This window comes from Mercurialis annua, linkage group LG7, assembly GCF_937616625.2.
Source record: "Mercurialis annua linkage group LG7, ddMerAnnu1.2, whole genome shotgun sequence".
NCBI classification, from domain to species: domain Eukaryota; kingdom Viridiplantae; phylum Streptophyta; class Magnoliopsida; order Malpighiales; family Euphorbiaceae; genus Mercurialis; species Mercurialis annua.
In genome coordinates, this window is record NC_065576.1 from 46,112,114 (window position 1) to 46,246,507 (window position 134,394).

The following is a 134,394-nucleotide window of genomic DNA, read 5'->3' on the forward strand; positions in this document are numbered from 1 at the left end:
TAAATAGCAACCAATACAAAATAAACAATAAGTCATTTGAAAAACGTGTGATAATATATAGAGAAAAAAAAACATAAGTATAAAAACACATAAGAAAATACAAAGAAGGATATAAGTATAATTGAGCTCAATAATAGAAATCGTGATGAAAAGTGACAAGTCGATAAAAAGAAATCTAAAAAGATGTGATTTCTTGAACGTGTTTGTTTTCTTTTGGTGAAGATAATAATTATATCTCCCATTTCTCTGGACAAGAATCCTTACGGCCCCATGATCTTCAATCTTTAGTGCAATGCAATGCAACTTGCTTTTTGCTTTGAGCAAAATAACATCGGTGATATCTCAACTCAACTCAACTTCAATTCTAAATTTACTATTTCAAAATCTGATTTTTTTATAATAGTGGTTTAACTTATTAAAAATATACTTGTTTCGTCCTTCGTCCATAATATTTATCACGTTTGATTTTGATACAAATATTACAAAAAAAAATTAATTTATAAACACTTTTATCAAGTTAATCCTATCTTAAAACTCGTTGACATTTATAATTAGGATAATTATTATTTTTATTTGTACAGTTCTTTGAATAAATTAATAAGGGATAAATTTGAGAAAATAATAATAAATATTTTTTCTAATATTCTCAAATGACAAATTGTATGGACCAAGAATATCTTTCAAAATGTAACAAATATTATGAATCGGAGAGAATATCAAATAAATATTGATAAATCACCAAATAGGACCGAACTACGGGATACCTGAGAACACAAAGAGAACAGCTGTCAGGAGGAATACCAGTGGGAGACACCTGCAAGCCACTCCGACGCTCGAGTCAGTTTAAGTGGGAAAAGGAAGACGAAGAGAAAGAAAGAGTGTAAAATTGAGAGAATGAGAAATACTTTTAGGGTTTGCACATAAGTTGGGTTATATAGGCCAACCCGTACAAATCTAACCTGAGATATTCCTTCTTCTTCCATCCCCATATATTCTGTTAGCCGAGTTGGCACATTCTATTGCGCCTCGAGCAAAGAATCAGATGTGTGCTACGGGGGGATATTCTTGTATGTTAGAGATCTTTTTGTGGTCCCCAAAAGTAGTTAGACATGCCTCATTATATAGGATGAACCTTCTTCGGAGATATTTGTTATGTCTCTATATTTTGTTCCTCAGTGTGTGATGACCGAGATAAATATATGTCGTGCCTTAGTCCTTTTGATGGTACCTCAGACGATCTTATAATATCAGTGTTATGGTATATCTCGGCAAATATATCACGAGTATCAATTACTCGTTTAATCTAGCTAGTGACATTTTATATTAGTGAGGTTGATTTGCCCCTACGACGTATTACTACTAATAGTGCCTCCCGTTATGTCGGATATTTATGTCCGAGTTGTTAGTTATAGGAATTTGGGCCTAATTTATACTTGTCACTTATCACGTGCTTGGTTAGTGGTTGAAGATAAGTATGAGCTTACTTTTTTCCGTACTACCAAGTTATGTTGTTTCAGATGTCAATAGTCACATCTTCTCGGGTTCTGCTTGCTTTAAACGAGTCGTCTCCGGAGGATGTCTCGCACCGTACGAGACGTCTTCCGAGGATGTCCATGTGAATTTTTTTGAAAAAAAATATTTTTTGATTTTTGTTGAAAAATTGAAAGAAATAGCCTATAATCTGTAATTAAAAATAATATATGTGTATGTTTTTGATAAAAATCAATATAAATGTACTTATAAAAAATATAAATATCTTTTTTTTTGATGAAAATTAATAGAAAAAATAATATATATGTACTTAAAAATAATCTAAGCGTATATTTTTTATAAAAAGATTTAATATAAAAATAATATAAATGTATTTTTTGATAAAAACTTAATATAAAAATAGTATATATATATGTACTGAAAAATAATATAAGTATATTTTTTTAATAAAAAAAATAATATAAAAATAATATAAGTGTATTTTTGATAAAAAATTTAGTTTAAGTGTATTTAAAAATATTATAAAAGTATTTTTTTATAAAAAAATAATATAAATAATAATATAAGTGTTTTGTGTTTAAAATGAGTTGAAAGGATTAGAATATAAATTTTAAAATTAGAAAAAGATAAAAGGATATTTCGGTAAAAAAAGGACAGTACCTAATAATATAGAGGTACTATTTAGTAGTCCATAATAAAAGGTATTGTCGGATTACGATGGCCAATTTTAATGCAGGTTTACATTTACGGTTTGAAGAAGGATAAAAAAATGAGTTGGTAGTTTGGGCTTTTTTGTATTAAAAAATATGGGCTTTGTATTTGATTGGCCTTTTAAAATAAAAGGCTCTTAAATCCCAACAGAAAATTAAGGGAAAATTTAGATATTTATTTTAAAAATAAAAATATTTGCACTTTATATCTGAACACGAAAAAGTTACAGATAATATTTTATATTTTTTTTAAATTTATATTTTACTCTGGATATTAAAATATTTATGATTTTACTCCGTTATCATCTGTTTATCAGAAAACCTTCGATAATTTATTTTTTATATAGATTATCATATAGGTATTATAATCTTATCATATTTTATTATTATCTAGTTATCATATTATATTGTTATGATAACGACATAATAATATAGTGATATTGATATGATAATCATACACTGTTTTATCATAACATTATCATAGATATTATCATAACATTATCATCTCAGAATCATATGATAATAATGTTATGATAACGACATTGATAATATTATGATAATCAAATATGATAATCAAATATATTTTTCTGCATAATTTATTTTTTCTGCATTGTTATATGATAATAATATGATAAAATAGTGATACTTATATGATAATCAGAGGCTGTTTTTTTATAAAAAAAATCATTTTTTTACACTATTATGATAATCAATGATACTCATATGATAATCAGATGCTATTTTTTTTTTACAGAAAATCATTCTTTTTCATCATAAAATCGTTTTCCATGCAGATTTGTAAATCTGAAATTGAAACCCTCACTAGTGATGGAAAAAAAATTATTTAGAGAATTTTTTGTCTAAAATTAGTTACTTATCTGTAAAAAAATATGACACATTTTGTAATTGATAAAAGTCACAACTCACAAGTCCTCTCGTACACTTTCATTTTTCACATTAAAGGCAAACTTGGTTCTTGAACGACTGAATTAAGTGGATATGAAAAACTCACCCACTTCCTGACTTCCTCAGATAGTCAGATCACCCGAAAATTGTAATTATTAGTAATAAATTATGTTTTGGTGATTTTAAAGATTTTGTTTGGCATGCACCCACTCCGAAAGCAAATGGTGAAGAAATTTTAAGAGAATTAAAATTAACGAGTAGATATAAAAAAATTATCCTTCCATTATAAAATACTAATTGCTCATCTTACCCATTTCTACACAATTTTAAAACTATAATTAATACTTTTAATCTTTATAAATTATATTTTATATTTTACTCTAATTAAATATTACAATTAATTCACATTTTCTTTTAAATAAGGCCTAATCACCAAAATATATCAGGTTAGTTATAGTTAATTCTGTAAATCCAATTTTGGGTTTTGTTTTCTTTATAGTCATTTTTAAGCCAAACCGGTTTTTGTGCCATCAAGTCGGCCATGTTATTGACAACTCAGCGAAAGACACTAAAACACCCTTAACCTAATCAAACTATATTATGAACCACGTTATGACTAGCCATAACTAAATTTAATATTCAAATTAAAATTAAAATTAATTAATTAAATTTTAAATGAGTATGTCATTCAAATTAATAATTAATTACTCCTTATTTTCTTTTCAATTTTTCATTTTTAACAAAACACACATACCAAAATAATTAATAAATATTCATTTGAATGATAAAAATAACCATGCATAAATATTTTAAAAGTCAACATGCTAATAAATACTATTTCTACTCCACCAACTAATATAAAGGGCTATAATAAAACTTTTTAAAAAATTTATTTTCAAAATTTTAAATAAATGATTATTTTAAAATAAAAAAAAACTCAAAAAAATTTATTCAACCATAGCTTAGCCGAAAGAGCATCACTGGTAGTGTAAACTAAAAACTAAAAACCTCAACTCCCATAGTCAATGCAATCACCAAACTTTTCTTACATTAACACAAACCCAACACCCCGCCAATCACGCCCCCTATCTCTCTCTATTACACTCACACCCAAATCCCAATAACATTTAAACATTCTTAAACAATCCAAATTCACATCACAAAAAAAATAATCAAAGCTCAAGAAATGGGCGAAGACCAAGAAGAAGGAGAAGAGTATCTGTTCAAGATTGTAATAATCGGCGACTCGGCGGTCGGAAAATCGAACATTCTGTCGAGATTTGCGAGGAATGAGTTTGATAAGAATTCAAAGGCGACGATTGGAGTTGAGTTTCAGACACAAGTGTTGGAGATTGAGGGTGAAGAAGTAAAAGCGCAGATCTGGGATACTGCTGGACAAGAGAGATTTAGAGCGGTTACTTCTGCTTATTACAGAGGTGCTGCTGGTGCGCTCATTGTTTATGATATTACGAGGAGGACTAGTTTTGATAGTGTTAGAAGATGGCTTGAGGAACTCTCAAGTAAGTTCTCTTTTGTTTCCTTAATTTTGTTTTGTTTGGTGTTTAGTGTTTAATAAGGTAATTAATTGATATTTCTCAAAAAGAAAACGTGATTAATTGATTGCTAATTTGTTGGTAATTAACTAGAAACAAAAATTGGTCGGTGTTTACAATAAATTATGGTTGCATTTTTGTTTTTTACATATGGTTTACATTTCTATTATTGATTATTGATAAGAAGGGATAAGGGCAAATTTTTGTAAGGAGTGAATCATCATTAATGTCGGATCGTAAACTATTAGTAACTTTTTACAACTCCGAACACCTATCTGTTTTTCGGTAAACAAATGCCATAGTGAATGCCGGAATAATGTATATTCTCGTGTTCACATGAACATTTTTTTTTATTAAAAAATTGTTTGGTGTCTAAAAGATAGTAGTTCGCGTCACATGGCCAAAATTTAAAATGCGTATTATAATTATAAAATACATTAAAATTTATATTTAATTTGCATTTAATCCTTTTTTTTATTATAATAGTTACTCTAAAGGTTGAAGTTTAATGTCCCTATCACAAGTCTATATCTCTTGTGACAAGAGCAAGAGCAATTTAGGTATTGTATTTTACATTTGAAGATCAAAGAAGCTGAAATTGTTGCTTAAAGTTTGACTACTTTAGATAGTAAATAATATGTTTATTGCACTACCTAATATAGATCACTCCAAAAGTTCATGAGAAAATGGCCTTTTTGATCAAAAAAATTATATGGCTGGATCAATTAGACTCAATTTTATTTATTAAAGTCAAATAGATCTATAAGTTTAAAATTACCAAAAAAAGATCTATAAGTTTATAAATTTCTCAAAAGTATCTAATTTCTTTTAAGGTTAATTGCAAAATAAATCATGAACTTTAACGCGTTTTGCAATTATAACACGAACTATAAATCTTGACAATGTTAGTTACGAACTATTAATACTTTACAATTTAGAACATGGAGCAATTCTGAAATAAAAAGTGTCAATGTCAATGTCGGAACATTATATATTATGGAGTCCGTACTAACATTTTTTTATCAGAAAATTGTTCGGTATTCCAAATTGCAAAAAATAGATTGTTTATTTCTGACATTATCAAGATGTAAGGTTCGTGTTATAATTACAAAACACGCTAAAATTCATGATTTAACTTGCATTTAACCCTTTCTTGTATTATTATACCTCCTATTTGGATCTATTAGATCTGATTTTAAGATATTTTAAATCTATTTGATATCAGTTGATTAAACTAGACCTATTTAATGCTATCAACACAAGTTTATAGACCGAAATGACTCTTTTCTCGAAAATTTATCCAGATTTGATAATTCAAGAAAATAAACCTTAAGGACTTGAATGAAAACCAGAGACTGATCTTGTTTAAGTTAAATATTGCAGCTCATTGCGATACTGCAATGGCAAGAATGCTTGTAGGAAACAAGAGTGATCTGGACAATATTAGAGAAGTGAGTAAAGAAGAAGGCAAAAGCCTTGCAGAAGAAGAAAGTCTCTTCTTCATGGAGACATCAGCTCTTGATTCTACAAATGTTGAGGCTGCTTTCGAGGTGGTTGTCCGTGAGATCTACAACAATTCGCGCAGAAAAATTCTCAACTCGGATTCTTACAAGGCCGAGCTGAGTGGCAACCGAGTTAGTCTAGTAAATGACGGAACAGCAAAGGGAAGAAGTTTCGCTTGCTGTTCTACTTGATTGCTTCTGTCAAAATGCAGCATCCCGGTGTCTTTTTTCTTTTTCGATATCATATTGGCTGAGGGATACTTATTTTGTTTTTCATCTCAATTAATATATTTGCCATTTTTGAACAAACTACTTAATTTGCCGACCTGTGGAGACGATAATCTGCCGTAGGGATGTGCATCCATCGGCCTGGTTATCAAATCAAATTAATCGTAACTGATTTTTTTCAATTTTTCGTAATCATAACTATATTTTTCAATTTTTCATAACTATAACTGTAAACAAGCATATATAACCAAATTGTAACTTAACCAAAATAATTATTTAGTTGGATTGGTTATTTTTGTCAATCAAATAACTACATTTCATTATATTAAAAAATAAAAATTAATTTAGTGTTAATTTTTATTATATATAATCTAAACAGCAAATTAGTATCTACATCCTATGAAAAGTTTACAAAAGTACTTTAAATTTCTAAAAAATTACAGCCAAACATCATGAATTTATAGTTTTCGTTCATTTGGTCAATTCAGTCAATTTGAATATTTCATATACCAAAAAACAAACCGGACCAAATCAACCAAATTTTTTAAAATTATTAATCATTATGGAACTAAATTAACTAAAAGTCGAACTAAATTGAAGTTTCAGTTTAATTCAGTCAGTTAATTCAATTAATTCGAATAGTGCACACCTAATCAACATGCAGTATCCGTCAGAAATTTCTAGCAGAGCTAAAAACAATGATTATATGCCAGAATTTTTGATGAGTTGCTTGAGAATTTTTTTAAGAAAAGTTCAGTACGCCATTCTATTTTGCAGACAGAGATCAGAACACCACCAATATAAAAATGTTTCAAAATCACCCAATTGGAGAATTTTGAAACTATTTGCTCCTAAATTGGGAAATAGCCCTTCTTAGTTACATTACAGAAAACTCAACTAAACAGCAACCTAAAGAACAGCAAAGATTCTAATGAATTTACATCAATCATAATAGAATGGAATAAATGATTGTCCGTAAACTGCTACCAATGTCACTAAAGTGCGATAATATACAATTTACACTAGCTACCGTATCCAACGGCCAGAAATTGTTGGATGTGATGGAATAAATCAATTCATACTCATGGCTTTCGCAAAGCAGATGCGGCACCCATGACAACAGCCAAGACAAGGCCAACACCAGCCCCAAGGGAAGCACCGACTGCGGCGGCCGTCAAGGAAGACTCCTTGGCTTGAGAGTCTCGACTTGCATCTATTGCCATTGCACTCTCCCGAGCCAGTTCTGCCACCAGTCTATCCCTCGCCAGTTCCTTCAATCAAAAAGCAAAAACACAATTTGCCACCATATGTACAATCATATTGAATTCAACTCAAATCACAGCAGGAAATGCTATTTGAAAGTTTTAGCAGTAAGGATTTATTTTGCCACTCCAACTTGACAGAAAAGATGACAAGACTCTAAATTTGTGGTTTTGGACGAAAACACTCAAAGTTTGTCAATTTTGAATTAGTTTACACCTTTGACCGTCAAGACTGACATCAGCCCAAAATTAACAAGTGGGGTTTTTTTGTTCAAAACCACGAACTTGAACTCTTTTAATATTTGGTGCCAAATTGTAGGGGCGAAATGAACTTTTATTGATAAGATTATACCAGCAAAATTAAGAACTTCCCATGCAACAACCAAGTAAATGTTTTTATACTTATTGTAAAATTAAAGGTAAATCATGAAACTATTTAACTTAGCCACCTTAATAAACCAAATCTTAAATCATATTCGAGCTAAAATTATATCATTATATTATAATTAAAAAGTAAGTCCTTTAAATACTGTAGAATATCTGCTAAATCATACAGAATTAAGTGTTTATTTTACCTGTAAAGATGCCTCTTCTTGACTCCGTAGCACACGGTGGACAAGCTGGCAAAGTGAGTTCACACCCTCAACGGGAAAAATGGTGTCTTTTCTTTGAAAGGGCATCCGAATAAAATTAATTGGTGAAAAATTAAGCTTTTGGACACCAATCCGCCCACCAGAATCCCTCTCACTTGCAGCCAACGACAAGGAGGCACTTGCAGCAGCAGCGGCACTGTGGATAACATAAGGACAGGAATTCACCACTGCTGTGGAGCCTAGAGATGCTTGATACGCCTGTAAAGCAGCATCAATTGCTGCTTTCTGTTGGTGTGCACTAACAGAAAATTTATTTGTTACCGCAAGAATCCAAGGAATTCCAAGAGCTTTAGCCTCATCCAAAAGAAGTGAAAGGACTGGTTGTTGCTGTAATGCATTTTGGCTGCTGCTTCGAGGAATCTTATGCGACATGTTATGCACAAGAATTATTAAATCTGTTTTCTGACAGAGATCGCGAATGCCCATCCACAGTTCATCTCTGAAACGAGAAGCCTCAATATTAAGCTCCTGCAAATCAGCAATTCATACCAAACAGAGGACAAATAGGTTAAAACCCATTAAGCATAAAACATAGCAAAACAAGTGTTCAACATTCCACAATTATGTTATTTAAAAATCCACAAAATACACCATGCAAGCGTTCCTCCTTCTTTAGATGCTTGTACAAAAAAACAAGAAAAATTAAACAAAGTGCCGTCTTTTTTTTCCGCTGTTACTAATTTCAATCAACCTTCAGGCTCATTCTCCCTATTTTTTAATGCTTCTTCAGAGATTGACAGAAATGCTGTTAATGTAATAAGCAATCTAGAAAATTGTTTTCGGTCAAAATATCCTCTCATATTTAAATAAGAAGTTCTCGCTCAGTTCTACAATAGGCGCACTTTGGTGCCCTTTCGAGATCTAAGTCTGGCAGAAAAGGTATCATATGCAGCTCAATTTTTTTTTCGAAAATCAGAGTAAGCATCAGTAGGGTCAAGATGTGTAGTAGTTTATGATTATTCATTAATGAGAAACAATGAAATGGAGATGCTCCCAATCACAAGTTTAGATTCATATAAAGAGTTCTACCAACAGATGCACTATTGTCTATTGTAATCCTTTCGACTTGTACCAATATATTTACATCTACACATCAGTAGCATCAACATGCCCCAGTTAGTGCACGTTCGCAACATAAAAATAGATATTACAAGGATAGAAAATGAAAAACAAATAAATATATTGTATAGGTCACCTAGGAGGTTACTCTTAGACAAAGAAGTACCATTAAACAGCAGCTAGAAAAATTCTCTACTTAGTGACATGCACCCCACTTCGCCATTATTGAGTATCTGGTATATATCATAAACATGGATGCTGTATAGGAAGATATTACCTGCAAATTTACCCCGGCTGAATCCATATAGCAGATACCACCAGCAATGCCTTCTTGAATATTAACTTCCATATGTGTGTTCTCAAAACTGGCAAGAGTGGAGAGCCTGCCTTGTCCCGTAATTGCCTTAAAAAGAGATGTTTTACCGGCACCCTATGCATAAAAGAACGCAGAGAAAAATGTTAAATGCAAAAACAAAAAAATTAGAGATATGAGAAAGGAAATGAGCAATTATACTACAGAATCAAGAAAACAATTACCTCAAGGCCAAGTAATCGCACCCTACGAGTTCTGACATGGACGTCCTTAGAGACAGTAGCAAAATCACTTGTACAAAAAATGCAAAAATCATCCAAATCTTCAGGGCGGAGAGATTTCTTCTCATGTCCTAAACTATGATCTCTACTGAGATTATCAGCATCGACATCAATAGAAGAATAAACAGGTATCATGCAATCTGCCACTACTGGATGCTTTGGTGGTCGTCTCAGAGGAGCTCCAACTAAGACCCTAATCTTTTGTAGTTCTGGCTGTACCTCATGAGGTGAAGAGTGGCTGGGCACTGAAGGAAATGACTCCACTCTAGTTGAACACCTGGAAAAAAAACATAGATGTAAACATAGAGTATAAACAAATATAACATTTCTTTTAACCTTCCCCCAAAAAATTGTTTTCTATAGCCATAAATTTGTGAAGGTTACAGCTTCTTCTATAGTAGATTAGCAACCATAAAATTCATGTTTTCCAGGCCATCCAAAGGATGAAAAGAATTAATCAATACACAATAACAATTTCGAATGAAAAGGAACATAAAGGACTTCTTCATTTATGCATCACCGATGGATATTTTCTTATTCATACTCCCTCCGTCCCAATAGAGTTGTCCATTTTGCCTTTATCACATAGTTTAAGAAAAACAATTATTGTTTATGGATTTTGCAAAATTTTCCTTACTTTTCTTATCATACCCCTATTTAATATAGGGTTCACTTGTAATTTATTCATTAGTGGATTTTAAATAGGGGTAATATAGGAACATTGAGTGTAAAAGTTAGTTACTTTTTGAAAGTGGACAAGAGTTTTGGGACAAATTTTTTTTTCAAAGTGGACAACTCTATTGGGACGGAGGAAGTATGAAATAGGACATGTATGATATGAAGAGTACAGATGTGGCACAACTTCTCAATTGGAAACATCCGAGTCGGGAGCAACAAGCTCAAAAGTCAAGAGAGAAATAAAGTATATTAATATAAAGGGTTTCAAGAAATTACATATTGTGAAGGCAATACCCAAAAGAAGAGATAAATCCTCGCAAAGGAATTAAAAAAATTAGGCTCATGTCCGCCAACAATATCCAATTATACAGATGTAAGAAATGGAAATATTAAATAATACAATGGGGACAGATGAGGAAACTCGTATGCTTGTGAACTGTGGTATTAATTTTTCCAGGCTTAACCAATTGGCAAATGTAAAGTACTTAAAAGAAACTGTTGATATTTTTAATCTAAACAAAGGACAAAAACAGGAAGGTGACAGAAAACATACCAGTTACCATTTACCCTAGCATGAACCAGGTTACTAAGGTGTAAGCCAAAACCGGTAATATCAACCTTTAAGGGTTCTCCATTCTTATCACCGAGAACACCACTCCATCCAAGTGGAACAATTGAAGTGGCTGTGCGAATTACAGGCAATTCTACAATCTGCCCAAGCTCTACAGCACCTGCAACCGCAAGGCCAAGCCACTGTTGCAAATGCAGAAACTGAGGCAGTTGTTCCATTCCTGTGAAAGGTGAAACACCATCACCCATGCACCTGTCATAGATCCTGCATGGAAGTAAAAGACTATATAATTCATGCCAACTAAATTTACATAACAATTATCTGTAATTATATATGCAGCTATTTTGATGACTACAGTAAAAGATTGGCTCAAGATCAAACCATCCAGAAAGGCTAAAATCATTTCATTCTTGTTAACTGCATCTTCAGCAGTAAACATATCTAAGAACAAGAGTAGTAATTGTTATTGAGAATGGCACTGAAACAATCCACCATCTTTTTAAGAAAAGAGGGCCCACACCTTGTGCGTCATTAACTAGAACAAAAACAAGGGTAATTCTGATGAACCCCGCAAATGATAATATTAACTATACATCATTACTACTTTAGTAGCATATCAGTTGTAGCATCATCAAAGATAGTAAGCCACATCATCACCTTCATACAGTGCAAGCTGTCGCCAATTAAAAGGCAAGTTAAACACAGTTACTGAACTTTGTTCATACCATGTCAAATAACCAATTAACCCAAAAGCTCAAATTGTCAGAAAAGACTTCAATAATAGTTTTATTAATCTTAAGTATCTCTGGAGTACCGAGTATCGGACTCCTTTTTTCCTCTCACATCAGGTAACCAAATTAACTTTGTAATAGGTCCCTTAGTAGGTTCAAATCACTTTGATTCAACTGAGACTAAACTGAAGCTTAGTAACCAGATTAGAATTATGTAATCTCTGACCAAGTTTTATTAATATAGTATCATTTCCCTAAGTTCTGGAGCATCCTTAAAGTAACGGTGCACAATACAGAGAACAGAATTGCGAGTATGAAGAAATATTATTGTAAGAACATCCATGAGCAATTGAAAATTTCAGGTCATAATACTCAATTAAACTCAACTACGGCCAACCCCTGAGTTTTAAGTTTTAACTACTTAGATTCTCTTTATTTGTGCCAAACCAATTTGGACAATTGACATCTTCAGAAAGAAATCAGGTCTTAACATACTCTAATATTATTCATGCCATATAGTGAGGTTGTATGTCAAAATACCATCCTGTGTCATTTGATCCTAAGCATGAGCCTAGCACCCTCTTTCTTCACTCCAAACAATTTTAGGCTACAACTTTTGAAGAGTTAGAGCCACTATATCTACAGAAAAATGTCAGGTAGTTATTTTTTTCTAATATCATTCATGATGTTGATAGAGTCAGGTTGTATGTTAACCAGCTATCCTGTGGCTGCAACCCTCGGTATGATAAATTGCAGTATGGCTGTTACATTGGGCCTTATAAAATATATTGAACAATAACAAAGCGAAACGTCTACAAACAAAAATACAATACCTCTGAAATCGAGACCGATAGGATCTCATGGAATGTGATTGAAATCTTTCCCTTAGTTCAGCAATCACAGATTTGACCTGAAAATGTCTTTGCCAGAAGAAAAAAAAAGCAAACAAAATGAGAAATCTCAGAATCTACCAACTCCACAAAACAAATAGAGATGGAAAGCTAGAAATTAATGAAATTTATGCACCAAATAATGTTTCAAAAGCTCATAAAAAACAAAGACCATAAAGGAAATAAATTTACAAAGACTAGATAAGTAAAGGAAAGTCTTACCGATGTTAATTTTGAGTACTCTGCCCCTGATAATAATTCCACTGAAGAGTTCTCCAACAGATATAGCTGTTACAAATAAAACATAATCACAACTGCTTAATATGATTTTAAAATATTCTACAGTCAATAACATAAATAAAAACATCATAAATTGATGCTATCCTGTTGGCGAAGGAAAAAGGAATCCTCATTCTTCGTATTTCAAGAAATGCAAATTACAAATGAAACTTTGACATGAAATTGGATTAAGCTTCATAAATGATAAAACAAATCAAAAAAACAGACAGCATTATGAAAAGCTATGCTTTCATGGTCGTACCTCTCCAAATGGGACATATGAAGGTAAATATGGCACTCTGTGCCAGTTTCTTCTATCTTTATCATTGCCCTTTTCGGTATATTTTTCAGTAATTGCTTCACCATCAATAATATTAGATATTGGTTTAAGAGATATGCCATCAGAACCCTCTTGGATTTCAAGAGACTGCGGTTCAGCTACTACATGCTCAACTGAAGATGTTACAGCAGAATTATTTGTCGTTGCTGACTCAATTGGATCAACTTGATTTCTCTTGTATTTATTAATTTGCCTCTTTATACCCTCTAAAGGAACAAGCCTTGAAAGTCTCCAAAAAGATGTCTGCACAGGGCCTAAACCAAGAACCAACTGCTCCACCTGACTCTCCTTCAGCTTCTGTGGCCTTGATTTTTCTATTCCTTGCTCAGCTTTTGTCATTGATTGACCGGTAGTTTCAACCTCAGAACGCGTTGGCAAAGGTTGAGCATTATAATGATGAAAATAGGCTGGAGATAGGATGCGGGGCACCAAATCTTCAGGAATACAATAGCTTTTAAAATAGTGTTGCCAGCCTTTTTCATGGACATAGCTAACAACGAAAAGGAGAAAAACAAAAATAAGAGCAAATTAAGAGGTCTCGCAAAACAAAAGGAGCTGATCAACAATGTGCATAAAGTTTCATGGTTCATTTCTGAAGTACAAAAGAAACAAGACATACTCTCTTAGAGCAGCATTCCCAACTGGCGGCTGGGAAAAAGTGATACATTTGACCTGAATCTTTTCGCTTCCTTTTGATGGGGAGGATGCTGCAATAACCCTCAGAATGGCAAGAGTAGCTAACGCTGCAACCTAATAAAACAGAAATATTTATAAAACAAGAAATACAATGATCAAAAGCAGTGCGTTAATAAAGCTCAATGAAGCATGTTAAGTGAACTTACTGCACCACCAAGTGAATGTCCGCATAACACTAGTTTCCGATTCTTCTTCTGAGCAAGTCTGTATAACTCTAAAGCAGGTATACCCTTAGCGCGGGCCAAAAACCCCTAAGATAATAATTAGGAGAATTAGAGGGACAGATACAGGGATGACCAATGGAGCAAAAGTATTTGCCAAATACAATAGTAAAAAGGAGTTTTAAACATGTATGAGACTGTCCATAATAAATACGAAAGATAGCTAATAGAAGATAGGAAATTATCCCAAGAGAAATTGATTGCAAATATGAGAGAAAGCTTTTCTCACTCGATGAGCAGCAGGCTTGGGCTGATCTTTTAGTTTGTTGGGCTTTGGTGCAAGAGGATTCCATTGATATCCTGCATTGTTTTGACTTTCGCCTTGCCCAGATTCAATAGTTTCAATCTGGGTAGCGTCCTCCATGTAATCATCATGGAATATAGCACCTTGCAGTATGTTTGCATCGGTCATAACATCCCTAATGAGAAATAAAAACAGGAATCATGTTATTAGAAGTTATAAACCCAGTAGAAAGTCAAACCACGAAGCAATACATACTTGTACTGCTTTGTCCCAATAAAGGAAGCAAATAATGTATCGCCTGCTTCTGCCAATAGATACCTTCAGCAAAACAAACAAAACTAGGTTATAAGAAAACCACATTGTAAAAAGAATGCATCAGGAAAAATCATATCAAAGAGTACATCAAGCACAACAAGATCCCTACGGAAGTTTTATTGGTATCCAATGATCCACAATTCCATGTATTTAAAAAAATTATTCTCTTGAAGTGTATAACGTAGAGATAACATAGAGATAACGTAGGCTTCACAAACATGGCTTACAAGATCATTAAGAAACACATTCTAAATTTAGTGTTGGAAAATGATAAAAACAATTGTGTGAGTGTGTGCATATATAAATAAAACAAATTGAATAAGAGAGCATATAAAAGAACCTGTGAGGAACATGATCCGAAGAAGGTTGCACGCGCTCAAGCGAAACAACTTGTCCTCCGAAATCAGCTTTAAATTTGTTCACAGATCGAATTATCTCAATAGCCGGTCTCTACGAAAATGTAAACAAAGCATAAATACAGTAAAACCTTATTAGTATCAAATTTAATTCCTGTAAATAATTCTAACTAAAATTTCAAATACAAGTAACCTAACTAAGTAAAAATAATCAAATTCAAGTATCAATTAACTTAACAACCACAATAATTAATCAAATGAAGTTCAATTATCTCGCAATGTTAACACATTCGAAACATACTCCAAACTAAAGGCAAAAACGTCGACGTTTTATGAATTTATACCTTGTAGACGCACTCAGCGAGCACCATACAGCAAAGAATATCCTGCAAATCAGAAATGGAGTCAGCTTTAACGGCGTCACAAAGATCGTGAAGCTGTAATCGTCGCCGCTCATACTCCTGTTGAATCAGCTTCCGATGTTGTTCTCTATCGGCGTTAATCCACGGCGGCCATTTCATCCGCCATTGTAATGGACCCCACGAGACCTTCAAGATCTTCGATGTCTGGTCCTTGATCCATGTCTCCACTCTGCTCTGTATCGATTGCATTTGAAATTTAGAATTGAATTGTGGAATTTTTTTATGAGAAAAAAAAAACGGATTAACGCGCGAAGGAAAAAAATGAAATGCAGAAGATTTTTTTATTGTTTTTTAATTTATTAAGTGAAGAAGAACAAAGGGAAACTGCGTAAAAGTATATGCCTCTGCAGTGACAGATACCAGTTAGTGAGCAACTTTATATTTATTTTAATAAATCAATTAAATCCTATTTTATATATAAAAAATTATATCAATTAATTTAATAATTGTAAAATAGATTTAGATTCATTAAATATTTTTGAAAATGACAAATTTAAAAAGATAATATTTTTCAATGTGAAAATCGTCTTGTTTCCAATTTCCCTTTTGGTAAGATTTATTTTATTATTTTTATTCTTGTATATGTGAGGTTTACGATTTACTTTGAATTATTATTGAAAATATATAATTTTATTTATCAATATTAGTTATTAAGAATTTTATATTTATTTTTTTAATTGTAACCGGAATATAAATATACTAATGTATAAGAAAATTTAATTTATAAAAATAGTAATAGGATTAATATATTTAAACCTAATTGTTAGGATTTTCTTCAAAACAATAAACTAAAATTACTTTAATTATTAAAATAAAACTATTTCATCAGTTTTGATGATTATATATATTCATTGAAATTGTATATTGTATCGAAATTGAGATGGATTTGTTTAAATCAAAATTAAACTAAAATTTAATTTCTTTCAACTAAAATATAAAATTTAATTTGAGTATTTCAATTTTGTGAAAAAGTTTGTTTTGTATTCAATATATTTGTTGAAAAATGCTCTGTCATGGGAAATCTGTGTTTTTTTTTTTGTCTTTTTTACAGTATAAATTGATTTGTATTTATTTATCCTTAATTAAATTAAGATTGTCAAGTATTTGTTCGAACTTCAAATTTAATTTTTTTATAAATTCAAGGTCAGTTTATTGAAGATAGTTTTAAGATGAAGCAACTTTAGAAACATGTTATTGAAGGCTGAAAATGGTATTCTGAAAATTCGGCAACTTTGAATTTTTCGGGATATTTTACACCGCTAAAATTTTTTATCTTAATTTTCTATTGGTTTGTCTCAATTTTTCAAATAGGTCGGATGTTAGATTTCTATTATTTTATTAATCTTTTAGAACATTTAGTTTATTGTAGAGTTCTTCAATTTATCTACTATGTTACTATCTTTTGGTAAAATCAAATTAATATTGACTAAATAGTGTTCTTCAATCAAATTCGACTTTATAGGAGATATGGCTATGGAAAATATAAAGTGGGCTTGACTAGTACGACCATTCTTGGGCCTAATATACAGCAAAACTGTAGAATTGTAGGCTTACAAGTCCAAGTGCCATAGAGCCCATTAAAAAGTAACACTAACTTGCTACAAGCCTACAACCAGGCAATCCATATAATTTTGAAATCTACATCAAATAAAATGTACATATTTGATAACAAATCAAATCCACAACATAAATTTTCTCCATTTTATGATCATGATTTTGCTTTATTTTTTAAATATGTAAATTAATATACCCATTTGTCTAAATCTAAATAGATTTATTCTATTCGGGTTTGCAATAGATAGTTGAGAAAATTACATGTAATCCCCCAAAATCTCAAATGTTTATGTTAGTGACTCAGAATTTTAATTTTTGCAAAAATCTCTCAATTTTAAAACATTCTTTTCATGCCTACCTTTTTATATTTGCCATTCCTATTTTATCCCTCCCTATGGTATATGTTTCTTATTATGTTTCTCTTACACTGAATAATTTGCCCCATTATCTTCTTCACTTCCCATTATCAACAGTACAATAATCACCTACTCCATCAAACTCTCGTTCTTCATCTTCGCCGCCGCCGCCATAATCCGATTCACAATGTAGCCCACCACTTAATTGAATATAAATTTCTTCTAATTGCCACCTTCGTTTTTCTATTTAAGCTAAAAGGCAAAAAAAAAATCTACTGTTTTTATTTTCTGCTTGTGATTCTTCTACTTTGCTAGCTTGACTAACATAATTGAAGCAATGCATGAGCTGTTTGGCAGGAGAAAACTACTTATCTTCGTTAGGTACCCTTTTCATTTATATTTTTTAATTGGAAATTTTTTTAAACTTAATTTGAATTGTATTTGGGATTTGATTGCAGGGATTGAGCTAAAAAAATTAGGACAGATTGGAGAAATGTCGGTGATTTCGCAGAAAGAATGGGGTTATCTGACAAAGATCGATGGACGAGCGGCTCCTATCTGGGGAATGTCATATGAAACAAAGGGAAAAAAGTTGCTTATATCCCATAAACAAAAGTTGAAGAGATAATTGTACTATATTGTTAAATTTTGAAATATAGATGAAATTTTTTATTATTTGAACTGTAACATTTTATAGTTGATTAATGTAATACATATTAAGAAACTAAGCTTTAAAGTTAAGGTTTGTGAGATAATGTGATTTTAGATGGATATTTAATGAGACAATGTGACCTCAGATGGCTATCCAATGTGCTGTTATAATTAGGATAACTTAGTTAGATAGAGGTTGTTGCATAGAATAACAAATTCGTAATTTCGTACCTGCACAATAATCATTTTAAGTGAAATGTATTTGACAGTTTAAAAACCGAAAATTAACCTAATGTGAACCTGATGTGAACCTATATAAACTGAACTATCTTAATTCAGTTTTTAATAAGATTTATCTTGCTGCTTTTTACAATTTTAACTGAAATTTAATATAGAGAGAATTTTGAGATTTAGTGTGATAAACTAATTAAATATCTCTTTTAAGTGAAATGTATTTGACAGACTATAAAAGTAAAAATCAACCTGATGTGAACCTATATCAACTATTATTGCCAATTTTGGTTAAATTTCTTCAGTGGTAGTTTCCGATGCAGAAATTGCTAAAGAAGTGAAAAGATGAATGATTTGAAATTTGCATAGAGGCCAAAAAAATTTGTTTCTCAAATTGTAATTTATGGTAATGATCCATTTCATAATTTCATCTTTGTATATAATTGAATTTTAAGCATCGAATGTGTTCTATTTGAGAAATTATAAATGTGATGGAGATAATTGATGCAAGTTGCTTACATATCTGTATATGGAAACTAGAAAGGAGAAAAGGATGAGTTCAAAATTCAAAATTAAATACTTCAATATACTAATTTGTTCCATTTTGAGCTAAAATTGATTGTGGTTTTATTTCTGAAATTAAGGCTTTTGAGCTTAATTTTAGAGCTATTTTATAGGATGGAGAGTCTTAATTTTGTCAAGAATGGTGTTTTTAAACTGCATCCTATAAAATTTGAATAAGATGTGAACCGAATGTGAACCGGATGTAAACCTATATCAACATTGAACTACTTTAATTTAATTTTTAATAAAAAAAATTACTGCTCTTTACAATCTTAAATATATTTTATATAAAGAAAATTTTGAGATTTAGTGTAATCTACAAATTGAATATCTCTTTTAAGTGAAATATATTTGAAAATCTATAGAACCAAAAATCAACATGATATGAACCGGATGTATCAACTGAACTACTTTAATTCAACTTTTAATAAAATTTATCTTGCTGCTCTTTATAATTTTAAATACATTTTATATAGAGAGAATTTTAAGATTTAGTGCAATACATAAATTAAATATCTATTTTAAGTAAAATATATTTAACAGTTTATAAAACCGAAAAGCAACCTGATGTGAACCGGATGTATACCTATATCAACTGAACTATCTTAATTCAATTTTTAATAAAAAAAACTTTTTGTTGCTCTTTATAATCTTAAATGACATTTTATATAGGGAGAATTTTGAGATTTAGTGTAATAACAAATTGAATACATGTTTTAAGTGAAATATATTTAACAGTTTATAAAACCGAAAATCAACTTGATATTAACCATATGTGAATCTATATAAACTGAACTATCTTAATTCAATTTTTAATAAAATTTGTCTTACTGCTCTTTACAATCTTAAATGACATTTTATATAGAGAAAATTTTGAAATTTAGTGTAATCAAAATTGAATATCTCTTTTAAGTGAAATATATTTGACAGTGTATAAAACTAAAAATCAACTTGATATGAACTGGATGTGAACTTATATTAACTGATTGCCTTGATTTAATTTTTAATACCATAGACATATACCATATATAAATTCTCACGTTATGTTTAATTTATTTCTCTAATATTTCAAAATTGGCATTAAGTTATGCATTTGAAATGCAAAGATATGTGTAACCAAAATAAACCAGATAAGAGCAAAATCATTTAAAAGAAACATTTTTAATTTCCATTTATATAACACAATTACTATTACATACTTAATTTATAAACTTAACTGAAAAACCAGAATATATCCACTTAAGGGCATTCTCCTCTAATTCTTCTTGTTTTCTGCATAGCCTTTGGCATAATTGTCACTTTCTTGGCATGAACCGTACACAAATTTATAGTCTCAAAAGCTCCAACGAGGTATGCATCTGTTGACACTTGAAATTGAAGGTCAGTCTTGAAGTCCCAAGCAATTTCACAAACCAATCTCTGGTACGGGAGCTTAATTTAGATAAAAAATTCAATGCTCTTATGTTACTTATGGATCTCACGTAGTGCGACAGATCCGGATCCAAACCTGTGTGGCTTCTTCTCTTTATTGGTTGCCGGAGCAGATTTTTTGGCTGCTTTTGTTGCTAACTGCTTATGTGGAGCTTCTTCTCCGGTGATTTTTTAACGGTTTCTTTAGTTTTGGCCATGTCAATGCCGCCACACCTACTCCCATCCATCCTCCCATCACCACTACTGTCATCGTCTTGCCGGAATCTTATTCAAAACTTCTAATTCTGAATTTAATTACACATAAAAAAGCTGCTTTAAATGAAAATCACTGTTAAATAGGTATCCAAGACCTGCAACTTCTTCTCTAGCATACTTTGATGGAGGGGGCATAATTGTCCAATATTTTTGTAAAACAGCTAATATTGGGTTATTGAGGGAATTGTGAAATGTTTTCTATTTTATTGAGAGATTACTGCAAAAATTAAAAAGCTGAGGTAAAAACATTAGATAAGACCACTTTTGAGGGATTTGTGTAGATTACCCTAGATAGTTTTGGATGGCACTGTATGTAGCCGAAATGCCCTTTTCCGTTGTAGTTATCTAACCCGGGATTGAGCGGATATAATTCTTTTAAATACAAGTCCAGCTCAAATTTAATTCATGTATATATTTTTATCACCCAAGTATGATCTATATCTTAGACAAATTTGGTATTAGACTGATTTTTTTGAAATAATTTATGAGAAGAAATTAAAATTTTTGAAAATTAGGGGAGCCATTACTACCCTCAACTCCCATATTTGGATCAGTGATGAGGTATGAATTAGGACAGGTCTGTCCTGCAAGCTGTACAAAAGGGCTGTTTTGGCCTTTGGGCTTTTATTGGTTTAGGTCCACAATGAAAAGGAGATTTATAACTTTTTTTATCAATTTGCAAATGTAGACAAATTAACACAAAATTGATTGGTTTTCTTTCCCTTTCGCCAAAAATGTTCGAAACAAGTGGAAATCCATTTTGCATCTAAATATCTCATGAACCATAAAATATTGAAATAAAACATCACTCTATTTATTAATAAATCCATCTCATATGAAATAAATTTAATTAAAAATGATTTATTTTTAAAGAAATTGATTTAAATAAAACAGATTATTGTTTTTTTTTTGTCGAATTGATTTTATTATTATGACTATCTTATCTAATTGTAAGCATCTTAGCAATTTTAAATAAAGTTTGGTGCTAACATAAATTGGCCAATGACTCTGTTAAAGTTTTGGGATCAAATCTCTTTAAATAAACCAATGACCTTTGATTGATAATATTTATTTTAATCAATAAAAGCTAGTAACTAATTGGTGTATTCACCACTGAGCTATAATTCAATGGTATAAGCATTTAGCAGCAAACTGTTAGGTCGTGGATTCAAATTTTTCCACAAGCGCTTATCCCCCTTATTATTAAAAAAAACTAATTGGTGTATTATTTCCAAAGTCATAACTAATTTATTTTCTATTTTTTTTCATTTTTATTCGAATTGTAAGCATATTATTTTTATCATTTTTTAAAAATATTTAATACTTGTTAGTACAGCATTTGTTTCATACGTCTTCAGTATATATGAACTTTGATCGATGGCATCACTTTTCAACTACTAATTTTGTTATTCAACCACTAATTTAAAGAAAGAAAATCATACCTGGTACGTATTGTTTGTATTGTCTTGTAATTATGTGTAATGTCTTTTGGAATTTTTATGGTATATTGTTTGGTTCACTCCTCTAAAGCTAATGACCATCTGGTTTCATGTTGAACAGTCCAAATTTAACTTTTAACAATAAATTAATTATAACAATTTTTAAAGTATATACAATACGCAATACAAACCAGACATAATCACTTAAAAGTATTTCTACTTTTTTAAAAATGTTAATTTTTGTTTAAATTGTGATTATTTTGCATCGAAGGAGACACTACCTAATCCCACTTAGAGACTTGTAATCAACCCATTATTAGCTGGGTCTTTGTCTCTAATGTTTGTCACAAGTATTATCAATCTACTTCCTATTATTTGTGTTTATTGTGAACTAATCCATATTATATTAATTACTATTAGAAAATATTTTTGGAATGTATATAATAATACCTTTTAGTTTATAGACCAAAAATAATGTCCTATAAAGTCGAGCAACATGATGTAAAAAATTCAAATGGTTTAGATTAAAAAAATCAAACGAAAAAAATAAAAAGATTTAGCTCTAAAATTTTATTGATATAGTTTAAAGGTTTAGTAATTGTAAAATAGTCACTTTTTTATTTATAATAATTTTTAATTTTATCAATTACAAGCTAGTACATTACCACATATATTTCAATATAGCAAACTCGGCATATTTATCAAATAAAAAACCAAAGCTCTTTCTAATTACATTTGATGATTTATGAAACAATAATTATTATTATGTTTGATAAATAGAACTTAAGAGTTATAACACAATTTACATGATTCAATATATAAATAAACTTAGTTAAATGTATTACTTATTGGATTAATTTTTATAAAATGACATGTGTAAACTTATTTAATTTATGTAATAACTATACATTTATTTGATACAAATACAAACAGATTTATTAATAAATATTAAAATGAATAATATGGATGAGCAAACAGTCGAGTTAGGTCACCGTATCACTCATTTGATTCATGCTGGTCCTGCTGGATTGGTTGAAAATGGTCAACGGTTAGGTCACATTTGAGTTGAAGTACTGATCCATTTAATATACTCTGTGGTTGAACCAAAGGTTAGGACCACAGCCAGCACCAAGCACAATGTATCCCATAATGTACCACTATTTTTCTGCCTAAATTATCTTAAAACATTTAACTTTTTTTTATGATACAATTTTAGAATTAAAATAAATTAATTTAGTCTTATTGTATATTAAACATTTACTTTAATTAAAATATATATATTTATCATAAGCCAAAGAATAAATAAACAATGTGAATAAGTGCTATTATTAAAATAAATAAATAAGTTTTACTAAAAATATTTAATAAAATATACAACATAAAAAATAGTAAATATGATGTCACTAATTCTTGTTATTTCAATTGAGATTAATTATTAACACTCCTAAAATTTCATTCATCCCTGACTTTTAAGAGTCATTTTTCCTTACATTTAATAAATTTAATTATTTTTTATTAGTTAACTTAATTATATTATTAAAAAAAAAGTAAACGAATTAATTTTTATATCTTTGTTTCTTTGTTCCATACTATGCAAAGTGAGATAAAAAAAAATCAAACTATGTTTCTGTTCAAAAAGTAAAAGAAAACAAATATGCCTCTCCAAACGACCTACATTGCTCGAATGAATATTAGTTTAAATATAAAATGTTTAAAAGTACCGTTTTATAATCAAGACTCGTTTAAAAAACTATATGGATCATATACCAAATAATCAAAATCAAATTATTCTGATGCTTTTGATAATAATTATATTTTCATCTTTTATATTTCATAATCAACCAAGGTGATCCTTTAGTTTTGACATTGTAAACAATTAAAATGTTATGTTAGAATTTTAAAGAAAAAAAAAACTAGTGATATAGTCCATAATTTTTTCCTTTATTTTATATTTTTCAATATTTTGGTTTATTTTAATTTTTTAAATTTAGTCTCTTTATTTTTCTTTGACAGTAAATAATAAAGATTTTCACATAACAGTCTAATTTTAACAAAATGTATACTTAAGTACCAAAAAGTTTGATTATGAAATAATAAAAAAATATGTATGAATTATGATACATGTCTAGAAATATCAAAGTAATAAATTCATGGACTAACCCATTTTAAGGTCCCTCGACTTTATATTTTTCATTTATTAGATTCTTAAACTTTCATTTAGTCTTATATGGTTTCTAAACTTTACATTTTTAGTTTATCTGATCCTTAAACCTCCATTTGAACTTATTTATTCCTTTGATTTTACAATTTTTAGTTTATCTGATCCTTAAACTTTTATCTGTTTGAAACCCGAGGTAGTGAAAAAATTAATATACAAGGATCAAATAAGACCAAATGAAAATTCAGGGACCAGATAAATTAAAAATATAAAATTCAGGAACTAAATAAAATATAATAAAAGTTCAAGAATCAAATAAACTATAAACGTAAAGTTTAAAGACCTTAAAATGGTTAATCCTAAATTCATTTATATATATAATAATATACTAACAAAATAACGTAGAAAGATCTCCTTTGTTTTTTTAGATAATATTGCTAATTATTTATTTAGTCATTCCAACATCATGATGACATTGGTCCATTATAATGACCCAACTCATAATTATATTTAATTTGAAATTGGTCACTGATCAGTCAATAAAGACTTAAATAACAGAGAAAATATAATTATTATGGATTGAGATATCAGCTTACGCCTCGTGAATTTATTAGGGCAGAAAAGGACACAACAATAGTACGTAGTTTGAATTTTACACAGCAAAAAAAAATTAAAAAAAATTGTTGTCAAACAGTTTTTGTTTCCATCAAATTGATTTAAGAGGGGAAAATTTTATGAAAAATTCTGTACCTCATCTGCTATATAATTATAATTATTATTAATTTAATTGAATATTAATTAATTGTTTTAGAGTTTCAAGCGGTGGTATATAATTTATCAAAAAAGTGGTGGTATATAAAAAAAGAGATAATAATTTATAATTAACTAAATTTTAATTTTAATTTTATATGGATATATTATCATTAGTCATATCATTTTTAAATCATGTTATAATATCTTCAAGAGCCTAATTAAATTCAAACTCAAAACTTAGCAATGATTCATAATATTACTATAATAAAAATAGTGGAGGATCCATACTTTTTTTTATAAAGTAAATGAAATATATAATAATATTTATATTTTCTATTATAATTTAGTAAAAATAAGCAGAAAATTAATTTTCAAGTGGTTTTGCATCATTAAAATTTATAATAATACTACTACTAAAATTTAAATTAATAAAAAGAATATTTATTTATAATATGTTTTTTTTATTTATGTCCTTCCAAAGATAAAGTTATTCTTATTAATGAATAGACAAGCCAACTTATACATTAAACAAATGGAGGTTAGAGCTAAACTAAGCTTAGCTAACCCATAATGCAACAAAAGAAAAACAATGATGAAAAAGATAACATTGAGGGACTAGAAAAGCATGTGCATGTCTAAAGGGTATCTTGCCTTAAAATTAATTAATCAAAAGTCAAAATTAACTCTTAATTAAAATAATGTTTGGTGAATTATGGTTGAGCTAAGTGTGTCTTATAGTGACAGATAATTGAGAAAGGCTTTTGCTTTTTATTTTATTTTTTTATCAGATTATAATCAAACACTTAAAAGAAATTTCCTAATACTATCAGCAACTTGGACTAATTTGAATCTAACACATTTCCCTTTTTATGTGATAAAGTATAAAATAGGAAAATAGTAGGCATGATTATTGATGTGTAACATTTTTTAAATTCTCATGATGGAAGTCTTAATCATATGATTAAATGGCTTTCTACATGTCATAGGATTATTCATTTAAATTCAAATTTGGAAAAATACATATTTGAGTCCCTATATTATTTATATTTTTTAATTCGATCCCTCGACTACAATTTACATACATTGATATGATATCATCGGGTCCTCATACTTTTAATTATATAGATTAAGTCCCACCGTCACAAAAATTATTAACATTATTAAGTCAGATTGGAAAAACAATCAATAGAAAAACTTACTTTCAATAAAAATAAAAATTCAGAGATCTAATTTTAAAAAAATTAATGTAAAAAATGAATAAATTTTCTATTCCAAACGCACCATGGAATACACATACTTTCTTTCCGTGACAAAGGGACCTAACATTTATAAAATTAAAATATAAAGACTTAATATTGATAAAGAAAAATATAGGGATTCAATTCAAAGAAATATAATAGTAAAGGAATTCAAATATATATATTTCCTTTAAATTTAGTTTTTTTTTATTACAATTTAGTTTTTTAAAATGTTAGTGTTGAATGTTGATCTAACACTAAATTTGAAGTTGAGTTTTGGTCACTTAACATCTACACCCATACTCCTCACTCCACCACACAATATAAGACTTCAAGTAAAAGCAATGTTTGTAACAACTACCAAAACTGATAAATCACTCAGAATGTGATGGAACAAGCTGATTGGTAAACATTTAGGTGGAAGGGACACCGGAATTATTTTTCAAGAGTAGATCCGATGATTAAGTCAGAGTATATAAATAAATTTAAAGAATAAAATGAAAAATAATATCATACCTAGAACTTTTTATAGATATATTTATAGGAATAATCTTGTATGATTAGAAAGATCATCTTTGCCAATTACAAGATAAAAAAACATTGTTTTATTATATTTCTTTTGTCCATGATTGATAAGTTTATTTAAGTTCACATAATTACAAACAAAATTATTTGTATTAGTTAAAATCGCAATTATTATAGAAGTCTTAGTTATTGCATAATATTAATTAATTTAGTTGATCATTTACTAATTCAGCTAAATATGTTTTAGAAAACTATTTAGTTTACCAATTTTTAGAAGAAAACAATTAGCTATTAGTAGTTTACAACAATTAAAGTAATTTTTTTTTTTCTTTATAAATTTGAATTATAAAATGACACTTTTAAATTTTCCACATTCAAGTTAATCTCCACTTAAGCTGGATACTTCTTTTACGAAAAGTAAAATTTAGTAAAACTCTAATCTTAAATTTTAAACAATTATATTTATTATCACAATTTGATATTACGGTCCCACTTAAGTTAGAAAAACGCTTTATCCACTCACCTGCACTTTCGGCGTAATTTTTTTAAAAGAGAAACATTATGGCGAAAGTGGTTATTAGCAAAGATATAACCTAAACAATCAAAAGGAAGAAGAATCATAAAAAGAATTCACTACTGAAATTCAGCTCAATACACTTAAATACCATAAAATTATAGCTCTACGCTAAAATATATAGTACAAACACAGGGTAAAAACACACAAATCTGTACCAAGAAGCCACACCATTTTACATAAAATATCAAACAAAATAAAACAAGAAACCAAATCATATCCTAAAGAAAATGCAGGCCTAGCTAGCTTGTAAAAATCTCAAATGAGCAAGAGAGGAAAAAGGATGTTACAAAATCATAATCACTACAGGCAGGAACCGTTCGATCATGAAGTGAACGGCTGTTGTCTGCCCTGTCCACTGTATCCATCATACGGCTTGGTGGACTTGTTGGACCGTTTCAGAACGACTATCCAAGTAATTATTTCGAGCAACAAAGCTATCGCGCCCAGGACGGCGATCACGATTATGTAGGCAGATTTCCATTTCCCTTCCGGGTTCAGAATATCGAGACCTTTGAACACATTCAGAATGCCGAGAATGAGTATTGCGTATCCAACACCGTGGTGATATAAGTTCCAGTAAAATCGATACTTGTGGTCTTTCTTCGGTCTCAAGAACAATGCAAAAATCTAGATAATAAAAACAACAAAAGAGATTCCATCAGAAAGAAATGAATTAAAAATCAAAAACCAGCTGCAAAAGATCTCACTCATGGGTACCGCTGCCAGCCAAGAAAATGTTCCATGGCAGCAAAAAGACACATTCTTTAAGAGCAAGAGATGATCTAGGTCCTTGAACTTGCGCGTTAATATCAATTAACTCACATTAAGCCATTTTAATCAATTGACGACAATACTCTCAAGTTTCTATTTTTAGGTCAATTAGCTCTTAAATTGTACAAAACGAACGAAGGTATAGACCGTGATGATCCAATTTGCAAGTTAACTGGCCGAAAATTGGTCTAAAAATAAAGAGCATTGTCCTTAATTGATTAAAATGACTAAGCGTGAGTTAATTGATTCCGATGCACAAGTTCAGAGACTGCCCTATTTTCTAGGCTGAAGTTCTTCCTAGGAATCGAATTCAAGAAATTCAAAAACTAAACAAATGCTAAATCGAAGACAAGAATTTTACCTGCAATGTAGCAAGAGCAAACAGAGAAATTCCGATTCGCCGGTGACCGGAATACTCAAAACCCTTTGATTCACTCCCGAGTTTAATACCCATTCCCCACCCAGCAACCCCAATTGCATAAGCAGAAACCTGACAACCCACATGTAAATAAAACCAAATCGGATCTGCAGATTGAAAACTCCTTAAATACCTTGCAATTATAGCCCCAATTGGAAATAATATCCCCCAGCTCACTGCATTTAAAACCCCATGAATCTGCAAAACAAAACAAAAAATAATCAAATTGGACTCAATTGAACACAGTTAAACTACAAGTGGACCTAATTGTAATTAAACATAATTAAACATAATTAACTTTAAAGTTTAAACTCACATTTCTCTTTTTAGTCCTTGAATCAACACCACCACCGCCGCCGCCACCGCCGCTGCCACTAACAGCGGAGGTACTCAAACTCAAGCTTCCTTTAGAGTTAAAATTAGGACCACCCATAGCATGGGGTCTCAAGACACCTTTATCAGTGTCGTCAACAGCCGGTCCCACTTGCCAAACCTGATTAACCGCCCCTTTCGCCGCTAATTCCGCCGGAACTTTAATTTTCGCAAATAACCTCCTACCACCACTCACTTCCTCGGCGCGTGTATCCCACACTTCAAAGCTAAGTTTCTCCTGAACCACAGTAGCAACAGTGTAAGAACTGATATTAAAAGTTTTAACAGTTAAAGCTCCTTTAGAGTCTTTATAAGCGACCAGCGCCTGAGTTCCGGCCATTCCGGTGGCCGTGGGGTTAATTCCCCATGCAATCCAGCCGTTGGGGGAAGGCGGAGACGCTAGAAAGGCGACTGAGAGGGTAGAATTGGAAGAATCAAAAGTGTAGTGGAGGTATGAGGTTAGTGAAGGAAGGTCTACGCAATTTGCGTAGAGATTGTTGCCGGAATTTTTTTGGGATTTGCAGGTTTGTGAAGTGGCTTGTAAAATTAGAAGAGAAAATGCAGTGATTAGAACATAGAAACTAATGGAAGCCATGGTCGGAATTTTGAAGAAAGTGACTGAAAATGGGAAAGGTTTGGGAAGATGGTTTATATAACCGTGTTTTTCGCTTTTATTTTAATTTTGGATAATTTGTTTTTTAAATTTAATTATTTTTATCTTTTATCAATTACGGTATGTTTTTAAATTTTATAATTTTTAGTCAATATTAAAAATTATACTTTCTTTGTCACATAAAAATAAAAAAAATGAACATTTTTAAGTTTCATAAAAATAGAAAAATAACCACATTTATTATTAATAATAAAATAAAAATATCGAATTGTCTTTATAATTTTATTGTATAAATATTAAATATAATAGTTTATAATAATTCATTTTTTAGTTCTAGAGTAAAAATATTTTAATATATCAATTATAATTAATAATTTTTTAATTTTTATCAAAATATTATTTTTCTATTTTTATGAAATGGAGAGACTAATAAGTTTTAAAAAAAATAGAATTTAGTATTTAAGTTTTTTTATTAGTTATGACTAAATATTCATAACAATTATATATATTTTAAAATTTAGTTGTGAAATTGAAATTTAAAATTTAATATATTTTTAATACAATTTTTCCAAATAGAATATAATTATAAAATTGATCTTAATCTATACTATATATAAAAGCACGAATGGAGGGGGGACATGCAAATTTACTGAATAATCCTTTTCAGTTTACTATTAAATAAAGGTTTTATAGTCATTAACTAATTAGTTATTTAATTAATCACTATTATAATTAAAATTCTAATTAGAATAGGTAGCTAAATTATCTCCAATTTAATTTTTAGTATGTAAAAAATAACTAAATTGTCTCCAAATTAGTAGGAATACCTATCTTTTAGTTTGATTGAACTACAAAATTAAAATACTGTATTTGGTCAATATATTATTATTTAAATTTCTATCTTATATTTTTAAAGATATTATTAATAAAATTAAGTTAATTATTTAATTATGGTTATTATAAAACTAAAAGAAGAATAAATTCAGAATGAAAAAAAAAATTACTAATTGAATATATTATATTTACTTTTACTATTAATTATAAATAAAAAATTAATATAGTTATAATAAATTTATTAATATATTTATTGAGGAGTTACGTTACGAGCCACGTGCATAGCACGTAATGCAAAATTAGTAGATTAAAATGTTTAGTTTTTAAAGTTGCTTGTGGCTTTAACTTTTTGATTATCCAATTAGAGAATGACATGTATCATAGATAATTAACTTTTTGATTATCCATACTACGTGGCGTTTTGAGGAATAAATGAAAATGAGAGTCGTGGTGGTCACGCGCAAGTTGTGCTGAGAAAGGAAACCATAAAGAAACATAATTATCATGAGTAGGACTGAATAGGATGAATTGAGGAATTTTTAAAATCAAATAAAAATAGGGCAGAAAGTAAAATAAAACCCCTATTCTTTTAGGAAATAACATTTGGACCTTTCTAAGACTCAAAGTATTTTTGCAGATTAAAAGGACTACATAAACAATAAATACAAAAAAATGATGAATTGGACAATCTTTTATATATTCACAAAAGCTGTATGTGGTGTAATTTTCTTTAAAAGCTGAATATTTTCCTTTTAAAATTGAACTGAATTAGAAAATTACTTTTGTATAATACCAATCCAAAATAAACCGAATTACATTAAATTGATTATTGATTTTTTTTTTGTCGGAGATAGAATTATACTACGTTAGATGTCAGATGTTAGTGTTAGTATTCATTTTTTTAATCAGCCCACTGGCTGTCTGAGGGGTGGGTCGAACCCACGCCCTCAGAGAAATGCAATGTGAACGTTGCCAACTGGGCCAACGTTCACTTGCAATTGATTATTGATTTGGATTTTAGTTTTACACATCTCTATAGCTATATTTAGTTAATGGAACGAGTAAGTAATAAAATGGCTATTTCTTGCTTTACTTCGTGTAATATTTTTTTCATGAAATTGCTATTTCATAATTCTATGGAATAGATATTCCTTTTAAAAAAAAAAAAATAGCTATAGAATATTCGCAGCCTATAAAATAGAGTGTGAGAGCCGTTCCAACCATAAAAAGTGACACATATTTTATTTTAATAAAAATACTTATTTTTTAATAGATAGATATAATTAATTAAGTTTGATCGTAATTAGTATTTAGTGTTCAATTATAAATTTATGTAGTTTAGATATCTGTTATATTTTTATTGGTATATAATTTAAGTGAATCTAAATTATAACCATATTGACTAACAATAAGACCACCAATTTATACTCACCAATTTTGATGATAAAGAGTCGGAGGAAATTCTTAAAACATGTCTAGAGATACAATGTTATCAGCATGATAATTATTACGATATTACCATCATTTTAATGAAATGTTGTATCATGAGTGAGTTAGCTACGAATGACGTGGTATACTCGATCTACCTAAAAATTTCTCTAAAAATGAAATAGCATATCAAATCAAAGGCTAAGAATTTAATATTGACAACATTTATAATACATAAGACTCCTCTCTCTAAGTATTTTTTGTATCATGATTAATTACGGCAGCAATAGCGAATTGCCAAATTATATTCTTCTTTTAGAACGAATTTGGTTTAATATAGAAAATAGAGAATGAAATTTAAGAGGAAATACTGAAATTTGAGAGGAAAGAAATGAAAATAAATTTTTTTCTCTAGTTGTTTGGTTTATTATGAAATGGAAATTAAACTCAACCCTAATGTATCAAGTATTACAATAATTCACCGGTAGTCTAAATTTATAGATTGAACCTAAACCCTAAACCTTGAACTTTAAACCTAGAATCTGGAACTGCAAATCCTAATAAATATCACCCTTGATTGTTTTTAGGGGAAAAAAAAAATTAAAACCAGCAAAATTGGTGGCACAAACACCTGCTTATCCACCTCTAAAAATATCTTTACATAACTCACGAAAATCATCCATAAAAGCCGAGGACAGCTCCATTGCGCCACTTCATTTTCCAATCCATACTACTCATCTGCAATGTCACTTCATGATGGATTCCGCACGAATTAAACATTGGAGTGAACTCTTGGAATCAAAGTCCAAACTCATTCTAACTGTTCACATTTCAGAGGTCTGATTCGGCTCTATATGGACCAACTCTCGTATGGAATCCATTTGCTCCGTTTTCGAATTTGTGCTACTCATCAGTAAGGTCAGAGGACTTAGTAGAAGGTATTCTGTGACGTTGCATCATTTTGGAAGTCGCCACTTTTGCATGGTTATAATTTAATACAATTACTCTTTCATCATCCAAATCAAACCTCAAGTTCTCTACACTACAATTCTCAACAAGCTGGCACAAATGCTTCAGATTTTCAATTTCCACTCCGTTCACTTTCTTAACCTGCTCAACACAGTTAACTTTTATTAGCAAACTATTAGCTTTGTAAAATCTAGACAAGCCACGAGCTTGGCCTCATCTGATCTTTTGTACCAAATTCAAGGGGAAAATGAACCTTTGTTGCTAAAAAAATTATGCCAAAAACCAAACCGAGCTGAAAAGCCGACTTTTTATAATATCAAACCGAATTGAAGCAAAATTTTCAGTCCGCTTCGGTGTTTGCACACCCTTTTATAAGAGGCATTTGCAATACAATTATGCACGTTGCAGTTAAACTGGAAACATGTTGTCACCTGTAATTCTGTAAGCCGCTCGTATCCTGCATTTATATCATCCATCAGCACCTGAACCAAATAACTAAACATAAGTATACATTCAGTACTAATTTCAATAAATTGCTCAATGAGGTATAGAAAGTAGATAGAAAAGACACCGAAAAATTTAAAAAATATCTCTACCAAGAGGTAAAGTGATAAAATAAAATCTTGCAGCAATAGCCAAATTGGAGGTGCTTCTCAGCATGCTCTGGTTTACCAAATGGTTACATTATACAAAGTTTAGGTACTATCGGTAAAATTTACACTTTTAAGACTCTGTTTTTGCCTTTCATGGGGATACTGTCATTCTCAAAACTGATGGAAGTAATTTCCTAAAATTCTAAAGCGCTTGATAGAAGGAAATCACACTTAAGCTTAAAGAGAGCACAGACCTGGGAAAGAATCACAAGTTGTTCACCAGCCTTTTTAGGTAACTCCCTCAGTGCATGTTCACACAAACGACGAGGTGATGTATTATACCAGTCATCTCCGTACTCATGAAGATATGGCTGTGTGAGTGGAATAAAGACCAGACCGGCAAAAATAAAATAACTAGGAAGCTTATCAAATTGATGAACTGGAACAAGTGGTTGCAACTGCAAAATCATATCGTTAATAGTTAGACGGGTCATAAAAACAACATGTGTCATGTAAACGAAGTAACTGTTCACAAGAACCGACAGAAATGAGTTCCAATAATCATTTTCCACTACTTAGAGGCTTTAAACGCTATAATGCTTCTTACTCCTAGAATCCTGTATGGTATAAAGATGTGTTACAGAAATTATGAATTAAGATATACTCACTGCTCATAAAGCATTAACATTTATTGTTTAGTTCACTTTTTAACTGCGAAGTAAGCATTATGTTATTATAGGAAATTTAGTCATGTTATTTCAAACGACACTTTAGTAAAAATGGAGGAATTTTTCCTACACAGGCACATTTAGATACTTCTACTCCAGCATATAGATGCAAAGAAAGGTAGGAACCTGTTCATGTTATATAGGAAAGACTTTCCTTAAAATTCAAATATTTTGTGATCACAAAATTAACCATGACTTACAGGCCTGGCAGTGATACTGTATTCCTGCTCTTCACCGTCCCTCAAAATTCTTAGTAAAGCTGTTTCATTGGGTTTCTTCATAGACACCAAATGATCAAAAGTTATCCGCTCTCTATTTCGAAAAGGAACTGCGAAGGTTTATAAACTGCATTACAAACTAAGAACACAAGGGTGAAAGGACATGCTTTACATTAAAAAATCTATAAAAAATTGCTGAGAGGTATTAGGTATAACTTGTTACGCAAAATTCCAAATAAGTAATAAAAAAATCATTTAAACCTGCAACCATTAGTAATCATAAGTTCATAACCATAATGAAGATGCATGATAACCGCAATTACATTGTCGAGTAATCACCCTTGTTCAAAAATATTTTATATTATCAATAATGTTCAAAATATTTTATATTATCAATAATGTTCAAAATATTTTATATTATCAATAATGTTGAATCATATAATCAGGTACTTGAATAGAAAATGGCACAAACTGTTTACAGGACAAAAGTTAAATCAGGAACTTAGTTCAGATGGAATAAATGAGGTTTAGAACAAGAAGGATAATATAGCTCTTAGACTGAATCTTTTCTATGCAGTTTGCCTGTATATCCAATGATGTCGTGCTGACTAATAAAAATGAACAAAAATGTAGAAATTGATTACCTGTTCCATCATTTGCTATAGGTACACCATCAAATGCAAGGATAATATCATCTTTTTGTAGGACTCCATGTGCCCCTGATATAGGATAAACTTTACTCACAAGTACTCCGGTCATTTCAGGTCGCATACGGAAGTACTTTCTCAGTTGAATATTTTCAGTTGGCTGGACTGATAGACCCAGCAAGCAGAATCCAACATATTTTCCTTTTTCTTGCACACCCTCAATAAAATGCTTAATCACGGAAACGGGTATTATGTAACTGAAAATCGCAAGATAGGAAAAAGTGTAAATAAAGTAAGGTTGACATGTACAGGGATTTTAAAAAAAATCTACTAGCAAAATAAAATAATTTATTTCATGATCCTACCATTGAATTATTTTTAAAACTAATGATTTTCCAGATGTTCTAACATTAAATGAAAATGTATTCACCACAACTCACCCAATATTCTCAGCACCTGAAAGATTTTGAAAAGCTACACCAGCAACTTTATTGCCCATTATTGCTGGGCCACCACTATTCCCTGGATTTATAGCTGCATCAATTTGTATTGCCATCAGCTGAGTTGCACCATGTATATATTGTGTGAGTTCAACTCTTGATACAACACCTTTAGTGACAGAAATGTTGTCACCACCTGCATTGAAAGAAAGAAAATACCAGTTCAGACCATATGTGTGTGTTTTACATTATATCACTAAGCAGTACCATTCCAAGCTAATGTATTGCAATCAATATATTGGGCGTTATAGAAACCAAAACAAATCATTTTCAATAGAATGCCCAAATTGTAATCTAGACCATAGTCTATTTGTTTTCTTCACTCTTCTCTTTCACTTCGTTCAGGTCAAAAAAAATTAAAACCCTGCTATGACTCTGAATGCGAACAGCTCTTTTTTTATCCTTTCAACTAATTAATATGACCTCGAATGGCACATAATCTTTCTGTAACTGTTGTCAAATTTTCCTTCTTCACATATAAATTGTTGCTGTTTCTTGTAACCGAAATAAAAGGTCCAGCTAAAAACCTTCTCTTTTTATTTTTCTTCTAAATCAAAAATTGAGATGACAATTTAAAAGATCTAAAACTACCTATTCCAATCAAACCAAACCAAATGGTTTTAAAAGCAGAAATGTTTTTTGGACCTCCAGGTCTCTCTTACTTTGGGTAAAGATTTACTACTCTCACAAAAAACAACATCCATATATTTCAATTGATAGCAAAAAAGAAACTCAGATATTGGAAAATGCTGATCTTTCAAAATAAACAAAAAATAATATGCAATCCCCAGTGACATCATCGACTTACAAAAAGTCTTAAGTTCAGCTTTTAGAATAAAGAAGGTTCATTAAAATCTTGACGAGAAACCAGTCATCCATAGTGAACTCTAAAAAAAATTCCCTTGTGCAAACACCTTCACAAGCAAAGCACAATGCAATCTGTTAATCCTTGCTTGGAATACTACATGCTACCCGAGATCTTCCTATTTCTATTAAAAAAAAAGTAGCAGGGCATGGTTAATCCTTTCTATTCTCACCAATAGAACACCTTGAAAAGAAACAACTACAACAGACACCGATAAACAAACTGCGCTACGCAGCCCAAATTCATAAAGACACATGACAATCAAATTGTACATAAATTACTAACTCAAACATCATGCAAGCAGTAAAGAATTTGTAAAAATATCGTTACCCTGAGGATATCCAACAACAGCAACAGCCTCCTGTAAAAACGGAATATCTCCGAGCTCCAAACAATTCATCCCCTCCCAAAACTCTTCACTTTCAACAACCAAAATAGCCAAATCACACTCATGGCCAACAGCTTGAACTTCAGCTCTATACTTGGTGGGAGAACCATGCCTCCTCACAAGGACAAATGTATGATCCGCCACAACATGAGCATTTGTCAGAATCTTTTTCCCACTAATAACAAACCCTAATGCACAAAAAAACCCATCAATCCTCTAACTAAACAAAATAATAACCGAAAAATGACAAATTACTCATCATAACCAACTCAACTAAAAAACAATTAGATTACCGGAGCCCATAGTTTCACGCTGGGGCTTATTCTGCCACGGAAGAAAATAGTTAGGGCTGCTCGATACTGTAAATATTTTCACCACGGAGTCGAGAGCTAACTCTATAGCTGAATAGTGATATGAATTTTTCGCCTCATAATCAGATTGAGCCGCCGCAATTGAGCTAAACCGGCGGATGAACCGCCAATTTGTTGTAAAATCAGACGGAGCGGTTTTTTTAATTCTTCCAGTTGTGGTGGAAGAAGAAAATGAATGTTCATGTGATATGTAGTTGTTGACTAAGCTACTGGTACTGATAGTGGTTCTGTATCGGGCTAATAAGCTCAGTTTTCTCGCCGTCCGGAGTGCGGAGGAGCTCACCGGCCCCGACATGGTGGTGGTAACTGGTGTTGCTGCTGCTGCTGCTGCTGCTATGGTTTCACTGTGTTATATATTTTTAAGAACTTTTTGTTTCTGTTGTTGGAAAAGTTATGTCTAGAACTTGTAGAAGCCCATGGCCCACCTGTTTTGGATCTACTAAGCCCATGGATCATTTATTAAATAGGTTCGTTCACTATGTTAAGTTGCTGGCCTTAGCCGGTTATAAGTCTAGAGGAAATTAGGCCTAGCACCACTTTAGACCTATTTATTCTCATTAACACGACGCAGATTCTTTCCTTGCCAAAATACAGTGCACTTTTAATTTCTTTCAATTTTGTGCTTTTGTTTTATAATTTCTACAGTTTATCAAATTGAAAAATATGTTTGTCCTTCTAATCATCGAGATTCTTGTCCTTCTTCGGCGGCATCGCTTCCTCTGTTGCTGTCGCAGCAGCTCCTCTTGTTGCTTCGTTCGAAGAACAGATCCAGAATTAGGGAGATTTCGATGAAGACGACATTAGTCACCGGTGCTATCATTGCCGGCGCTCCAACTGCCGCCACTCTTTATATTTCTCGTCAATGGTTTTTTTATGTTGATTGGATTCAATTGGGGAGCCACATTGGTGGATGCAGTCACTGTGTCATCTTCTTCAACAAATAATCACATGTCATTGTCATGGATGAATCTCTACAAGCGATTCTCCCTGCTCGACTCTGTTTATTGCCATCAATTGCCCAATTCTTTGCTTCCAGCCCCCATAGCTTCTCACTCCCTCAACTTTCTCTCTAATTGCTTGGTTTTGTTCGGTGGTCGCTGTGAGGGAGGTCCGTCTTTTGTTCTTTCTTATTGCAATGGCTGTTTGAGCATGAACCCTAGGCTTTATTACTCATTGTTGTAGAGTTTGATAATTTGATTTTTCAACTTATTCTTCTATCTCTACTTTGTGTCTTCTGATGCAGTATCAATGTGTCTTCTAAAGTATAACTTGGTGTTCGTTTTGCTACTGTTACTCTATTTTTACAGGTAAGGGGGCTTCTTGTAGTAATTGCTACTTTTTCTGTTTTAAATTAGCAGGTTATTTTGGATTTTCCATACTTGCTCTGTAAAGACAAATATGACGAAATGAAGATGGTAAATTATGCATCAAGTTTCGGATTTAGACAAGGCTGTTATAGTGCCAAGAATTTGAGTTTCAGTTTTTTGACGAATTTTGTTTAATCAATGTCTATAGTTGATTCTTTGTGTTGATTGAATTGTCAAACATTGTATTGGTGGTTAACCTAATCCGATGTATAAATAACCTGAAGATTGATTGAATTCTTGTAATCTGAACTCTTTATGGCAGTTGCTGCTAAAAGAAAAAAAGGAGTGCACCACAATAATCCAATCTTTTTCATTTAATCTCCTATAATTTGGTCATGATTATTGTACATTGAAACACTGGTTACATAAGATACATGTACCACCAACCCCTCAAAAATGATAAAAGAAAAACAAGCTTTATCTTTAAGTTGTGTTTACTTGAACAATAGCTCTAATAAGGTGCAGCAACAACAAGAGGCACCATATGGGCTGAAGAAAGCCCCGGCATTCGCGGGGGAGCTAACACACTGTTCACACTATGCACATTGAACAAAACTTTTATTCATCTGATGTTTGATCTCCTCACTTTGAAAAAGAATAGTCGAGAACAGTCATTTGCTTGGAGATGCAAATCTTGCCTTTTCCCTCTGCCGGTTCAAAGCTCGGTCTTTTTCTGAGATGCCTATATTTTAAATTTTGTTTGTTTTAGCTCTGATTTTTACTTGTTATGAGATTTGTTCTGTAAATCTCATAATTTCTATTTTGAATTTTACTTTTTCTTTTCTCACTAAATCTATTTCAATTTCCGCATCAATCTAGCTCTCTTGTTATGGTTTTCATTTTTGAATTTCCTACCTCTCTTTGAAAAAATACGATATAACGGCGATGAGTTTGTCGATCGTGTTGGGTAACCAATGGCCAATATTGGGTAAACTGTCGGTTAACTTATAATAAATTTTATTTTAAATATATTATTAATAAAATCGTTAGTAAATTGTTGCTGAATTTTATTTTTGTTGCTAGTTAACTAATGGTGCACTAATGATACACCAATAACCTTATTTTTAATACACTCTTAGTAGACGCTGGGTTAACCATTGGGAAATGTGTAATAATTTTTATTTTGAATATATGGTTATAAGTTGTAGTATTTTATGTAAAAAAGGCTATTGACCTTTTTATATTTTTGATAATTTTATTTTTAGAATACCGTTAGTGAACCTTGAGTAAACCGTTTATCTTTTTTTGAATTATATTTGCTTATAATGTCCGTTCTCTAACCAATTTGCGTGTGATAAATTCTGAAAATGAATCAAGTTTTTGGTGTAGTATGTATTCATTTCTAATTTAGTTTAATTGTGCAGTTTTTTGATAAGGAAAAATTCAAATTAAAGTAATCTGATTTTGTTTTTTCGCAAACTGATAGTTAATAAACTAACTTAACTTTTTTAGTAAACCATTAATAAATTAGTAAACCTTGAGTTAATCGTTGATAATTTTATAATTATTGTTCTATGATGCTCTTGGTTTTTTTATATAATATTTTTATTCACTTGTGTATGTGCAATGATTTTTTTGTTAGCTAACCAATGGTTTAATAATAGTATACCAATAATTTTAGTAAATTAAGTAATAATTCATTTTAACATTTTATTATTTAAAAATAAAAAATAGTAAACTAATAGTAAACCGTAATAGCAAACTAAAAATAAATAAAAAGTAAACTGATAGTAAATTGATGGTAAGCTAAGTAAAATAGTTTATTGTAGCTTTATAATTCGTAAAATAAATTAATAGTAAAGTTATTTTTTTAAAAGTAAACTGATAGTAGGCTAATAGTAAACTAAAAGTAAATAAATTAAAATTAATTTTATAATTAAGTAATAATTCATTTTAATATTTTAAAATTTTAAAATAAAAAAAATAGTAATTTGGTTTTTAAGTAAACTGATAGTTGATTGTTAGTAAACTCTTAATGAATTTATAGTAAATTAAGTAATAATTCATTTTAATATTTTATAATTTAAATATAAAAAAATAGTAATTTGGTTTTTAAGTAAATCGATAGTTGACTGTAAGTAAACTCTTAATGAACTTATAGTAAACTAAATAACAATTCATTTTAATATTTAAAAATAAAACATACTCCCTCCGTCCCGTTCTAATTGAAATTTTTTTTTTTTGGCGTCCCATTCTAATTGACAATTCTATTTATAGAGTATTTTTTACACTACTTTTCTTTTTTTATCCTCTTCAATTAATGCATTTAAAAAGCATATTTTAAAAAGTTGTGATGCATTTAATGTAATGTGAGGATATAAAAGTAAAGTTACTAAAATTTCTTAAATAATGTGCAATTGAAATTTTCTCAATTATAATGGGACGGAGGGAGTAGTAATTTGGTTTTTAAGTAAACTGATAGTTACCTGTTAGTAAACTCTTAGTGAACTTATAGTAAACTATTAGTAAATAGAAAATCTAATTTACTATTCACTAAAACTAATTTACTAGCATTTTATAATTTAAAAATAAAAAATAAAAAATTGGTTTTTTTAAGTAAACCGACAGTAGACCATTAGTAAATTGTTAGTAAACGTATAGTAAAATCTATTTTTGACGTGTCAAAGTAAACTCGTGGTAAACTATCGATTTACCTATGGTAAACCTGTAAATACGTGGTATTTTTTTAAATTCATGGTAAATATTTTATAAACTTATTTTTACATTATAATAAATTTTATAATGGTTTATTCCGTCGAAATAAACTCATGATAAATCTATGGTAGTTATTTTGAAGTTAACCTCTGGTAAACTTATAGTAAACTAAATTTGAAAGATTAAAATTAATAAATTGAAATTTAATTTTATACATGAAATTTTATTTTTTATAGCTTTATAATTTTTAAAATAAACTAATTAGTTAACTGATCGTAGACGGTTAGTAAATTGATATTAGACCAATAGTTAACTACCTATTAGTTAACTGATAGTACATCGTAAGTTAACTACTCGTTTAGTAAACCAAAAGATAAACTAATTTTGTATATATTTATAATAGGCTTATCCCCTTAAAATCCCCCCACCTTTTACCCCCAATTCGTTTGCACCCTCACGTTGTAAAACCACCAAATATACCTAAATTACGACCTTTCACTTTCAATTGTACCCTCAAGTATTAAATTGACCTCTTTTCACTTGAAAAATGTTCAAATCAATACTTTAAATTTTATCATATATTTTAAAATAGGACTTAATATTTTATTTAAAATAAAAATAAACCTATTTTTTCAAGTGAAATGAGATCAATTTAATGCTTGAGGGTGCAATTGAAAGTGAAAGGTCGTAATTTGGGTATATTTGGTGGTTTTGCAACGTGAGGGTGCAAACGAATTGGGGATGAAAGGTGAGGGGTTTTTAAGGGAATAAGCCTTTATAATACTGATAGTAAATTAATAGTAAATTTATCTTTTAATAAATTGATAGTAAAAATTATATCCTTTTATTAAAATATTATTCCTTCATCAAGAATTAAACTCCTATCTAGAATTGTTAGATTTAAAGTAAAAAAGTAAATTAAAAAATAGAGAAAATTTGCATAAAAGTGCATCCATTTCAGCTCTTAATGCAACAATAAAAGATTTTTCAATACCAATAGAACCAGCAACACAGTAACAGCAAATGGGCAATTATATACAACACCCAATTTTTTCAATTCACCTCTAATAAGCTTATTAGTTTCTAAATTTTTTATAACTCAATTCAGGATTCTCATAAATTATTTATAAATTCTCCATGCTCCATTTTCCATAAATATTTATAAATTTCTAAGCCAAACACACTCTTCTATTTCTCCTAAACTATATAACCACCACCACCACTTACTTCTCTCTCTAGACCCTTCAATTTCACTACAAACTCATTTTTCAAGCTCTGTTGAGTCTAAGAAATTTTAATAAACTAAAATAAATTATCCAGGAAATGTCAACTTTTGGCACAATTTCATTTCTTTATAACTCCATGTCATATACTATTTCAATTGAACTTCAATTCGTGCAACTTTTCAACTTCCCAAAGCAAACAATTGGAAAAAGAAGAAAACAGAGAAGCACTAACATCTAACATGTGGTCAAGAAATTAAATTCCGGTAGTAGAATCAAAAACTCCAGTATCGTCCAAATTTATTCTAACAGAGACTTTAGTCTCCTTTGCAACTCTCTTAATTTCACCAATTCGAACTTCATTTTCACCTGATAAAGAAAAATCAAAACTCATACAAATACCTGAAATCATCTCACAAAAACCGTGAAAACTGAATCACAAATAAAATGATCTCTAAAAAATCCAAAAAAGAGAAAATCGGCAGAGTCAAAACTTCATTGATACAGTGTCAAGCAAATTAACTCAAATTATTGTTGTATCTGGTAAGGATCGACGGCGATGGCGGTGGAGGACTGGTGTCGACGGCGAAGGAGAGACTCCAAAACTCTTCTTCTTCTTCATCATCAACGACCTCCATCAAAGCCGGAACTCTTCATCAATGCCGGAACTCTTCATTTTCTTCATCCAGGACTAAAAAATCTTAGGATCAATTTTGATTACAGTCAATTTCAATTAAAAAAAATGAAAAAAAGAACCCAGCAAATAAAGAACTAAATCGATGTGATAATTCTGAATTTGTAGCAAACATCATTTTTCAACTTAAAAAGTACATTTATGCAATTTGAAAAAGTAAATCCGTAAATTTCAACTAATTTTGGTCAAGTGGTATTGTTGAGAATATTTAGCCTTTCTATAGGTATTTGTCTAAAAATCCCATAAGTCTATGCATTGGTTCAAACGCCTATGTGGAGAGGTCGGCTATTTCTGGCATTACGATACGAAATTAAGCGGATTCGGATTGAACTTATATGATATTCGGGTCATTGACGAGTCAGATCTGTTATATGGTAGATTAAACAAATTAAATCTGTCTACTCTATCCGAGACATGTTTAGATTTATTTAGTAATTGTATTAAATAGTTAGCTTACATGTTGTGCTTGAATTTGAAATTTTAATACGATTAATTAATTATGTCGAGTTTCGATTAGAGAAATATATTTACTTAATTTGGCACATTTAGGACAGAAATACAATTGTTGACAGCCCTATATGTGCCAATTGGGTGCTTACTGACTGTTTAAGTGAAGGAATCTGTTTTTTTGGGATTGTTATGAATTTGATGAGTTCAACGAATCTATCAGTCACTGTTATATAAATATAATACTACTAGACTGACTTTGTAATTGCCGGCCTAACCCATGGCCTGCATTCATTTTTATGCTACCAATACTATAATTGAAATATCCATGTAACTGCAATCACCAAAACAAAATAATTAATTGATGATGAGAGGAGGACGGAAAGAGAAGAAGAGAGACGATGACCTTCTTTTATTCAAGGAGCTCCGTAAACGTGAAAAAGATCATCTCGCAAATCTCCTCCATCCCCTCGTTTCTGAGGACTTCGAGCCTAATACCGCTCGTAAGGATTGGTTTTATAATGCATGACATTGGGCTTGCTTCTCTAAGTTTTCTGTAGATTTTATACTTATTAACGGATTGCTTATATGTATTCGCAGGGAGTTATGCACTCAACAAAATGAATAATGCATCAAGATATGATTTTTCTGGTGAAAATCTCGATAAAAATGATTATGATTGGTAATAAATCTACGTATACATAGATTGTTAAATATGCATCTATTATTGGGTATCAAGTGACATAAAAATCCCACTTTGAGCATAAGAACCATATAAATAGAAAAGAAGAATTAATTCACTTTTAAGTTGAGTCTAATGTTTGTTTCACAATATAAGCAAAAAATAAAGTACTTATTTTTTTATGAAATACTCATTTTGTGTGTGTGTTCATATTTAAATAAAAAAGTACTAATCTTAATGGAATAGACATTTGACATTTCTTTAAAAGTGTCATAGTTTGGTTTATGTTATATATGAGGAATAAAATAATTATTTCATATGGAATGATTTTTCTGTTCTTTGTTTCATAATAAGCAATAGCAATTTTCTAATTCGATGATTTTTATAAAATAAATATATTTTTCGAAAGTAAAGAATAATTGTTTTCTTTTTAAAAATATAAAAGCGCTCCATCATATAACAAGATGTTCAATATTTGTAAAGGTTGAAAACGCCACCGGCAACGCCTCTATTTCCTTCGCTGGAGATGGAAGCAGCAAATGCCCCTCAGCTTGTGCTTCAACGGGAAATACCTATTCTACCGCAGCAACCCCTTTCGCGGGTATGTTTCAACTTCTACGTATCTTATTGGTTTGTTGTACATATGATTTGGCACGACAAATATACGGAAGAATTGCTCATATAATATTGATTAATAGGTACAGTTTTTCTAATACGTATTCCTTATTACATGATCAGTTTGCAATTACTACTAGTACAGAAGCATTGAAGGGAACAAGTAGCGGTTCAAAAGTAAAACCAGTCACATCTCAGACCAAACTCAACCTTAAATCCAACAATCCAACGCAAAACCATAAACAACCTCAAAAACTCAATACTATCACCTCACATTCAAAACCTACGCCCACCACAAACCATCCAGTAAAATCTACTCCATCATTCTCAAATCCTCCGAGTAATCTGAGGACTAATCGTGCAAATTCTGCTACACGGGCTCGACCTTCTGTAGTACCAACCAAGGTCCCATCACCACCAATTCATAAAAACACGAGCTCACCGAGGACTAATGGGACTAATCGTCCAACTTCTGCTCCAGGGCGACCTGCTGTAGTCGTCCCATCGCCACCAATTCATCAGAACACGAGCTCACCGAGGACTAACGCGACTCAACTATTTGGGAGTAGAATGGCTGACAAGATTGTAACGGCTAGAAAATTAGGAGGTCGTGATAGAGAACCAAAACCAAAGCCTCTACATTCATTACGGTAATATAAATATGAGTAGCTGCTTTCATTAATTGTGTTACTTTTATTAATTCGTTCACTAATTTCGTATCTTGACAAAACTGTACTTTATCCATATGTAGGAAATAAAGCGAGATCGGATTGTGTTTGGCGCTGCAACAAGTGAAATTAATGATAAGATAAACCAAGTTTACAATATGTAATTATAAAGGCAGTATAAACTTATTTGCCTGATATTTAACATTTTTTTTATCAATATACCACGATTTTTAAATTAATATTATCAGTTTGATCCATCATCATTTAAATTTTTATTAAATATATTCACGATTAATTTGGAGCTCTTATGACGTAAAGTTGTCTATATGCCACGTAGGATATGAGTATGTTTGACAATGATCGAAAAGATGATAAAACAAACCGATAAAACTTAAAAATAGTAATATTATTTGGTAATATTCATATTGTGGATAGATAAGCTTTTTTTGTTTTTCAATTATAAACTCAATGTGACATATGATGTAAATGACTTAAAATTCAATCAATAGAGATTGTTTAGTTAATATAGAAAAAAAGTTCAAAAATAATTTTAAAGTTTAAAATATTTACCGAAAATTCGAGAAGATAAATGTCCTAAAAGTAAACTAAAAGGGTTTTTTTGTTCAATTTTAAAACAACGAGAATTTAATTGTTTAATTTTAAAAACACGAAGGTTTAATTGTGCCTAAAAATATAAGTGCTTATCTGTACTTTAAAAAAAAATCAAAGATTCTGCCTTTTTAAAGTAAAATATTTTATTCTATGAATTTTATAAATTAAAATAAATATATCAAAGTCTTATTTTAAAACTATTTTCATACATATAATTTTAATTTTAAATTTATAATATAATTTTTAAACAGAAATAAAAAATAAGTTGTGTCATTTATAAAAATTGATGTAATTAAAATTTGGACATATTTATTACTCCATAATTTATAAAATTGATGAATCGGAATATCTAAATTATTTTTTAAGTATATTTGATAAAATAAAAAAATTATAGGTTTAAAAAATATTTTACAGAGGTGATCGTACCCGTTATACTAGTTCTAAAAAGTCAACTACTCTCACTATTGGTTTTCTAACTTTGTTAGAAGACTGGTCAAAGAGTTAAATTGTTGAGAATAAAGTTCAGCAGAAAAAGAAAAATTCCACATCAGATACATTTTAATTGTGATTTATAATTCCAACAAAAGAAATTGACAGACCAAACTATCAATTTAAGAGATATATGTTAATATGATTAAAATTAGAATATATAAAATTGTTTTATCCTAAAATACTAGTAATATATAATTATTTGGTGAAAATTTAAAGAAAGAACGTCGAAGGAAACTGGAAGACAATCACTATAGGTAAAATATAAGTGAAAGATTTTAGAGCAAATTATGCTAAGATTCCAAAGATATATCATAATTAACAGTTTGATACTTCTTATTTCAAAAGTGTATTTAGTGGTCTTTCAGTTTTAATTCCGTTAACTATTAGGTCCCATAATTTCAACACTTATTTTTAAACGATTTGGTATCCCACCTTTAATTTTATGAACGATTTGGTCCCTCACTTTTAAACAATTTAGTATCCGAATTTCAATCCGGTAAACGATTTGGTCCCTCAAATTAACAGGAGGACCTCTCAGTTAACAGAATTAAAACCGAAAGACCATTAAATAGACTTTTGAAACAAAGAGTACCAAATTATTAATTATATACTTCAGGGATCTTTAAGTAGTTTGCTCAAGATTTTAACCATCTTCATTTGAAGGTAAAACAAAGTTTTTTCTACCAACAACTATAGTTTATATATATATATATATATATTATATTACAAATATCACTAGAATTAAGAATATTTTTATAAATTAATACAACCGTATATATTTGAAAGATTTAATAAGTTCGATTATAACATTTAAATAGATATAATGTTAAAATATCAAATATGGCAAATTTTTTAAATCTAACTATTTCAATTGATCAATTTATAGCCATTTCCGTTAAAGTACGTATTAGTAAAATTTTAAAGTTATTAAAGTAATATTTGTTTAGTGATGAATAAAATATAAAGTATTATAATACCATTCTCGTTTACTATTGAATTGTATTATCTTTTATTAATAATATCAAATTAAAAATAGTATGAAATATTTATAATTTCGATTCTTCAATTTGGTATAGTTCAATTTTCGGTATTGAATATCTATCTACGGTCCAGAACCGTAATGAATTAGTTTTAAATTTTAAAAAGTTAACAGTCAATATTTATTTTTCGATCTTAAATATTTTCGGTTTGATTTTCGATTTCAATCCATGCACAACCCTAATATCTATTTATGATTTAGAATCGTAAAAAATTAAGTTTAAATTTTTTAAAAAATCAATAGTCAACATATATTTTTCGACTCTTGATATTTTCGGTTCGATTTTCGGGTGGAACCCATGCACAACCCTAATATGTAGTAGATGCATGTTAATAGTAACACTGTAGAGAGAGGGAAGCAGCTAGGAAATGTCATGTCGAAACAACACAACATGCTCCAAATCTCTCAACAGTCTGATCAGTAATTATAGCTACCCATATAAATAAACAAACCACTCACTCACTCGCTCCCCAACTCACTCACTCGCTCCCCAACTCACTCACTCACTAACTCACCAACTCACTCACTCACTGTCTCTAACATATATACACAAAAAAAAAGGTCAGGCCTGTGTTACCCTAGCTTTCTCCGCGTCTCCTTAGCCTCTGCTCATGGGGGAACTTTCCCCTTATCCCTCGCCCATATATACCACCATTATTACATCTAAATTTCACTTCTCTCTCTAACTCATCACACTTATAACCTCTCTCTCTCTCCTCCATTTCACTCACCATCACCATCTTTATATGCATTACCATTTGTTTCCGGCGAAAAAACTGAACCCTCGTTAATTTCGCCTTAAAAAGAAGACACTATTGCATGAACTTCACCCCTCAAATTCGCAAGAGTTCATTCAAGAAACATATAAATACAAGGTTTGTATAGTATTATTATTATTATTATTTAACGTGTACATTTTTTTTTATCTATCACATCATATTTTTATTAGAGCTTCAAGACAAAAAGAATAGAATCAGGAAAGTTATTCTTCAGCTCAAGATCCTCTCCACAGTCTTAGAGTCAGAGTCTTCTTTGTATTATTTTTTGAAAATATTTTACAACCATTTAAAAAGTTTAATATGATTTTATGAAGCTTATTGTCACTCATTTCGGTGTTTAAAATAATGGGACAGAGGTCGATCCCGAGGTCGTCGCTCTAAAAGGTTAAAAAAATGAACTATATTATATATTTTTATTATATAGTATGAATTATATGAAGTTCAAGCGAGATCTGCTCCCGAACCTTTCCATTGAGAGAAGTGAATTTACACTAGATCCAATTCAGAAAACTTAGCTTTATTCTTAATTCATTCAAAGCCTTACTTTCTTGAATTCTACCCTTTTTTTTACTTACTAAAACTGCCTAGGGTTTCTGGATAGCTTACCTAAACCAAGAATTGGAAATATATTTTAGTTAAGTATATTTAGAGATTAGATCTCTTTTATTTCTTTATTGTAGCCGTAATTTCCCTAAATTATGTGTTAGATCTGTGAATTTCCAGCCAAACTGAGTATTTGACTGACCATTTTGAGATCTCTCTCATCTCTGAAACCCTAAAATCAGCCATTTCAGCCGCCTGCGCATGTATTTTGTCTCCCTTTCAACTCGGTCGGAACTCATTAATTTCAGCTTGTTTGTTGTTTATTACATATATTTAGTGTTTTAATGAACAGAATTATCATGCATGTGTTGATAATGAATTATATTAATGTATGTATGGCAGAAAATTAGAAGCGGTGGAAGAATATGGCGTCGTCATCAAATTCTCCGTGTGCAGCCTGCAAATTTCTGAGACGAAAATGTCAACCGGAGTGTGTGTTTGCACCGTATTTTCCACCGGATCAGCCGCAGAAATTCGCCAACGTACACAAAGTGTTCGGAGCAAGTAATGTGACCAAGTTGCTAAACGAGTTGCACCCGTCCCAGCGAGAGGACGCCGTGAATTCCTTAGCATATGAGGCGGACATGCGGCTGAGAGACCCGGTGTACGGCTGCGTCGGAGTAATATCTCTCCTCCAACACCAGCTCCGGCAGCTTCAGATGGATCTCACCTGTGCAAAATCTGAGCTATCAAAATATCAGAACCTAGGAATCACTGGCCATGCTGGTCTCTTTGCAGCAGCGGCCGCCGCAGCCACAGCCACCCACCACCATCCCCAGAATCTCGGGATCAATCTCATCGGAGGCGGCGGCGGTGGAAGGGACCACCACTTCCACCACCAATTCTTTCCTCATCAGCAAGCGCAGATGATGAGAAGCTTTGATGCAGCTGCCAACACATATGATCTTGCTATGAATGTCTCTGCAAGTATAGGTCAACTGAGTCAGTTCCAGCAACCGAGAGCCGCCGCCGCCGATGACCGTCGCACCACCATTGACCCCTCTTAATTTACTAGTAATATTTAATTGTCATGTAAGTTTGGTTTTTTCATCTCCTGCTCTTACCAATTTTCTTGTTATCATTATATACTCATATAGTAGTATAAGCATGGCTTATACTTGATTTGGACTATCATCATAATTTAGCATAAAAACATATTAATTTCTCAAATTGAATCTAAAAATATATGTGTAGAACTTAATTTATATAATGATCATGGAAGATAATTTTATAGCCGGTTTCTATGTTAATTCAGCTTAATTTAGTCTGAAATTTATTCTATTTGCAAATGAATGTATTGAAATTATTTGAAATTTTATAAATAATTAAAAAAATCAATATGTATTCAAAAATCTATTGATAATTAAACTTTTTAAGGATGAAAATTAGTTCTATAAAACAATTTGAAAATTACAAGCATTGTCAAATTATACAATTTTATGTAATCTTAGAAAACTATTAAACTGTTTAGAGTGGCATAGTACTCCCCCGACCAGCCTTATCAAATGGCTCAAGCATGATGCGCAAGGGATTGCCTATAGTCGTAACGTAGTTGTTTGATTGTGTTCTTTAGGCGTTTTTGCCTCTTCTTTGTACCAAAAAAAAAAAAAAAACTATTAAACTACATATAAAAATCTTTTAATAAAGGCGCATGACAACCACAAAGGCATGTTGAAAATATAAATTTTATAATATCCTACATTTGAATATTTTAGTTTTATAATCCTAATAAAATTTTAATTAAATGTTAGTATTAATCTATATTTTTATAAATATATTTAAATTTATATATTTACATGCAATAACATAAAAATGATTAGATCAATTTCACTGGCATTAGATATTAACCATCTTTTTAAATTAAAATTTCTAAAATATTTCCATAAAATGTCTGAAATGTGCTCTAAAAGTTTCAAAAAAACAAATGATTTTCTAAGGAATTCAGTTGGTTATTTTGAAGTCTTGTTAGTTTCTAGTATTACACTAATAGTAATATCATGCAACCTGGAATTAAAACTTGTCTTTGACTTGCTATAAATATAAACGCAGGGCTGCAATTGTATGCCAAATTTGGCATTCACTCACAGTAACCACAAGTAGTTCAAAGGGTATTGCCATGCTATGATTTTGAAGTTTCTCTGTTTTGTTTAGTAGTTGATGATTATTAATTACATTTCTATTTTCATTCCCATTGTTCCAAATCCATAATTGTGCTGAAGCTCATCACAAAATCACGACTAAATAGTCCATCTATTCCGCTTAAAAAAAGACAAATACTATTTACATACGGATTAAAAATACAATTATTAATATTGTTTTGTTTTCATTTTATCTTTATTAGTGATATATGGTTAGTGTTGTAGTCATTAATTTATGAAAGAAAAAAGTGGGTAAAGAAATAATTTAAAAGTATATAGCACTAATCAATAAATATGTAAACAAAATAATATATCCCTTCTTAAACTGAATGGAGAAAATACTTTTACGCTACTTATACACTTTTATGAATATTATAAATTCAACTCTCAAAAGCTTTATTGTAAAAACTGAATCAATCATGTCGAAAATAGAAATTATGTGTAATCACTAATCAAGGGAGGTGATTAATTACGTTGATATTAATTAATGATGTATAAGAATGTTATTGGCTATATTTGTTTACATAAAATGGTGATCTAATGATGCCAAAACCAAACTTTTAACTTTAAATATTTATTAAAATCTCTCATATGTTGTAAATTTATTTCAATTTAATTAATTTATTAATATCTATTTAATTTTTTAAAATTAATTCATCTGAATTATAAGATATTTCAATTGACAACTCTTCTATTTTTTTAACTTTTTTAAACTACCCATTCAATTTCCATGTAAGTTCAAGTTTTAATTATGAGATATTTCAATCGACAACTTTTTTTTAACTTTTTTTAAACTACCCATTCAATTCTGAAAAATTTGATACATTTCCTATAAATTTATAAAATTAAAATAGATTTACAACATTTAAAAAATATTGCACATATCTCTAAAAAATTAAAAAAGAAATTATCTTTTTGACACCATTAGACCTAAATGCTAAGACGTAAGGAACACCGTCTATATAAATATTCTTCTAAAATCTGGCATATGTTGGCATATAAATAAGGCAGAATAGTTTAATACATTCTTATCTTTAACCTACATTACAAACAATTTTTTTTAAAATGTGATAATATGATCCGACAATTTTAAAATTTGTAATATTACATTCAGTCTTCAATTAAAAATATTTTTTAGATATTGTGGCTCCATAATATTTTCTAATAGCATGAAATATTGTGTATAATAACTATTTATAAAATCAAAAATTAAATCATCAAATATATTAATATATTTTAAAAATAAAAATAAATTGTAGTTGAATATAGTTATCATAATTGATGAATCAGATTGTCATAATTTTTTTTGATTTTTTTATTATTTGATCAAAAATATTAATATAAACAATTATTTTGCTTATAAATAATTAAGAAGAACGAGACTATCTTATTATATATAACAAATAGACATAGTTCGGGAGAAATTGAATCCACAATTTTAGATAATTTATTAGCGAGCGTTTATATTATTTGAGCTATAATTAGTTGGTTGAATAAATTGATTTACTTTGCTTAATTATTGTCATCATATCCGAATGAGAGTGCCAATGATATATAGATTGGTGCATGAAATATCCAAATTGAATAGACTGATTGACAAGATGAATTTGATAACAGAAATGTATTCATACTTTTGAATGAAAATGGGTTGATTTAGATACAAAAATGTAGAAGACAACTGAAAGAGACAAAAAGGCGAGAGAGGTTGGTGGCGAAATTAAGAGAGCCATAATCTCACTGTTTGTGCCAGAACAAGCATGAATTCAAAGGCCGTTGCAGACCAAATATTTAATACTCCACACTCTAATTCAAAATTCACACCACAGAAATTCAAAATTCTTGTTTTTTTTCTTTAATATCGTTACGGAGTCACTGTTTCGATTAATTTCGATTAACTTTGATGAAATATGTTACGGTGATAGAAAAATTACAAAAACTTTTTAAGTTGTTTTACATTTAGAATTTGAATCCCAAAATCTAGATTAAAATTAAAAAAAAATATAACATGTGTGTTTTCAAACTACAGTCATGATTGATTATCCGAAATTGGCAGCTGGTAGAATTGGAAAAATCAAAATTTATATGAAAATTTTTTTATAGAGAGATCTCATCTATTTAAGAGCTAGATACCTTAGAGGGGAAGGTATCATAGAAAATATATATATATATATATATATATTGAACAGGATCTGTTCGAGAATGTCGTGGAATGTTGGATGAATTATGGTATGGGTGGCCCTCTCGCTATTTTCGAGATCATCCGTGGAAAAGGGTCTTATTTCGGGACCAGCCCGCGGTGAAGAACTCTTCAGATTGAGCTGGATTTAAATTTAAATTTATTATTCTAATTAATTTAGATTGAACTGGATAGAAAATGTTAAGACAATAATAATTTTTTTAAAATTAATTAAAATTATTGTGTATAATGATAACTTTAATAAAATTAAAAAAATTTAAACTGAATTTTAAACACTAAACATGATAATATTAAAAAAAATTAAATGCTGAATATAATATTGTAATATGTTAAATTATTTAATAATTTTAATAAATAAATTCAGTTTAATTTATGTAAGATCAGAAGAAAATGTGAAAAAATAGAAGAAAATAGAAGAAAATGTGAAAAAAGAAATTAAAAAGGTAGTCAAAAAAGAATGGATTGTGTGCATGTGAATGATGACGCAGTTAGCAATGATGAATTTGGACAGTTACTCTTATTCATCAACACAGCTTTTGCTGACGCACCTTCGCCTTATGGATAGTCCTTCATCAATTTGTTTGAATCATTAATGACCAATATTCCGCGTAATACTATAGCTAATCCCTTTTTTGATTTAAAATCAGAAATTTTGTGTTATTAATTGATCATAACAAGTTTCCAGGTTCTTTTTGAACGTGTTTTGTTGCGTTTTGATCGATGTAACATGCATATTTTCATATGATCATATGAGATTTTCTGATCAGTTTTCATAAAACGACATCTTTAAATCTTCCACATTTACACTAATTTCCACTTGAACCGGGTAGGTACATATGTTGCGGAAGACAAAACTATGATCCAAAATTTTAAACGGTTACTATTTGGAGTTTGTAACATGAATTAATCAACCAACCTTTTTACTTAGTAGTACTTTCTTTTTTGTTTATAAGAGTATTTTTTTATCAATGTAAATGCCACGACATGATGACTATATATGGTTGAAAATCTCTTGACCAATTTCAATATGGGATCATAAATTAAATGTTACTAGTATAAAATATGATATAGTGAGTGCCAAGAGTGTTAAATGTATATAAGTCTATATATGCACGTAAGAAAAATTATTGCATACAACCGTTGCGCCATGTCATTCGTGCAACAAATCAATTGTGCGTTAGCCATGTGGAAAATTGAATGATAAAAAAAATAAGTAATAATTAAAAGATTCCTTATCGCAAATGCTTATTGGCTTGATGTAAAAATGACGTGGCGCAACGGTTGCATGGGATAAACACTCTGCATGTAATCTACATTGGTTGTGAGGTTGATTTTAAAGAAGTAAGGAAGTAAATATAATATCAACCATCTCCTCACTCAAATGGCAAAAAAATGAGAACCGAGACCTAATACTTAAAGACTAAAGTCATCGCGTTGTTAAAATATTAAATTTTGTAAACGATGTATAAATCTAAAATGACGTGACATTCGTAACTTGTAAATAAATACGTTTATACTTCCGTTCTATCTCGGAAAAATGACTTTTTTATTCAACCCGGTCCGGTCTAAACCAAATGCACACCCCAAATTGTAGGGTATTATGCTAGACAATGTTGGAAAGTGCTATATGATGGAAGGAGAAGGTGAGAGAAGGGGGTGGGGGATATCCCGACAGTTGCACATACCAAAATGAGAAAGGATTTGCATTAATTTCGGGTGAGTTATTCTCTCCAAATCCCCATTATATATTGACATTTAATATCGGATTTGGCCAACTCAATGACAAGTTATTAAATGGGGGCATGACCCAACAGCTTTTAATATGATCAATCACTTGACTCATCCTTTTCTTCATTCATCAACCCATTTATTGTTAGGTTATCATCTTCATTCACGCATTCCCACCATACCTAACATCCATACATACATATGAGAACTTATAAGTATCACAAAGACAAAAGAGAACAAAAGAACATTTCAGTCCCAATCCATAATCTCTTCATTTATTACGTGCTTTTTGTCCCCTCCCCCACCACCTTCTCCTTTTACCCCCACTTTTCACTTCTCAAATCAACTTATTTTCATACCATTTTCTCCATATACATATATATAAACCAACTTTTTTTTGTTTAAAATAATAATCAACTCAATTATTAATTATTAGTTAAAGAGGCGGGATTAAACCCACAACCTCTTAATACACTTAGAGGTACCTTAACCATCCAAATTAGGATCTCATTGGCTATATAAATCAATTAATCATAACTCAAACCACATGAACACTGAATAATATATTGCTAAAGTCACGGATTCATTTTCCCCGCAAACATTTTTCTCTTTAATAATAAAAAAAGCTTTGAGATTTTTTTAAGTGGATTAGTTTGTGGCCTCTTTAATAGTAAAGGTGCAATTCATTTTTGACAATGATGAACTGTATATCCAACTTTTGTAGTAGAATCATTGTTTCCCATGAAAATTCGCTACGAGTGGGATAAAAAAAAAAGATTTTTTATCATTTTCATGAGTAGGAAAGATGGAAAACAATCGCCAATGACCTCTAGCTCAGTTGGCTAAGAGTGAGGCATCAAGTCCAAGAGGGCGTGGGTTTGAATCCCCTCATGGACAAAAGAAGATGAAGATATTGAAGATATTTGGAGGAAGGTACGAAGCGTCAGAAGCGTCAGAAGCAAGCGGCTGCGGCATCGTCCGCTATGTTTGGCGAGCTCGGAATAGCGATGTATTCAACGTAAACGATGTGGATGGCGTGAATGGCGTTTAAATTTATAAATAGTAGTATATCTATAGTTTGTTTGTAATAGTGTAGTTCTATCTCTGTTAAAAAAAAAAAAAAAACAATCATTTTTTATCCAGAAAGATGAGATGGGACCGGAAAGTATAAGCTCCGCCCCATGAGATTGCATTCCCATATGAAAAAACAAAATCCAAACGTTTCATTTATCTTTGTATTATGGGAAATCAAAATACACATATGGTCTCCACTCTCCATAAATCTAAGCTTGGCACAGGAGTTGAATCAGATCAAATATAACACAATCCAAACCAACTCTTTCTTTCAAGGATATCAGTATATCGCTATTCTATAAATGATTCTTTCAATTTCAACCTAATTCCTTAACAACAACAAAAGAACTTTTACACTTCACTACTGAACCATAAACAGGAAGGCACATAGACTACGGCCACATCCGCTGAGCACAAATTTAACTCTAGACGTTTTCTGCAAATGGAAAGCAAAACCTCTCGAGAGCAAATCCAAATCCATCTTACAAAACCCGCCATTTCGTTCCTTATGCAGCTTCTCTATTAAAAAACTGCCTACAAGTAAAATTATATATAGATATATAAAGATAGATATTCAGATCAAACATCAACCTTCGACCATACAGCAATTTCAAAAGACTCGAAACAGCTTCTCCTTTTTGTAACTTCCGTAGTCAATAGCTCCTCCCTATATACAAGTTTAGATCAAGATTCATACTGATTACTGATCTGCTTCTTATAATACTCAGTTCCCCAGTTGAACGTACGCCATTTTTCTTCATATTTGCACTTCTCTAACAGATAGATCGTCCCCTGCTTTACCTCTGAATCCAACTCCCATTTTATGCACCATATGTATGAACTTTCCACTCGGGACAAAAATGACTTGGAACATTCAGGATCATAACATCCTTTCATCTAGACAATTCTTACTGCTCTTCTTGGAGAAAAAAAGTGCAACTATGTGGGGGAAACAAGAGGACAGAAGATTTCAGCAGAAATCACTAGTCCGATCTGGTAACTGAAAAGGATGAAAGTAGACCTGCAGCTTGAGCAGGTAAAATATCACCAAATGTCGACATTGCAGCTGCTGATCTGTCTTTGAATATGCCTACTTGCCCATCAGTTAGTATAGATCCCAACTTAAAGGTGCTCTCTCCAAATCTGCTGCCGACCTGACAAGTGCAAGCAAATTTTTGTCAACTATGGTTGTCAAAATAAATTATTAATCATCATAACTCAGGTTTACCATCGAAATGAATTAAGCAATATCCTATGTACATATTCGCATAATATGTAAATGCCAAATTCAATCCTCATTTACATGCAGTAATTAACAAAACAATAAATCGCAGAATTCTGACACCTATGTATCAATTGACTCAACAAATATAACTGAACCAATACCAAACAAGATTGTTTCACCTGTTAATTAAACATTTTGTTGTGCGTTTATCTTTCAAATACAATTGCATAAACATTATTGATAGGAATACACACTCAACTGGATGAACAAGATACATAGAAACAGAAACATAGTCCGTAGTACAATTCCAAGTCTCCTAGTAAAAGTTGTGCTGTTCCTAAGAACGATATTTACTAAAGAGAAAGCATAACTGTTCCAATGCCACGATGCCACCAATTCTTTATGGGATCTAACATTCATTGGTTTAATGTATATATCCAAACTAGAATGACATTATCCTCATACTATAAGACCCAAGGAGCTGCCAGTAGCCCATATCAGTAAAATTTGTCCAAGGAGACAACCCCATACCATTGCAAGAGCACAAAACAGCAAAATCCACAAAGCAGGAAAATTTGATGCCTAAACTAGAGCCTACTTTCATGTTACTTCTTACAAAAATGTTTTGGACTTTTGTCACCATTACATAAGACAACCAAATAGACCTCATCCCTTTTAAAGCAGGGAGCCAACCAGAATGATATCATCCTCATATTAGAAGAAGAAAGAGCTGCAAATAACCCATATTGATCCAAATTGAATGAAGACCCCCAAAAAAAAACCTCATCTAGGGGTTCACAGAATCGAACGAACTAAACTGATTATCCAAACCGAATCAACAAATGCTGCTTTCATTTGGTTGATTTGAATTTATAAAAAAAATCAGAATTTCGGTCTGGTTTGGTTGGTAAAAATATCATTTCAATTTTGGTGCGAACTGAACTAAAAAACAGAACCAAATCGAAAAATTGAACAAACCCGGTTGTTTTGGGTTCGGTTTGAAACTTTTAATATTCTTAGAAAAATGGTCCACTTTGCGTTTTTGATGAATAAAATTGGTCCAATTTGGTTTTAAAAAATAAAAAATTTGATTTAATTTGATGCGACTCGGTTTGGTTCAGTTTCAACCGAATGCATAACAACCCTACTCTCAATAGGAGAGTTTTGATGCCTGAATTAGAGCCCAGTTTCATGCTGCATTTTAAAAGAGTACATATTTCTTTAATGTAGTACACCGTTACAGCCTAATTCCACCAAAAAGACGGCCATACAGAACTTTCTACTGCAGTACATTTCTGATTCAGTTACTAAAAATAGTAACAAAGCCTTTTAGATCTAAGGAGTAAGGAGTCATATGTAGCATCCTAGCATTATTTCAGAATATAAGATAATTTTAAAGTGAAAGGAGTGCTTCTCAAAATAAAATAAATAAAAAACTATAGATATATGAATCTACATAATGCTTTTAAGATTTGTTGCATTGCAATCAGTATTAGTAAAAAATCTATAGAGAGACAAAATAAACTTCTTTCTTACATGACTGCTACCAAGTTTACTTTAACTTCAAATAATCCATATCAGAGTGAGTTATTAAGCCAGTGAGAATAACATTTTCTGATACAATGCGAACAGACAAAGACTATCTTAAATAAAGGCTGGATAGCTATTTCTAGATTTTTTTTTTTGAAACTGTTTCTACAAGTTTAAGCTCCCATAAGATAACAACTGATTTTAGTGTCAGGTTTCTCTACGTTTCCACCACGAGAAACATTTTTGAATTACACATTAAACTCACTCTCTCTCTCTCTTCTCTTTCTTACTAGATACATTGGGCAAAGTTTATCTCTGATAAATATTTTCAAGAATCAAAGACAACCCAGCCTATATGTTTTGTAACTAAGCTTTAAGACCACAGGCACTGTTCACAGTTGATATATTAGATTGTCATTGTGTTTGTATAACATCCAATGCCTCTTAAGTAAAGTCTGGAAGAAAATACAAAATAGCATCTTAAATGAAGGACATTGAGGCAGAAAGATATACCTGCATGAAAGACTTTAAAATCGGAGTTGCTACACCAAAACTTGAGTTGTCATCCAAATCAACCTTTTGTGAGAGCTCCCCACTGGTATAGGCTTTCCAGGAACTCCTAGATGAAATATCATCTGAAGCTGCTGGAATTGATGTCTTGGTTGTTCCTCTAGAAGACAATGCTGGGGCACTGGATAATTAGAAGAAATTTGTTTTAAATAATTTGCAAAGGAAAATAGCAGTATCTGAACAATGAACACACTTCTCAGACAGAACCAATATTTTATCTGATGCTTATATCATCAGAAACTGACTCGAAACAAAGTTGAACATATAAAATTAATTAGTCAGAAGTGCTACATACTACCATAATGTGCATTTAGTTGAGAATGAGAAAACAGACCATCTTGAAATACCTCAGTACAAGCTATTAGACAAAAAAAATTATTTAAAAATGCTGCAGTACAAGTAATGGTAGCTTTATGATCTCTCTTCCTTCGATTGGCATATGATGTCTGATGTCTCATATCAGACAATTTATAAGAGGACCCAAAGGCCTCAAATTTTTGTGTATTTTAAAGAAAAAATAGCTACATATTCTTGACTGAGAACTCCCCATAATAAGTTTGACTAAATATTATCATGATGGAAATTCTCATTTAGAAACATAGAGGTTTTTTTTAGTAATATAGGTAAAAACGATAGTTTTCATCAACAATAAAATCAACTAAAACTCATTGCATGACATCGCACGCCATGTAGAAACATTTAGCCTAACAAAAGGGGTAAGTCTATTTGGACACTTGGAACCAAGTTTATTGCCTTAATTACGTCTAATATTGATAAAAGCAGGCGGCACATCTCTTTATTTAACCCCATAAGCTGGGGATATTATCCCAGTTCAGATCAATATTGCCGAACGACAACCATTCTCTGGTAGAGGCAATTTTTTTTATTTACACATGAAAATAGAAGATCTAATAAAATTCAATTTTGTAGTTATAAGATTTCAATCTAAGTTGAAATACTATAGACAGTTGAATATTGTAAAGCTTAAGTTGAACCAAGTCATTGAAGAGTTCAAAAAATGAAAGATAAAGAAAAAGAAATTAGTCAACCAACCTAATTAGTCTTCAATTTATTTCTTAGTGTTAGTCTTTCAATCATCTCCATAGATCAACAACTTGCTAACATAAACAAAGCACTAACCTGATTGGAAGGTATTTGAAACGAGGAACAGTTGAGCATCTCATTATGTTTGACTCTGGATTAGAGGGTAGTTTCTGCACTGTATCTGTGTACATCCTATTCAATTGCATGAAGAACCCAAAGAGGACTGCATGCCGTAGGTATGACTGTCTCTCATTTTCCCAAAGGTATGGCTCGTACCTTCAATGGATAAAACAAATCAGAAATAACATATGCATCCAGCATGCCTCAATGAGTAATTACCAGCTGTTCAAAATATAAATTGTACAAATAAACATACAAAAGAAAGCCTTAAAGATCAAGTATGTAGCAGCATTTGAGAGCAACAGTAGTGAGATAAGATAGCTTGTTGAATTTAAATAAAGATATGAAACTAAAATAAGCATGCAAAATATTCTTTAAAGGAGAAGTGATCTGTTTCGCACAAGTTTCTGCACTATAAGCAGTACAGGGCACAACTTGGTAGAAAATATTGAAGAACTTCGATGCAAATTGATGCAAGGATGAACTGGAGTTTCCACAAATTGATTATTTTGAAAGAAAATATCAAATAACAAAATCACAATAAATTGCTCGAAAAGATAAAAGGCCAATAAAAATTCAAAGGTTAGCACTTGGAATTCCAAGGCATCAGTCCATAGTTTTAATTATAGGTAAAGATTTCTGCAAACAAATTCAAAAAAAATCTGAAAATTTCCAGAAAAAATAAAACCAGCCTCTGTTGAAGAGAGAATGCAGATTGCGAGTACTTGCGCTTGTTGAGTTGCTAACTAATAAACAAATAACATTATAAAAAAAAAAGATTCCACAAATTTTACTATCTACCAGGCACGTAAATGAAAATCTTAATCATTCACATGTAACACTAAACTATCAGAAAATTATTATATAACCAGAGAGTAAATATTAAATTTTCTTGCTGTTGTAAAATCAATTAGATAACCCTGTCGCATAACCAAAGTCATGTAGTTTTGATATATTTCAAAATATTTACAGAGGTCATTAAACTAATTTGATCCGCATCGAAACAGATTATACACATAACAATCTCAAGCAAAGCTTCCCTAAACTAATTCATTGCTACTATAACACTATCCAAATTTGATTAAGTTTAAGTTTCATTTTCCAATTTCTGCAATATCTCACACAGGCCACCAATGTTTCCAAAAGCATAATGCTATGACTCATGAGCAAGAAACAAAGAATCAAAGAACTATTCCGAGCTTTTTCCATCTCAAATCTATTGCATTCAGTTGTATAAGATCATAAATTACATTCTCCTTGCATATACAAAGCTGTGTTGGAGAATTACAAAAAAAAAAAAAAAACAGGACAACAAAAGAAAGAAACTTACGTTAGCCAGTCTATTGGATCCAGCTTTTGTGAAAAACGATTAATTAACCCATCAATACGCTCTCTAAAGACTGACTTTACTTGAGTTTGCTCCTGTTTCTTTCGGAAAGAAATCTTTATAGAAGGACTTCTAGATAAGTCCTCAGTAGTCTTAGAATCACCTCCGGAAAGAACATCTGCAGCAAATTTTAGGTCTAACAGAATTTGCAGAACACCTTTGTCCGACACCTGAGATACATGAGCCTCTCTAGTAGAAATGAAGTCCTCATAAATTTTAATAAGCTGCACGAAACATCAAAGTACAAGATAGATATAAATATTTTTGGATCTTAGGACAATTCTCATCCTAATTCAACTACCTTATAAATGAAATTCTACATAAGAAAATGGGACATTGCAGAAAACAAGAAAAAATTAAATGGATAGTATGCACCTAGGCCTTCATATTAAAGTGAAATTTCGAATAATGTATAATAAAAAAAGAGCAATGACACTTTTTTTCCCTTTTTAAATTCACAATTGCACTGCTTTGAGAACATAAAATTGCTTCAATTTTGTTAGAAGACAGATGTATCAAATTGATGTGATATGCACATTATAGCTGCCATTTCAAGCATCTTTAATGTCAATGATTTAAGTGTTCTCTTTTTAATACTAAATGGTTAAAAAATATATTTATTAGACACTTGGTGAATTTGTCTTAATTTCACTGCTTAGTCACTTTTAAGGCTAATGGCTTTTTAAACTGGGTATATTCTCAATATAATTTTGATTCTCTCATGAGGATTTTAATATAGGTTCATCTTGTTTATAATTTAGCGGTGATAGACAGAATCAAAAGCATCAGCTTAATAGCTTATAAAATTCATATTCTAGCATGCTCTGACTATCTTAAAGAAGCAAAACTAGATGGGCTCATCTGTTCTCCTATAGCTCTAATAATGTCCTCCTGATCTAAGAAGATGGATATGAAACCTCTCTTGCTTCTACACCAGGATGACTAAGTAAACATAAGGAGAAAAATGGAACCGTAAAAGACCACAACACTGGAGAAGGACCAATGTGTTGAAAATGATTTACAGCAATACAATTAGAGAAAACAAATGTTCAAACATTCATAGCTTAAATTAAAATCCATAAAACAAATTAAAATCCATAAAATAGGTAAAATCAGATGTCCAGTCAAGCTACATACCTTTTCGAGTAGTCTTACGGCAAATTTTTGCAGAATGGATTTGTCAAGTACATGACCTCCAATTCTATGAATCTCTTCGCATGCTCGAAATAAAAATGAAATGATGTACATAGAAGGCATGGATGGGAGTGAAATTCTCATTTCAGATTGGTTCTCCTCATTTTCTTCTTGCTTAACTATTGTTTCGTCCCAACCCTGCCGAATATTCATAAGATGAGAAAGGTTGCGGTACGTGAAAACCAAGCACAAACCAGTAAAAAGAAAAGAAAATAAAGCATCAAGTCCTGCTGTTATTTAATTTACAGTTAAGTAGATGGTTATTCATAAGATGTACATATGATAAGTACAACATTTTAACATATCTCGCTGGCTGCTGCAAAATGGACATCCATCGTCCATGTAGTCAATCGGTGCACTAAGCTAAGACATGGTTGGAATTCCAAGCCACTTGGCCATGGTCTTACACAAAGAACATTGTTGTATTAGACATTATGTGTGCGGCTGTCCATCGTCCGTGTACTTGATCAGTACACTAAGCTAGGACATGATAAAAAAATTATGCCAGTTTCCAAGCCACTTGGCCATGGTCTTTACAAAAAGTACATTGTGTGTCAGGGTGTGCCTATGCACATTTATTATCAAAAATAAAATCACTTGTAAGAATAAGTAATGATTTAAGTTCTTAAGGTGTGTGTTGCACTTAACAATATATGAGAGGAAATCATTCAAGCAGCACTTGAAAGATAAAATAGTTTCATAACTATCATACATCAACTATGTAACATAACAATAATGTATTAGAAATAATGAAAAAAAAAAAAAACTATAGTTAGAGCCTCGCATAACAGTTTATTTTGTCGTAAACAGCCAGAACAAGCATTTTGCTACAGAACTCAAATTTAGGCGATTCAAAGTTCTCTTTAAAGCTAATTCGAATATATTAAACTTTCTATAAGAGACTAAACCCTAAATATGTCATTAAGAAGATCAAAATTGTCCCTAAATTAATTCATCTGCAAATGGAAGATTTTAAAATAGAATCCTGTAATTATTGCATTAGTGACTTAGTCCCCTATTCTATAAAAAGAAATGTGCAGAAGAAAACAGAGAATCCTTTGGGTGTTGTAACTTCATAACATAAGAAGGATCTGTTCTTTCTTTTTAGCAAGAAGATTGCGGGAACAACAAAGGAAGTGAGAAATTGTTACCTTTAGAGGCAAACAAAGATCAAAACATGAGAAACATCATGAGAATGAGTTTTATTATCTATGTTTTAATTTTTTTTTTTTATTGTTTCTTTCTCTATCATGAACTAAATTCATTAGGATCCAGATACAATAAATCCTATAATTCCATGTTTTTGATGTTTTTCAATATTTATTGAATGTTTGTTCTTCTTGCAATGTTTTCCGGCACTTAATTTGATGCTTATTTCGTATGTAATAAAAGAATATATGTAGGATTGATCATTAATAAATAATAAGAATTGCATAAAAGTCTAAAGAGTAAAGATAGACTTATTCATTTCTATCAGTTTTAGTTAAGGAATCTAGAATTATTAATGTTGCCTTGGGTATCTCATGATCTAGAAAGAGATTACAGGTTATAGATTCTAGGTTGGATTAAAGATAGTGATCACTTCAATTCATGCGGGTACTAGGGGATTCGGTATCTATATCTTATCTTTAGAATTGATAGTTACGTTATTCCTGCGATCTTCGTGTGAATCGCTATTAATTATTTTTATTTGATTGTTATTTAATTCTTATTCCTAATTTGTTATGAACTTTTTTGACTAAAGTGAATTAAAAGAATAATTGAAAATTTGTTCTTGTGGGTTCGACCTTGGAATACTCCATATATTTATTACTAAAATTGAATATGTGCATTTGCAAATTTATCATATCAAACACATTTTTATCATTTTAAAGTTCTGGTAGATTCCTTCACATTGACAAACCTGAAAAAGATTGACTCACAAAAAGTGAAAAGAGTGGAGAAGAAAGTAGCATGTGTATCTAACTTTGTTAAGACAATATATAACATTGCGTGTGTTAGACATGAAAAAATTGAAAAGAAAATAAAAGCTAAGTTGTCCAGTAAAAGTTCACATACCCGTAAGGGCGTTGTTGCTGACAATCCATCATCTTTACCAAGATCCCGAGAAAGAATGGCTGAAAGCTCATCAGATAACCAGGATACCCATAAGTAGTGAGCTCTGATGCAAAGATCCCTCGTGGTTCTGGTTAAGCCTTCAAGTTTCGAGCTTGCTTTCTCAGCTGCACCCAGCAAAGCAGCAGCAGCAGATGAAGTCTGAAGTCTAAAACCAGTGGGTGTTGACCTTCCGGAACTATCACCAGTAGGAGAATCGGTGGGAACTCTAGATTGTCTCAACATAGATGGTAACTTGTCAATTGCCGCAGCAGTAGTACTTTTTGCCCAAAACTGTGCAGAACCAAGTATGATTGAAATGTGTTTTGTGTGGCTCTGTAATGCAAACAAGAGCCTCCCAATGAAAAGAGATCTCTCAACGACTATAGCAGGCGACACGGATGAATTTTCCTTTCCGGGAATTTCCATGGTGGCATATAACTTATCAACCTCTGCCTTGAGATCTGCCAATATGGCTGACACACTATCATAACAGTTATCCTGTAAGAACGGCCCTAAATCTTTTAGCCTGAGCACTGCCTTAGGAGATTCTAAGAAACTGACAAAGTCTTCAAGTATATTTTGACAACGGCTGTCCACGACATCTCTGATCTGACTAACTTCAGGACCAAAATATGCATTGAGACAGCTCTGGAAATCATTTTCTTCTGAGGATGCCTTATAGCCAAGCAGCAAATTAGACTTGTTAGAATTGGGTTCTATAAACCACACCCCACCACCAGTGGAAGGTCTATTCAAGTAAACATGGAAGTCAATATGATGGCCAGTGGTATCTCGAATGGCAGATATGGAATCCTGAACATTAATATCTGCAGCCAAATCCCTAAATGCAGAGCTGATAATGGCTTTCATCCTCTGAAGAAAAGCAGCTTCAAATATCTCATCCCAGAGGTCAGAGTCATCTTGTAGGACAAGCTCTCGGATCCTGCTCCAAGGCAACTCAACCTCAGAGCCAAAAACTCTCTTGAGCCAATCCAAGCTCCCCTGCAAGACTTGCTTACTATCCATAGTCTCGCGAATGGATTTTTCCGCCAATGCAAGCTCTCGACCAGTAGCAAGAGAATCAATCAAGCAGTGACCGTGAACGCTACTGACAGCCAGCGCACCACAGTCTCTCAGCCAAGACATACACGTCGTGGCAATGAAGTGTTTATCGAGTGTAACCATAGAGGACTCAAGTTTTTCCCTAAACAAATTCCACATACTGACCTCACCCTCAGGATTAGGAATTCCGCCAAACAATTGAGAGGCGGGAGGGAACGAGAGAATAACATTATAAAACAGAGGCATATCATTCAACACTTGCAAAAACAACTGCCCTACATGGCTTACACAGACCTGAATAATGTTAACAACTTGACAAAGCACAGAAACAACACTGGAACTCACAAAACTAGACGACGACAATTTCTGGAGAATCCACGACTTAGTAGAATCAAGAAACAAAGAAAGAACCTGAACAGGGAGTAAATCATCAATGAGCGCGACGGCAGCCAAACCGTCCGCATAGGCGGCAACAGGGAGGGCAGGATCCAATAGCCGGTCGCGACTCCGCTGCGAAATCTGAGATTTAAAAGAGTCGACGATCTGCCACTGATGCTGCAACAGAGGAAAATTAGACAATATATTCGGGTCAGAAGTATCAGTAAGAATGGAGTGAACATGCTTGGCCCGGATGTATCGGGCAGCAGCTTCGAGAAACATGGACTCGTCGAGGCACCCCCAGATATTCTCGGGAGTATCAACCAAGTACTTGACCCGACACGCGATGCCGTAGATTCTTCCACGTAGAGCGGTCGGGTTAGGGTTAGGGTTTGGGGAGGAGGTGGATAATTTGGTGGAGGAAGAGAGGGAGGCAATGTGAGAGTGGATCGAAGAGATGTTAGAGGAAATGGAGTGGCAGGATGACTTCATGAGGACGATTGAGTCGGCGGAGTCGATTAGGTCTCGGTAGCGGTTTCCGACTAACTGGCGGAGCTCCTCCTTCTTCTCGTCGATCTGTTTTCTTGTTCTCTCTTCTACTTTTCTGATCTCGGATATTCCTTTTGTTCTGAATAGTGTCTCCGCCTCTCCTCCTCCGCCTGATGGCGGTGCCGATGAGGATATTCTCATTTTTCTTGTTCAATTTTGATTTTCAATTAAATAAAATTGAATCTATTGTCTCTCCCAGTCTCTCAAATGCATTGTTCATACAGTTTCCGATTCACAGAGAGTATACACAGAAATTAGCTTCAGACTTCAGATCTTGTGCAAATTTTTTATCAGACAGCTTCTTTTCATTCTACTGCACATCTTCTTTCTCAAGTCTTACCAGATTTTTTGAGTTGATTTGATTTGAATTAAAATAGTGAACTGTTTAAGTTTTCAAAATGTTAAAAATGGCCCTAATGTTTAGATCATGGCTCGTATAGGACCTTAGTGATTTTGCAAATTGCATATTTGGTCCATAGACTATCACACTTTTTTGAATTGAATTTCTTCACTATAATTTATACACATTGAGTTATTATAATTTTATTTATTGAGTTCTTATAATTTTATTTTGTAGACATTGTATATGTTGGTCACAAAAAGTATTAACAATATCAAATCAAGCCGCAAAAGCAAAAAATTAATTGAAAAACTACTTTCAATAAAAAATAAAAAGTTATCATCCAATGATTTTTCGTCTTCTTTTTCGATCCACAACTTCTATATTTTCTTCTTTAGCCATAATGTCACGATCTGAATTTTCACATGAAAATTGGCGTTAAAGAACAAGTCGAAAAAAATTAAGATTGACTCAAATGAAATTGGACTGAACTCGAATATCAATAGAAAAAGATTTGTGATAGTCGTAAGCGTAAATGAGTTTATTATATTCATAAAACAATAATCAGCTTTTCATTTTATCAACCTTCTTGTACCTTTTTAATACATATGTATATCAAATTAATTGATTAAAATATATACTATTTTATAGTAAAAAAAATTAAAATGCATCAAATGTGATAAAATTTTAATGATATTGTTGTTTTATTGAGCTCAAATCAAAGCATGAAAATTCAAAATTAGATAAATAAAGGATTTGAAGAACATATATATAGTACAAGGAAATCTTGAACCAAAGTGGTATAATATAGGGGTTTCCAGATGAGTTTAGCCTTAAATAATCACATAATACAAAACCAGAATCTGATTTATTTATGGGTCAATTTGAGGAGCAAAATAGGAATAACCAGTAAATGAGAAACAAATGATTTCTTAAACAAACTCCTAAAAAAATATACTACTTATAAAAGAATGATGCTTTGTGCAACTCCTTTCACTGTACACTCGCAAAGTTTCCCCCAGAACAAGCTGCTCAGGTGCAAAATTGCAGGCACTAGATTTACATCAATATGGCTACTTTATATACATCAACAAGTTTGTACCAGAGGACTTTTTTCAGTTCAATCCAGCAGATATTTTCAATCAGATACTTCAACCTGACAACCACTGCAAATCAAGGACCATGCAATTTACGGAGGTGGTCAACTACGTCGTAGGAACTGCTGAGTAGTTGATGATCAGACCGAGGGAGCAGATTCCCTTGGACTTGTCCAGGGCTATTTGACTTTGGGTCCACCCTACCTGTTCGTGCTGAACCGCTGTGGCGCACACGGACGCGATGGTCTTTCCAGTCCACTGTATTGTTTGCACCATGCACTTTAATCACCAATATAGCTTCCTCGTCTCTCGAATCCTCAGACCAAGAATTTCGACAGAGGCCGTCGAGAAACTCTTCCCGGGTAGGAAAATCATCAATATGAACAGACACCTCTGCAGTATTATCTGGTTTTATTACACCAGTTGCTGGAGTGACCTGGTTCAAGTGCCACATTTTTCAATTTATCATCCAAAATGCAATATTTCTATAATTGTTTTGTCTAACAAATCCAAGAAACATTATGAAAAATCAAGTTAACGTCTTTTGCAGGAAAATTCCAGAACAAACATGAGATTTTTGCTTGTATTCACATAAACTTCAAAACCAAATGTGCCAAGTAGGGGAATCTACCTTAAGCCACCGAGGAAAGCCGAAGGAACCTCTTGCATGATGATCTGATGCTTGTCCATCTTCATCAATGGTAAACTGATCTTCACATATAATTTCAAATAGAGCATCCCTTTTTTCACATTTATTTGCGATACGCAAAATGGCCGTATCCTGGTGTTGAAGGATTATATTGTTTGTGCTCACAACAGTCTCTGGAATCTTGCACTGTTCTTCAAGAATGCATCTAATTTCATCATTTGATTTGATAATGTCGCCAAACTCTTGTCTCCTCACCGACTCATCAACTCGTGCTATATCAACACTAAATGTACAACGTACAGGCTTGTGATCACTATCAGTGACATCCATGCAAGCATCATACCTACTCAAGGAACAGACAGTTAAAAGCTCGCTGAAGTATACATGTATGCATATGAGAACATGCACGCACACACAAACACTTAATAGAACATGCTCCATGATGATAAATCAACCAACAATGTACAAAGATGGCCTTCACAAATGAATAGGAGCAGTAGATTGATGACTGCAAGCAACATATATCTTTTGCAGGAATCATTTGAACTCGAAGCCAGAGAAAACAAACTTGCCAAAAACTTACTGCGATATGAGAGAGACAACGGGACAGTCTAAACTGCATTCAGACACTCTAGCTGATCGGCTATCACGGTAAAGTATTCTGTCACACCAGGCAGGAACGCGCTTTTTTTCACCCGAATCATATCCTGCAGAAAAATACTCTCATATATTATATGATATGCTTGAAAACTGCCAGGTTCCACCCTCTACTCATGGGAAACCCGAAGCACCGTCCCCTACTATCATATATCAACAATTCATTGTAATTGGAGTTCTGCAAACTTCTCATGTTGCCAATTGCATAGAACCTCAGCAGAAGCCAGAAGGTACTGGAATGCCTATCACATGAAAGAAATTTGACTTCTTTAACTTTTTTAATAAAAGCACATTCTGTGAGTAGGATAGCAAAATGTACCCTGCCCAGTCAAATAGGGTAATATTCGAGTTGACTGGGTAAGGGCCACCCATTAGAGCAGCAAGCTACTCACATGGGGTGAGAAGAAATACCGACCGAACAAATGACTTTCGGTCGGTTTGGTTCAGTTATAAGTTTGGGTTAGGTTGGTACAAGTCTAAAGTACTAGTCTAGACAAATGCAACTTTTTCTTTATTCCTATTTTATTATGCCTTCTATTTTTTTGTTGTTGTTTTTTACTTATGGTATATGAAACAACATATTTTGGGATTTGAATGGTTATTTCGACTTTTTTTCTTGATTAATTTTGAATTTCATTTATTTTATAAATCAGATGAATCATGTCATTCAACGATTCATAATATTTTCCTATAGACAGTATACACACTGATCTAAGTCATTTATCATGAAGAACCTGACAAAAAAATACGAGCTTATCCAACGCACCCAACAAGTTGAACACAATCAGTTAAGGAGATACCTGCTAAACCAGGCTGGTGTTTGTCAAACTTGTACGTGGGGGGAAATCTAATAATTGCTTCCCGCATGCCTTGGAAGACATCCCCAGCTTCCATTTCCGCGCGAAGCTGATCCTTTTCTCTAAGCCACTCATAGCTTCTTTGAGAAATAAAGTCCCTTGCTTCATCATAAGATATACCGTCAAGCCGGTAATTAAAGTCCCCAAGGAATATGACCATGTCAGCCTCAGATAACTCAGGCATTCCCTCTGCACAGTTGGCACCCACAACCTATACAAGCATCAAAACATTATCATGGTAAGCAAACATGAAACGATTCTATATCAGAGATTCAAGATCATGATAGCTTCTGTTATAGAAGTACACACATTTGTAGAACGAAGAAGTTGAACTGCTGACGAAGAATCAGCTGCAATACAAAGAAGCAATGCAAGCGAAATCAACAAACAAGCCATAATAAATACATTAAGCAAGCAAGCGAGTAAGATTGGAACAGGTATGGCACTATACCAGGTGCAGCATTGAAGAAAAGAGAAGGTCGACCAAAAGTCATTGTTCGATACACATGATCAAAGTCTGCATTACGACGATTGACTGCCTCCGAATGTGCCGCAAAGTGACAATTAACGAAGGTCATTGTCCGATTATATACTCTAATCTTCAAACCAACAGCTCCCTGTACAGGTAGAATCCCGCCGTACCAATTATAAGAATAACACATTGGAAAAAGAGTACACAGAAATCTGAAAATCATTTCGAACTGAGAAGACTTTGTGTAATCTTTGTAACCAAAACTAAAGCTCTGGAATTGGTTTACACATGATAACCTAAAGCGAACATACACATAAAAATTTGCCAACTTTACACATTTAGTCACGTTTTTAAAAACTTGTCATAAAATTGCACTAACTTTCATTTTTTCCCTAAGTCCATATATTCATAATTTGCTGAGGTGGCAGCCGAAAAATGACCTCCACCTCAATAAATTACACCAATGAATGAGAGTCACTTCAGCACCGTGTATGGTGTATTTTTATAACAAGATTTAAAAGGTGCGATTAAATTGAGAAAACGTGTAAAGTTAGTGAATATTTGAGATATTAACCCTTTCTTAAACAACCTAATAGATAAATTAAAAGAGAAAATATTGAGATCAAGCACACCTTATTACCAATTGCATGCCCAAATCCACAAGGAACTGCAGCAGCGTCAACATCCCCAACATGAGCTTTAAGATTATTTCTGACCCTGAAAACAGTCATTCAGCCATCAGGAACCAAACTTCAATCTGCAATGAAAATGATTTAACTTCCATTCATATTTCAGTAAGCTGGTGAAAGAGATTTTTCTGACATAGACCAAACAAGGAAGTCCTATTGCAAAATTCTAAAAGAATTTGGGAATACTGACCTTATCAAAACACAAATTAAAGTAGATCATATTACATGTTGTTTAAAACTGAATTTAAGTGACCATTACAAATCAACTATTTGAAAAGCACTTCTCAAAAGAGTAGAAAAGACAAACCAACAAACTCAATTTCATTTTAGTCAGCCATTCAAATTTTTTTAATTAATAAAAAATTGGTATCTTCTTCTTACAGATACTAACCATACAGAAATAAGTAAGCCTGCTAATTGTCGGGAACCAACTCGTACAAAGCTTGAACCTTCATCCAAAATTTTGCCTGTCATTTCCAGCCACCACTGCCCAAGAGAACTCCCCTCAAGTCCAACCTGAATGTATGGAAGGAAAAAAAAACGCATGAACAGAATACAACAACAAAAAATACAGTCAGGATAAGCATGTAAATTTTAATAAAAAGTAATCAAACTTCACAAGAAATTTGACAATAAAATTCCCTTACAGTTTCTTTGGCTGCAGACATTGCTAGAGCACCAGCACTCATTTCAACTTCTTGCAAGCCAACAACAACAATGCCAACATCTCCAGCTACACAGCCTAGCCAGGATATAAGTGAATCACGAGATGCTTTTCCTTGAGCTACATTCCACGTACCAGCTAGTATCTTCAAGTTCTCAATATTTGTATACAAGAATTTATTTTCAGCCAATTCTGAACGCAAAATGTTGTCAATTGGTCCCGGAGACATGACACTCCATCCACGTATACCACCATGATTAGCCAAGGTGAAAACATACCCCGCCCCAACAGCCATTTTAATCACAGGGCTGCTGTGAGCCAGCCACTCACCCAGTAAGTTACCTTCAAGGTCCAATACCTGGATGGTTCCACTTGCATACCCTACCCATATCCGTATTCCAAATGTGGAAAAGCTTTGAACAGCATAAGAATGATAATGGAAATCTTGCAAACGGTTGCCATTTCCATCCCACTGTACAAGTAATCCATTTGCACAACCTGTCCAGATCATTCCATCCATTGTTATAACTAATGCCTCAGTTCTCCTATAATCATCTCCAAAACTACCTTTTGTAGTAACCCTGCGAACAGCACCAGCTGCTCCCATTATAGCATTGCGTGAACGCTGAAAGAAACCAAAAGAACTTCGAATCTTTTCTTTCTTTAAACCAGCTACAGTTTTCATCTTAATATCATCTTCAAAGGTAATATCTTGCCCTGATAAAGGGTCCATTTTATCAATCTGACCATCTATATTGAATATTTTCAGCAACTCCCGTGTATGGGCATCCCTGCAAAATAGCATAACTCAGTAGTCCTTTTGTTTCTTGTAACCAGAGAGACTTCATCAGGGGTACCAAAAGCATACCATTCAAGTACAAAAACAAAGTCACACGAGATTGGAAATCTATAAAAACTAATCCAGTATGATTATATATAGATATAGGACATTCTCCAAGCCAGTTTAAATTCCAACTACTCACCAAAAAAGAGAAACAAATTTGTCCTCATTTTTTTACTTGTTTCCCTCTTATTAAACTAGCTAAAACAAGAATTGACTTAAAGAATCATCAATAAAAAAGCTTCCCTCATAATGCAATAAATTAAACAATGTATCACAATATTCACAATACAAGTGCTTCTGTTGCATTTCGGCACAGGCAGCATCTAACTACGAATTCTTAATCATTTTTCGTGTGAAGTATATTGTTCTAATAGTTAGACATCATTTCGGAGTTACTTAGTATCATAAAAATAAGTACTCCCTCCGTCCTAATAGAGTTGTCCACTTTGAGAAATTTTTTGTCCCAAAACTCTTGTCCACTTTCATTGAAAGTAACAATTTTTACACTCAAATTTCCTATATTATCCCTATTTAAAATCCACTAATGAGTAAATTGAAAGTAAATTGCAAGTGAACCCTATATTAAATAAGGGTATGACAAGAAAAGTAAGGACAAATTTATAAAACCCATACACAATGATTGTTTTTCTTAAACTGTGTGATAAAGGTAAAGTGGACAACTTTATTGGGACGGAGGGAGTATAACAAAATTCTAACAAAACAAAAGCTATACGGGTATATATTTATGGGAAGAGATGCATACCACAATGCAAATGAAAGATAAGAAACACTCCAGACATTGGCTCCAGAATGATCAGAAAGCAAGTATCGAATATCAGAATTAAGCGCATTGCAAAATCCAGCGAGAGAGAGTTGCGTCTTAGGGTCGATAAAGGACCTCTCGAGCGATAAGGAAGCAATGTGGCGTTGCTGCTTGGTAAGCGAAAACGATTTATGAATAGCTTCCCAAGGCCATATCCTGAGAGCACCAGCTTCAGAACCAGACCATAAATCCCCTGAACCACGAAAAAATATTTCTCCACATAATTAATTAATAAATTACATCAAATAAAGTATAATTTAACGGATTAAATGCAGACAAGCTATACCGTAAGAAGTTAGGACCATGGATAGAACAGGGCCGCGGTGAGCAATCCAAGACAGAACTTCCTTGAAACAATTGGAGTTGGAATTTGAATCATTCATCTTCCAACACCTAATCTTCCCATCCTTATGCCCGCTCCAAACCACTCCGGTAGCGTCATCCCCAAGCAGACAGAGAACCCCAGATCCCACCGCAGCGGACTGAGTATAGCCATAGGGTGCAGTGTCGTGTATCCCACGGTAGATATCAGAGAATTTCCAGACGAGAAGTGAGCCGTCTTCGCTGCCGGAACACAATTGAAAGGGATTGGTAGTAATAGTTCTGAGAAAACAACCGGTTTGGGATTCTCGCAAGGGGTGAGGTCGTACCTCGAGGCTCGGAGGCCGGCCTGGGTGGAGCGCTTTCCGAAGAGGAACTCTGAAAATTCCAGAACCTCCGCCTTTTCCTATAAACTCTGGTAAACCTCCGCCGTCTCCGCCGCTGTCATTAGCTGTGGAAACAGTAGTAGGAGAAGGAGAACTAGTATTAAATTCAGTGCTGTTATAGTAATTATTATGAGAGTAGTTTAAATTTGGAATAATGTTGTTGTTGTCGGAAGTAGTAATAATAGTAGAAGATGATGACTTGGGCATGTCGGATTGTTCGTCGTCATCGGAGAATGATAAGAAGCGGCGGTCGGAGATTTGTTTAGCATTAGGAGGTTCATTTTCTTCGTTAAAATTAATTAACGGATCCATTTCTATTTGGGTATTGCTCTTTTAAATATCAGACATTGCATGTATTATGCAGAGCATATACATATATGTTAGATTGATACAGAGAAACACATCAATCAGATGACACTATGCCTTGTTTTTGGAGAAATTGTTAGGTGAACCAAGTTCACCACATAGGATTATGAACTATTTATTTAATACGTGACATGTGACGTGATTATTTACATGAACCAATTAATAAAAGACAGAATTATTAATAATTATTTAATGTGTTTTATTTAGAATAAATATGTTTTTCATTAATTGGTTCATATAAATATCACGCCATGTGTCACATATTAAATAAATGGTTTATAATCTTACGTGACAGATTTGGTTAGTTAGTGGTCACACTACAGTATCCCGTTTCGGAAAATTTTTGGACACATAATATTCCGGACATAAAAATTTATTTCTTAAAATAACATTTTTTGAGATATCTATTGAAGAAAAATTGTGTGTGAACCTGTTTTTTGTACCAAAAGTTAAAATTTCATTAAATGAAATGTATAAATTACAGTAAACAACTCTCTACAATTTTGAGTAAGTCATTCCATAGAGAATGATGACTGCATAGGCAGTCATCGATAAAGCTTTTTAGCCAATAAATAGATCACCCAAATACATTTATTGTTCATAAATTAATCCAATTTCCGTAAATTGGGAAATTAGACTATCTTGTAAAACTACTTATGTATTTATATAGTTAGCATATGAGAAATTAACAGCACTTATCAGAAGCTGATAAACTCTTTCAAATATAGATCACTATATCGAGCGAGTAGTAGCATCTCATTTGTCGGTGTCTGAAGAGCCAATGCATATATTACAATCGTTACACTTTGCTAATAAAAAATATAGCGTCCCAACCAAAATAATATTACCTGCAAAATTACTGATTATAAAAACATATCTTTAAATTCATATAAAAAACACATTAAAATTATAATTATAAAAATCCACCAGAAAAGGTCACCACATAAATGGAATGATCTACACAATGAAAGAATTATTTGGCAATGCCAATAAGTATATTTCATTAAATATTTTCATATATTTAGAGGAAAAATATGTAATTTTATTTAATCTAACATAACGGTAGTCATCAATTAAGCGTTTCATCAGTCAACTAATGAATTCTGAGATAATATATTCGAACGAAGATTAAGTTTTAATTCAAACCAAACCTGTTCATCGGCCATAAAATGAATAATAATTAACAACATATTGTAATTATAAATAAGAGATAATTTAATAGTAATAATATTTATAATTATATACTTTTTAGAAAAATTTCACTTTGATTAGAACATCAACTCTTATCCTATTTTTGTGAGATGCATTTTATTTTGTAAAAAAGTTAATATGATAATTTATTACCAAATAATGTTAGAAAAAATTAGATTAACTACATCACTAATTATCTCATGTATTTTTTGTTTAATATATAGATAATTATATGAAAGTAACCAATCATTATATTTTCATGTCGGTATCGGTGCTAGTATTTAGCAAGTATTGTCAGATCAGGTCTAATTCCTTTCTCTTGTTTTTGCTATAAATTGATAAGGCAAAATGTGGTCCTTCAACTCTTATTACAAAGATATTTGAATAAATTACTATAAGGTTTCTATATTTATTATAACTCACATTTTAATCTTTTTTATTTAAAAATCAAACGATATGTATCTTAATTTTTATTTTTATTAATGATTTGATCCTTCCGTCCATTTTTTGTGCTAGTCAAACGAGTCAACAAAATTATATAGTCCCTCCACTTTTGTTTTGTGAACGATCGTCCCTCGCTTTTATTTATATCAATGATTTCGTCCCTCACGTTTGAAAATTAATTTACCCGTAAAATTGTTTAACTCCGTTGACTAACACCAAAAATAGATAGAGGGAATAAATTGTTGACGGATATAAGAATGAAGGACCATATTGTTCAATTTTCAAAAAAGAGAGTAAAGTGTGAACTACGACAAATATGAAGGGCCTAATAATAATTTGCTCTAGATGTTTATACTCCTAAACTTCAAGTTAGTCCGACTACATCTTTAAACTTGTAAAATCTGTACAAATCGGTTATGAGTTTTACTGATTTTTTTGAAGTCAACATAGATTTATATTAGCTCGAAACTATAGCAGTTACAAACGTAAGTTTCGGGATGAAACTTGATGACCTGACATAGAACAAGATGCCTATGCTAAAACACAAACACCTCGATCGCAGATCGTCTTATAAACTTTAATAGTTGAAATTAAATAACTGTACTGGAGCTACAAAAATCCTTTGATCCATCAAGATTCAGCAACTTGTAAGCTTGAAACACCGCAAAAATTGTTGAAGCAACAAAATCTGCAAGAAAAAAGCATAAACCAGCACAAGAACTTGAAATAAATCAAGAGCCACAACTTGATAGGATTCATCAAGAATTGGTACAAATGAATGCACAAAACGATAAGATCTTGATGGAATCCGCTAAAACAGCAACAAAATCAGCAAAGCATATATCACAGCCAAAAACAACTCCATAAACGGAGAGATTCACAACCAATAACAACTCCATAACGGATAATTTATTTAAACAAACTCAGAAAAAGCATAAAATATGAACATATGGACGAGGAAACGGTGAATTTCCGATCGAAAACCGAAAAAATCACCGCTTCCCACCCAAAAAAAGGTGAAAAGAGAAAAAAATTCTCTCTCCAGTTTCCTAGAGAGTTGTGTGAGTGTACTTTTTAAAAGTTAAATGATAGCAAATTATAGTTTATAGATATATGTTTTTTTTATTAATAGTTGCATATCTACTATTTTTAAGAGTGTAAAATACATACTTTTTTACAATGAAAAATATATTATTAAAACAATATGACCAATATAACACATTTAAAATAGTTAGTACTAAAACACAATTTAAATTTCAATTTAAATTACTTTAATATAAATTAATTTTATTTCATTTAAAATATATTATAATTATGATTTAGGATACCATATAAAATGTATACTTCATATAGAATTATTATTTTTTGTTTAAAAATAATAATAATTATAAAAAAATTAATTAAAAAATATAAATGTGAGAATTATACAACAATAAAATACTTTGTTTGCTCCCTAAAAGAAAACATTATTTGTCTACTAATCAGATCAAATTAACATATAAAGTGATGAATAACTTTAAAAGTAAACAGTTTTGGCATCTTTAAAATACGATTAGTGTTATTTTTATTTTTAAATGATTCAAACTATTGACCCTATTGAAATTAAAATCTCAAAAGTACATTCACCTACTTGGATTAGACCTCACTAAAGCATGCCCAAGATTTTTAAACCTCACAAACGCATATCATAAAAGTCTGAAAAATCGCTTTCCCGTTCCCGTATATGCCAAAATGATTTCATTTGTTTTGTCATCAAAATAATTTCGTTTGTTTGACTTTCAAAATAATTTCGTTTAGGGATGGCAATGGGGCTGAGGGGGGTGGGAAAGCTATTCCCATTTCCGTCCCCACTTGTAGGCTAATAATCACCCACGTACCCTGATTTTAGGGTACCTTACAATAAACTCCCTGATAAAAAAACGATCAGTAAACCCCCTATTTTTTGTGACGGCTGCACGTAAACCCCCTGAGCCCATTTCTCGCCGATATTTTGGCAAAATAATGACGTGGCACAATATATTCACTGACGGCTCTGCAAGTCATACTGCATGCATGTCAGACATGTGTAAGAATGTGTAAGGCTGTGTAAGGTTGTGTCGGTTGACTTTTTTTAAAAAAAAAATTATCATTTTTACCGCTCGATTAAACATCACTTTCTCTCTCTAACATTTCTAACTTTTCCCTCTGTTCCCCCTCATTCCCTTTAATTGTCATATTTTCAAATATTTCATCCTCTCTTCGTCTTGTTCCTTTTTTTTTCGTTCCTTGCCCTAGGTCTACTACTCTTGCACCCTTATCGCTGTCCATCGTCTTCATCTTCTTCTCTTCCATCTTGTGTGTTATTTCGCCCCTATTCAGTTCTTCCTTTGCTTGTGGCCCTTTCTTGTCTAAATTTTTTTCGAGCTCTCTGTTCTTTAACAGAAAATGGGATCCACAGAAATGAAAAAAATGGGAAAAGAAGACAGAAAAGGGAAGAAACGAAAAGATATGTGTGTGTTTTTTCGCCGGAAGAAATTTTTTTTGAGTTGTGTTTGGTTCGTTGGTGATTTTTTTTGAATTTTGTTGGTATTTTATGTCTTGTTCGTCATTGGCTGTTGTTTTGGTTTGGTTTTCACTGGTTCATTAATTAAAAATTGGTTCTTTCTTTATTTGTTTATTTGTTGGTTTGAGTAGCTTCTACTGAAGATTGTGTTTTTGAGGTCTTTGAAATTATTCTGAACTATAATGGACAGTTTGGAGACTTTGGTTATTTTAATGAGGATGTGGCTGTTAGAATATTTCATATTGAGGATATAGGATTAAATAGTCTAGATAAGTGGTTACTTGAATTGAAGGTTGAGGGATTGTTACTGTATTATTGGAGGCGGGCTGGCATGTATACTGAAGAATTAATTCCTATGGAAAATGATGACCATGTCATGGACATGGCACTGGCTGGGGCACAAGATGGTAGTGTTGATGTGTATGTTAGGAAGTTAAGCTGTGTTGACGTGTGCAACCTAAGGCCTGTATTTGGACACACATTATTTAAGTTGAAAGAACTTGAAGATGGGGATGATGCATTGGAGCTGCAGGGTGTTGGTGAGGCTGAACCAGTGGGGGTGCTGTAGATTGAAGGTCCTGGGGAAGCATTGGAGGTGCTGCAGATTGAAAGTCCCGGTGAACCAGTGGAGGTCCTGCAGATTGAAGGTCAAGAAGAAGGTGAACCACTGGATTTGCTGCAAATTGAAGCAGTTGAAGAACCCTTGGAGGAGCAGCAGCAGATTAGTGGGTCAGACTAAAGGCTGAGACACTAGATTGACCTATTTTTTGGGCCATATGGAACAACATTTGTAACCTTTTAGGTTGATCATATAAGACAACATGAGGGTCCATGATTGATTATTTCTAATACATGGAGGGCCATAGGTTATTATACTTTAACTCAACCATTCACAATTTAATACAACCATAATCTGTCACAATTAAACACAATCATAAACCAACATCATTTACAAATAAAAACCATTCAGAATTACATTTACAACCATTTATAATTGCATACACCGAACGTCGTTTACGCTTCTGAACACAACAATTCCAAAAAAATTGGGGCATCTAGTAAAATATACATCCATGTGTTGCCCAAAACAAAAAACGTTCCTTAACAAAAAGCACACGGTACAAAATATACATCCATCTGTTTTCTTGCACTACTTGTTCGTTGCTCGTTTCCTCAAACAATCCCTGTATCGCGAAGGGACTTCTCGACCAGCAGGCCTCTTTCCTTTTCTCTTAGCAGCTCGAGCAGCTTGTGTAGAAGTGTCATGACTGGGTTCCCCTACATCTTGCTGTTCAACCGTTGACTGATAGGAAAACAAAACACATCATGTACAACAAATTACACACACTGATTACTTCAACAAATTTAAATACACTTACTGAGGCTTGTTCTGTTGCAGAATAGGCTCCACTTAGGTGTATGCCAGACTCTCCTGTTGGGGCCTGCTCTCCAGTTGCAAACTCCCCACCTAGAACCTCCCCTGCATCTGGTGCTTCTCCCCCTGTTTCATCCCCTACAGCTCTTGCTTCTGGCTGAGTGTCACCCCTACCTGCAGCCTGCTCATTGTCCTTTTTGCACGTGCGTTTGTTGTCACCAAATCGGCTACATTCACTGCATTTAACCTTCTGAAGCCCCTTACGTCCTAACTTTGCCCTCTTTGCATGGGCCTCCTGTACAGTCTGTTCATGTTGCTGCTCCAGCTCTTCCTCTTCCTTTCGTCTTACCGTCGGTTTTCTACCCCGCTTCCTTGTTTGCACAGGCGAGGGAGGAACTATGATATGGAATGGATTTGGATCAGTTTCCCATATATTAGCCCCATTCAAAGGGTTGATAACATAGCTGTACACTTTCTGGTAGGTGGCTTTTGTGTAGCAGTCGTCCACATAGTTCTCTGGGACCTCATTTGTTCTCATAAATACAGGGGCATGCGTGAACGCATGGAATCCCAGTGAGGTCCCAACGCCTGCATGTGCAAGTCCTTTCGTCCAAATTTACCACGAACTGACCCTCGGGACCTGTAACTTGCACTTGTGGACTGCCGGCAGGGTGTGCGGTGTAATTCCAACCCTCTTCAATTATCTTGTCCAGTTTTTTCCTAATTTTAGGGCACAACCGTGAATCAATCTTGCTCCCAAAAATTTGTTTGTCATGGATCCGCTTCATCAGCTGAGTCCTAATCATTTCAAACATAGTCAAGATAGGTCTCGTCCTCGAAGTCAGTACATATTTATTGAAGGCCTCCGCTAAATTGTTCAGCAATATGTCACACTTGACTTCGGGCCTGAAATGTGCCCTGGACCAATGCTCCCTAGATCTCTCCTCAATCCCGTTGTAGCCCGCCGTATGAGTATTCTCCAAAACTTTCATGGCAGCATTCAATTTGGATGTGTAGGTTGCAATCCCAATATTCCATATAAGCGGCTTTAAATGTTGCAAGTGGAATGTGGTTCTGAAATTTGCCCACAGATGCCTCCAGCAATACCTATGCTCTGAATGTGGAAAAAGCGCGTCCAGTGCATGTACAAGGCCCTGTAGAAGCGCAATGTTTGTCAATTATTTATCAACTGTGGCCCCTAACGTTTAAGAAATTTTCAACTGTGGACCTTACAGTTTAAGCAATTATCTACTGTGGCCCCTAATGTTTAATAAATGATCAACTGTGGACCTTACTGATAAAAAAAATCAACTATGGACCCAATCCCAGCTTATAAAATGAATGTTCTGTTATGGAAAGCAATTACCTTCTGTTTGTCTGACATGAAGGTTGTCCTGTTGCCCAGATGCAAATCAGCCTTCAATTGCTCCAAAAACTACGTCCAGTTTTCAGTATTCTCAACCTTCACCCATGCCATAGCCAGAGGATACATGCAATCATTGGGGTCAATCCCAGTTGCAGATAGCAACTGACCCCCATACTTCCCCTTCAACCAGCAACCGTCCAGACAAACGATCTGCCTCAGCCCATTCCGGAAGGCATTCTTCATTCCAGCCAAGCACATGTACATACCCGCAAACTTTCCTCAAGGCTCTTTAAAATCCACTGTGCTCCCCGGATTGGTTCGAAGGACCTCCATTCGGTAGTCATACAATTTAGCATACTGCCAATCCTCATCCCCCTCCAATTTTCTTACAGCCCTGAGTCGTGCTCTTCGTGCCGTCTGCACACTGATCTTCTGCTTCAGCTCCCGTGCAATCGTAGCAGGATTGTAATCTGGATTGGCCCTAAACTCCTCCAAGAAACTCTCAGCCAGATCGGCACTGGTCATGTGGAAATTCGATATTTTCTTCGGGCAAGTGTGTACCAAGTTCAGGGTCTTCACTAGGAATGTTTCATCGTCCGGATCCGACATGTTTTGCTTGGATGCAAATATTTCAAACCGACACTTAGGTACATTGTCACTCTTGTCAAAGCACTTGGCCCTAACACGGGTCTTCTTGTTCACAGGAAAGTGCAGTTGATACCTGTGTTTGATGCCCCACTGCCTACATGCTCTCTTGAACTGCTCTCTGTTCACAAATTGCAATCCATTCTTGAAGGTTGGATTTTCCATCTCTTTCTCCTCGTTGAACATCCTGAACTTCACCCGACCGTCACCGTCAGACTCGAAAGCCGTGCTGTTATCATCAGAAGCAATGTAGTCCGAGTCCACCTCCTCCTCCTGCTCGTCAACTTCTGGATTTATAGTTTTTTCAATGCCCCCCCGGGCGAAATTCTGCTTGACTCTCACCCCTTGGTCTCCCACCAGATCTCTGTGAAGATCCAACATCTACATCATCCTCGCATCTGATCCCTCTTCATAATATTGGCCCGTCGATCTAAGCTCCGTTATCAAATCGTCATCGTCGTCCCATATGTCGTAATCTGGGTCGACGATGTAATCATCGACATTTAGCTCGACGTCGTCAAATGGTAGATTCTCACCCTCATTCTTCCCCCTTTGACCTTCTTGCTCCTCTCCTTCAACCTCATTTTGGTCATCGTCATCAAACAGCCCCTCCATGCCCTCTAGCTCCTCAGCCATATGATCAAATAGACCTTGTGCCATCCTCTCTAGAGTTGAAGGGGGACAATCTGGCCCCCCTTCTGGCAGCACCTCCCCCTCTTCAGTAACCTCTGTCCCCTCAGCCCCTTTCTCTGTCCCAACCACTTCTTCATGTTCATTTAAATTTGCACCCTCTGCCAGCCCCTCCTGCACCTCATCCAGCCCCTCATGCACCTCATCCAGCCCCACTACAGCCTCCTCGACAGTTGCTGCCTCCTCGACAGTTGCATCAGTCACAATCTCTGGCACCACATCAACAAACGGGTCAGGCTCCCAAGCATCTACAACTACAACTTGCACACCCTCTTCCAGCCTCGCTACTGCCTCCTCCGGCTCCAATGCATCTATAACTGGCGCCTGCACATCGTTTCCGTGCCACTCGATCAACAACACCCCCTCAATTTCTGGTAAATTCACTGGTGGCCCCTGAACTTGGTCTGGTATATTCACCCCTTCCCCTGGCCCAGCCTCCGGGTCCACAAGCTCCTCAATAACAATCGTACTAGGGGGAAGAGGAGGAGGCTCCAAGTCAAGCTTAATCTTTCGATGTAACTCTTTAATGTCCTTGACAGAATACTCCCTTACGTATACCTCAACAGACCCTGCCTTCAATCCTGTCACAGTCATTTCCCTGAAATCTTGTTCATGGTTTATCGCCTCCCATCCCGGTATTCGACTCCCTTCGGACACCAATGGTAATCGACAATGGCTTTTCCGCCGTATAGCCTCCTACACCATTTGTCAAGGTCGGATATTTCAATCTCACCAATATGGTATATCCTACTTTGAACTTCCCCACCATAATAGGCCAAGTCACCAAGATCCCCATGGTGATGTAAATTAATCTGGAATAATTTACCGCCTCCTGGTGAAACTGCAAAAACAGAAAATAACCAATGCATTCATTTTTGAAGCCAACCAACAAACCACACAATTGGATACACCCACCAACATAACAACGACAATAAATTCTCTATATCCTAAACAACCAACACAGCAACAATAGTTAATTTTAAACAGGGACAGACCAACAATAAACTATTCATAAAGCCAACACACCACAATAAAGTATTCACAAAGCCAACACAAAATCCAAATTTTCACAAAAAGCAAGCATATAAAGAAATATTATCACAAATGGACCCACAAAAATCAAACTTTATTTTCAGCACACCAGTTCAACATAAGTGGTCCCAGAGGTTATGAGGTCAACATTTACAAAAGTTTCGTACCTTCGACTACTTCGTCACTGCTTTCACTATCAGTATCATGGCACTGTAAAGGGTTATCTCGACTATTTGACCCCCTTTCCCATCTCTTGTCTCTTTCACTTTGCCTTTCCCGCTCCCTTCGCTCTCGTTTTCTTTTTCCCATTTTTTCCCTTTACACCTGCCAACCACAAGCCCTGTTAAAGTTATACATTACACGAACCAACTAACATAAACACAAACCCATTTTCAAAAAATCAAAAAAATTTCCATTTTCAAGAAATCAAAAAATGTTACATACCCAGTTGCTAAGAAACGAAGAAGACCGAAGAAGACGATCAAGAAACCAAACCCTAACAGGAAGCGAAGAAGGCGACGAAGAAACGATCAAGGCGAAGAAGAAACGAAGTAGGTACACGAAAAGAACAGAAAGGACGTTTTTTTTGGGACAGAAATAAAATCAAATAAAGTAAGAAAGAAGAAGATGAGAGTTAGAAATGTTAGAGAGAGAAAGTGATTTTTAACCGAGCGGTAAAAATGATAATTTTTTTTTTTTGAAAAAAGTCAACCGACACAACCTTACACAGCCTTACACATTCTTACACATGTCTGACATGCATGCAGAGTGACTTGCAGAGCCGTCAGTGAATATATCGTGCCACGTCATCATTTTGCCAAAATATTGGCGAGAAATGGGCTCAGGGGGTTTACGTGCAGCCGTCACAAAGAATAGGGGGTTTACTGATCGTTTTTTTTTATCAGGGGGTTTATCGTAAGGTACCCCTAAAGTCAGGGTCTGTGGGTGATTATTAGCCCCACTTGTATGGGGAATCCCCATCCCCATACCCGTGGATTTTCCATCTCCATGAGGATCCCCATATCCCCGTATAATTTTAATATAAATATTTAAATATTTTGATTATTTTCATATAATATTTGAAAAAAAATATAAATTATTCAATATTAAAAATATAAAAAAATATAAATTAAATTATCTCAAAAATTAATTAATTATCTAAAATATTTAACAATTTTAAATATTAAAATAAAATAATCAAAATAAAATAAAAAATCGTTAAAAGTCATTACTCAATATCCTGATAATTAAATAAAAATATTTAAAAATATAAATAATATACTAAACATTGTTATAAATTATATAAAAATAAATCGGGTCCCCATGGGGACGGGGATGGGGATCCCCATGGGATGGGACTACACCACCCCCCTTGTCCCCTCCCCATCCCTGTGATGGGGAATAATCTTCCTCTATCCCCGTACCCATGGGGGCAATTGGTGGGGATTTCCTGCCCCATTAAGGGTGAGTCCCCATGGGGATCGGGGAATCCCCTCCCCATTGCCATCCCTATTCGTTGTCATTAATTGTGATGTGGTCGTGACTCCAACGTTAAATATTCCCTCCGTCTCATTTAAAAAGTCTCATATTCTATTTAAAATATTCCATTTTAAAAGTTAATTTATTTTTAGAATATTTTTACATTAAACTTCTCTTATTACCATTCATCTAGTCATATCAATTAGGCTCTATAAAAAATTGGGACGATGACAAAAGTACCTAAAATTTTAAAAATATTTACAAAAGTATCTATAAAACTTTTTTTATTTATAAAAATAAGACTGATTTAAAATTAAATACAAAACTATCAAAAAATAAAAATTATTTACAAAAGTACGATGTGTATAATGTCTGTATAATTATGGTATAATTTTGGAATATTAAAACTATAAATCAGATAATTTAAAAATAGTATTTGATTTATTATTGGTATAATTTCAGTATATTTTTGGTATATCGATTATAAAATTTTATATATATTTTCTAATTGATAACATGTATAATTTTTTTATATGTATTTTTCAGTATAATTGGTAATGAACTAGAGAATTATATATTTTTAGTATAATTTTAGTATATTGTTAGTTTAATTTTTAATATACGATGTGGTGTAATAATAAAATTTTCAGTATATTTTGATGTGTATGCTCTTGGTATATTGTTGGTATAATTTTAGTATATTATTAATTTAATTTTTAGGATACGATTGATGTAATTTTGGTAAATTTTTATTTAATATTAATAAAATCTAATGTTGGTATAATGTTGATATAATGTTAGTTATTAGTATACTAACATTATACTCACAGTATACACCGTATGTTTGTAATTATTTTTAATTTTTGATACTTTTGTAAATATTTTTAAGATTTTTGTAAATGAAAAAAGTCAACATGTAGTTTTGTAATTATTTTCATTTTTTTTTGGTAAATGGTGTAATTTTCTTTAAAAAATTCACTATTACTAATAGGACAAAACATAAAAAAAAATATAAAAAGATAAAAATAATGAATATTTTATTAATCTGTATAAAAGCAAATAGAACTTTTAAAATAGGACGGAAAAAATACATCAATTCAAAAAAATCATTTTCTAACCGGTCTTTAAAAACTTTGTCTTCGCTTAATTTGTGTATGCTCAAACACATTACAGAAGTTTTAAAAGATGATTTGACCTATTTTGTTTGTATGTTTAAGCATTTGGTTCGAATGTCGCAAGTAATTCCAATAAATACATTTTCCGCTCATGCTTTTTTATTTTTCTTTAGTTTTTGATTATTAATTTTTTTTCTGTCCTAAAATAATAAATAGTTTGAACAAATACAATAAATTAAAAGAATCATTAAATTAGTTAAAAAATTTGTTTTATTTTATTTTATTAATTTTATCCTTATATTATTAGTTTTATCCTTATATTATTTTTTGATATATAAATAATATAATAATAATAGCTTTTTTTTATTGGTGTATTTGTATTATATAGATTATTTGTTTTATGTTGGAATATTGGGTAATTAATTTATTTGGAGATAAGTTTGTATATTTATTAAGGATAGACACAATATTTTATTTTAAAATTAAGAGATTCGCCCATTTAACAAAAATAAATATGGCTTATAATTTAGAACATCAAAAATAGTAAAATAACTTATTAATTTAAGATGGAGGAGTATTTTTATCTTCTTCTTTTTGTGGATTTGTCACTTTCATATAGAGGTGTTCAAAAATCGAACTAGACTGTAAAACTAAACTGAACCAAACCAAAATTGCAGTTACGGTTCGATAATTTGGTAAATATAGTTTGGTTCAATTTGTAATGAGATAATATTTGGTGTTCGATTTTTGGTTTGGTGTGAGCATTTTGAAAACCGAAACAATCGAATAAAAAGTAAACATAATACAAATTTATATTTTTTGTCTTTATTATTTTATTATTGTTGATATATAAGTTAATAAATTTCATGCCACATATAATATACCAATAAATATACAAAAAGTTTATTAAAAATTGATTATTTAATGTTTGAATCAATTTAAAAAAAAGTAAAAAAATAAAATTTTAGAATTTTAACTGAACCAAAAAATCAGTCTGGTTCAATTTTAAAATTGAGGAATTTGCAGAAAATACTCCGTTTTTCAAAATATTTGCAAAAATACTCCGTTTTTTGAAAAATTATTTGTCTACTTTTTTTTTTGAAAAATTTATTTTTTTACTCCGAAATTTATTTTTTTACTCTGAAAAAATTTGTAAAAATACTCCGTTTTTTTTAAACTGTTTGAAACTGTATTATAAACGGTTTCAAAGATGTCAAAGTTTTTTAAAAATACTATGTTATAAACCATTTGAAACTCTATTAGAAACTGTATTTGAAACCGTTTGAAACTCTATTTTTATGAAACCGTTATAAACTGTTTGCAACTCTATTACAAACTCTATTTGAAACCGTTTGAAACTCTATTAGAAACTCTATTTGAAACGTTTTTATAAAACAGTTTCAAATTGTATTTTTTGAAACTGTATTTGAAACCGTTTGAAACTCTATTTTTATGAAACCGTTATAAACAGTTTGAAACTCTATTAGAAATTGTATTTGAAACCGTTTGAAACTGCGGAGTAAAAAAATAAATTGCGGAGTAAAAGAATAAATATTTATTTTTTTAGGTACGCTTATAAACTTTCAGTTTTTGAGGTAAATTTACAAATATTTTAGTTTTTTATGTATTCTCCTAAACTTCCCTTTAAAATTTAACGGACGTATTGCACAAACCTATTTTTATGTGATAACTCTAATACAAAGTATAAACATATTCCAAAGTATAAACACCGTTGTTCAAAGATGAACCCAAATTTGTTGATGTTCCGAACAAAAATAAACATATTAAATTTTATTTTTATTTTCCGAACAATTAAACTCACACCTTGATAAAATCATACATTCGTTACAATTTAATAAAAATTTATATATATGAAATTTTATTAAAATTGTAACGAATATATGCTTTTATCAAGGTGTGAGTTTAATTGTTCGGAAAATAAAAATAAAGTTTAATATGTTTATTTTTTAAAGTGGGCGATATTTGTTCTTTTACAAAGTATGAAGGTTTTTGAATCTTTTGTCTTAAACTACAAGGAGCTAAATCTCTGGCATCTGAGTTCATTTGTGAAAGAAATAAAAAATATAGGTGTTATTAGTATTTTTTTTCTTTCTACAAAGTGATATTTGTTCCAAACCAAAAGGTATACGATAATATTTTTTTTTACTTTTGGCTTATAGATACATACACGCAAGGGCGGAACCAGGATTCCAATTCATAAGGGTCGGATTTTTTACCTTCGGCTATTTAGAAAAATAATATAACGTTACATAAAATGAGAGGTAGGTAAATTGTATTTGTAGGGGCGGTTATCACTTATAGGGGTGGTTATAACCGTCCCTACATGAAAAATTGTATGTTTAAAAATTTTCTCGGTTTCAAAACTGTAGTCTAATCAATTTTTTTTCCGTGACTAAATCAATTTAGATGGCTTAGGTTATAATTTAATACAATTATTATACAAATATATGAATTAAATTAATTTATACATATAAAATATATTAGAAATTTTAAAAAAATTAGAAATTAAAATTATCGGAGTAATAGTTGAGAAATTAAATTAGAAAATTCAATTGAAAAAATTAGAAATTAATGGAGCATTTGTTTGAAACAAGATTTTGAGAATTTAAACCTCCTCCTTAATACATGAGCTGGGCTTTTATTTTAAGGGCAGCGATTTTTGCACTCCACTTATTCATTTCTGCACTCCAAAACTGCATGCTTTGACCATAATATCCTCATTTACTCTTTTCTTTAACGAGCTTGTATAATAGTCTGAATCAACATTTTCCTCCCTCAACTGTCTTCTACCTCCGCCCCACTCCCTCTTCTTATATATATTTTCTATTTCTACTTTCATTGTCAATTCTTTTTGTCTCAATTATAAAAATGTAATTCATTAACGATAATATCTTTACTGTTATCGTGTTTGAGTCAAAATTAAATACTAGCAATATTAATTTTGTTTTCAAAATAAAAATAATATTCAATTTTGAAAAAATAAAATACAATAAAATAACAATTATAGAAAATTAACCAAACTGAAGTGATTAATCATTTTTTTCATTATTATCATAAAAACTAAATGTTTATTCTTTAAAAACTAAAACTATCTAGCTGTTGATTGAGCTTATCTGTTGAAAAACGATTGATAAATATATATTTGATCCTTAAATTATTGCTCAATCTTGATTTCAGATTTTAATTTTTCTTTTACAACTTTGTACTTATATTTTGGTAGAAAACAAATTCTTTCATAATAGAAAAATAGTGTGTATTACATGCATTATTAATTTGAATGTACTTACTTTTCAAAGCTTTTATAATATAAATTGTTTTTACTAAGTCTCCCGAATACATTTATAAAATGTAAACATTAGTTATTTTATTATTTTATTAATATATATATATATATATATATATATATATATATATATATATATATATATATATATATATATATATATATATATCACTCATTTGATAATCACATTCTTTAACATAAAATTAATAATATAGAATAATTATACATAAAAATAGACAACTAAAATAAAATGTTAGTATTATAAAAATATAATATCATTAAAACATTAAGAAAAAAGTTTAAAATAATTCTTCATTTTTAACCTAAGCTAATTAGAGATTAATTAGAAATGAATTTTTCTTTAAATGAAGGACTATCTTAAAAAAAAAATTAGATGAAAAGAGGTTAATTTAGTGTCTCGGGGTAGAGGCGAAACATAAACGCATACGTCAGGGTATAAATGAACTTTTTCCTAAGTTAGGGTATAAACGAAAAAAAAGTTTAAGGTGGGTGGTTTTTAAATAATTAAGCCCAATTAAGAAAGAAGAAAGGGAGAGAGATATTATAAGGGTACTGTGGTCTAATTTGAAAAATTATGGAGTGCAAAAATCAATCATGGAGTGCGAAAATCGCTACCCTTTATTAATTATGTGAAATAATGTCCAAACGACTTAGCCTAGTATTTTCTTAAAACCTAAATGAGCCTCCAAACCAGAACAGTCATGGCTGACAACTCGTGAAAGACGGCCGTCGCCTGCAGCCTGCAGCAAAACTCTATTTTCTGTGGCTGGGGGGTCAAAACGAAGACGAGGACCGGTAGAGTAGCACTGGTCCCTTGCTTTTCTCCGGCGAGGAGGAGGGTCAGCCGACCCTCCTGACCCTCCCGTGGTTCCGCCACTGCATACACGTATATAATGCCGGAACTAGAAATTTTACTTTTTTTTTTTGATAATTGGGAATGGGGGAGCACTTGTAGAAGGATTTAAACCCACAATCTGGCAGTTTGCAGCCTAGCGTTTTATCATTTAAGTTATAGCTCATTGGTAACTAAAAATTTTACTTGGGCGGGACAATTTCTTTTTGATTGAATGATATGTCGTTCGGCTATTATTTAGACCGAACAATATGTTGATTGACTTTTATTAAAAAAATAGATTAGATGATACTTTTTTTAGAACAAACGACAATGTTGTTTGATTTTATTTTTTAAATTTTTTCAAACCAAACGACGTGTCGTTTGACTCAAATGTTTTCAAAAAAATATTATTCGATCTTCTTCAAAATAGTTATTTGGCACTCATCGACTTTCGGAACCGGAGTGGGCGACCGCTCCCACCTAGTTCCGCCTATATGTAATTGAATATGAAGTGTATTAAAAAAACAAGAGGCATGCAGGCATGATGCATGATATTGCATTTTTGAATATAAAAATTTACATTCCTAAAACATAGTATTATATAACAAATGATCACTGATATAGAAAACTCAATATATAATATTATAAAATGTAATAATTAATCATTTTAGGAATAAGTGTCAAAATTAGGACAAAGGGAAAGGTTGAAGAAGAGAAGCTTCATTTTATAATATATCATCATCAACCAGCTACTGCTAGCTAGCAATCTTTGAGCTTTCTTTTTCTTCAATACACAGCTACTCTCTCTGAATTGTTCAAACCTAAATACTTTTATTTTTAATTTATTGAAAAGGAAAAAAGCAAGAACCTAGCTATCAATGTATTAGTTATTGATTAAATTTTTAAAATGAAAAGATTTATTAGTTAAATTGTAAAGTCAACTCAAATGCTTGAATTTTCCATTTCAGTTTGAAATATAAAATAAAACCTAGAAGAATGATGCTAACACGTTTTTATGATATGGACTTACAGACATTATATATACATCTCATTAATTTGTTTTTTACTATTAATACGTATTTAAGTTTTCTCTTGAAAATTAAGACTCTACCATTAATTGAAAGTTCATCAAATGTACAAACTTAATTTGTTTGTTTTCCAAATATAATCTCTGGTGCTTCTTTGTCCTCATCAGTTTGACTATGGTGTTGTACATGAATAACAATAATCATTTCTAAAACAGCCATTATAAGGCTGGGATAGAGATCGGAATTCAGCTGAAATGTATTCGGGTAATAACTGGGGAGGATCGCTGGAGATAAAGGGAGCCGATGAGGAGAGAAGAATCGGAGAACAACGTGATCTCGACGAGACACAGCAGAGCTGGTTGCTGTATCCGCAAGAAACGAAGAACAAGAAGAAGAAGTACGTGGACTTGGGGTGTATCCTTTGCAGCCGAAAGGCGTTCAAGTGGACTATCTATTCGGTTGTGATTGCGTTTCTGGTTATTGCACTTCCGATCATCATCGCCAAGTCTTTGCCGAAGCACAAGTCTCGTCCTTCTCCTCCTGACAATTATACTGTTGCCCTCCACAAGGCCCTTCTCTTTTTTAATGCCCAGAAATGTGAGTTCTTTATATTCTGTTTCTTTCTTTGTTTGTTTGTTTAATTTGTAATCGTCTAACTAAACTAAATTAAATTAAATATTATATACGCATGCAGCTGGTAAATTGGGAAAGAGTAACAGGATACCTTGGAGAGGGGACTCAGGGCTTCAAGACGGAAATGATACAGATGTTAAAGGACCAGGGCTTGTCGGAGGGTTTTATGATGCCGGAGACAATGTGAAGTTCCATTTCCCCATGGCCTATTCCATGACAATCTTGAGCTGGAGCCTAATCGAGTACAGTCATAAATTCGATGCTATTTCCGAGGATAACCATATGCGAGATCTCATCAAGTCCGGTGCTGATTACTTGCTATTGACTTTTAACTCCTCCGCCACGACAATTGACAAAATCTACGCTCAGGTTGGTGGATCTCTTAATGGTTCTACAACACCGGACGATCATTACTGCTGGCAAAGACCAGAAGACATGGATTACAGGCGGCCTTCAATTCCCATCACCGCAGGCCCTGACCTTGCTGGGGAAATGGCAGCAGCCCTGGCGGCAGCGTCCATAGTCTTCCGGGACAACACTGCCTATTCTAAGAAACTCGTAAAAGGCGCAGAAACCGTCTTCGCCTTTGCCAGGGACAAAGGAAAGCGCAGGCCATACTCTCGCGGACAACCTTATATCGAAACTTTCTACAATTCAACTGGGTATTATGACGAGTACATGTGGGGAGCTGCTTGGCTCTACTATGCCACAGGAAATAATAGCTATATTTCTTTGGCGACCGACCCTGGAATCCCTAAAAACTCTGGGGCATTCCGCATGTCCCTAGACTCGCGGGTGCCCAGCTGGGATAATAAGTTACCTGCTGCTATGCTTTTGCTGACCAGGTACCGGATATTCTTGAGTCCCGGATATCCTTACGAGGACATGCTGCGGATGTATCACAATGTCACTGAACTCACTATGTGCTCTTATCTTAAGCAGTTCCATGTATACAACTGGACTAGAGGTACATATAAATAAATATTAATTACTATTATCCCTGTGATTTAGATCGGAACTATTATTTACCCCATTTGAAAAATTACTAATTTCCCCCTCATATTTTAGTTTTCTTTAACTAAAACCCTCCTTTATAAGCGGTTTCGGTTATACAAAACATTAAAGTCAAGGGGAACATAGCTATTTTTCTAAATCGAGGAGAGAAACAATAATTCGAACCAAAACTCATGGAGTAATAGTAATTAACCCTATAAATAAATAGGATAACACATTCATATTGCATGTATAAAAAGACTAGCTTCACTAGATTGATACTTACAGGAGGAATGATCCAACTGAACCACGGAAAGCCGCAGCCTCTTCAGTATGTGGCTAATGCCGCCTTCTTGACTTCACTGTTTGTTGATTATCTAAATGCCTCCGACATTCCGGGGTTTGAGTGCGGCCCCGCCTTTATTACATTAGCTGATCTTCGGAGCTTTGCCACCTCTCAGGTACCGATCAATCTCTTTAATTACTTTCAGAGTATTGCCGCTTGAAAACTGCCTAGATTGCTTCTTGCATTTTTATCTGAACGCTCTCTACCTCTTGATACAGATAGATTACATTCTAGGTAAAAATCCCATGAATATGAGCTACGTGGTGGGGTACGGAACCAAGTTCCCCAGACACGTGCATCACCGTGGAGCATCAATACCCAATGACAAGAAGAAATACTCGTGCACAGGTGGATGGAAGTGGCGCGACAGCCGCAATGCCAATCCTAATAACATTACCGGAGCTATGGTTGGAGGGCCTGATAGGTTCGATAACTTCCATGACGTTCGAACCAATTTTAATTTCACCGAACCTACCTTAGCCGGGAATGCTGGTCTAGTTGCTGCACTTGTCTCTCTGACCAGCAGTGGTGGCCTCGGCATTGATAAGAACACAATTTTCTCAGCAGTTCCGCCACTCTATCCACGGAGCCCGCCACCTCCACCACCTTGGAAGCCGTGAACTAAAGGTGCGACGATCTTTCATAGGCTAGAAATCGGCTCCTATCCTAAGCCAAGTTTTCCCTGATCTAGAGATACTACTTCTATTTTTTACATTGGACAAAATTTCTTTAAGTTCCTTTCATTTGGTACAGTCAAACTTAGCTGCTTCTTCCTACACGTGCATATATGTAATCTTTATACACAGATCAATGGGGTATAGTTTTCATTACTTGTTCTTTCTTCAGAATTTTTTTTATATGATCCTTTTTAGATTAATTTTAGCTAGCATGGTATTTCCTTTTCCTGCATGCTTCAACTAAGTCCAAGCATGTGCACATATTTTCATTTCTGAAGAGAACCTATTTTTATTCCAATAAATTACAATGGGCTCATTACAAACTATTTTGCACTCACAATAATTGGAGTGACAAAAACAATATGTTACTGCGAGTAGCAAGAACCTGGTTCTAGAGGGGCGCCGCGGCCAGGTGCAGCAAGTGGAGCTGCTGCTACTCCTCTTTGATTCAGCAGACACCTGAAGTGTGCTAACCTTCCGGTAACTTGACTTGGATTCTTGGCAAGCTTGTCATAAGGTGTCCATAGCCGCTCTTCACTCAGAGAAATTCGAAGCAGAAAGAACATAGTTAGAATGTCAAACACCATCACACTACAACAGGTTACACGCTGAACACATAAATAGTACAAGACTGTGAAAGACCTCAATTTTTAAGGACTAAAGCAGCCTTCTACTCCAAATTCTATGACTTTGTTTTGTAATTTACATACCATAGCTACTCTTCACATAGGTTGCACATGTGATGATATGTCAAACATAGAACCGTCGGATTATAGCCTCAGATATCATGCTAAACTACAATCTGTTCCTAATAGTTTGAACTGATAAAATGTTTAGATTTATAAAACCAAGAGTTTTCAAGTAAAAATCTCCAAGGTTTTGATTATACTAAATCCTGGTATCAGAAAAAAATTATTCTATAATCTAAAAGTTCTATAATTAATAAGGCTTTTAAATGGTGCTTCATTTTGTATGACCACTATTTATAAGGTGTAATCATATATATAACAATGCATATGAGTACCTGCAGCTGCCGCAGCACGTGGCCATATCGTCTGCTCAATGTCTGATCCATCAACTGTTTCTCCCCACATGCATACTTGACCCCCAATAACCAACTTCTGTTGCTCGATGGCAGTGATGTTTGTGAGTGGTTCATTCATATAGAAGTCTTGCCATGGAGTATCTAAGTGATCTAAATACCATTTATCTTGGTTGCTCACAATGCATCTCAGCCCAGAAGCAACCACTTGCTGAGCAACACCACCACCAAGCCTGCAAGGAAAAACTTAAGTTTGAGCCGCAATCTTGACACAGTAACTATACCCACTGTTAAAAAATCATCGAGGTTATTGTAATTTAATAAGATACCAGTTGTGCACCACAGTTTTCCGGCTCAATTTACTGCCAAAATTGTTGAACGTTTCTTCCCTGTTACATTTCGGAATTAGATTTGATGCAAAACTAAATAATTAATTTCTAGATGTGTTCATAAGGCACATTACCAGTTGACAATTTCATATCCATGGGATAAAGCAATTTTCTGTGCCTGCAAGACAAAGTACTGGTAAGCTTCAGATTCATTCATTCCATGCTTCTTTAACCTGCAAATTCGGGATAATGTCAAATGTAAAGGCTGTTTCTTGACAATCAGAAGGACAAAAACTGTATTACATAAAGAGGGAATCCACTGCCAACGGACATAGAAATCAGAGTGGTCCAATATAATTGCTTTTGAAGTTGCAGACGAGAAAACAATAAGCTTTACTCCAGAAACTATGCAATAGTTATAATGAATAAACATGTTTCGACAAAAAAAAAATGTGTTGACAGCATAGATATGAAGCGGTTTTATCATAAATTAAATACCACTTTGCTATGTGAGGAGTCGAAGCCCAACAACCTGAAATGAATAAAGCAATTGTACAATCCAGTAAATCATTGAGATATTAAAATAGGAAATGGTGAATACCATATTACTGAAATCTAAAGAAGTTCAGAGCAAAAACACCAGTGATGTCATGGAGGATACAAGCAAAAAGCTAAAAATGATGAGTGTCAAATTTATGTGTTGTACTTACTTGTGTCTACTTCATCACCTCCCAAGTGAACAAATTTAAATTTAAAGATCTTACTGAAATCTGAAACATGAAAACCTCAAAGATGTCAGGCTTTTATCATAATCTTCTCTTTTTCAAAGAATTAAGCAGACTAATTTACAAAATGTTTTTTTACCACATCTTTATCACATGATATTATCACTTCCAACATGTTTAAGAAAAGAAGTTAGGCATAACCTTTCCTTTTCTCTTTGTTCTTTTTTCCCGAAAAACAGTGAAGCATTACCTGAAAGAATCCCGTCTATCACTTTAAATGTAAAGTCATTGCTGACATCAAGTGGCTGTTGGCAACCCTTTGATGGCCATAAAGAAGGATAACCCTTTCCCCTATAAAGAAAAAGACAATGCGATTAAATTTTTTGGGGAGGTTGTCTGAAAAAGAGATACGATGAACATCCTTTATTTGAGTTCTTTGATTCATCAGATTTTCCAAAATCAGCATGGAGTTAAACCCACTCTGAGTGGCAGTTAAGGCCATTACCTAAGATTCAGACTAATTTATGTTACCAACATTCAGAATAAGCAAGAAGGCCTTAATAATTATTCAGACTAATTTTATCTTCAAAAAAAATAAAAAAATTATTCAGACTAATTTATGTTAAATCGAGATTCAGCCTACCCGACCACTGTGTTACCTGAATAATTTTCCCCCACACTGTCACCATGAAGCCAGACAACACTATTTAAACGCCTATGATCACATCAGTTTTCACTTCAGCGTAAAGTTCAATGCTATGAAATAGCGCTTCGAGAATCTACTAGAGGATACAATGATCTATAGTATCCTTCACTACTTTTTGGGCACCTAATAAAGCTTTAATCATGTAGCCAAACTGAAATAAAGGCCAAGGGGTTCACAGTTCACTGCAATGATGTGGCAACCTATTCTCTTTCATCATCTAAGAACTTGAGTACTAATTTAGATATATATTCTCAAGTTAATGCAGCAACCATGATCAAAAGTTAAGATCCTGAATGCCTAAAATTCAAAGATTTACTAAAATCAAGATTGGAGGCAATGACTTTTTTGTTTTTAATCTGATTACTACAAGTGTCCTACTTATGAGAAAAAATAAAAAGATTCCGATTTTGAAACACCATAAAAAAAATATGATTACCATGAGAGTGCATGTCCGGGAACATCAATTTCAGCCAATACATGAATTCCTAGCCTCTCGGCATAACTGCAAATATGTTAATATAAGCATTAGAGGTAAACCCACTAGCTATAAGTAAAAAATTAGATGGTGCATACACCAGAAATCACTTGCCTCACAATTTCAGCAGCATCAGAAAAAGTATACCGCTCTGAAACTGAAAAGGCACCATTCCACAGTTTTGGATATGAAGGTATCTCCAGAGGAAAAGATTGTGTATCTACGATATGCCAGTGCAAAACATTCTGGATAAAAGCAAGAAAGAATCAATGCAAAAAGGCAGCTGAAATAGGGTAGTTTTGTTAATCAACAGACTAATTTACCAGCTCAGAGCTCAAATCTTAATCATGATAACCACCTTCGTTTTTCTCATATACTAGATATAAATAATATGCACGCAAGCCTGATGACCATATATAAAGTGGCAATGAAATCTATCTTGTTGCTTCTATCAAGATATATCAACAAGCCTCTCTCATGAGTCATGAATAGCTGATAAAGTTGCAGCTTTGTTAACCAAATACAAGAGAAGACGGGCCTATTAGGCAACATGTGTAAATTTCTAATCAAGTTGTCTCACATATAATTACGGAGGTTGCCCTGTTGTACTTTGGAAGGATATATAGAGCAAAAGGGTGTCCAAGAAAATAAGTTGGAAGATAATTTTCAATAGACGGTAGTCAGGAAATGCACTCTCACAATAGATGCTTATAAAAAATTCCATTATATGGATTTCCATTAAAAGATCTTTAAGTAGAATTAACTGTTGAGAATGCATTACATACCAGTTTTGCATAGGACATAGCATCAATTACTTTCTTAATCATTGACAACGGCTGATAATGTCGTGAAGTATCTGCACCAAATTTCACTCAACAGATCAGACAATAACATTCACATGGGAAAACACCAAATACGATTCACAGGGTAAACTGACTGGACCATCCAGCAAGTCAAGAGGCTAATCCTACCAACAACATTACACGGAAGTAACCTAGATTTCTTTATAAGAGACACTTACTAGTGGATCATCAGCTAAACTACTCCCCCACCCCCCAACTGAATAACAGTATAAAATTAAGGTTTTCGGTTAGGTAGCATGACTATAATAAAAACTGTATATCACAAAAGTATTATTAGCTTGTGAGCAAGCAGGCAACCCATCACTTAAATTGTGACCTAGTAGGACTTCTGTTTTTTTAAATATGATCATTTAATGGGACTTGGACGGAAAATATTCTTGCCTCTATAGTTAGGCTGGGTAATCCCTGTTTTTGGTGAATTGCTGCCAGGAAAAGAATTGCAATAGCGATAACGTAAAAAAACTAACAAAAGAAAAAGAAACTATTACCAATCAAGAGACCCCGGTAAGAGAACCTCGGCTGATCAATGATTGTCCACGGAGCCATACGAACTTCAATCACACTGGTCGCAGAGTTAAAATAGCACAATTGGCTGAATGTCTGCAATATTGATACGTAGTATTTAATAAATGCACACATGACAGTATTGAATTTGAAATTATCATCAGAATGCAGAAAATATTTTTTATATGTCTATAAAAAATGGTGTCACCTGAAGCCCATGTAAAGCCCCATAGACTGTCTGTGCCTGCAATATTTTGAACAACAAGTGAACTGAGAGAACAACACATAGAATCTAAAGTAACCAATGTAGACTATAGTCTCAAAACTGACAAACTGAACACGAAACTTGGAACAGCAACTTAAATGTAAAGTTAAACAGACTTAAAGTCCTTAAGCAATAAGATTAATTCCAATTGAAAATTCCACATGGCTACTTTACTGAATATAGGTAGACTCAGTTTCCTAAGTCAAAAGCAGCTGAACACCGAGAATGAGACAGCAGAACAGTGCATAAAAGTCTAGCAGGTAAAAATTAGACGAACCATACCAAAGATTTCAACTAAAAATTGAAAGTAAACGAAGAACAGATACAGATACACCCACCTCAAGATGTGCATAATCTTGCTTTCCAGGTGCAGGGACAAGTAATTTGTATGATTCATCAGTACCATATTGTAGCTGTAAAATGTAAAGCAGAAGAAGCAAATTCAGCATAACATATACAAGAGACTGTACTAAAAAAATGAAAGAGTTGATATCATTTCGTATCAATTCTTACATACTCCGTCTGCTCCGTAATATTTGTCGCATTTTAGAATTTTATGAAAGCAATTCTTGCTATTTTTACAAATTTACACCTATCGATAAATAATTTAATAAGATTAAAAAAATAAAAATAGTAATAATTAATATGAACAATTTAATAAACTTAAAGATTAACATATTTATTATTCTCTTAATTTACGTGAAATGGCCAAAAGCGATAAATATTATGGACCTGGTAGGAGTAGCAAATCACAATCATAAGGGCAAAAACAAAATACAAAAAAGGAATGAGATGAAGCAAAAGTGTGCTAGCACGCACGGATTTGATCTAATGGTCTAAGTCTCAGCCATATGAACGCTATGATGGCGAGCTCAAATCCCGGTACGCCTTTACTGGACTTTGGCTCGGGAGAATGAGTCCTCGATAACCAAAAACAAATGTAAAATTGTCCGGATTTGGTCTAATGGTTTAATATGGCCGCAGGTTTAAGTTCCGGCTACGCCATTTCTAAAATAAATGGAGTAGTTAAAACTGGATTGTTTATAGCCCGGATTTGTCAGGCATGTGGGCTTGCAGGAGGTTCGCATCCCGCAATTTGACAGTTTCCGTTCCGTAGAGTGAGTCCTCCATACCAAGAAAAGAACACAAATGTAAAATTAGTACCTGGTGATCTGGAGAAAGAATGACGACATGAAGACCTTGGAGAAGATGAAACGAAGACAAATTAGAAGAAGCTTCATGGCCCATTAAGAGAAGATTAACCATTTTCGAAAAAGCATCCTTCAAAACACCAGAACCATCGGCGTACTCAGAAGCCAGATGAAAATTCGGAGACAAGTAAAGCTTACGGTGACCTCTGCTCACTGACTCCGGCATTGGCCATATATTTATATCCAATTCACCATCCCGGCCGTGCTCATTCACAGCTCTGCCACTGCCGTTGCCGACCAGCACAGTCGCTGTAACCAAAAATGCTGCTACCACTGCCGTCCTCATTGCTGGCTAAGCTCAAATTAAATCTGAACTCCGGTCAGGCGAAGTCTCATGAGTTTATAAAATGGTAATGATTGTTATTATAATTTATAAGGAAGAGAGAATCTGGATAGGATTCAGTAGAAGACAAATGGATTTTGTAATTATTAGCAGTTTAGCATTAGCATTAGCATGAACATGAAATTAATAATGTTTTCTGGATAATAATGGCAATTGTATTGATTGAAGAGGTTGAGCACTTGTTAGAAAAATGGTAGAAGGTACAAAAAAATCTTTGATTTTTTTTAAAGTACAGATCAGTGCTTTTATTTATTTTGAGCATAACTAAGCTTTTGTATTTTTAAAATTGAATAATTAAACCTTTGTTGTTTTAAAATCTAACAAATAAACTCTTATAGTTTATTTTTGACTTTTAAGACACTTACCCTACTTCCTCAAATTTTGATAAATATTTTAAATATTAAATTTTTTTTTGAATTTTTTTCTATATAATTATGAGAGACATGTCAGTCATTAACGAATATTTCTAATGATAAGGAAATAAGTTATTTATTCTATTTAAAAATAAAAAGAGTTTAATTATAACCTAAAAATGTTTAAAAGGTTGATCTATACTTTTATAAAACTATGAGGGATTTTTTATACTTTTTACCTTAGAAAATTAAACATACAGCTTAATAGAATGCAATTTACGCGTTTATATATTTGAATTATAGGTTATCTGTTATAATATTAAAAGAAATTTTTAGACAGATCGAGTCTGTCACGTCGTCTGTATATCAAGTCAATCATATTATCATATTATAACCAATAAACTATAACTGAAATGGTATAAATGCTGGCAGTAAACTGTTAGGTCGTGGGTTCGATTCCTCCCACAAGCGCTGCCCCTCCCCAATTATCAAAAAAAAATCAACCATATTATAATATTTCATTAAAATGGTGATAAAATTATAATAAATGTATTTAAATTTTAATAATGGTATTATAATTTTTGTATTGTTTTAATAAAATGTTATACATGTGATTGACAAATCACGCGATAGATTCAGTCTATTTAAAAATTTCTCGTATATCAATGAGCAAATTGTCCGGCATAAAAGAATGAGCAAATTGGAGAAATAATATACTAGTAAAATATATTTGCATACCCTATATTTGGGATCATGCGCTTGTGCTGTTTTTAGTAGTAGTGGATCCCTGTATTTAGTTGTCAACATTTAGTCCTTATACTTTTATTTTATAGATATTAAATCTCTATATCATAAAAATATTAACCGTGTGAATTTAATTCAAAATAAGCTTAAATTTTTTTTATTAAAAGGTATTGCATTAATATAAAAACATAACAAGATGTTCAAATACATAGATTCAAACAAACATTACAAATTTGTGATTTATTTCAAAATATAAACTAAGTAGTAATATATCTTGATAAACATTTTAGATGTGTGCCTTAGAACTTTTATTTGGTGATGAATAGTCTGGGATATTTTACTGACATCTCCTTCAAGAATCATTATTTACTGATCAGATCTTAACTCCTGTATTATAACTTTTTATAAAGTCAAGGATTCAAGAAACAAATTGACTTTAAAGACTTAATGTTAGCAGCAATAAAAGTTGATGGACTAGATTTTAACACCACTAAAGTATAAAATTGAACAAAAAAATATTATCTCAATCGCATTAACGCGTGAAGTACAACACATCATTTTCATGACGGAGCAATCTAATATTTATAAGATAAAAAATGTAAAGACTCAATACTAATATATAAAAATGTAGGGATTTAATGCTCAAAAGGGCATAAATATAGGGATCCAAATACATGTTTTACCTAACAAATTGTACATAATTGATGGATACCGAATCCTACTGAAAGTATAATGGAGCCGAGTTGCAGGGGATCCACTCTCAGGCGACGCCGGACTCCCCCTGAAGACCGAAAGATACGGAGGAGATGCCGAATCTCTAAGATTCGGTAATACACTAATAAAGACCGAATCCCACATGATCCGCCAAGAGCGCGTCAGGTCCGGGATTCGGGTAAACGACTGAATATGGAAATATTGTCCTATTTGGACACAAACACTACATATGGAAGGATAAGCTCTACTTTAGGAAGATAAGACTATTTAGGAAGACGTTCCTAAATAGGACTCTTATCAGATTAAGGTAGATCTCGACAAATCAGGAGAATCCCTACGATACGGCCGAATCCCTACAAAGTAGGATTCACCTGCCTAATACAACTCTACTAGGTATATTTGACTACTATAAAAGGAGCACGAGGTATGCCTAGAATCACAATTACATTCACATACTCAAAACGCTGCTCAAAGCTCTAGACTGACTTTAGCATCGGAGAGTTAATCGGACAACCACCGTCCGGTTAGCTTCTACCCTGTTTTGCAGGTTCACTCACCGGTTCAGAAGGCAGACTCCATCAATTGGCGCCGTCTGTGGGAAAAGCTTAACTAAACTTCAAAAGAAGGAGCTTTTCTGAACTCAAAAACAAATCTCATTGAAGAAGATGACTTCTGAAAGAGTAAACCTGAAGAACCAAACGTCACAAAGAAAACGAAAAGCAACAGAACTCTCAACTCCTCCTCCAGTAACTTTTGACGGGGAGGACTTCGGGAGAATAGCCGAAGAGCACAACGAAGCTCTGGTAGTGGCCATGATCATCGAACATTGGAACGTTGAGAGAATCCTGATCGATGAAGGAAGCGCAATAAACCTAATAACAAAAAAGGCCTACGAAAGCCTAGGAGGAGACCTAGCGGAACTAAAGAGAAATGCCACGCCTGTGGTAGGATTTGGGGGCTTGCCGATTAAGCCCAACGGAACAACTACTCTTGACGTCAAGCTAGGAAGGACAAGGAAAAGCGAGGAATTACCTACACGGTTTAGCGTCGTAGAAATCGACCTGCCATACAACGCAATACTGGGGAGACCATTCCTCCACGACTCAGCTGCCGTAACAAGCATAAAGGCACTAACCATGAAGATACCGACGAAACAAGGAATTATCACGATACAAGGAAACCGAGCCGAGGCGAAAAAGTGCTACGAGCAAGCAATAAAAGAATCAGGCGAAGCAATGGCAATAGAAGAAATCCTTAATCACGACATCGAAGAAAAAGAAACAGCACCAGAAGGCGAAACAAAGAAACTCCAACTCGACGGGGAGAAAAGAGTAAATCTCGGCGCAAACATGAACCCGAAGATCGAAAGCGAAATCACGGCCATGCTGAAAAACAACGTCAAAACCTTCGCTGCTAACGCATCAGAAATAGTCGGAATAGACCCCCAAGTCATTACTCATGATCTAAATGTAGCAGAAGCGGCGAACCCAGTGAAGCAAAAGAAAAGGAAATTCTCGGAAGAAAAACAGAAAATAATCGCTGAAGAAGTAGAAAAACTGGAGAAAGCAGGATTCATACGAGAAGTCCACTACCCCGAATGGGTAGCTAACGTAGTGATCGTAAAGAAAGCCAACGGAAAAAATAGAATGTGTGTGGATTACACCGATCTAAACAAAGCGTGTCCTAAAGATAGCTACCCTCTCCCAGATATCGATCAACTCGTGGACTCTACTGCTGGACACGCGATGTATAGCCTAGCCGACGCAGCTCAAGGCTACCACCAAATCCAGATGAAGGAGCAAGACCAGGAAAAAACTTCATTCATCACGGAGGGAGGAACTTACTGCTACACGGCAATGCCTTTCGGCTTGAAAAATGCTGGAGCAACATACCAAAGACTTATGAATTTCATGTTCAAAGACGAGATAGGAAAGCGAGTCCAGGTGTACGTAGACGACCTAATCATCAAGAGCGAGAAGGAAGAGACCCATGCAAAAGATCTGGAAGAAACATTCAACATACTGAATAAGTTTGGAATGAAGCTGAACCCCGACAAATGCACGTTCGGCGTACAAGGCGGGAAATTCTTGGGATTCATGATATCTCAAAGAGGAATAGAGGCGAACCCCGAGAAGATCAAAGCAATTATGGACATGAAGGCACCAAGAAGCATAAATGAAGTTCAAAAACTCAACGGGCGAATCACAGCACTCGGTAGATTCATGTCTTGCTCAGCAAAAAGATGCTTGCCTTTCTTCAAAGCCCTCAAAGGAACACAAAAATTTGAATGGAATGAAGACTGCGAGAACGCCTTTGAAGAAATAAAGAAGTTCCTCGTCACCCCTCCATTGCTAAGCAGACCGCTGAAAGGGGAGACGCTATACCTATACATCAGCACCACGCACGAGACCATCGGGACAGTGCTGGTAAGGGAAGAAGATAACGAGATGAAGCCAATCTACTACATTAGTCGAGTCCTGAAGGGCGCGGAGACACGATACCCCGAGATCGAAAAAATGGCACTTGCCGTACTGACCACAGCTAAAAAGCTGAGATACTACTTCCAAAGTCACAACGTTGTGGTAAGGACAAATCAACCATTGCGAAAGGCGATCCAACGACCAGAAACCTCCGGAAGATTAGTCCACTGGTCCATCCAACTCAGCGAACACGACATAAGATACGAACCTCGCCCAACTCTGAAAGCACAAGCTTTGGCGGACTTCGTAGCAGAAATAACTCCAACCGAGACTGGCCAACCCAAACCAGCCTTGGTATGGGAACTCCACGTAGATGGAGCATCGAATGAAAAAGGAGCTGGAGCAGGAGCCATCCTCAAAGGACCCGAAAAAATCAAGATCGAATATGGAGTAAACATCCAATTCGCCGCCAGCAACAATGTAGCTGAGTATGAAGCCCTAATTGCAGGCCTCGGCTTCGCATTAGAAATAAGAACGGAAATCCTAAAAATCTATAGCGACTCCCAGCTGGTGGTAAATCAGGTCAAGGGAGAATATCAAGCCAAAGAAACAGGGATGATCGAATACCTGAGTCAAGTCAAAACACAGCTTCAACAGCTGGAAGCACAAGGAGGACAATGGGAAATCATTCAAATCCCGAGAGAGGAAAACACCGAAGCCGACGCCATCGCCAAATCAGCGTCAGAACTCGGAGATCTATTCACTAAAATGCAGCTAAAGGAAATTCTCGAATCACCAAGCACCAGAAAAACAGAAGTCATGGCAATCGAGGAGGTCGACTCCTGGATGACTCCACTGATCAAATATCTAGACCGCGGCGAATTACCAACAGACAAAGTCGAAGCCATTCGCACCATCAGAAAATCTGCCAACTACTCTTTTCACAATGGAGTTCTTTACCGAACCTCATTAACTCATCCATGGTCTAGGTGTGTCTCGCCTCAGACAGGAGAATCCATCTTAAAGAAAATCCACGAAGGAATATGCGGCGCGCACGAAGGAGCAGTTACCATAGCAAGAAAAACAATACTCCAGGGATACTACTGGCCGACCATCAAAGAAGACGCAAAAGCATTAGTCAAGAAATGTGATAAATGCCAAAGACACGACAACATCAGTCGTGTACCGGCAGTGCCTCAAGGATCAATGGAAAGCCCATGGCCGTTCGCCACTTGGGGGATTGACATAGTTGGACCGTTCGAAACGGGACGAAATTCCTAATCGTCGCAATAGAGCACTTCACAAAATGGGTAGAGGTAGCACCTGTCGCAACCATCACCGCAGCCAAAGTAGAGGAATTCTTCAAGAACGAAGTAATATGCCGATTCGGCATACCTCACACTGTAATAGCAGACAACGGCAAACAATTCAATTGCAAGCGGTTCAAGGCATTTTGCAAAGGACTAATGATCAATTTGAAATTTACTTCGGTGGCGCACCCCCAGACAAACGGAATGACAGAAGTCACCAACCGAACCATAGCACAAGGAATAAAAAAGAGACTTTCTCAGTACAAGGAGAACTGGGTAGAAGAATTATACAGCGTTCTATGGGCATACAGAACAACTCCTAGAAAAGGAACTGGCGAAACACCTTTCAGGCTCGCCTACGGCACTGAAGCAGTAATTCCAGTAGAAATTGGCATACCCAGTATCAGAGTAAACTATCTAGAAGAAGAAACCAATGAGGCTAGAACAAGACTATGTCTAGACCTACTAGAGGAGAGAAGGGATGAAGCGGTAGCCCGAGCCGCTACATACAAGAAGCAAGCCGCAAAATACCATAACAAAAGAATGAATTTTAGAGAATTTCAAAGAGGCGATCTGGTCTTACGAAACGCGGAAGTTGGCAAAGGAAACGCAGGAGTAAAGAAAATGCAAGCTAATTGGGAAGGCCCCTTCATCATAGAAGAAGCTACTGGCAAAGGCGCATATAGACTAAAGACAATAACTGGGTCCATGGTACCCAGATATTGGAATGTAGAACACCTGAGAAAGTATTATCAATAAATTCATGGCTTGTACTTATTTCCATTTTTGAAATAAAAGGCGATTTGGCGAAACAAACCTTATAGGCTCGCTCGAGACCTAATACATACAATTTAACAAGAGTCGTTTGAATCTTAGTTAAAAAATAATTTAGACTCGTCCGAGTCAAATAAATAAAAGGATCCATTCGGACCTACAAATAAATCACACCAGCAGAAGTTTAGATTAACTTCTCAAAATAACAAACGAGTTTAGATTAACTCTACAACTAAAGAAAAGCAATGGTCAAAAGATCATTATATTCACAGAAGAAAAATTACAAAGGATCCGCCACGATCCAATACAAAAAAAGGCGAAAGCAAAAAATACTAAAAAGCAAAAAATACAAAAAGGAGAAAATAAAAACTAAGCCTTATTCAAAGCATCTTGCTTCTGCTTATCAAGCTTCGCCTTCACCTCCTTCGCCAAAGAAGCAGGATCCAACTGATTGACTCCAGAAAGATCGACGCCAGGATTCTGCTCCCGCAGCTTTGCCCCGATCGCCAACCGGTATTGTGTCATGACTTGGGAATAAAAGCTCCCAGAGTCACCCAATCGCCGGCGGAGACGCCCCTCTTCTTTCTTCAGATCATCCCTCTCCTTAGCGAGAGCACCTGAAGAAGATTGTAGAGACTCGACTTCCTCGGATAAAGTTCGAACCCGAGCCTCTAAAGCGGAAATCTCCCGAGTCTTGGTAGATACGGAGGACCTCAGCTGTTGGATCAGACCAGTCGCCTCGCCAGCCTCCTCCTCCATCTTTTGTTTCTCGGAGAGCCAGGATTCGGAATCTCTCTGAAGCTTCTTCAATTGATCCACCGCATCCCTTCGGCGGCGCTCCAAAACAGCGATGGACTGGACCACCTGCGAAAGAAAACAACAAATAAGAAAAACAAAAGAAAAAAGGAGAAGCAAATCATAATATAAAAAAGAAAGAAGCATACCGAAAAACCGCCGAGACAGGCGAACTCAGCCAAATTATCGCCATGTTCGCGATCAATGGACTCAATGTCCTCTTTTATCATAATATTCTCCATGCAAGCATGAAGAATGGCGACGTTTGAAAGACGAGGCGGATTTTGCGCGTCCGCCCAAGCAGCAAACCGAGGCGCCTCCTCAATAGACACCCCAAAAGATTTCTTCTTCTTGGGACGCTTGGTAGAAGCCCCAGCCTGGTCCTCAGCAGGACGCTTCTGGCCAGCAGTAGGCAACCCCTTCAGAGAAGGACCTGACTCCTTCGAAGGAAGCAGAGGCGACTCGGAAGTCGCAGCAGGAACTTGATCGCCAGAAGCGGGATCAAGATCAGGATTCACCGAATCAGGCGTCGGATTCGGCACGGCGATTGTAGAGGGATTAGGAACGCCGCTGGTGACCTCGCCCATATCTACAGTCATATCGACATGAAAATTGTCAAGCAAATGTTCAAGAGAAGTCGACATCCTACAAAACAAAAACATAACAACAAAAGATTAGAAAAATACCTTCTAAAGGAAGACCCGCCAAAAGTATCTCACGACGACTCAAATACTGTTCTAAAAGAACGCTGTACTTGGGCTTGTCAAAACGACAATCCGACAGCAAAGACTGGGCGAAGTCTTTCTCCCCATCATCCAAATCAGGTACGTTAGTAAGCGAAACCTTACTAGAAGTAAAACTCCGCGAAAAAGAGGAGAAAGAAGAGTGCTGAACCAAGAAAAACTTAGGGGTCCAACCCTTCAAAGAAGAAGGAAGACTAAAAAGGGATCGATTCGGTCGACCACCAGCAAAAATAAATTCCTCACCCTTTCGGCGGGAGAAAACATAAAAATAATTAAAAAGAGCAAGCGAAGGCTCCTGCATCCGAACCCTACACGATTCCATAAAAGAACAAAGAAGGCGAATCGCGTTCGGATGCAGTTGACCCAAAGGAACACCTAAATTATGACAGACCTCTACGATTAAAGACTCTAAGGGAAACCTTAGACCCGCTAAAAGCTGTTCATGAAAAATTACTATCTTAGAAGGCGAATCCGTGCTATGATTCGCCCGATACGATTTCGCCGGCCTCAGAATAACATACGACCCGGGGAAGCTAAAATCCTCGGCATAACCGAGTATCTGCTCTCTTGACAAGGAGCTCCGGGTATATTCTAGCTCGTCACGAGCACCCTTCGCCCCCTCAGTTACTTCTGACATTTTAAAATTTTTAAAATGGGGGGGAAACACGGAATGATGATAAAATTAAAACTCTAAAAGATCAAAAGAAGGGAAAAGAAGGAGAACAAGACGAAGAACAAGACGAAGAACAGAAGGAATAAAATGAAAACTGAAAAACTACCAAGAAATTAAATTAGAGAAAAGGTAAAATACCTCGCTAGCAAATACGCAGGATCAAAAGAAAGATAAGGAGCAACTTGAAAACGAGGAATCTTGACAGCAGAAGAAGAAAACCCACAGAAAGCTTGAAGAAATCGAAAGTCTAAGCAGAGCGCAGAGAAAGCAAAAGTTGAAGAAAGAATAATTGAAGAAAATGAACAATTATATAGCCTAAACCAAAGAAACTGAAAAGACGAGATCCCATAATTACAAATAAGGACTAACTAATGGCGCACGAAGACACTTGTCCTTCATCCAGTCATAACCGTCTACGGATGGACAACACGTGGCAACGCAGAATCTCACTAAAGATGAAACGCCGCCCACAAACATATGAAACGACTCGCCCGGAATACAAAACGACTCGCCCGTATAAAAGAACTCAGCTCCAAAAGAGCTAAAATCCACTAAGGCATAAATGCCAAACTACTTCAGCTCACTTGCGGGAGGGCTAATGATGGATACCGAATCCTACTGAAAGTATAATGGAGCCGAGTTGCAGGGGATCCACTCTCAGGCGACGCCGGACTCCCCCTGAAGACCGAAAGATACGGAGGAGATGCCGAATCTCTAAGATTCGGTAATACACTAATAAAGACCGAATCCCACATGATCCGCCAAGAGCGTGTCAGGTCCGGGATTCGGGTAAACGACTGAATATGGAAATATTGTCCTATTTGGACACAAACACTACATATGGAAGGATAAGCTCTACTTTAGGAAGATAAGACTATTTAGGAAGACGTTCCTAAATAGGACTCTTATCAGATTAAGGTAGATCTCGACAAATCAGGAGAATCCCTACGATACGGCCGAATCCCTACAAAGTAGGATTCACCTGCCTAATACAACTCTACTAGGTATATTCGACTACTATAAAAGGAGCACGAGGTATGCCTAGAATCACAATTACATTCACATACTCAAAACGCTGCTCAAAGCTCTAGACTGACTTTAGCATCGGAGAGTTAATCGGACAACCACCGTCCGGTTAGCTTCTACCCTGTTTTGCAGGTTCACTCACCGGTTCAGAAGGCAGACTCCATCAATAATTAATGAGCTTTTTTGTTTGATGGGAGAAATAAATAAATATGTCTTTTTGTCTTTCTATCAAAATCTTTAGCACTTTAACTTACACTGTACCTGTAATATTCCAATGCTTCCAATCAAAAAGAAAAAAGGGGTGGACACCATCGAATCATCAACTACCTAACTAATTGCAATAATATGTTTCTGTACCTACTATTTTATGCCACTAATATTTATTTGTTTGAACCGAATCTTTAAGAGAAAAATTCATATGTGATCTTCGATTTCAATTTTATTTGTATAAATTTTTTAGTGTTTGTTCAAATTTCAACTCTATTTTTTTGAAGATTCAAAAAAAATTTATAATCGTTCGAAGTATTTTAACAGCGGAATAAGTGGTCAATAGAAGCTACAGAGTACGATTGATACCAGAAAATTCTTTACATATAAATTCATTCTATTTTTGGTCACTTGTCAAAATTGTATTTTTAAGATTCTATTGTTGTTTCGTTTGTTATTGTAGGTCGATTATAGAGTTTCAGTTGTTTTTTTTATTTTATTTTTATAATTTTGAACTACGATGTACTTCGACGGTAGGGTGTAACCTGCTAATCGTATAAATATTACTACTTTTTGACCCCAAAAAACAAATCTTTAAATTTATTTTATGGTATGTTATAAAAGTATGTTTTATTAGAAATTTAAATAAAAAAAATAAAAAAAAAATATACTATGTTAACATTAGTCTATAAACTAAAAACTAGTATGATTCTTCTCATTCAATTATTACTTTAATGAATAATTATCATATATATATATACTCTCATTAATTATGATTGAATATATCAAAAAATTAAAAAAATATAAAAATATAACATTTATCATTATCTTAAAGGCTAAATAATAAAAAAAAAGTCAAACCTTTTATGAAAGTTTCATAAAAGTTCAAACCTTTCAATTTTATCCAATTTATTCTTAAACGCATGATTTTATTTCAATAATGTCCAATTATGTGATTCAGCTCATTTGGCACCTACATGGCGCTGATGTGGCATTGCCACACATTAGCGCCATATAAGTAAAATTGTGTAGTTGAACATAATTAAACGAAATCATGCATTTCACGACAAATTGGATAAATTTGAAATATTTGGACTTTTGTGAAACTTTCATGAAAAGTTTGACCTTTTTTCGTGATTTGGCCTATCTTAAAGAAGGGTAAGCATCATATTTTTTTATGAATTTAACTCATTTAATCAAGAAAAATTAATGATTGTACTTAGACTTGTTCGTGAATCGTGGGGATTTTAGAGCAGGTTTGGGGGACTCTATTAATTTTTATATAAATATGGGCCTAGTTTGAACTTCCACTACTATAAAACAGGTAATGAGCGACGGAAAATTCTGTCGCTGATTACCTACTTTCCGTCGCAAATCACATTTTCGGACGGATTTGCGTACACTCGCAAAAAGACTGGTCGCTAACGAAATAGCGACCAAGGTGTCGCAAAATTGGCGATGGAAAGACCGTCGCCAATTACGTCTCCCTTAAAATGAAAACGAAGACGAAATGGCGAAGGATAAAAGCAATTTCGCGACATATTTATTCCGTCGCCAAATATAAACGATTAGCGACATACTTATATCTGTCGCTAATTCTAAAAAAGTTGCGACGGAAATTCCGTCGCAAATTTTCTTTGTTTGGAGACCGAGAGTGGGCATTTCGCGACAGATAAAAGCAATTATTTCACATGTAAACCCCAAAAAGCATAGTTCATACTTACTACTTAAAGTCCCCCCTTATACTCTATATATGCAGGTATGAACTATACTTTTTGGGGTTTACATGTGAAATAATTTAAAAATGAAAGCTCGTCATAAAATATCGTGCTCGGCCTCGAGTCGGGTTTGGAACGAAAAATTAATGTTTGAAGTTTAACCGGAGTTAAACTAAAATTTATCTAGTCTATAAAGGATAAAAATATATTCTCTCTGTCCCATTTTAAAAGTTCCATATTTTATTTTTGAAAGTTCTATTTTAAAAGTTTCATTTCTATTTTTAGAATATTTTTACTTTATATCTCTCTTTTTACCCTTCATTTAGGTGGCGTTTGATAAAACTGAAAATTAAGTGTTGAAAATAATAATTGCTGGTTTTTAAATGCTGAATTAAATAAGTGTTTGATAATTGTAGTTATTGAAAATTATTAATATTGTTAAATTTACATAATAAATCTCTGAACATTAATTATTTTAAAAATAAATTATTAGGTTTAATTATATATTATTTAAATCCTTAAAATATAAAAAAATATAAATTAAAAATATTAAAAATATAATGAATTTTACATATATTTTAACAAAATAAAAACATAAATAGAGAATAAAATATTTATAATAAGAAAATATAGTAATTTATAATTTTAAGTGTTGATCTAAGTATAATATACATGATTATGATATTTAAAAAAATTTAAAAAAATAATATATGTGAGATAAAATATTTTTATTAGTGTATAATATTGAAAATAATAAGATATAAAGTATATTCAAAAATATTGATATTTCATAATTTAATATGTTCAGTAAAAAAATAAGCTAAATTTTTTGATTTATTATTTTAGGTGGTTTTTGACTTAACTGAATAAGTTAAGTTGAACATTTTTGAGTTATCAAACTAATTTTTTTAAAAAAAATAAGTGTTTAATACATTAATATAAGCAATTAGTTGGGTTATCAAACACCTAGTTAGTTATCTCAAAAAATATTTTGAAAAATTCCACCATTATTAATAGTGATAAAGCGTGAGAAAATACCGATAATAAATATTTTCTTAATCTGTGTATAAAAGCATATGAAACTTTTAAAATGAGACCATTGTAATAGTATATTCAGGAAATATTTTATTAAAACTGAGAATTATATAAAACTAGTATTAAACTCGCGCATTTGCGCGGAATCAAATTAATATTTATCTATAAAAACTAAACAAATTAAAAAATGTTCAAATTTTGTAATAAGAAAAAGAGTAAAATAAAAAAAAATATAATTATTATTATTATTATTATTAAATAATTATTTAAAAATATTGAATATTTATAATATATTTTTACATTTTTATATTTTTTGTGTTGGAGTTTGATCTTTTTATTTCTAATGTTTTTTTTTGTTTAGTTGCAAATCTGCATATTTCATTTTTTAATATCCATTAGATTTGTTTCTTTGATCCAGTTCTTTTGTAATTGTTAATAAAAATAAATTTATTTTTTTATTATAATGGCAAAAACTGCATTTTTTTATCATATTGTTAAAAATTACGAAGTTTTTGTATTTTTTTTCCTACGACAAATATTGATAAATTTCAATAACTATTATCATATTTATTTTTAACTCTTTTACATTTTAGTATTATATTTAATTTTCTTAATACTACATATGAATTTATAAAAAAGTCAACATTTAAATTTTTTATATAGAATTTTGTGTAGAATAATAAACTTTAATTGACTTGTAAAAATTAGATAATTGATTAAATTATAAATTTTATGGATTATAAATAATTTATTAATTTTTACTTATATTTCATTAAAATATATTAAATTAATCATGTTTGATTTGTTCACTTTTATAGCTATTTATCAAAGTATTTTTAAAGAAAATATTAATATTCCATAAAATTGATAATAATATCTATCAAAATAAAAAAAATAGTATGATTGAAATCAAAATAAATATATAATCAATAAAAAATTTAATATTTAGAAATCTTGAATTTTCACCAACAAAACAAATGATCAGGTCCAACCCTAACCACCAACTCACCGTTAAATTCAAATAATAGTTACCAACCTCCACCACAATGGCCACAATCAGACGCAATTTAAAGAAAAAGCAATACATCATATCACAAATTTTAGCAAACTTAAAATATGAGTATTTTATACTAAATGTATTCCATCAACCCTACTATTATAGTATACATTAAACCTAAGAAACAAACGACATCAAACTTAAACGACATGGGCTGAATAATAAAACATTAAAATGATAATTATGAAATCAATTAGTTAAGTTATATATTGAGTGTAATAATAAGTAATTATAACTATAACACGTGCAGATATATTGGAGATGATCAGATGAGGACGTTTTTGTAAAACCAAAGCCAACGCCTAATAAGTCAAAGGAGGATGAAAAAGTTCATGTTTTAACTTCTTTAATGTTTTAAATTTACATTTCAATCCTTAAATTTTACTTTTCAACAAATTAATTATTTTTGGAAAATTAAAAAAATAAATTGTAAGTCTTTTATTAATATTTTCTACAAATTACTTTGTTAATTAGGGGTAGAAAAATACAATAGTGTAATAAAATAAAATAACACTTCATCTATGTAAATTTTTAAATTTAAAATGATAAAGTGCGCATATAACTTGAATTTTTCTTCTTCACCGTAAAATATAACTATTAACGTAGATATATAAATAATAAATAAATTTATATTTTACAACTTAAATGAATATATATTTTTTCTATTGCTAACATTTTGTCTTATATTACGTAAAAAAATTAAATTCAATACAAAAATTTGCTGCATAGTAACATAAAAAAGGTTTATCATAAAAGTATCAACATCATTGTATATATATTACTTATATTAATTTTAAAGGGCGTAGTATTCATGATTGTCACTCTATTGCCTCCGAAATAATTCATCTCAGTTCAAGACGTAAGGATTCAACTTTCATTATCAAGTTGGACTTTCAGAAAGCTTTTGATTCTGTTTCTTGGCGTTTCATTCTTGAAACTATGCGTATGATGAATTTCGGATCATCTTGGATGAAGTGGATTACTGCTCTTCTGAGTTCTTCGCAGTTGTCAGTTTTGGTTAATGGCTCATCCACAGAGAATTTTGTTATGGAGAAGGGTGTGAGGCAAGGAGACCCTCTTTCTCCGATGCTTTTTGTTATTGCAGCAGAAGGTTTTAAAGCGTTAATTGAAAAATCAAAGAACTTGGGGCTGCTTGAAGGCGTTTATATTGATGGGTTTCGGGAATCTTTATCGCTGCTTCAATTCGCGGACGATACTCTTATGTTTCTCCCAAACGACTTAGAAATGATAAGAAATTTGCTTCGTATTCTTCGATGCTTTGCGATAGTTTCTGGGCTTCGCATCAATTTCCAGAAGAGCTCTATTATTGGTTTGAATGTTTCAGATTCTGATATTGCATCGGCGGCCTCAATTCTGAATTGCAAGATTGAAACATTACCATTTACCTATCTTGGTTTACCTATTTCTCGTCGGTCTTTAAATGTTTCTCATTTTAATCCGATAATTCAGAATTTTAACTCCCATCTAGCTCTTTGGAAAGGGAACCTGCTCTCTCCGGCTGGTAGGCTTGTCCTAATTAAGTCAGTTCTCTGTAGTTTGCCTGTGTACTCGATGTGTTGTTTTTCCATTCCGTCGAGTGTGTTATCTTCCATGGAAACTTGTATGCGAAACTTCCTTTGGTCAGGTTCGGCTTCAACTAGAGGTATTTGTAAAGTTGCGTGGAGTGATATCTGCTTACCGCTGTGTTCCGGAGGGCTTAACGTTCCTTCCTTGCGCTTAAGAAATCAGAGTCTTCTTTTAAAATGGGTGTGGAAGCTGCTTTCTTGCGACAGGGATTCATTGTGGTATTCAGTGATTCGTATTGGTTCAAACTTGAATTCTTGGAATGATTTAATTGATCCGGGAAATAGGAATTTATCAACGCTTTGGAAGGGTGTTCGTAAGATTTGTGTCTCGCATGATCAGGTTTGGAGTTCGTTCTCCTCTAATATCAGATTCAAACTAGGGAATGGAAAAGATATTGTGTTTTGGAAGGATTTATGGCTGCCTAACCAATCAATTCCTCTGAGTTTGAGTTTCCAGAATTTATTTGTTTTAGAAAGAAAAGCAGCTCCTGCTCCGGTCTCCCTTTTTGTTGCAGATTCTGATCAGATGGACGATCAGTTTCAATGGTCTTTTACCTGGAAGCGTCGTCTTCGGTTGGGAGAAGAAGAATCCCTTCGGCAGCTTATTGCTATGCTTCAGCAAGTTACTATATCAGTTAGGCGGGATGGTATCTTCTGGCAGGGATCAAATTCGTATAAAGCAGCAGATTTGGTAACTTTGGTTCGAATGAGGGCGGGGAAGAATATGCAGAGTGATGGTTTCTTGGTTCAGATGTGGAAACACAATATTCCTCCAAGACTTCAGTTTTTTGTGTGGTTGTTACATCGAGGTCGTATCTCGTCTAGAGAGTTTTTGGTTCATCGTCGCGTTCTTGTCGAGGAGCAGATTTTCTGCATTTATTGCGCAGATATAGAAACAGCAAATCACATAATCATGTTTTGCCCTTTTGCTTGGCGGTTTTGGACATATTTCCTTCATTTTATTGGTGTCTCATCTTGGACTATGCCGGGGGAGGTTTCGAGTTTCTACTTTCAATGGATGGATATGGCGAATCAAAAATATAAAAAGCTTTGGGCAACTATTTGGTTCTTCGGTTTATGGGAGATTTGGAAGGCTAGGAACAAGAGAATTTTCCGTAATGAAGAAACGTTTTACAAGGATTTGCTTTTCCATTGTATCAATAAAGGTGTGATTCATTATAGATATCACAATCCTTCTTTTGTTTATGATGGTAATGATGTATTTCGAGGCCTAGATTTCTTTTCGAGATTCTAGCGCTTTCTTTTTTGCCTATCACATCTTGTGGTAGTGCTAATATAATTACCATTTATCAAAAAAAAAATTTGATCTACAATTACTTTGAACAAAATTATTTTAAAGTTTAAATATTTAATGTAAATTAATAATTTTAAACATGATAACTTTATATTAAATTTATAATATATATTAATAATCTTAATTTATTTTATAATTTTGTACTTGGATAAAATAAATGTTTATTTATATTAATTTTCTTAATAAAATTCCTACTTAGGTACACAATTATAGTTTAATTAAGTGATACAATTTCTAAAGTTAATGTTGCGTGATTATTAAAAAAAAAACTAGAATGGTTTTTATTTAAAATAACATATTATATTATTTAATTAATGATAAAAATAAAAAAAAGTCAAAGCAACGCTTGACCATTTTAAGAATATTGTGGTCAAGATTTGCGTATATCTTTACTTCAGAAAATTAAAGTTGAGTTAAAGTAAAATTTTAAAATAAAACACATTTTTAAAATGAAAAAAAATAAAAAAAAATTAAAGCGAGATTAAAAAAAAGTATTCGTTCCCATAACGAATTTTAAAGTTATAATTACATTTAATTTTGCTTTTATTTATTTATTGGTAAGACGAATTTCTTTTTCTTTTTATTATTTTCATAATTTTCTTATCATAAATATTTTAATTTTAAGTGATTAAATTGTTATATAGATAAATTGTTATATATACTTTATCTACTTTTTATGTAGAAAATTAATAATATTTTATTATATTATTAACTAAGTTAAGATTAAAAATAATAGATTATATTAATATTGATATTTTCACAATGTGATAAAATATTACTTTCCCCGTTTAAAAATAATAATACCATTTTTCATGTGATAAAATATTCCTACATCACCATTATTTTTAAACGATGTTAAATAAAACAAACTTTCGCATTTTTTATTTTAAGCACAAATTATATTTTGTCTCATCATTTAGCACAATCTTTCTAAACTTTGTGTTCTATAGTTTGATATGTATTTTATAATTTATTTTTTGTAAAATAACATCATGTTTGGCTGTGTGGATTACCAAAACGACGTTGTTTTAGACATTTATGTTATATATGCCACATAATAAAAGGTTGTGCTATTACATAAGACGTTTTATAATTTGTGCTTAAATAAAAAAACGCTAAACATCGTGCTATGTAGTAATACTAACCCATAAAAATATTATTAAATTTATAATAATAATAATAATAATATAAATCTTAATAAACCGCTGCATCGCGCGGATAATATGCTAGTTTATATGAAAGGAATAAATAATAGTAATCAGATTATCTACGTACATAAATTCTGCTGCAATTTTTTTTTGTTTTAGCCATATTAATTTTCACAATAATTATTTATGAGTTTAGAATTTTTAAATTCTCCTATATATGGCAGTAGAAGAGAATTGTTGATTTATATAATTAGTAGTTTAAATAGATTGTAATTCTTTTAATTGAATTGTTATCTTATAAAATTAGTATTTTAAATAGATTATAACTCTTTAATTTGAAATTTCAATATAATAAAAATGTTAAATAAGTAGTTTGAAAAAAGTGGGAACTCATGAGAGTGCTTCTTTGGTCCTCTCAATTATATAAGTACTAGTCGTAATCTCCGCATTTGCGCGAATCAAATTAAAATCTTAGTAAAAATAATTTATTAAAAAAATAATGTACAAAATCAAAGCCTTTTTTGATATTTGTGCTCGAATCTGATTATTTTTCTCTTCCATGATTTATTTGATCCTCTTAAATTTGACTGTAATGAGCTCTTATAGTAACAAATACTCATATTTCCGTACATTTGGGCTAATAATAATTAAACTACTAACATGTTATATTTGTTACTCATACAATTACAATCATATTTAAGTGTGGATTATCTATACAAAAATTAAAAAATAAATAAAAGATTTCGAACATTCTTACTCATACGTTAACATTATCAATCCGCATTTGAAGTACGTTTTCTATAAAATATTGTCAGCATATAAATACTACTCCATTTTATTCTATAAAAGGAAAACCAAACAAATAAATATTAATACAAATTAAAATAAAGATTAGAGAATTAAATAACATTGTTTGAGCAAAACTCATTTGGGAGATTTAGGTGGAAAGATCACACAAAATAAAAAAAAATAGATCAACCTCCAGTCAATAATAAAAACAACTACATGATTCTTGAACTCAATAATATCAAAATTTTAAATAAAATAACTATTATTTTACATCACCTATACATATAATCTATATATTATATAAAGGACCAACTTAGTTACTTGAAAATTATAATATTATGTGGCCTTGAATTAACATTACAAAGAGAAAAAACTGAAATATTCTGGAATTTATTTGCTGTTTTTTATTTGACAGCGATATGAGATTACACCTGAAATTTGCTATGAACAATAAACAATAGAATCTACTACACAGTGAAAGTCAAATACGTTCACATAAATTTAAACTATTCCCAGCATACTAACCATATCATTTTTGGGGGAAAATAAATAGCAAGTCCTCTTATAAAACAATCTCATTACCTTGCAACATTTGATATTTGAAAAAGCATCCGAAATTAAAATAAAGAGAATATGCAAAGTCTAAGAATGAATTAACTAAAATCTCAAACTCATCCATGTAAAAGTAAAATTCTGGTAGAGTTTGTATAGCAATAGAAACATAATACATGTTTAGGATGAATGTAATCTCTAATCTATTAGTTATATATCTATTAAATTGAAAAGTTTAATTAATAGTAAAAAAGAATTATCTTATTATTCCTCTTAAAAAATAAATCAGAATTAGATTAAAAAAAATTAATATTAACAAATAATTTATTTTATTCAAATAGAAATAATAAGATAAATCAGAAGTAATATTATTCAATGCTTTTTACAGATAATGAGGTGGATTGATCTCTTCCAAAAATTCCTTATCAATGACAAGAGTTGGGTTTTGTGGGTTATGGTGGAAACGTTAGCTATATATTTTATAATACATACAATCTCAACAGGCGGCCACACTTCGACAGTTTGTTCTTTAGTTTTTATGATATTCCTGTTGACCTTTAAATTTTGTAGTTGGATGTCTGTTCTTATGTTCGATGGTGCTTGTGTGAGATATTGCCGCAATATGAATGTTTGTAGAGTGAGATGTGCAGAAAACGTCAAGGCGGTAGCAGATTTAGTAATTTTGTTTATTAATTGTGTTGTTTGTCGACTAATACATGATTATAAATACATGTACGTTGTAGGATTTACACCGACTTTGATTGTATTCGCCCGGTTGCAAATACACCGCGTCGTCGACAATATAGTAGGGCGAGCTGTGGCGGCCGCCCTACTTGACTGAAGAATGCTCTCAGAGGATTGATTCTCCCCACCATAGTCGCCTCACCTGTTGTTGTCCCGTCTGCCATTAAAGAGAAAAAGTTGCAGGTTTTAGGGAGGAAAAAAGTGTCATAATTCAACTAGAAAAAACTATAAAATTCCTTATCAAAGTATAAATTATTTAAGTGCTACTACAATTCACAATCTTAGGTGCATAGCAAGAGTTGTGTAACAGTTTATTTTTTTCATCACTTTTAGTGCTTTCAAATTTACTTCATTTTCTTTTATTATTTTCAAGCACAAAAACTTTTCAATTTTTGCCCAAGATCAAATATTTTGATTTTATTTCATGTTAAATGCAGATAACAAAAATGGCGAAAAGAATCTCATTTTTGATAATTAAAGTTCTAAAAGTTTTGCAATTTTAGCTAAACCGGTATTTTTCATTTCCTAAATTGTAACTTATTAGCCTCTAGCCATTCTTTTAAAAATAAGAAGCTATGATTAATTGACTTTGGGAAGTTAATTTTAGAACTTAATTCTAGAAGTTGACTCTCTAGAGGTTAATTTCAGAAGTTGACTCTCCTGAGGATGATTTCAGAAGTTGATTCTAAAAGATTAACTCTAAAGGTTAATTTTGCTTGACGTGGAAAATAGTCTAACCACTTACAAATGAAAGTAAAAAGATGGAAAAATGGTCACCTAACTAGAAAGGACCCTTATAGGAGCCTATATGAAAGAGAGGAAGGGATAAGTGATAGCCAATGAATGGCTGACTTGTGAAAGACTTTGGTTCATCTTTTCCGCTATCCTACCGTCAATTTCCTATTAAAAATAGGCTATAGGTTCTCTATTTTTCTTAGACTTATTAACTACTGTTTGGCTACCTAAGCTAGAAGTTCAAAAGAAAATTGAACAACAAAAAAAACGGCCACATAAATGCAAATGCATGGCTGTAAGTGACACATGTGCATTGTTCGTGAAACAAGTCCTGGTATGGACATCACTACACAGGTATATGGCAAAAGTCATCTTCATACCAGGAACGTAAACACATAGTGAAATGCAATGCATGGCTGTACCTGCACGTGAATCTTGGTGTGGAACGCAGAAAACAAACAAATGGTGGGAGAGCCATCTTCACACCAAGACATTTGGAGTTTAGAAAATATATGTATGGCGTCCCTGTAATGCGATGCATGAACAAGTGAATATGTGTAAGTGTGCGTGTCACAACAAGCAAGTAGTGGCCAAAAGGCCATAGAGCCCATGCTCTTTTTAAAAGATAGAAAAAGGGTACATTGATTAATTGGCCAATGGTTGACTCCTGAGGTTGACTTCAGAGGTTAATTTAAGAGGTTGGCCAGGAAATTCCAAACAGAAGCAGTTGTATAATTTCATGGCAAAAGCGTTGAAAGCTGGCCTCTGAGCCGCAAAATCAAAAAAAATCGGCACATATAGTTGTCAATTTAGGAGATCCTGCAAGATTAAAATACAAACATGTTAAACAATCAAAGTAATGCCAAAGATTTTTTTTAAAGTTTAAATCTTTACCTGTTGATTGGATTACATCTCCTGGCGAAGGATTACTTGCTGCAATGGGTCTAAAAGGTGGAGTAGCTATGGAGAGGTAAAATACTGACCGACGACTTTTAGACAAAGAAGTCGTATCGTGATCTGAAATTAATGCCAAAATCCTTAGTGATTAAACTCATTTTGTTTGGCATAAAATTCAATTTCAAAAAATCACAGTCTCACCTAATAATCAAAGCTAATATCACATCATGGCAATCAAATTTTGGAAATATTAGATAAATAAGTAAAGTTTAAAATCCATACCTGCTGTGATAAACGGAGCCGCTGCACCTGCTGTTGAGGGGACCACCAGAGCTGCTGGAAACGGCGGAACTTCCACTGCAGACGAAGAGCAACTCGGTGCTACTATAGGAAGCGATGGACGCTGGCAAACAGATGTCATCGCTGTCGGAGAAGGTCGCGCCACAGTTGTTGCGTCGTCTTCCCCGAGCTGCTGGCGAGGTCACTATCAGGCTGCTGCTGGAGATGACGAGCTGGTGAGCTGCTGCAGACGGCAGGCGAGCTGCCGGCGACGTTGCTACTGGTGAGAAGGAGCAAGCCATGACGCTGCTGGAGATAATGGGCGGAGGAGCGTCTAGCAAGGTTGCTGTTGGAAACGGAGTTGTTGGGCAGACGATGGATGATGGCGGAAAGGCTGTCACCGGCGGTAGAGGGGCTGCTGTAGTTGTAATACCCCAAATATTTAAAATTTATTAAATCGTGCCACGTGCCGTAAATTCCGATAAATTAAATTAAGAAGGATTTAATTTAATTATATTGAAAATTTACGATATTATTTATTGAATAGAAAGCGGGATTTAAGGAAAAACTTAGAAAATTAATATAAAATAAAATATAAATCCCGAGTTATTTATTATTTAGCTAAGGTCCGTGAAATATTTTATAGTATGTAAGGTAAACGTTTCGAGTCAATTGGAGACCGTTTAAAATTTGGACGCGGATACGTTTTGGACTAAATTGCAACTTTTTAAAGAGTTCAAGGACCAAAGTGCAATTCAAATGGAAGGATCCAGAAACCAAAAATCTGTCATTTCATTCTCATCGTCAAATTCATCGCTTTCGTCGCTCGATCTTCGTTTCTCGTCCGTTTTTGACGTTTCTTAGCTCAAATCGATCGTAATTCGACGGGTAATCGCGGTAAACACGTCGTTTTGCCGTTTGTTTGAATAAATTTGATGGAATATCGAGTTAAAGGTTAAGGCTACTGAACGATTTAGGATCGATTTATAGTGTTTTAAACTTAGATTTTATGTTATAAACGTTGTGGAGCGTTGTTTGAATGTTAGGTATGCGGAATTAGGTCGAAAGCACGTCGGAAACGAGCCTGGGGTGAAAACCTGCGGCTGTGCGCCGCAAATCCTAACTATGCGCGCGCACAGTCCCTTGTGCAGCCGCACAGGCAGACGCGCGCACGCACAGTGAATTCGTCATTCGCCTCCGTTTTGAGAAATTTAACCCGTATTCACGTATCGTGGTCAAAATCGATTTGGAAAAGTGATAGGAACCGAAACAAGTTATAAGTCGTTTATCGGGGTGGAACACATGAGAAGCGCGATAATTGATAAGTTAATGTATCGTGTCTTGAGTCTAGAGTCAATCCTAGAATTGGATTATGATTTGAGTTATTGATCTGATATCGTTTTAAACCCGGCGAGCCAGGCAGCTACCGGACAAGGAGCTCGGGAAGTTTAACGGTTTCTGAGTAACGTGGTGTTTTTGGAACAGCGTGTTTGGTGAGTTTATATTTATACTGTCGATTTTCAATAGTACTTGCATTGTTTTATGAAATGTTTTATTTAAATTATCTTATGGCATTTAAATGTTTTAAAACCCTTATATAGATCCGATGAAACGAGCAATCTATTTTGCAACAATAGAACTGTGTGGACACCAGTCATAATAAACTGAATATACATAAAATACAAGTAGTATTCATAAGATATGAAGTCATCAAGAATCTCCCTTAAGATAATTGATGCGCGTTGAACTCGATGGAACTATCTCGGGTCTGCATCAACTGAGATACGAGGTTCAACTCAGTGGAACTATCTCGGGACTTGTATCTCCCCAGTTAACTCGGTGGAACTATCCCGAGACTTAGACTTAATAACTAAACTTTGCTCGAACAAATAAGAAGTACGAACTTAATAGAGAAACATAATGTATAATAAACATAATGAACTTAGGTTTCATTCGGTTCGGTATTTGGATGCATACAAAGATGTTTTATATTTTCATTAATTTTCTACAGTATTTTTATGAACTCACTCAGTATATTCTCGTATACTAACCCCTCACAATTTTCTTTCAAGTGAATAGTATTTTGACGTGTTGGACTTTCATCCTTGTTCCGGAAGTCTATGATATTTTGAAGTATGTACAGAAGTATGTTTATTTTGTAGCGCTGCAGTAGTTAATAGACGTCAGACCATGTATCAAACGGTGTTTTGTTGTTAACTCTGATATGATAAAATGCATGTAAATAGTTTTATAAAAGCTGTGCCTTTTATCCGTTTGATTTATTTAACCAATTGCCATGAATGGAATTGGTCGAGATAACGATTAGAAACAGGGCGGTGCTGAATATGAAATATCACTTTATAAGACTTTGGTTTCTAAGAATTGTTTCGTTTCGGTTTTAAAAAAATGAATATGATATTTTAATAACCATAACTATCTTGTTTAAAGAACTTTTCTGAAAACGTTTTACGAGTAATATATTTTTAATTGCGAAAAATTTATAGAGGATTTTAGGCTTGCTACGGGATTTGGAGCTAACACTCCTATTTCCTAGCGCCGATTTCAGTTCAATAATTTGGATCGTGAAAGTAGTGGTGGCCGGTTGTTGATGGCCTTCTTCTTCTCCAATATTTAATGAATTTTAGGGAGTAATGCTTGGTGAGTTAGGAGAAAAATTGGTTTCAACTTGTGAGTTAGGATTTAGTGCCATAGATTTTGGGGAAGAACGGGAATTGGTTTGATTTTGATTTTTTTAGAAAACAACAAACTCTTTTGGCCTTTTGTTTAAATTTAATTTTTAAATTTTTTGAGAATCTTGATTTAATTTTGCTTCAACCTCTAAATGATTTTGAAGTATTAGTTTTGGATTCTCAATCTCTCAATTTTTTTTTCAAACTCATAGAATAACACTTTAGGTCTAATCATGGTGAGAGTTAAAAAATTAATTTTGGCGAAAAGAATATATATAAATGTTTATTTTTAAAAAGCCAATTATATAGGGGGCATTGTTTGCACCAAAATTAAAAATATGGACCAAAGGTCCATAAAGCCCATTTTCTTTAAAAGGGTCATTAGACTATAATTAATCGGCCAAAGGTTGACTCCAGAAGTTGATTTGAATCTAGAGATTGATTCCAGAGGTTGATGTCAGAGGTTAACTCTATAAGTTGATGTCAGAGGTTGACTTCAAAGGTTAACTCCAAAGGTTGACCAGTAATTCCTTAGGCCCAAGTCCATTTTCAGAAGAGTAAGCCCATATTTAAAATGGTAATTAAATTGTGTTTTAAATGACCCAAAAGCCTAAGAGTACTATTGTCAGAAGAATAAAGCTAAAAGCACGTGTTTTTAAAGTAGATAACCACGTTTACAGAAATGGGGAAGTGATGTGAGAACGTGTTGAAGATGACAAACAGTTACCAAAAACACTTAAGACTATAAATAAAGGAGAAGCAAGAAGATTAATGCATCCGATCAATCATTCAAAAAACATGCTCAAAGGCTAAAACACTCAAATCTCAACAACCTCAATTTTCTTCAGTCAGTAAAAAACTTTACAATTGAATTACTGTATTCTCTCCACAATCATTTGTACTTTCACTTTCTTCAATTAGTAAACACATTTACAATTGAATTTTGATAATTTCTATTCAAGTCCTTAGCATTACTTGTTGGAGTACTTGTTATAAGGTTAACCAAGTCCTAGTTGCTTATTTTAAGAAGTCAAGTTACAATTTGAAATCCGCTTCCTGGCACACCCGCATTTTGCACACACTTGTTGTTACGGTTATTCACACGAAGCACAAAACGTCAGCAACACATCTGTATCCCAAAATTAAATTTTTTACCAATTTAATTAATGTAAGGATGAAAATATTAAACACAATTAAATAAAAGGATTATATCGTACTTTTTTGGGGTAATGTCATAAAAATTCACGAACTTTACATGTTTTCTCATTTTAATCACGAACTTTAAATTTTCTCATTTTCATGCACGAACTACCACTTTTTTTCAAATTCATGCACGGTGCTGAGGTGTCACGGCTCCATTGGTGTAATTCGCTAAGGTGGAGGTTATTTTACACCAATAAATGAGTGCCACCTCAGCATCGTGTATGAATTTGAGAAAAAGTGGTAGTTCATGTATGAAAATGAGAAAATTTAAACTTCATGATTAAAATGAAAAAACGTGTAAAGTTTGTGATTTTTTTAACATTAACTCTTCTTTTTTTTTCTTTTTTTTAAAAGTTTTTAAATAATTAGGCCAATCAATTAACCGTTATAATTATTGGACGGTAAAATTATTTACTGAGAAGATATGTCACCGGCCAAGAAGAATGATTAGACTCCATAACGGAGGCATTTTTCAACGTTGACAAAAATGTATATTCTCATTTGGCAAAAGGAATTGACAAGTCCTTTAATTTTTAGGCTTAAAACGATCAAATCAACAAATCTAAAAGTTATTAATTTCAAGTATATCCAAACTTTTTAATTATAGTAATTATAGCTAATTTTGATTTATTTTGTTCCAATGGTAGCCAATTAAACAAAAAAAATCACACAATTTAATGAATTTGACTACAATTGGAAGAAATAAACCAAAATAAATTAAAATTGATAAAATTAAAATATTTTGCATTAAACTTCTCGCTAAACGTTTAGATTTATTTTATCACTAAGCCTAATTTCATCCAAAAAATATTGTATCCAAAATTCTAGTTCATTATAACTCGATCCTTGAAATTTATAAAATCAATATAAATCAATCGAGTTCATAACAAAAATACAAATGAAAATAGTATAAAAAATTAATTGACATGGATTAGAGACTAAAAATATACATATTTTTCATAAAACTTTAAAAAATTTCCGATATGTGTTAGTTTTTTTTAATTTTGAATAAAAAAGTGTCACTTGAAAGAAAATCAATTTGTTACACATAAATAGGATTTTAAATTTTTCAGCGATATCACCTCACATGTCCAACTTATATTGCTTACGATAATGAATAATATGTATCTTATTGTTATATAATTCTCACGTTTATATTAGTTAATTTTTTGTGCAACTAAGTGAGAAGGACAAAGGTAATTCACATGAGTGAAACTGTTCGGGAGGTATGGTCCAAATACGGTACAAAATGAATATTTTCAAGTCGTAGCATTGATTTTAAGTAGAAACCTTGGAAGAAATGCTTTTGATCAAATATATTAGTTATTATTATTTAATTTTTTTTATTACATATAAAATTTTATACCTATTTGATATTAAAAATTAAAAATTTATTTTAAATAAAATAAAATTAATTATTCAATACAATTGAATATATTTGAGGTAAATATAAATGTATAGTTTATTTATTTTTATTTTAATAACTATTTTTATATGCATTATTTTGCTTATATATATATTTTCAACTATATCCACAGAATTCTTTTCTATTGTAGTATTTGTTTTGCTCAAATTTTTATGGAAAAAAAGAGTATGTACGTGTACCCATCCATTAACATATTTTTTTTTTTATCTTTTCTGAATTCAGATTCAACTTTTTAAGTTTTAAAAAGAGTAAAAATCATCACTTTAAATTATCTCAAATTACATTTACATCAGTAAAAAAGACCAATTTATACAGTCTTCACAAGTCTAAAGATGAAGCTGCATTGACTTAGAGTCTAGGAGTATAAACAACACTTTATTAAAACTTGAAGAACCACATTTTGCCTTTTTCATTTCATAGACAAAAAAGATAAAGGAATTAGACCTGAGACTGACCTGACCTGACCTGACCTGACCTAACCACCAGAGCACGGCGTCGCTTCCATGTCTTCCGTTTACATATATCTATGTTCTATACATACATCTGATATCTGATACTACTCAATAGAGAATTTTCCAAATGGAGCCGCTGATTAATTTCGACGATGAAAATGACGACGACGGCAGAAAAATCTACGACCGCCGCTTCTTATCGTCCTCCTCCGACGAAGAACAATCCGATTTGGTCAAATCACCAGCTTCATCGTCGTCGTCGTCTACAATGGAAGCTACGAACAAACGCCTGGATAACATGATTCAGTTCTTGGACCGGAAGCTCTCGTCTCCGTCTACTAATCCTAATATTAATACTTCAAATTATAATAGTGTTAACCCTAATTTGTATTGCTCTCATAATAATTACTATACTAATACTGAATTTAATACTACAAACAATAGTTCTTTTTCTCCTACTAGTGCTTCCACAGCTAATGGCGGCGGAGGAGGCGGCGGGGGTGGTGGTTTGCCTGAGTTCATAGGAAAAGGAGGAGGTTCTGGAATTTTTAGAATTCCTATTCGAAAAGCAGTCCACCCAGGCCGGCCTCCGAGCCTTGAGGTACGGCCTCATCCCTTGCGAGAATCGCAAACCGGTTGTTTTCTCAGAACTATTACCACTACTCCGTTTCAACTGTGTTCCGGCAGTGAAGACGGTTCTCTTTTAATCTGGAAATTCTCTGATCTCTACGGTGGGACTAACGATACGGCACCGTATAGTCAATCTGATGCGGTGGGATCAGGTGTTCTGTGTCTGCTCGGGGATGACGCTACCGGAGTTGTTTGGAGCGGGCATAAGGACGGTAAAATTAGGTGTTGGAAGGTGGATGAGTCGAATTCGAATTTGAATTCCAATTGTTTCAGAGAAGTTTTGTCTTGGATTGCTCATCGTGGCCCTGTTCTTTCCATGGTCCTCACTTCTTATGGTAGCTTAGCTTGTTTGTACTGTGTATCCATTAAATTTTACTTTATTTAATTATGTAGATAAATATTTTTTGTTGGTTCAGGGGACTTATGGTCTGGTTCAGAAGCTGGTGCTCTCAGGATTTGGCCCTGGGAAGCTATTCATAAATCCTTTTCTCTTACTGAGCAGCAACGCCACATTGCTTCCTTATCGGTCGAGAGGTCTTATATCGACCCTAAGGCCCAACTCTCTCTCATTGGCTTCTGTAATGCTCTTACTTCTGATATTCGATACTTGCTTTCTGATCAGTCCGGAGCTAAAGTCTGGAGTGCTGCTTATCTTTCATTTGCATTGTGGTATGCATATCTTCTCATAATAATATACTGTGTTGCTTTTCTGTGTTAGAAAGTTTTGTACTTGATAATTCTTACTATCATTAGGATACTAAGTAACTCCAAAATAATGTTTAACTATGAGAACAATACTTCACACGAAAACTGATTAAGAATGCGTAATTAGATACTGCCTCTGCAGAAATGTGCCAGATGCACTTGCATTGTGAATGCGATACATTGTTTAATTTATTGCTGTGTGAAGGAAGCTCTTTATTGATGATTCTTTAAGTCAGATTCTTTTTTTGGCTGTTTGATTGGAGGGAAGCAATTAATAACACGAGGACAAAATTGTTTATATGTTTTGGTGGATAGTTGTATTTTAAACTGGAACAGGAGAATATGCTGTATCTATATTCCTGCTGGATTAGTTTTTATAGATTTCCAATCTTGTGTGGCTTTGTTTTCATACTTGAATGGTACGCTTTTGGTACCCCTGATGAGGTCCCTCTGGTTAAAAGAAACAAAAGGACAACTGAGTTATGCTATTTTGCAGGGATGCCCATACACGGGAGTTGCTGAAAATATTCAATATAGATGGTCAGATTGAAAAAATGGACATCTTATCAGGACAAGATATTACCTTTGAAGATGATATTAAGACGAAATTTGTTGCTGTTACAAAGAAAGAGAAGATTCAAAGCTCTTTTGGTTTCTTTCAGCGTTCACGTAATGCTATCATGGGAGCAGCTGATGCTGTTCGCAGGGTTGCTACAAAAGGTGGTTTTGGAGATGATTATAGGAGAACTGAGGCATTAGTTATAACAGTGGATGGCATGATCTGGACAGGTTGTGCAAATGGATTACTAGTACAGTGGGATGGAAATGGCAACCGTTTGCAAGATTTCCAGTATCATTCTGCTGCTGTTCAATGCTTTTGCACATTTGGATTACGGATATGGGTAGGCTATGCCAGTGGAACCATCCAGGTATTGGACCTTGAAGGTAGCTTACTTGGTGGGTGGGTGGCCCACAGCAGCCCTGTAATTAAAATGTCTGTTGGGGCTGAGTATGTTTTCACCTTGGCTAATCATGGTGGTATACGTGGATGGAGTGTCATTTCTCCGGGACCACTTGACAACATTTTGCGCACAGAATTGGCTGAAAAGGAATTTTTATATACAAAGATTGAGAACGTGAAGATACTAGCTGGCACGTGGAATGTAGCACAAGGAAGAGCATCTCGTGATTCACTTATATCCTGGCTAGGTTGTGCAGCTGGAGATGTTGGCATTGTTGTTGTTGGTTTGCAAGAAGTTGAAATGGGTGCTGGTGTTTTAGCAATGTCTGCAGCAAAAGAAACTGTAAGGCAATTTTACCATCAAATTTCTTGTAAAGTTTGACTTTTTTTTGTTTGCATCAATTGCCATTATTGTTGCTATAATAGCATGAAGCTAATGAAAACAGTTATTGTCTGAGAGTCATATAAGGGCAAGTAAAACTAATTTGGCATTTGTGAGAGGAAATATTAGAATCTTTGAACATGCAGTTGAAATTGACTGGGGTTGCTATTGTTTTTACCTTAAGCTGCATAGCAGTTGAAACTGATTTTGCCCAAAATAAGGAAGAAAGATGTACATGTCCAACGCAGTTTGTTGATCATTTCCAACATTGTATTACTTTTATTAAAATTTACATGTGTATGGTGACTTTATTTTCTGTTGTTTTATTCTTCCATGCTTCTTTTTCCTTTCACATTCAGGTTGGACTTGAGGGGAGTTCTCTTGGGCAGTGGTGGCTGGATATGATAGGCAAAATTTTGGATGAAGGTTCAACATTTGAACGTGTTGGTTCTCGACAATTAGCAGGCTTACTTATTGCTGTATGGTTAGTATCCGTGATAAGAAGATATCAATGTCCAATCTTTCATTAATTGTGCAGTTTGAATGGCCCCCTAAAATGAAATTGAGTTCGTTGGGTTGTCTTTTTTATTCTTTTAGGAACTGCTTTTCAAATACTTGATTTGTAATGGTGACCTAAATTCAGTTTTTTCACATGAAAAATTGTCAACTTTAATTTGTCTTTCAATAAATTGCCAAATTATTTTAGAATTTTGCAATTGGACTTTCCTTGCTTGCTCTACATCAGCAAATTTTCTTTCATGACCTTACAGAAACATGAATGAAAGTTAAAATGATTTTCGTTGCAGATTGAAGTTTGGTTGACTGTGATAACCGTAGCTCCCTGTTTAGTGACAATGGATAAAATTTGCTTAATTGGGACTAATTCAACTTGAATAGGTCACACAGCTTTCTTTAGTTTGAATTTAAATTTTCACATTATACAACAATAAAAGGAGACATCAATTTTATTTAGTCTACTTATTACCATGGATTTCGTAGTCTCGGTCATTGTTGGATATTTGGTTCCTGATGGCTGAATGACTATTTGCAGGGTCAGAAATAATCTTAAAGCTCATGTTGGGGATGTAGACGCTGCTGCAGTTCCTTGTGGCTTTGGGCGTGCAATTGGTAACAAGGTATGCTTAATGTCAAATCTTTTTCTCTTCATTTGCCTATTTGTGGATTTTAGCAATTGTAAGTTCGCTTTAGAGTATCATGAGTGAAACAATTCCAGAGCCTTAGTTTCGGTTCCAAAGATTACACCAAAAGTCCTCTAAATGATTTTCAGATTGCTGTGTACTCTTTTTTCAATGTTTTATTCTTACAAGTTATAATTGGTACGGCTGAATTCTATCTGTACAGGGAGCTGTTGGTTTGAGGATTAGAGTATATAATCGGACAATGAGCTTTGTTAATTGTCACTTTGCTGCACATTTGGAGGCTGTCAATCGTCGTAATGCAGACTTTGATCATGTGTATCGAACAATGACTTTTGGTCGACCTTCTAATCTCTTCAATGCTGCAGCTGGTATAGTGCCATACCTGTTCCTGTCTTGCTCGCTTGCCTGCTCATTGTATTTATTATGGCTTGTTTATAGATCTGGCTTGCCATTGCTTCTTTGTATTGCAGCTGGTTCTTCATCTGCAGTTCAAATTCTTCGTTCTACAAATGTATGTACTTCCATAACAGAAGCTATCATGATCTTGAATCTCTGATATGAAATTGTTTCATGTTTGCTTACCATGATAAAGTTTTGATGCTTGTATAGGTTATGGGAGCCAACTCTGCAGAAGGAATGCCCGAGTTATCTGAGGTTGACATGGTCATTTTCCTTGGGGACTTTAATTACCGGCTTGATGGTATATCGTATGATGAAGCAAGGGACTTTATTTCTCAAAGGTGCTTTGATTGGCTAAGAGAAAGGGATCAGCTTCGAGCCGAAATGGAAGCTGGGAATGTCTTCCAAGGCATGCGGGAAGCAATTATTAGATTCCCCCCCACATACAAGTTTGACAAGCACCAGCCTGGTTTAGCAGGTATCTCTTTAACTGATTGTGTTCAACTTGCTTGGAACTGGGTGCCTTAGACCTGTTTCAGTAGCTTGGATAAGCTCATAGTGTTTTGTCAAATTTTTCGTGATTGATGATTTTAGATCAGTGCATACACTATTTATAGGAAAATGGGAAAAATTGAATATTGGTAATTGTATGATTTGTGTCTTATGGCCAATGTCTTGTGTAAGTGATTCTATTGCTTACAGATAGTAAGTTGAGTAGGGTAATATAATACCATGCTTTTTACCATACTGCCACACCCAAAGAATATAACTCTACATGTCCCCTCCCTATGTCTCTAGAACTGTTGATAATCCATGGCCCATTACCCCAGTAATTATTAAAAAGTAATACATTTTTTCTGAAAATGAAGTTTTACATTTCTTGAGTAAACATTTTGTGCATGTGTGTGTATATACATGCATCATACATGTCTTGCATGTTTAACAATAACGCATAAATTTATTTTGCTTTACTATTTTTTTTATTTTCACATATAACTTATTCTTGTAACTTTCAGAATATTCATGACTAATGTGAGTATTACTAATTAAAAAAGCTTAAAATCATAATTTGCATAACTAATAATGTGTTAATATCTTAAAATGTTAGTGT

At 33.0% G+C, this 134,394-nt stretch overlaps 12 protein-coding genes and 1 pseudogene across 18 annotated transcripts in view; 5 read left to right on the forward strand and 8 right to left on the reverse strand.

Annotated features, from left to right (window-relative positions):
• Window positions 1-4,064: 4,064 nt before the first annotated feature.
• On the forward strand, window positions 4,065-6,471 carry LOC126657716 (ras-related protein RABA5b). Its single transcript, XM_050352461.2, has 2 exons — window positions 4,065-4,627; window positions 6,044-6,471. Exons 1-2 carry the CDS (start codon window positions 4,294-4,296, stop codon window positions 6,352-6,354), a joined length of 645 nt encoding a protein of 214 aa, XP_050208418.1. The 5' UTR covers window positions 4,065-4,293; the 3' UTR covers window positions 6,355-6,471.
• A 720-nt stretch (window positions 6,472-7,191) lies between these two features.
• Window positions 7,192-16,045, reverse strand: LOC126655636 (uncharacterized). Its single transcript, XM_050349877.2, has 14 exons — window positions 15,624-16,045; window positions 15,264-15,373; window positions 14,864-14,926; window positions 14,594-14,783; window positions 14,290-14,394; window positions 14,067-14,197; window positions 13,370-13,937; window positions 13,051-13,116; window positions 12,772-12,848; window positions 11,190-11,471; window positions 9,902-10,235; window positions 9,642-9,794; window positions 8,228-8,773; window positions 7,192-7,661 (listed from the first exon to the last, which is right to left on the reverse strand). Exons 1-14 carry the CDS (start codon window positions 15,888-15,890, stop codon window positions 7,473-7,475), a joined length of 3,081 nt encoding a protein of 1,026 aa, XP_050205834.1. The 5' UTR covers window positions 15,891-16,045; the 3' UTR covers window positions 7,192-7,472.
• A 4,251-nt stretch (window positions 16,046-20,296) lies between these two features.
• On the reverse strand, window positions 20,297-20,818 carry LOC126654828 (histone H3.2-like; annotated as a pseudogene).
• A 6,646-nt stretch (window positions 20,819-27,464) lies between these two features.
• On the reverse strand, window positions 27,465-29,630 carry LOC126656204 (cytochrome b561 and DOMON domain-containing protein At3g25290-like). The gene is made up of 3 exons (XM_050350718.2): window positions 28,939-29,630; window positions 28,566-28,820; window positions 27,465-28,060 (listed from the first exon to the last, which is right to left on the reverse strand). Exons 1-3 carry the CDS (start codon window positions 29,587-29,589, stop codon window positions 27,755-27,757), a joined length of 1,212 nt encoding a protein of 403 aa, XP_050206675.1. The 5' UTR covers window positions 29,590-29,630; the 3' UTR covers window positions 27,465-27,754.
• Window positions 29,631-32,261: 2,631 nt separating this feature from the next.
• On the reverse strand, window positions 32,262-37,501 carry LOC126657137 (protease Do-like 10, mitochondrial). Of its 2 annotated transcripts, none has more exons than XM_050351774.2 (8): window positions 37,071-37,500; window positions 36,720-36,965; window positions 35,465-35,660; window positions 35,022-35,281; window positions 34,360-34,487; window positions 33,686-33,889; window positions 33,270-33,320; window positions 32,262-32,979 (listed from the first exon to the last, which is right to left on the reverse strand). In XM_050351774.2, exons 1-8 carry the CDS (start codon window positions 37,441-37,443, stop codon window positions 32,773-32,775), a joined length of 1,665 nt encoding a protein of 554 aa, XP_050207731.1. In that variant the 5' UTR covers window positions 37,444-37,500; the 3' UTR covers window positions 32,262-32,772. The 2 variants fall into 2 exon arrangements, with proteins under 2 accessions (XP_050207731.1, XP_050207732.1); XM_050351775.2 differs by having other exon boundaries at window positions 32,829-32,979; window positions 33,270-33,333; window positions 37,071-37,501.
• Window positions 37,502-43,901: 6,400 nt separating this feature from the next.
• LOC126657263 (uncharacterized) lies at window positions 43,902-45,485 on the forward strand. Its single transcript, XM_050351930.2, has 4 exons — window positions 43,902-44,037; window positions 44,135-44,216; window positions 44,700-44,817; window positions 44,955-45,485. The coding sequence occupies exons 1-4, from the start codon at window positions 43,902-43,904 to the stop codon at window positions 45,483-45,485; spliced, it is 867 nt and encodes a 288-aa protein (XP_050207887.2).
• A 2,695-nt stretch (window positions 45,486-48,180) lies between these two features.
• LOC126654769 (protein ASYMMETRIC LEAVES 2) lies at window positions 48,181-50,207 on the forward strand. 4 transcript variants are annotated; one of them, XM_050348744.2, is made up of 2 exons: window positions 48,181-48,517; window positions 49,367-50,207. In XM_050348744.2, the coding sequence occupies exon 2, from the start codon at window positions 49,390-49,392 to the stop codon at window positions 50,029-50,031; it is 642 nt and encodes a 213-aa protein (XP_050204701.1). In that variant the 5' UTR covers window positions 48,181-48,517; window positions 49,367-49,389; the 3' UTR covers window positions 50,032-50,207. The 4 variants fall into 4 exon arrangements, with proteins under 4 accessions (XP_050204701.1, XP_050204699.1, XP_050204700.1 ...); XM_050348742.1 differs by lacking the exon at window positions 48,181-48,517 and adding an exon at window positions 48,556-48,805; XM_050348743.2 differs by lacking the exon at window positions 48,181-48,517 and adding an exon at window positions 48,824-49,251.
• Window positions 50,208-56,287: 6,080 nt separating this feature from the next.
• Window positions 56,288-67,659, reverse strand: LOC126654768 (conserved oligomeric Golgi complex subunit 1). The gene is made up of 6 exons (XM_050348741.2): window positions 65,290-67,659; window positions 63,175-63,369; window positions 61,981-62,261; window positions 60,627-60,806; window positions 59,430-59,607; window positions 56,288-57,315 (listed from the first exon to the last, which is right to left on the reverse strand). The coding sequence occupies exons 1-6, from the start codon at window positions 67,456-67,458 to the stop codon at window positions 57,145-57,147; spliced, it is 3,174 nt and encodes a 1,057-aa protein (XP_050204698.1). The 5' UTR covers window positions 67,459-67,659; the 3' UTR covers window positions 56,288-57,144.
• Window positions 67,660-68,503: 844 nt separating this feature from the next.
• LOC126655885 (type II inositol polyphosphate 5-phosphatase 15-like) lies at window positions 68,504-75,555 on the reverse strand. The gene is made up of 11 exons (XM_050350231.2): window positions 74,696-75,555; window positions 74,350-74,602; window positions 72,726-73,533; window positions 72,470-72,594; window positions 72,022-72,106; window positions 71,369-71,534; window positions 71,227-71,267; window positions 70,861-71,128; window positions 69,987-70,110; window positions 69,386-69,746; window positions 68,504-69,190 (listed from the first exon to the last, which is right to left on the reverse strand). Exons 1-11 carry the CDS (start codon window positions 75,426-75,428, stop codon window positions 68,831-68,833), a joined length of 3,324 nt encoding a protein of 1,107 aa, XP_050206188.1. The 5' UTR covers window positions 75,429-75,555; the 3' UTR covers window positions 68,504-68,830.
• A 17,041-nt stretch (window positions 75,556-92,596) lies between these two features.
• LOC126655183 (endoglucanase 7) lies at window positions 92,597-95,351 on the forward strand. The gene is made up of 4 exons (XM_050349216.2): window positions 92,597-93,146; window positions 93,244-94,149; window positions 94,464-94,636; window positions 94,740-95,351. Exons 1-4 carry the CDS (start codon window positions 92,804-92,806, stop codon window positions 95,139-95,141), a joined length of 1,824 nt encoding a protein of 607 aa, XP_050205173.1. The 5' UTR covers window positions 92,597-92,803; the 3' UTR covers window positions 95,142-95,351.
• An 88-nt stretch (window positions 95,352-95,439) lies between these two features.
• On the reverse strand, window positions 95,440-101,805 carry LOC126655184 (beta-hexosaminidase 3). Of its 2 annotated transcripts, none has more exons than XM_050349218.2 (14): window positions 101,272-101,805; window positions 100,446-100,520; window positions 100,051-100,086; window positions 99,827-99,938; window positions 99,261-99,331; window positions 98,590-98,720; window positions 98,437-98,502; window positions 97,545-97,645; window positions 97,280-97,339; window positions 97,068-97,101; window positions 96,704-96,802; window positions 96,570-96,629; window positions 96,223-96,473; window positions 95,440-95,735 (listed from the first exon to the last, which is right to left on the reverse strand). In XM_050349218.2, the coding sequence occupies exons 1-14, from the start codon at window positions 101,602-101,604 to the stop codon at window positions 95,668-95,670; spliced, it is 1,497 nt and encodes a 498-aa protein (XP_050205175.1). In that variant the 5' UTR covers window positions 101,605-101,805; the 3' UTR covers window positions 95,440-95,667. The 2 variants fall into 2 exon arrangements, with proteins under 2 accessions (XP_050205175.1, XP_050205174.1); XM_050349217.2 differs by having other exon boundaries at window positions 95,440-95,730; window positions 101,272-101,801.
• Window positions 101,806-108,110: 6,305 nt separating this feature from the next.
• On the reverse strand, window positions 108,111-110,772 carry LOC126657265 (uncharacterized). The gene is made up of 2 exons (XM_050351933.2): window positions 108,921-110,772; window positions 108,111-108,840 (listed from the first exon to the last, which is right to left on the reverse strand). The coding sequence occupies exons 1-2, from the start codon at window positions 109,431-109,433 to the stop codon at window positions 108,346-108,348; spliced, it is 1,008 nt and encodes a 335-aa protein (XP_050207890.1). The 5' UTR covers window positions 109,434-110,772; the 3' UTR covers window positions 108,111-108,345.
• Window positions 110,773-129,009: 18,237 nt separating this feature from the next.
• LOC126656242 (type II inositol polyphosphate 5-phosphatase 15-like) overlaps window positions 129,010-134,394 on the forward strand; it is an 8,519-nt gene continuing 3,134 nt past the window's right edge. The window contains exons 1-8 of one of the 2 annotated variants that reach the window (XM_050350755.2): window positions 129,011-130,011; window positions 130,093-130,345; window positions 130,878-131,685; window positions 132,084-132,208; window positions 132,776-132,860; window positions 133,087-133,252; window positions 133,355-133,395; window positions 133,494-133,761. In XM_050350755.2, the coding sequence (XP_050206712.1) occupies window positions 129,174-130,011; window positions 130,093-130,345; window positions 130,878-131,685; window positions 132,084-132,208; window positions 132,776-132,860; window positions 133,087-133,252; window positions 133,355-133,395; window positions 133,494-133,761 (2,584 nt within the window). In that variant the 5' untranslated portion in view covers window positions 129,011-129,173. Of the gene's footprint in view, window positions 130,012-130,092; window positions 130,346-130,877; window positions 131,686-132,083; window positions 132,209-132,775; window positions 132,861-133,086; window positions 133,396-133,493; window positions 133,762-134,394 lie in introns of both variants that reach the window. The other variant, XM_050350754.2, reaches the window with a different exon arrangement.

Excerpts from the sequence above, each read along its gene's own strand:
- LOC126657716 (XM_050352461.2), top strand. The coding sequence starts at position 4,294 with ATGGGCGAAGACCAAGAAGAAGGAGAAGAGTATCTGTTCAAGATTGTA. Across the intron at positions 4,628-6,043 it reads ATGGCTTGAGGAACTCTCAA|CTCATTGCGATACTGCAATG; the intron begins GTAAGTTCTCTT and ends TAAATATTGCAG.
- LOC126655636 (XM_050349877.2), bottom strand. The coding sequence starts at position 15,890 with ATGCAATCGATACAGAGCAGAGTGGAGACATGGATCAAGGACCAGACA. Across the intron at positions 14,198-14,289 it reads GACATTCACTTGGTGGTGCA|GTTGCAGCGTTAGCTACTCT; the intron begins GTAAGTTCACTT and ends CTGTTTTATTAG. Across the intron at positions 7,662-8,227 it reads AAGAAGAGGCATCTTTACAG|GAACTGGCGAGGGATAGACT; the intron begins GTAAAATAAACA and ends TTTTGATTGAAG.
- LOC126656204 (XM_050350718.2), bottom strand. The coding sequence starts at position 29,589 with ATGGCTTCCATTAGTTTCTATGTTCTAATCACTGCATTTTCTCTTCTA. Across the intron at positions 28,821-28,938 it reads CAAGGACTAAAAAGAGAAAT|ATTCATGGGGTTTTAAATGC; the intron begins GTGAGTTTAAAC and ends TTTGTTTTGCAG. Across the intron at positions 28,061-28,565 it reads TTGCTCTTGCTACATTGCAG|ATTTTTGCATTGTTCTTGAG; the intron begins GTAAAATTCTTG and ends TTTATTATCTAG.
- LOC126657137 (XM_050351774.2), bottom strand. The coding sequence starts at position 37,443 with ATGTCGGGGCCGGTGAGCTCCTCCGCACTCCGGACGGCGAGAAAACTG. Across the intron at positions 36,966-37,070 it reads GCGTGAAACTATGGGCTCCG|GGTTTGTTATTAGTGGGAAA; the intron begins GTAATCTAATTG and ends TTTGTGCATTAG. Across the intron at positions 35,661-36,719 it reads TGTTGTTGGATATCCTCAGG|GTGGTGACAACATTTCTGTC; the intron begins GTAACGATATTT and ends CTTTCAATGCAG.
- LOC126657263 (XM_050351930.2), top strand. The coding sequence starts at position 43,902 with ATGAGAGGAGGACGGAAAGAGAAGAAGAGAGACGATGACCTTCTTTTA. Across the intron at positions 44,217-44,699 it reads GATAAAAATGATTATGATTG|GTTGAAAACGCCACCGGCAA; the intron begins GTAATAAATCTA and ends ATATTTGTAAAG. Across the intron at positions 44,818-44,954 it reads CGCAGCAACCCCTTTCGCGG|TTTGCAATTACTACTAGTAC; the intron begins GTATGTTTCAAC and ends TTACATGATCAG.
- LOC126654769 (XM_050348744.2), top strand. The coding sequence starts at position 49,390 with ATGGCGTCGTCATCAAATTCTCCGTGTGCAGCCTGCAAATTTCTGAGA.
- LOC126654768 (XM_050348741.2), bottom strand. The coding sequence starts at position 67,458 with ATGAGAATATCCTCATCGGCACCGCCATCAGGCGGAGGAGGAGAGGCG. Across the intron at positions 62,262-63,174 it reads CCGTAAGACTACTCGAAAAG|CTTATTAAAATTTATGAGGA; the intron begins GTATGTAGCTTG and ends TGTTTCGTGCAG. Across the intron at positions 59,608-60,626 it reads TTCAAATACCTTCCAATCAG|TGCCCCAGCATTGTCTTCTA; the intron begins GTTAGTGCTTTG and ends CTAATTATCCAG.
- LOC126655885 (XM_050350231.2), bottom strand. The coding sequence starts at position 75,428 with ATGGATCCGTTAATTAATTTTAACGAAGAAAATGAACCTCCTAATGCT. Across the intron at positions 71,535-72,021 it reads GGCATGCAATTGGTAATAAG|GGAGCTGTTGGTTTGAAGAT; the intron begins GTGTGCTTGATC and ends CTACCTGTACAG. Across the intron at positions 69,747-69,986 it reads GTTGTCTCTCTCATATCGCA|GTATGATGCTTGCATGGATG; the intron begins GTAAGTTTTTGG and ends TTCCTTGAGTAG.
- LOC126655183 (XM_050349216.2), top strand. The coding sequence starts at position 92,804 with ATGTATTCGGGTAATAACTGGGGAGGATCGCTGGAGATAAAGGGAGCC. Across the intron at positions 94,150-94,463 it reads TGTATACAACTGGACTAGAG|GAGGAATGATCCAACTGAAC; the intron begins GTACATATAAAT and ends TGATACTTACAG. Across the intron at positions 94,637-94,739 it reads GGAGCTTTGCCACCTCTCAG|ATAGATTACATTCTAGGTAA; the intron begins GTACCGATCAAT and ends CTCTTGATACAG.
- LOC126655184 (XM_050349217.2), bottom strand. The coding sequence starts at position 101,604 with ATGAGGACGGCAGTGGTAGCAGCATTTTTGGTTACAGCGACTGTGCTG. Across the intron at positions 99,332-99,826 it reads TTACCGGGGTCTCTTGATTG|ATACTTCACGACATTATCAG; the intron begins GTAATAGTTTCT and ends AATTTGGTGCAG. Across the intron at positions 97,340-97,544 it reads GATAGACGGGATTCTTTCAG|ATTTCAGTAAGATCTTTAAA; the intron begins GTAATGCTTCAC and ends TTCATGTTTCAG.
- LOC126657265 (XM_050351933.2), bottom strand. The coding sequence starts at position 109,433 with ATGTTTTTGTTTTGTAGGATGTCGACTTCTCTTGAACATTTGCTTGAC. Across the intron at positions 108,841-108,920 it reads CCTGTCTCGGCGGTTTTTCG|GTGGTCCAGTCCATCGCTGT; the intron begins GTATGCTTCTTT and ends TTTCTTTCGCAG.